This window comes from Xenopus tropicalis, chromosome 6 (genome assembly GCF_000004195.4).
Source record: "Xenopus tropicalis strain Nigerian chromosome 6, UCB_Xtro_10.0, whole genome shotgun sequence".
Taxonomy (NCBI): Eukaryota; Metazoa; Chordata; class Amphibia; order Anura; family Pipidae; genus Xenopus; species Xenopus tropicalis.
Genome location: NC_030682.2, coordinates 12620554 through 12731259, shown reverse-complemented (window position 1 = coordinate 12731259; position 110706 = coordinate 12620554). Strand labels below are relative to the sequence as shown.

The following is a 110706-nucleotide window of genomic DNA, read 5'->3' as shown; positions in this document are numbered from 1 at the left end:
ACCAGCTAACACTTGACACATCAACCATTTCACCAGATCCAAGTCTCTAATCTCAGGGTGGGATACTTGCTCTTCAACACACAACGTTCCTTACTGAGAGCAATGTTTGAGAAGCCAACCCCCCCCCCCATCTTAGTTCTCAAAAAGGACCAAGTGGATAATGGCACTGTGGGTTTAACTTCTGCATGTTATCTAATTCAGGAAGACAGAATCTAACAAAAACCTAACTTTTCAGTGGCAAGTTCTGCACTTAAGCAGCATAAGGATAACAGGCAGCACTGGGATGTTTAAAAGCTCACTGTGCCAGGGCTGTTGTGGCACCCTGGGCCTTCTCTGATCTGGCTTCAGCCGAGGAAATGTCTGGCAGCTTCATAGCCTGTTCTACATGATTGGAAGGTAAGGCCATTTAGGGTCTGCCCTGCAAATCAGTTCATAAGAAAGCATTTCTTATTACCGGACCATAAGCACAATACATATGCCTATGGCAGGGTGCTGGGGAACATGTTACTGTAAGGCAAATCATACATAGCAGCAGAAAGGTCAAATTAAGGTTTTAAAAAGGCAGTTTTATTTTCCTGTAGTGGGAAGAAAAAGCAGCATTACATATAGTATGTTTCCTACAGGACATTACAAACCTTGTAACAAAAATACCACAAGACAGTCATGTATACCCATACATAGGTTTCCATAAGCAGCCCAGCTGGACCGCCCCGACCTTTGCACGGATAGTCGTGTATTTACAGTGTTCAATGCACAATGACTTCTCACCATCACTCCTTGCACTAACAATTTAACAGGAAATCAGCGTGAAAAATGCAGTCCAAACGGGCCATTGGGTCAGTGCCATGTTACAACTCTCAATAGGGAGTCACGGCAGGAGTCAATAGTACCGAGAAGTTCAACCATGACCAGGAACATTTGGCAAGTCGACAAGGTGAAAATTGCCTAGTAAGGAAGGGAGCTGTACTGTCACTTCCTAAAACATGACAACCCACGTCGTCAACCTTGGCCCCTTCTAGGTATTAAGTTCTCCACCTTCATTTTTAAGCCTAACATGTAAATGTGTAAGTGTGCGAAGGTGAAGAGTTAACACTAAGGGGTTATTACAAACACTACACATTGCAGTTACTCCATTTAAAAACAGATTAAAATTGGTCTAGGTCAGCTCTTTAGCACCCCCTAAAGGACCACTCCTGCCCAAATATCTGATGGAAGGACCACACAGGGGGCGGAGTGCAGCTGTGGGAGGGGTGCTCAGCCATACTGTTACTTCAGGTGCCCCTTTTATCCAACACTGGCCCTTGAGTAATACACAAAGCCTTGCTGATCAGTTCTCTGGCAGGACCAGTACCTATATCCTTACCTGTGAGCTGAATTCAGCCCTGGGGTGAAGGGAACCACAGTCTGATAATCACCACAACTTATTCAATAGTAAAACAACTCAAAAACGATAAAACATTTCTCGTCGTGCAAATCCTTGATTAAAAAAGGAAAAAAAAAAAAATCTTCTCAAAATTGAGAAAAGAGAGTTAATACTTTTAAACAAAATCATAAAAACAGCAATAAATACTGGCAGTGGCCATTTAGATAAATTGAACCTAAATGTTAAAATGCCCCCAGAGGAGATCAAAGCCAGCCAATGGCAGAACTTGCTCTCAGTTTGAAACGGAAATGGAATCCAGAAAAAAAAGTTGCAGGAAGTCTGCACTTTGGCCAACTTGGTGCCTTGAGCAGGGAAACCAGTTCTGCCAATGAGAATGCATGATATGGAATGTAACAGGTGGATCCGGTAGCAGAGAAGCCTGAGCTACAAGCATTCTATGGCTTCACGTTGCACCTTTGGGATCATTGATTAATTTTATACTCCATTTTTTTCTCACCCAAACAAACCATTGTTAAAAAAAAAAAAATGTCCATTCAATAGGACAGTGCAGTAGACAGATTCCAGAACTCTCAGCAATGAGTGCTGTAAGGCAGAACTGAATATGGCACAACATATGCCTGTGTCAGATACACCTCCTGAGGAAGGTTCATGTGCAAAGAAAACAAAGCAGAACAAGAGCGCAGAAGAGAATGAGTTTCATGATATAGTTTTATCTCCGCGGCTCTATCGGCTGCTCTGTGATTGAAAAGGCAGGACTGTGCGGGCACGGAGGCTCATAGTTTCTTCAGCCGGCTGTACAGTTCTCTCTTGCTTCTCTCCCCTGCCCATGTCCGGCTCTTCATGCGGAACTTTCTTAGGTCTTCTTTAAAGTCCTCGTGGTTCATGGGGCGGTAGGTCTGCGGCGTACAGTAGGTCTGGTAAGGGGAGAGAAACAGACTTCTAAATCTGATTCTGGATAACAGGTCCTATGCCTGTACATACAAAAAGCACTCACATATGCCCATTGGCATGTTACTTACCTTGCACTTCTGAAAGAATTCTTTATATCCACCATGTAAAATATAAAGCTCTGGGTAGTATAACTGCGGATATTCATTTCTATCTCTGTCTTTCTCCCGTAGAAACTTGCACCTGTAACAGAGGTTTGAAAGAATAAGCCGGGCATCTGAAACTTATGGCAACACACAGGGTGCTTGGTCGCCCACATTAAAGCCTAGGAGAAAAAGGTGTTGTTACTGGCGCTTTAATGAGAGAAAGTGACCCATACAGGGCTTCTCTGCCCCCTAACTCAAGCTTCAGCCATGATCTTTGCATGGCAGTTCATTTTCTAAATTTCTTGTGCATTAAAAAAAAAATGCTATTTAGATTTGCACCCAATTATTAAAGGGCAACTACACTAGCAAAGGAACCATGAGCCATTAGCCACAGGATCCCAAGTACTAAAGCTTCAGTAGTGTGGCTGCTCTCATAGCTGTGCTTAGGGTATAACACGGGGTTTGGAAGCATTTTCCGTTGCACTGATTGATGCGCCAAGGAAAGCAGTGTGGGACGACAAAAAGCCAAACCCAGTGAGCTGTCATTACTTATATACCTGCTCTCAATACACCCTTCTCCAATATCACCAGAGGGTGCAGGACAGACACCAGTATATTAGACAGCTGAAGATGGAATTGGGGCACAGGAAAGCGCTCAGTGGGCTGTGTTTACTCACATTCTGGGTCCCCGCTCCGACGAGAACTCACAGTGGAAGATTAAGATAACTCGTTTGGAACCATTTGACATGACTGGATTCTTTAGGAAATATTCCTCAGCCTCCTGCTCCATGTGAAGGTTAATGGCTCCCTGCAGAAAAAGCAAAGCACTGTGGTCTAATATATACCCATCTACCAACAACCACTGTCAGCCTTTAGTCAACATTTCCAGAACTTTTCGCAGCCATTACTTAATCACATCACCACAAAAGGAACCATCTTCTCAACTACGAAACAGTACAAGTAAAACCTACCTGTATGTGACCTCCTTCATACTCGTAGGGGTATCTACAATCAATAATCACGCATCGCTCAATAAAGGGGTCAAATCTTCCATTTAGGATGAGAACCATCTGCAAAAGTATAACATTATTTGAGAATACTGAAATGGCAGGGGCGGGGGGGGGGGGGGGGGCAAAACACTGATGTACAGGAAAGCTCACCAGTTCAGGAGTGATGTACTTTAGTTCCTGGTGCCTGCCGCTCACTGTCGGGAACAGGAAGACCTAAAAACACAACACAGAGCCAAGTCAGCCATGTAACTCAAAAGGAAGTGCTTGGCAAATTGAAAAACCTCAGTGTCCTGCCAAAATGAGTGGCTCACCTTTAACCTCAGTTAACTGTGTATCCTATAGAATGGTCTATTCCTAGCAACTCTTCAAATGTTCTTTAAATTACAGTTTTTTTAATATGCTGCTTCTACCTTTTTCAGATGAAAAGGGGGGGGTGTCACGGACCCTATTAGATAAAAAGCTATTGCCCTGTGGGGCTAATGTTTTGTTGTTACTTTGACTTTTCTGCCCACCTCACCTATTTATTAAGATTTTTGTTTATACCACTGGCTGGCTGCTGGGGTAAAGTGGACTCTAGCAACAGAAAATAAAAGACAAAATGCAAATTGTTTCAGACTTTACCTGAATGCAACACACCCAAGGTTGAGTTAAAGGTGGATTTTTTTTTTTTTAAGCAGCTCAGGTACTAACACTAACATTATGAACCAATAAAACCCTGCATTAAACCTAAACAGTAGGTTGTGTGTAAGGTCAGTCTCAAAACCCTGAACAGTCCATAACTGCAATTAATTTCAAATTGGACACAACGTAACATCACATGGGGGAAAACATAAAATACCTTTGAAAAGTCCCCAATGAGACTGACTTGATCGTTGTCCAGCATACTTTCTATGTTCTGACTGGAAAGGGACTTTGATCGCATTAATCTTGAGTTCTATAAAACAAAAAGGAGGGAGAAGGGGGAAATGTTATTCTCAAACTTAAAGGGAAGGGGTAGAAAAACCCCAACAGCATGTTTGGTAGAGCCGAGAACTCACTTTGTCATGATCCAGCTCTTCCTTTGCAATTTCAGACACGCTCCTTCGCCTTTTGCTCTTTTCTGGCGCGTCTTCGTCCGGCGTTCGCTCCACTCGTTTCAGTGCTGGTTTTGTAGTGCAGTTTGGCTCAGAGGCAGGTCGGACCTCAAGACACTGAGGGGGATACAGAAGTGAGGAGTAGGATGAAGGAGATATGTGGCAGGAACCAGACTGGCAAAGAGTGTAAATCATACGACTGGAACACTTACATTTTCAGTGCTTTTCATGACAAGGGGAGCCGTCCATAGGCTTGCAACACCACAGGGAAACTCTGTATCGTTCTACAAACAGAAAAGAACATCTTAATATCCATGGCATGCTTTATAATAGCACCCACCTTGGGATCCAGATTTATTCATGTACATCGGTAAAAACAGCAACAGCTTACCTCTAGGTCCTCTCCGTCCAACATATCCAAGAAGCCATCATCACTTCCCTCAGTGGAAGTGGAAGCAGCTGAGGATTTTCTGACAAAGACCATATCAGAAGCTGCAACTTCACTTTTCCTAGGAGAGGACAGCTAAACAAACAAAGAAATTGATTTAGTGTAAAGGTTAAATAAAAATTAGCAAAAAGCAGGGCAGAGGGAATAGAAAAAAAAAAAAAAAGTAGGGTGTCGGGCAGTTTATGTACATGTGGTGCAAGAGATTGTAGTTTTCCTGTGTCCTGAGCAATACCTGTAGCAATCCTACTGCTCATGCTACCTCTATAAATGGAGCAGGCCGGACAGGCAATCTGTAGATTTTGGTAAATGAGAGCTGCTGTAAGATGCCATAGATACAGTGGTTTATCAGTAAGTGAAGCAGATCCCACAGTCGCGGGAGGCATGAACCGGAGTCGGCTTCCTCTATAGCACCGAAAGATTGTGCACCCACATCTGCCTGCATCAGGGGTGGGCAGGCTTCAGTATGTGCCAGGCCCCGCCAAAGATTTATTTTGGGCAGGGGAGTCCAGCAAGGTATTGTCACACCACTGCATAGACCAGGGGTCCCCAACCTTTCTTACTCGTGAGCCAGTCAAATGTAAAAAGACAGAGCAACACAAGCAGCATAAAAGTTCATGGAGGTGCCAAGATTGGCTATTAGGGGCCTCTATGCACACTATCAGCTTACAGGGGCTTGTTGGGGGATCACTGGCATAGACAGTGACTATGTTTTGGCCTTCTGGGGGGCTGTTTGGGTATGTGTACTTGAAATTCCAGAGCCTATTTTGCATCTCAGGCCAGACATGCTGGTATGGGTGATCACTTTAAAAAAAGCTGGAAGAAAAAGGACAGCCTCACAGTCCGATTACTGCAGGGAAAAGGGGGGGGAAGGAAAGCTCAGTTGGAGGGGGTGGGTAGAAACAAATGCAAACAGAGGTGGGGGAGGCAAATAGAATATGTAAAGGGTGGGATGAGAGGAAAAATAGGAGGGTGGAAAATAAATGTGAAATAGGAAACAGATTTAAAATAAGCAAAAAGACAGGGAAAATGGGAAAGGAGTAGCACAAGATTAACAGGAATAGAAGATCAGAAGTAGAAGGGAGAGAAGAAAGAAATGTGGAGATAAAAAACTGAGAAGAAAACACATCTGGAAAAAGGATAAGTGGGCTATGGAAGCACAAGAGATTAGACACATACCATACACGCAGGTGCAGATTTCTGTCTCTGAACGAGACTTTCCTTTCCATCCCCATGGAGTCTTGAGCGGAAACAGCCCCGGGAACGCGGTCTCGCTGGGATTTTAAACTGAAACTTTTCCTGCAAATGAAACCCACAGTGATTGTGTCACATTATTGTGGTGATTTAAGGAGCCCCCACTATTAACCTTACCTCGTATCAACCGACTTTATTTTGTTATTGATTTGTAAGCACAAAAATGACAAAACTAAAACACTGCATTTGCTGCAGCTAATCTAAATCAGACAAATTCAACTTGCAGTCCTCCTGCTAGGCCACAACTACCATGGGCCAGTGTATGGGCCCTTGTGGCACATAGTTCAAGATGCTACTGTGCCATTTACTACCTGCTTTGCAGCCTTTTAACACCTTAGCAGGCAGGGCAGGGTTTAATAGCAGTTGATTGATATCCAATGCTATATAAGAGCTTTAGAAATGATTCTATGTCCATTTAAATTTGCCAAATTGTTATTACACGGATCTGGGAATAATATTTAAATGTCTCAAATGCATTTTCTTTTCCTGAATGACTTGATAATAAACTAGTACTTACATTCTCCTTGTTCTCCAGGTCAGCTGCGTGGAACACTTCACATTCTAGAGAGTAAGAGAGATTCCTCTTAAAGGCAGGGCTGGATCCCAGTAGGTTTTGCTGAATGGAAAAAAGGAAGGGGGTTAAAGTACTGGTATGTTACCAGCTGCAATGTCCCCCTTACACACCGACTGTGCCATCACTGCTGTGGGACAAAAACAACTCATTCAGCAGCCGAAAAGGAATGAGCAGCTACAGTACAAGGTCAGTGTGTACAGCACTACTAACACTGGTATGTTACACAATTAATGCTACTGATGTCAACCATATCAATGTTTAGATGGTACCAGTATATGAGATAGTTTAATATAAAACTCACCGGCAGGGAGTTCCTCCTTTTGATTGGTAACCTTGTGCTAGAAAGACAAAAACACCATTTTGATATGTGAAAAGATCAATGGAGGATGAGCAAGAAAATCTCTACATTGTCAGAACTATGACACTTTTGGTGCAAGTTGTAAACTCCTAGTTATCTACAACCTCGGCATGTTCTGTTTGTGACCCCACTGGGGCAGGAATGGAGTGCGTCACTTAAGCAGGTCTTTTCACGGCATTCTACTCCCTTGCTCAGACAAAGCAGCATGCATACTGGCCTAGGGACACTGGCTGCCTGTGTAAGCTAGATTAGCCTGTAAGTGGGCAGACATTTGGTGGGCAGCCTGAGACAGTGGTCCCTCGGCTTCCTCAGGTTTGTGAATGATTACACAGAACTTACAGGAAAGGGGAAAGAAGTGGGTGGGGTCAGCAGCCAAAGAAAGGATACTCTTCCTGCAGCCATTTGTATTTCTACAGAAATTCTCTTTAAATTCAGCTTAGTTTAACCAGGGTACCATGATTCCCACTACTGTATCTTTAACAAACATACTTACTGTCCAAGCCTGTCAGAATTCTGAGTCGATTTCTGAAACCTAAGAGGGAGAATAAAGTGCATTTTAAATATGAGCGAAAAGCAGTTATGGCGACTTCTGGGGAGAGTCAAGCAATGTGCATTCATATAACACTGAGTTGGAGACTCTGGAATGGATATCATTTGCATAGTTACAGGTATTTGTTAATTAAGCTAAACAGCGTGTAAACCTTATGAATGCCTGAAATGTGTTTTACTGGAAACAGCTGAAAATGGAGAATCACTGCCCCTTTAAAGGGGAAGGTCCATTACACACCATAGCAATCCCCTTAAGTTTGCCAGGCAGGCTCGCTAAACTGTGCCACGGGCAAAACATTTCAGCCCTGAGAAAAGCATGGCTGCCAGTAGTTTGATTTGCACTGAAAAGGTGAAAGCACAGATACGTACGTTTCTTCCGTGTCATTTAGATCCATCTTGATTGGAGAATCCAGACAGAGTCCTGCAAACAAAATGGGAGTCAGGTAGTGAGAAGCAAGAAAGACCTCCATTTACAAGTCACTGTAACCAGATCCTTACAATACATCTGTATATACTGAAGCCATTTATGTTATGGCAAAGACATACCAGCGTCCATAGATTCCGAAGAGTCTGTTCTTCTCATAGACCAGCGCTCTCCGAGCTTACGTGTCGGCGTTTCACACTGGCTAAAATAGGAAGAAAAAAAAAAAAAAAAAAGACTTTAAGGACGTCCTATAACTATAGTGGTATATTAAAAACAAACAAAAAACACGATTTTGAATCTTTGCCACAGCAACCAGAAAACAAAAAAAACATGCTTACTACAAACATAGAGGTTTTGCACTTTAATCTGAGGCTCAGTCATTTCAGTTATCACCCCAATACTAAATACAATGGATTATTCCCTCAGCACCCACTACTGATATAGAAATTGCTTTACACAGACTTTCAGCACTTCTTAGATATCACCTAGATGGCAAATGCATATGATTTTTGGGGGGGGGGGGGGGGGGGGGATACAAAGCTTTGCCTTAATAACAGTGTTCACAAAATGGTGCCTCCCTGCTGGCTGTGACTAAGTTCCAACACGTATAATAAAAAAAATTATATAGTTTAAGTTTATTTTGCTCAACTAACATGATAGAAAAGGACTTGGAATTATTTATTACAGGTCCACTTTAATGGATAGCCTGTTCCTAGTGGGCCATATGCTGCAGGACAAGTAGCCAGTTAAATGGCTCTCAGTCTGAGCGGAACTCTGGCACACATGGAACAAGTGGGGGTAAAATGACCCTCAGTACCCTGAGAAGGTTGTCAATCTACCCCCACTGCTGGGCACCAGGGCCTTGTATAAAAGACTATGGGTTTGCGGATTAGTTGTGTGCAATATTTCAGTCTGAGGAGCTGGGAAAGGTTTCTCTGAAACGCGGGGAATAAAAGGAAATGCACCACCCTTGCTGACTGTTCCACTAGTAGATTTTAGCCCCTTTATAGCAATGATCGCCTCCTTCTGCTTTCAGCATTGCTGGGAACGAACATGCCCAGGTTTCATTCCTAGTAACCCACATGTGCAAGGAAAATGGCTGCCATTCCACATGTGACACCCTGTTGCTGTAAATACTTAGGGGCATAACTCCTAAGTGCCATGTTTATTTGCAGGATGTCCAACAAGCCAAATGACTGCATTGCATGGAGATCCAGGCTGTAAACACATGACTGCATTGCACAGAGATCCAGGCTGTAAACACATGACTGCATTGCACAGAGATCCAGGCTGTAAACACATGACTGCATTGCACAGAGATCCAGGCTGTAAAGACATACTTTGCTGAAGTCCCACAATCACTGTGCCCAGTCTCAACAAGCAAATACATCAAATCTGCAGACATAAGTCAGGCACCCACTATAGTTTGTAAAGCCACCATTAGAAGGAGGGGCTAAAACAAAAATACCATTAACAAGCCAAGGAGGGGGCAAATGGGTTTCTTAAAACAACCCCCCCCCCATAGCCTCTGACCCATTCATCCAAACCTGTGTCTCTAGGTGCCTAGGTTAAACTACATCTCCCTGCACAACATAACATGGGATAATGGAAGTAGTTCAGCAACAGCACCGCAGACTCAAGATTGAGTAGAATGGGCCCTTGCAATAAGCCAAGCCAGGGTCCCCAATCCAGGAGATATTGATATACATAGACCATCATACAGGTTGTTTTGGGCTACAACCCCCAGCACCCTTAGAAAGTCTATGGCTGAAGGTACATGTTGGACACCCTCAGCAGAACAGATGTGACCATGAAGCCTTTTCTGTCCAACCCAACAGTCAAACCACATAAGTAGTAATTCCTCATGGCCATTACCTGCCCAGGCCTGCCAGTTGGTCCATATTGATAGCGAGGCTAGTGACCGGAGATAGGGCAGTGTCTGCCTCGCAAGAGAACAGGGACTTAACCACGGGGAGGCCAGAGAGGCGGTTGGATCCTCTGACATGAGCCGGAGCTGAACGACACCTCTCCATCTTCACACTGAAAATGATGCGGCCGGGCACAGCAACCTCTGCAACGAGAAGAAAGTACATAAGGCATAATGGTAGAGAGGGGCGGGTTCACTAAGCTAGCGAGTCATTAGCGCTAAATCTATAGTTTCTAGGGCCATGCGGGCGGGTAATTATTGCGAAGTATAAGCAGACACAAGCAACTCCGCTATATTGTTCCTGTAATGTAAATATATATACATAAAAAACATACAGGGAATTGTAGTGCTCCAAAATCTGGCCTCCGAATCGTAAAAAGGTGATAGCGGCAAAATGAAGGCCCGAGTACCTCTTAGTTGTCCTGCAGCAGCGGAGGTGGGAAGGCCTACCACACGCTACCGACTCCCCGTTAGTTCCGCAGGCTTAGCGTCACCGCTTAGCTTCCGATCAACCACGGAACTAGCCCGATCCACGTCAATCTAATAGACCCTTCCACTTCACGGGCTTAGATTTGGCGCCATGACGGTACAGCGAATGAGGAGCGAGCGTGACAGGTCTCTGGGCCAATCCGCGCCAGCACAGCTGCAGGCTGTAAACCAATCCCGAAGCTGACTGTGGCGCCCTTATTCTCGCGTATCTAGTTCGCATGACTGACAGCACACCCATCCAATGGCAACTCCGAACACGCACAAGCTGAACGATGAATCGATAGTGGCTGCTGGGCGGGAGAAAATGCTGCCAATCGGAGGAGCGTAGACATGGCCAGCGCCGTGAGGCGCGAAAAAAGTGAAAAGTCGTGTTAGTTCCTGTTAGTGACAGGAACTGAGAGTTCTGCGTCATGTAGGGCTGTCTCGCCAAAATGTATGATTTATATGAAGTTTTATGGCAACTGTATCAATAATTTAACTCATTCATTTAGAAATAATTCAGTAACAGTACTAATATTGCGGCAAGGTCGTTTAGAGGTTATGTACATACCTGGGAGCTGTCCCTTATCAGGGCTAGTATAAGGGCAAGAGCAGTTGCAATAGATCTGTGCTATGGCAGGACACTAACTGCTCTGAAAAGGTTTTCCACTGGCAACAATGGGAGTCGCTGATGGAAAGCCTTTCACATCACTTTGTTGTGCGAAGTTGCTTGTGGGAGGAAACTGCGGCTTCAGATTACCGAAATGATGCCAATGGCTTTCCACCGGGCTCCGATTGTTGCCAGTGGAAAGCCTTTTCGCAGAGGTTAGTTGCCCGCAATAGCAGAGATTTATCGCGGGTGACTCGGCTGCTCCGTGGGACATCAGCATATGGGTGAAGACACACGGAGCTACTAGTAGCAGCTACTAAAACAGACAATGCTGATCATTTACTGATAATTGTCTTTACATGTGTTTTAGCAGAGGCAATTCTCAGTATTGTCTATGGTAGGGTGTTTAGTAGCTCTGTGTGTCTTCACCCTAAAGGTCCCCATACACGGGCCGATAGAAGCTGCCGATATGGGTCCCTTGGACCGATTCAGCAGCTAATCGGCCCGTGTATGGGCAGAAATGAGCAGCCTGGCCGACCGATATCTGGCCTGAAATTGGCCAGATATCGATCGGGCAGGTTAGAAAATCCAGTCGGATTGGGGACCGCATTGGCTCGTTGATGCGGTCCCCGAACCGACTGCCCATGGCCGCAAATGTAATCCGATACTTATTTCCCCACAAAGCCATTCCACTGGGTAGAATGTAAATCGCCGGTGGGATGGTATATGCATCAATACGATTTGCCCAAGTTTCCTCTCAAGGCAACTTGGGCAAATCGTATCGATGCATGTGCCATCCCACCAGCGATTTACATTCTAGCCAGTGGGATGGCTTTGTGGGGAGATTAGTAGCCCGTGACAATGGAGATTTGTTGCAGCGCAACTAATCTCCCCATGTACCCCTGTCCTTAGGGTCATATGCCCAAGGCCCAAATGGCAATAGGTGCCCCTGGAGGAGGAATAACTAAAAGATTACATTGTGTAAAAGTTAACGATATCTGCCCTTTTAATATCGTCATCAAACATTTTTATTTGGCTGGCCGATAATATACTGGCCCGTGGCAACCCTGCTTTGAACTTTATGGGACACATTTCAAAATCATTACATTTCAGATTTGTCTGCTTCCCCGCCTGTGATTTTGTTTTTTCTTTTGGAATTCAGCTCTGGCACATATGGCATTTACATTGTAGGGTTGCGACCTGGCCGTCTGGGAAAAATTATGCTTGACCCCAATGTTATAGGGAAAAAAGAAATATAGGAAAGCTAGTATTTTTTCCCAGAATAGGTGGCAACCCTTTGCCCTTTCTATCAGTAAAATATAAACTATATATATTTATTACATTTCAGATTTGTCAGCTGCCCCAATTGTGATTTCCTTGATTTTTTGGAATTAGGCTGTGTCACGTGCAAATTACTATCAGCAAAATATAAACTTGTCTTGCAATCTGACTGATATTTTACAGGCCTGTCTGGTAAAAATGATTTAAGTCAATGTTAATAATAGGGCAAAAAAGATAATACCCTCCTTGGCAGGTGAGCCTTGCATAGGGGCTTGCCAGTGCCAGTAGGTTTTATAACACATGATGTTACAAAATGGGATTGGAGCTGATGATGTTGCTGAACAGCAGGCAGATATAGTTACCGCATGGCTTTCAGCTAACCTATTGTTTCTCCTACTCCCATGTAACTGGAGGAGTCCCAAGCTGGACTTGGATTTCTTACTATTGAGTGCTATTCTGATACCTACTGGGAGCTGCTATCTTGCTCCCTTCCCATTGTTCTGCTGATCGGCTGCTGGGGGGAGGGGGGGGATATCACTCCAACTTGCAGCACAGCAGTAAAGTGTGCCTGAGTCTGAGCTTTCAGAAGGAGCCAGCGCTACACATTAGAACTGCTTTCAGCTAACCTATTGTTTCTCCTACTCCCATGTAACTGGAGGAGTCCCAAGCCGGACTTGGATTTCTTACTATTGAGTGCTATTCTGATACCTACTGGGAGCTGCTATCTTGCTCCCTTCCTATTGTTCTGCTGATCGGGTGTGGGGGGGATATCACTCCAAATTGCAGCGCAGCAGTAAAGTGTGCCTGAGTCTGAGCTTTCAGAAGGAGCCATGCTACACATTAGAACTGCTTTCAGCTAACCTATGGACTTGGATTTCTTACTATTGAGTGCTATTCTGATACCTACTGGGAGCTGCTATCTTGCTCCCTTCCCATTGTTCTGCTGATCGGCTGCTGGGAGGGGGGGGGATATCACTCCAACTTGCAGCGCAGCAGTAAAGTGTGACTGAAGTTTATCAGAGCACAGGTCACATGGCTATGGCACCCTGTTTGTCTTTACACATACCTCTTTAACTCACTGCTCACAGCCAGTAGGATGATACTAAAAAATATACGCACCTTTGTAGTGGACGTCACAGTATCGGATACTGCTCAGTCTGCGTTCCTCTGAGAAAAGGGAAGCAATCTTATTCCGTCTCCTCATTAATGCTGTATATTTCCATTGTTTATTATATCCTCTTGGCTATGGCTATGGGGTTGTGCAACCTTACCCTTTTCCCACTATAATATACTTGTGCAGCCTCACTATATTGGCCAGAGAGGCTTTAGTACAGTTTGATGGTGTCTCAAATGTGCATCTTCAGTATGATTGTATATACGTGTCTTCCAATATGCAGCTGACCTGTTGCACACCATCAACTGCTAGAGGGCAGTTATACCTCATAAACTGTCAAACAAGCAACCAGTGGCCAGAGAAAAACATGGCTACCAGTAGATCAATAAGTGCTACAGAACAGTAGCATGCTGCCATTTTACTGACTGGCAGCTCCCACACTGTATGTTGAAACATGATGTTTGTTTCCCCCCCACCAATTAGAACTTCATTGGTAGTTTCATGCCTTGACTGACTCAATATGTACAATCTGATAGTACAGGTATGGGACCTGTTATCCAGAATGCTCAGGACCAGGGGTTTTCCGGATAAGGGATCTTTCCGTAATTTGGATCTCCATAACTTAAATCTGCTAAAAATCATTTAAATATTGAATAAACCCAATAGGATTGTTCTGCCCCCAATAAGGGGTAATTATATCTTAGTTGGGATCAAGTACAGGTTCTGTTTTATTATTACAGAGAAAAAGGGAATCATTTTTAAAAAACAGAATTATTTAATTAAAATGGGGTCTATGGCAGATGGGCTTTCCATAATTCGGGACTTTCCGAATAAGGGGTCCGATACCTGTAGTAGTAATGATATAGGTCTTTACAGTTGTCACAGGAGCTCCCCATTTTGGATTCTGTTAGAACTATCCGGGACAGGGCACATACTCAGTGGGCTCTGGGCAGCTGTTGAGAAGCTGAGCTTAGGGGTTGTTGCAAATTATCAAACAGAAAATGGGGTTTGTCTGTCATATAAACTGATGCTACAGGACTTTATGAAATTCTGATGCAATTGCCCTGATTTCAGAGCTGCCGTGTAATGTGAATCTGAATGAATTATTTAAACTTACATTTTTTATGGTATATATACAGTGTATTGTGCATTGGCCCCTAAGCTCAGGTAAGTGCCAGCAGCACAGAGCATGTGCAGGGAATCGGCAGAAAAGAAGATGGGGGGCTACTGGGGGCATATTCAGGGGCACAGATCTTCCCTGCTAAAGGGCCCCATGTACTTACCTGCTGCTCTGTGCTCAGTGGCTTCTATAGTCAGCAATCTGCACCTTCTGCCAGATTTAAAATCAAGGTGAGTTTGTGTCCTGCCCCACATATAGTAAATGAGGCCTACAGACAGGTTAATTGGCTTCTGATGAAAACGACCCATGTTTAAATGTGAGCCTAACACTGTAAGCTCCTCTGGGGAAGGGAATGATGTGATTGATGTATAATCTCTGCAAAGTGCTATGTAAACATGTTGGTGCTTTATAAATAAAGGAAAACAATAATAATGACAGACACAGCTTTATGTATAAAAGGCCCTTTAAAACATCATCATATCAGTATGACAGGGGAGTGATCCAAATACAAGGCTTCAAGTTTAAGGCAAATTCTCTTTATACATTATGTAATTGTGCTTTATCTTTGCGAAGGGAGAAGAGACAGAGCCCGCTGAGAAGCATCGCAGGGCAGTTCTATGAATACAATGGGACAAAACAACAGGCACCACAACTGGATATTAGAAGCAAATTGGTAATTAAGAGTTCAGCCAAATTCTTCTTTCATGAAAACTAACAGGTATTACACTAGGACTAGCAGCCCATGTACCCGGATGCATTTAAATTATGGAACAATGGAATTATTGAAATTCAAACAGAAAAAAAACCCAAAAGTAGATGTGGTTTTGTAGCTTACTGCATGCCTCAGGCACATTGCTACATGGGATATAATATGTTATACATTGCTTAAAGGAGAGAGAAAGGGTTAATCACTGTAGGATGCCAATTTGGCACCCCCCTTCCCCTGTGATTATCCCTTTCCTTCTCCTTTACACTCCTTTAGGGGGATTATAGGGACTAAGTATGGGACTCCCTGCATCCTTCCCGCCCATAGATTCGCCCATTAGTGCCGCCTAGAATGCTGTATTTATTCTGCAGAAGCTTTATCATACCTGAGTAAAGAGCCCTAGAAGCTTTCTCTGTTTGTTTAAGATTGCAGCTGCCATTTTAGCTTGGTCATTTTAGCCAGGGATGAATGATTTTTCTGAGGGAGGAAGTCACAAATACTGTGTTTTCTTTTGATAGAGAACTCAGTGCAGCGTTTCTGTGAGTGCTTATGGCTGTATTTACATTCTGACCTTTCTGATAAAGCTTACTTAGTTTTTGCCTTTCCTTCTCCTTTAAACATAACAGCCATTAATGGCAGGGGTGTATCAAAGAATGATATATTTGTTTTGATCATATTTATTCCCTCCTGGAAATGTGAATATAACAATACTAATTGTGCATAACATTCTGTCTGTAGGGGTGCTCGCTCAGTTAATGTTTATCTATGTGCAAGAGTTCATGGCTTGGAATGTAGCAGATACAGATGACCTATGTAGTCCTCCATGGTCTAAAAAAAGATAATGGTAAGTTTATAAAGTCCCTTTTTTGTCATATGTTTAATTCGGGGGTTGGGGGACACATTCCACCAAATCCTAAAATGCTGGCTATTCACATATTTATCTGACAATTTAACCAATTTTACTGCCAGGTAATCTGTATACATTGGCATCTCTAATGGTTACTCAGTCATGGTGCCTCTGTTTTTTAGTCACCAAATAGAGCAAAAAAATAAAAAAAACTTGTTAAAAGCCCTTTGAGAAATTTGTGAGGGATTAACGGAATATCACAATAAAATCACATGGAGGTTTCAACTCCATAAATATAGTACCATTCCTCCTGCAACAAACACAAAGGATTCAAATTCCATAAAATTCTCCCTCCCCGCCTGTAACAACCCCACGCCGGGATAAAAAGAAACATTTGACATCCCTAAATAATAAATCCCATAAAGCAGAACAGCAGCAGAATAAGAAATACATGTGCCTGGTTTTATATACAGTAAAACATTGCACAACTGTACAACAGGGATACAAAATCAGCAAGAAATTAGTGCCGAGGAACATTGTTTAAAGAATTGCACATTCTCTTTGGGTACAAAAATTGGAAAGACATCGCTGAACCTCTGTGTGGATAGAGACGCCTCCAGCGTTTCTTTGAAAAGCAGGGGCTAACAAGTGCATTTAGTACATAAAGTGTAAATCTCATCGGGGATGAAACCTATCCTCATTTTTATTGGTCTTACTAGGAACTGGGTAATGTAATTCAAAATCACCCATTACTTAAAAGTTGTCTTGAGTTTCTGTTTATGGGCTGCTCTCTTCCCCATTGTTACACAGGGGCGGTGTTTTTGTTGTAACAAACAGATACTGCTGTTGGGTTTTTTCCCATTACAATTATATCTATGTGCAAGCTCTCACAAATGTCAAAATGTAACCACACTATTTATGCTACTCACTGATATCAGGGGTGGGCCGAGCCGACCGGGCTCCCTAGGCAACCCGGCTGGCCACCTCGCCCCTGCTATCGCATTGCAACCCCCGTGAAGATGCAATACAAAGTGATAGTTCATTGCCCCCACCATGTAAAGACAAGCGGCGGGGGCAATGAAAATGGAGCACAGACTAGGAGTAGGCAAGAGAGGCTCCTGCCTGGCGCCCCCCAATCGTTTCGCCCTAGGCAGCTGCCTCTTCTGCCTACCCTTAGTTCCGGCCCTGACTGATATAATTGGAAAGGAAAAACCTAGACCTTATGTTCTGAATTGCAACCAAACCCTAACCTCCCCGTCTGCCCATGGTAAAGAGAACAGCCCAGATGTAAGAAGTACAGAACACTCAGAGTTCTCTGTCTGATTAAGTATAGGTGGTAAATGGATCATTTACACCCAGAGGCAAACTTGAAAAGGCACTACTGCAAACGGTCTTAGGTCTTATAAAGTTTAAGCATTAAAGAGGGGTAATAATTGCAGCCCTATTTGTTCAAACTCAATTCCTCACACCAAGGTGGCAAAAACCCTCACAGAATAATTTCTGAACGCGCACAGAATCATTTTTGAAAGGGACAACAGAGCATGGCATACTTTCCCTCTCCAGCAGTTTTAATGACAGCCCCAGGAGTCGCCTTCGACAATGAAGGTTGGGAACAGCGAGGGGCACAGGGTTGACATTCCTGAGGTATACACAATGTTGTCCCAACAGCACAGGTTTAAAGCCATAACAAACTGCATTACATTCATAGGAAATACAAATCATCCAGCACTGGAATGTTTCAGTAGTAACATGTTCTTGTAAGAATTTCCTTTATGGAAAAAAACTCTTAAAATAACAAAGTATTGCTTTTGTTAATCTCACTTAAAAAAAAAAAACCTTCATTTTACTGACCTATGTGTGATGGACACAATTAAACAAAAATACACCCCCTCAAACCCAGTGGCTGATTGTGAGTAACAAAGTATAAAAAATATTAACAGCTTCACATACAGATACTAATTCTCATTAGCAGTGAACTTGTGCTTGTCACTCCCAGAACCCTTTGCTTCTCTTATGCTGAACAAGATTGGCTGCTCCTTCTCTTTCACATTAGACATAGAAGCCGTGTCATCAATTCTGAATGAGCACAGTTATGGCCAATGTCATTCTTGCATTGTATAAACATAAACACGCGGGTCGTCCGTAGGGAGTCTGATTATATTAGTGTATGAAAGGATAACCGCTCCTTGGCTACTGCATTGAACCATGTGCAATGTGACCACAAGCCTGCAAGCCAACTTGTACAGTGTAAACAGTCTCTTCCAGTGTCCCGCAACATTACCCACTTTATCTATAACCGCAATGAAGTGTATGCCGTTAATGCAATAAATATCCTACTGAAAAGTAGGAAAAGTTTTTTTTGCAGTAGACTTAAAAAAAATGTTCACAAAAGTTATCGAAAGCCATGAAAACATTAAAAAAATGTATGCCTGAAAAATCATTTGCAGCCTCAGTAACAAGCCGGCATAGGATAAGAATAATTTGCCATCTCAATTGGAATCCAGCTACCCCAAAGTCTCCTTGGAGTTAGAATATGGCTCCCAGTTGCTCTGTCGCAGTGACCTGCACTGCTGTGGGACCAAATCATCCAGAACTATGGCATTAAGTGCAAGTAGAATTGTCTATTTCTTCTTAGGTCTCTCTTTCAAAAAGTTGAATCTAATAAAATATTTACATTTGTCCATTTTTAAAAGAAATAAAAAATCAGAAAATCTGTGCATTAATCAAACAATGGCAGCGCAAAGCAAAAAAAGCCAATTCTGCACCATCCAAAATCCATCCTTGCCAAAGCGCTATGGTACTATGGCAGGGGCTGTGAAAGTATCACAATTCCTATGGCATGGTGAAAACATTGCTGTAGTAATGTAGTTCAAAACCAACTGTGGGCAGTCTCTTTATAAAAGGCGCTGTCTGTTGCAGTGTAGAAAATGTACAAAGGAAGGGGTAAAATCTTCCTCCTCATTAAGGCAATGGCAGCTGGAGTGTCTGTCCATGAGTAAGGTACAGTAACCATCTCACCAATTATCAGCTACACATTCTGGGGATCTCCTGATGACTTTCAGAGATTCCCAATGCTTTCAGCCCACTAATCTTCTGTGGAAGAGAGAGGTATAAAATCCTTATGGCGCCTAGTAGCTACCACCAAGAATTACACAGCTCCACTGCACCAAGGCTCTTCTCTCCATTATCAGATTGTTGGCCAGAGGTTTGTGCAAGGCACTCGCAGATACCTGAGGTGTTCCCGAACTCAACTTCCATTTCTTTACTTGGACTCTGTTGCTTTGTACTCGGTCTCACCAGAGGATACCTGTGAAATGCGCCGCGTCGATCCCCACAGTCTTCTGGTGAACTGGCCACTTTTCACCTAGGAATCACAGAGAAATAAGCTTGTGTCTCAGTACAAGTGGGACAGCACAATTAAGGTCCCCATACATGTTGAGATCTCGCCAAGCGAGTGGATCTTCACCCGATATCCCTACCTACGGGTGGGCGATATCGGGGAGCATGTAGGCTATAATTCGATCGTTTGGCCCCAAACGATCGAATTGGCGGCAATGGGGTAGTCAGTTCGGGCACCGCATTAAAGAGCAAATGCGGTCCCCGATCCGACTGAATTTTCTAACCTGGCCGATCGATATCTGGCCAATTTCAGGCCAGATATCAGGCAGGCAGGCCCCTCGTTTCTGCCCCTACACGGGCCGATAAGCTGCCGAATCGGTCCAAGGGACTGATATCGGCAGCTACAATCGGCACGTGTATTTAGGATAAAAAGAGAAAAATATTTTGCAATAAAAGATAGGAAAAGTTTCTGTATATCAGTTAATTTGGGTGCAATACAAACCTCCAGGGGCTGTCCGGCACCCACGACAATTAATTTTCCATCTTCCAGTCCCACCAGGATGTGACTGTTCTCCTTTGTCACAGACACACAATATACAGGAACCTTCATGGGCATCGAGGGGACTGCAGGTTTCAAACTGTGGAAGTGATATAGTTATGGAAGAGTGCATAACAACTACAATTCTAGGCAACACAATTAACTTTGCCAAAGTGGAAATACAATTACAAAAATATCCCTAGACAATAATCCAGTAATTGAATACCTGTGTGAAGTATCAAAGGGTATATGGGCACACCTTTTTACTTTATGGCCAAATGGATCAACATTAGGCACAATAATGTAGAGTCCTGCGTGAAACCAATTTTTGAGACCCGGACCTGTGGCCCGCAAGCTGCAACCTAAACCCGCAACCTTCATTTTAATATGCTTGGACCCACTACCTGACCCAACCTATAACTGCCTTATCTGCAACCCAATCCGTGATACGCTGACCACCATTAAACAGGAAGTCCTGTTGCTGCAAACCATAAGTGACATCATCAGAAGTGGGCGAGGGAAGAAAAAAGTTAAAGAAATGTTTAAAGGTGTAAAATATAGATAATAACAAATAAAGACAAGACCTGCAACCCACAGGGTACCCATTTTTTTTTTCTACAGGGAACCCATGGGTACCCAACTTGCTGCAGGACATTAATGAATTAATGAGCAGTTATTTGCAGAGCAAAGAATAACTTGCTTTCAGTTACTCTTATGTAGCTGTGGCCATTGACAGAAATGCATGATAGGTGCTAGAAAGGAAGCATTCGGCACAAAGGTTTCTCTAATAAAATATCTATTCACAGGTACAGCCGTTCTTACCTACGGAGCTCCCTGATCTGCAGGGAACACTGCATTGTCCCCAGAACCAGGTAGTCTTGTGCGATACACAGAGCGGTGACCTGCTCCTCTAGAGCCTCTGTAGCCAAGTGCTTCCCATTGACAGAGTAATAATGCAGAGTAAATTTATCCTGGAACAAGAGATGGAGGAACATAAATGAGATATATAGATCAATGTTGTCCATCGTTTCCTATATAGTGGCGGAATAATTTATCTATGCAAACCTCATAAAAATATGCAGCCCATGGACAGGCTGAAGGCCATCAAAATCTCAGGGAGGCCACACCAACCCTGAAATGAATAATATTTTGTATTTCTTTCCTTGGCCAAAGCCTCTACCTATGGAGTCTATGGAGAATACCTCAGTAGAGGGAAGGTATATAGCAGCTCCCTCTCATGCATAATTGAATACATGTAATCAAGGAATATTTTGAAAACACAATAACCTATGGCCTCATACACTAACCCTAAGTGTCAGGCTCTTTTCAACTAGCCATCCACGTGTCTGTAGTAATGACAAAAGGGAACCCACTGGAGATTCTATATTTTATGCTATGCTAAGATGTTAAAATGATCTTTGATTCCCATAACACTGTATAACTGCCAGGAAACTTCTACCAAAATGAAATCTGGCTTCACAGTATGAAATAGAATCCCAGCCACCAACCTTGAGAGATGTCCTGCCTTCGATTGTGCTCTGAAAGACAATTTGTCCTTCCAAGCCAACTGCCAGTTGAGAGATTGTCAGGGGCAGGGAACTTTCACACGGGGGCTTTATACACCTCATAAACTGCCCCCGGCGGATGGTGTGCACAATTACGGTTCCATCCTGCAGGAGAAACAGATGGTTACCAGACTGCAAGACAAAGCTCAGCTGCAGGATAACAATGTTTTAACATAAGAAACAGCATGCCTGGTATCCAAAAGGTAGTTATTATGAGCTGAATTGATTATTATTGCACTTGATTTTGTTACATGGCCCGATACTAGCTGCCGACATCGGTCCCTTAGACCGATTCGGCAGCTTACCGGCCCCTGTATGGGCACTAACGATGGGCCTGCCTGACCGACATCTGGGCTGAAATCGGGCAGATATCGATCGGGCAGGTTTAGAAATTTGTCAGATTGGGAACCGCACCGGCTATTTGATGCGGTCCCCGACCAACGGACGCCTATACACATCGTTCTAATTCAATTGTTTGGCCCCATCGCCAATTAGCCCGATATCGCCCACCCGTAGGTGGGGATATTGGTAGAGGATCTGCTCACTTGGCGACCTCGTCGAGCCGAGCGGATCTTGGCGTGTATGGCCACCTTAACTCAGCTTGCAGTTTTGGGCTGTTGTTCTCAGGCTGTTAGGCTATACCCTTCTTTATCACTTCAACAGAACTTACATTTTGGGGTACAGGGGTTCTGTAACAGGCACAATTAGTTTAGCATTAACAGGGCTTTAGTAGGCCTATAATGCAATAACATCCCAAAGTGTGAGTTATATGAAAAGGTCTCTTACCTTTGATCCAGAGACAGCCATATCTAACTCTGTGCTAATGGCCACACAAGTCACCTCATCATCATGGCCAAATAACACTTGTACAGGCTTTGGGGATAGGCCACAAGAAATCCCACCCTGGAAGCACAGCGAGAACCACATTACACCATGATGAAGTAACAGAGATACTACTCATACAATAAGAGAAACTTACCAACGTTTCACCACTAGTTGCTTAGACTAAGGACTTTAAAACAGAACACTGAGAACACGGTATTGGTATGAGACGTACATTAACTGTATATGTATACTTTATATATAAAACGGCTAGGTTGCATTAATCTGCAGCACATAACAGTAAGCCATTAGTCTAACTATATTAACTGCTTAAAGCTACTTTCTGATTGATGTATCTATGGATATAGAAAATTTGTCAATATGAAAGTAAATCATAACACCATATGTGTTTGTTTGTGGACACACAGTCTAGTACAAGTTTTAGTACACACTTCTAAACTTCTGCTACTACAAATGAATAATTAATGAATATTTTCTACACACTGTTTACAGTAAATGCATAATGCAAGTTTTTACACTATCTTTTTGTATTTTTTTTCAGATTGGCAGCCCTATAGCTGGATATTTAAATGCATAGAGTTTTTACCTGTTGCAGGACTTGCCAAATCATGCACGTGGTGTCCCGGGACCCAGAAATGAGGTAGATGCCACAAAGGTCTAGTGCCAGGCATGAGACCACATCTGAAACAAAACAGATTAAAGTATGCAACACACACATATTTAGTGATCTATCCTTACACTGGAATGTATTTATAGTCCTAGTCAGAATTATGGTTGTGCTTCGTCAGTGCGGGTACCGGAAAGCTAGAAAAGTGGTCGGGTTTCGGGCAGAAAGTCTCCGATTTCCTGACAGTGCAGGCAGTCTGCAACTTGCCTGGGTACTCCGCTAAGGAGCAGGAGTGATCCCTTCACCCTCCCCTGACAATATGGCAATTTTTCCCCCCTTACCCAGTTGATCAGCCTTCCAGTTTTACAGGTCCGGGGGTTGGAAAGTATGTTAACCTATTGCAGGTCTGGGTAGGGGGCATAGTGGGGTGGTGGGTGCTCAACCAGACCCATGCAGAACTCCAAATTGTACTAACATTGTTATTTTAGCAGCTAGGATATATTTGGCAGGACAGGTATGTTTTATAGGCTAGCTTTTGGGAATCTGGCCATTAAGTAATAAGAATAGTCTGACACATGAAAAGGCTGTTAGGATACATTACAACTGATGACAGATAATTACCTATGTGCCTAGTTATGTGACCTATAACTTTCCCTTTGCTCAAAGATGTCACCCGTAGGCTGTTGTCCCAGTGTCCCCCACTGAAGAGCAGCTTTGCATCATGGGACACAACTAAAGTTCTGGAAGACAGCTCGGCACCAAGGGCAAATGGGCCAGACAGGAAACGCTGGGTCCTGAAATAAAATAACAAAAGCAAGTGTTGTTGAATTCTTATCAATAGAACACATGACATGTTGAACCAGCGGCCCTCCGGATGCTGCTAAAACATCCAGGAGGCCCTGATAAACTGTATCTGCTATATGTCTCTCCTCCCATCCGTTATGTTTTTAAAGCTACCCTGTCCATATCTGGGAGCAATCTGTTACACGTAACCAGTTTAAAGGAGTCCATACACTCAATGACCTGCCAGGAACTGCACTGATCAGCCTGCAGGCCAAACATCTTTATACTGTGTGTGCCAATAGGCCAAACAAGCAGATCTAATGAACCACTGATCCTCTCACTCCCTCTTCTGCTTATGGAAGGATCAAATTTAATTATAGAGAGAGATGTCACCCTATCATAGGATGGTCTGCTGAAACTGCCCCCCACCCCAAGGCGTCAAACAAGCACACACAATGCAATATGGTAAAAACTGGACAACCAAATCTCTACATGGAAATCTCATTGGCCCTCCCCATGCAACATGCAGATTGCACTGTGCCAAATACTCACTTGACATTTGAGACAGTAGGGTCCTTGGTGAAACTGAAGTAGTTGGATATGTTCTTGTCATATGGCAGCCAACCGTGGGTTCCCAAGAGCCCGTTGGAACTCACTGTCACCTGGATAGATAGTATATCTCTAAGTGAAAACAACTTCTACCTTTCAAATAAGACTGCACATTGTGAATAAACATGATCTACCCAATACCATGACATTATTCTATCTGAATGTATCACAAAGAATAACCAAATCAGTTAAATAAATGCAATTCTTGTTACGGACCCCAACCACTCCCCCATCTTTCTATTTGATCGTGTTGCATAAAATGCTTTGCTACACTTGATTCCTATTGTCATAATTTGAACACAGTAATAAATCACAGTAATAAATCTGTGCAAAGCATTGTAACTTGATATAACGTCCCATTAGCAAGGAAATTGCACAATATGTACTTTTTATTTCTTTTTAAATTTAACACAAAATATTCCTACCAGTATGTCTGGAGATCCCTGGGTCATGAAGGAATGAGCTTGTGTTTTTGGGACCACTGTCAGCACCAGGGGAACTCCTTCCATCATTCCCTAAATGACAAAATACAATGGCATTACAGGGCTTTTTACTATCTAGTTCCATGGGCAGAGAGAGCACTACGAAGTCATTCTCACTTTCAATATTTCCTTTTTTTACAGAAATGACTCTCTTTTCTTATGACATGATAATTGTCGCTACAGACAAGCATAAAGGCCCCCACTTTTATTAACACCAGGAGATGAAAGTACCCAAAATGTATGTATAAAAGTCTGCACTTTTTATGTTTATCTTGCCTACTGCAATCTGTAAAGCTATTAATTGCCTAGGTCTGCACCTAACCTTAAGTCCCTCCCACAGCCACAGGTAGCCTTAATTGGACAGGGTGCCCATGACTGGAGTACTGCCCCAGTAATCCTCAATGTCTTAGAAACCTTAATCATGATGCTTGCCCATTCTTTGATTGCCACCTCTAGGGCTACATTTACAGTTAATCTGCATGTATTTCTAACAATATAGGGTCACCAGGTAGCAACATTATGTCTCTGTGGCCATTCCATGTGCACTCACCTCTACAAAGAATGATTTAAGCTCAGCCAGGTTCTCAAACACGTTGGGTGAGTAGGTGTCCATTCGGGATAGCCTTCTTGCTGCGTGCTCTGCAGTCATACGAGGTGGGTGTGGTTCCTTCACCAGGAACAAATGACTTGGGTTTATTGATGTCAAATTCAGCATGCTTTTTTTTTTAAGACCATTTAACAATATTCTTTCAAAACTTTTGTTGGCACAAAATATCAAAATGTTGCATTAAAGAGACAGTATACCCTCTTTAACATGAGTTAAAAAGAATAGGACTGAACATCATTTTGCCTATTATTTTAAGAAAAGATAAATTGAATCTACTCCATATTTTGGTGCTCAAAAGGCAAATAATCACACATAAGCAGAATAACCAAGGATATGTTTTTGCTGGCAAAAAAGTAGGTCCCAGTCTACTCATGGCACTTCTGGTTCTTGGCAATGGCTTAGCAATGTCTGCCATTATGAACAATGCGGTCTTCACATACTAACCTGAGAATGTTCCACACTTTTATGTAAGTTTTAGTGTTCAGAAACAACACTGTTTTCAAATAAGTACCTTAAAAAGCTGACAAGGTGTCTGTCCAAAGTTGCTGATGATTCCCTCCAGTGCTTTCCTTTCAGTCTCATCTGCAATGGCATCCAGATCCACCACACCTTTAAATGGAAAGCAGAGAAGCTGATAAAGATAATGGGACAGGACAACACTCTGGTTTCAGTCTTCTGAAAGGACTACTGTTCCAGTGCTGTGTCACTTACCAGAATGTTCTATACCACAGCACCAGTACCACAAAATGTACCCAAGGATAGGTCTTGACTGGAATCCAGAATAAGCAGTAGTTTTTTAAGAACACAGAGGGCTAAACAGCCTCCCTCTAGCACACTAAATAGTGAGTGTCTATGGCATGTTACAGCAGCCCCTCTGGCATTTCCCAAAACCCACAGATTGCCAGTCTGGGCCTGCCTAAGAGGGTGCACCAGTTTACACAACCAGCCAAGCAAAGGTACCTTAAGCCACATAGACCTCCAAAAGCCAGCACAGTAAGCTGCCCTATGTATCTGCATGGTAATCCTTGACCCCTGTGTCCCACTAGGAGCCCGATTATGTACCATGCACACTCACCTTCATATGTGCAGTAATAGAAAACATTCAGGGCTTCCACAGCAGCTGCCCCCCTCTGCTTGTATCCAAATATCAGATCAATCCACTCATGCAGATGTAAAGAAACATCCTCTGATTCCTGCCAGGGATATAAAAACAAAGAACTCTTAAGGCTATAGATTCCTGAATAATGCTACTTGATTTTACATTAAGAAGAACACTTAGCCACAGCCACCGAAGCAACATACTTCTGAGCATTTAATAGCTGTGTATCAGAACCAGTAAGGGGCTATGGGGCATTATTATTTCAGTTCCTACCAGGGCTTTCCTGTGCTGGTAGATTAAATCTTCGCGAGAGGTAGACCATTTTGGAAGAACAACATCATTTACTTTCCCATTGGATATTTGTAGGCACCCCAAATCAAAGCCTGGAAGAAACATACGCAGAAGAGCAGCAGATAAGTCAATCACTTTTAGACTCTATCCACAAACCTTAAAGAGGGGAGGTCATGGAGCAGTTTATAAATACCTCCATTAACTCAAACCAATTAGAATCTTCATTTCACACCAACCTGCTGGCTGTGTTCAAAAATATTCCCTCTTACCATTAGCATTCTCCAGGAATTCGGGGAAATAGAAGAATTCTGGTATTAACTCTTTCACATCCACTGGGTTCTCCATGCGTGCTTGCCAGGCAGCTGGAATGGAGTGAAACTGCCGGTCTGAGCAGTCAAACCTGTAGGAACAGTTAAAATTTGTTTTGAGCACCAACATGGTCCTCTTGCTGTCAGTACCCTACAATATACAGCTTCAGGTTAGATTACAATTATGGTTTTCTGTCCAACTATCTAGCTGCAGCCAAGGCACCTATATAGACTATACAACTTTGCAGATATCTTGGCGCAGGTTAGGTTCTATACTATATAGTATGGATGCCATCAGTTGCTTATACATGCTTTGAGTGTCTTTTCAGTTTCAAGAGTATTTGCTCTTGCTTGTGGTATAGAAATATATCAAGCTGGGAGCTCCCAGTGGAGATTGGTATGACTTTCCCCTGTGTCTCTCTTACCGGCCACTCTGTAACTGGATGTGAAGGGTGGTGAAGGGCTCCATGCGGATCATATAGTGCATTACGCCTGCAGCGTTAGAGTAGTGTGTGCCATAATGGAACTTGTCCACTGTACCTGTGGGATCTTCAAAGCTTTCATACCTAACAGGGACAGAAACAGCAGTATGTTAGATACAAACTTTCCATTAATGCTATTCAGAACTGCTTCTTGACACAGTCAGAAAGGACCTCCTAATTCAGCAGTATTGTCAACATAGCTTGGCAGGAATTCCCCTTGTTTTACCTGTGTTTCCATCCCATCTCCCCTTACAACACAGCTGCCACCTCGAAAAATTGGCACTCACTTCTCTTTCACTTCCCTTGCGTGCTTTTCATTAACTACTCCTATTGGCTTGGAGAGGTCCCGGAACACTTCTGGATTATTTAGGTCCAACGTCTCTGAGACATAGTCACGCAGGATCCAGGGAAACTTCATGCAAACAAGAGAGGAAGAAATTTGGATGAAGCAGTCTAATATTCTAGGCTACACTTTAACTTTTTAATTTATAAACAAAAATGGCACAAACTGGCCATTAGCACTCACCACAGGGTACTGGGACAGGTCACTGTATGTCCGTCCAGCAATGGTGTTCAGCTGCATCAGGTACTCAAAGTTGGAAATTTCTCTCCACACCCATTTCTGGAAGACAAAGGGACTAATCACATCTTAGAATTCTGTCCTAGCTCTTTTGAAAGAGCTTGTGAAAGACCATTTGCAGTACCTGAGTTAATCCCAAGGCCTGAAGCATCTCTTGAGGAGAACGGCTTCCCAACGTGGACTGACTGAGTGGGTGCAAACCAAGAATTCGGGAATATACTTTATTCCTAACCTGCAGGAGGAAAGAGTCAGTTATCATATACAAAAAACAATCACACAATGAATAGAAGTTTGTCTATTCCAACAATGAGGCCCTTTATTCTGCCTCTCTCCAGCAAGCCCATGCATTGATTTAACTAAAAGCCTCTCCCCAATCCCCAATGGAGTGCTCCCCTAACCAGATTCTCTCCAGCAAACCAATGCCATAGTTTTTTTCCACTTCAACAGACCTATGAAGTGATCCCTAAACTGGTATGCTTCCAGCAATCCGATGTCAAAGCCCTCTTCCATGCAGTTTCCTTCCAGCAAACCAATGTCACTCAGCTTCTCTCCAACAATGGCTTACAGTGATCCACAGTCATCTCCAAACTTTAGCAAACCAATGCCATAACCTGTATCCAATAATCCCATGCAGGGGTCTTCTCTCCAACAGTCCCAACAATCAAACAAACAGTCCAACAATCTCTAAGCTGCATACCTCTAGCAATCTAATGACAAAGCCTTCTTTTTCTCACCAATCCCATACAGTTTCCTTCCAGCAAACCAATGTCACTCAGCTTCTCTCCAACAATGGCTTACAGTGATCCACAGTCATCTCCAATCTCTAAACTGCTTACTTCCAGCAATCCAGTGAAACAGCCCATCAGTTCCATACAGTAATCCCTCACCCAGTTTTTTTCCAGAAAACAAATGTCACTTTGCTTCTCTCCAACAATGGATTTCAGTGATCCCCAACCAATTTAACTCCAGTAAACACCATAATCTACTTCTGCTCAACAATCACATGCAGCTGTTTTCATTCAGCTTCTCTCCAGCAATGCAATGCCATACTTCTCTCTATCAATGCTAAACAAATACAATCTTTTTGAATTTAGATTAGATGCAAAGAAAACTCTGACCAAACTAAGGACCAGGTACAAGTTCCATGCTTTAACAATTTGGTTCTCCTCAACAATCTCAGATCCCAACACCTTTACTTCTTGCCAACAATCCCTCAAACTGCTTATCTCCAATAAGGCTATACAGTGATTCTTCCATCTGCTTTTCTTTAGGTGGTGGGATTAATTGCTCTGGTAGTGTGTGTTTGTCAGAAAGAACACTAACCTTTTTCTTGAAGTTGACAAAATAATTTGCTTGATCAATAAAGAAGAACTCCAGGGCTGATCTCCGCAGATTGTACCGACGAAGATGGACCTCCCGTAGCTGAGATAGGGGACGCCTGAAGTCATAACCAATACCTGCAGACAAAGCAGTGGCCTTTAAGCCTCTTTACCTTTATTTACAGGTTTTTGGACTGTGGCTAACTGTGACTAAAAATCCTATGCTTGTGTCCTACAGTTGCTAAGATTGTAGAAAATGTAATTCTGGGAAATGTAGTCTGAGCTACCTGGCCAATAAGAGATTCAGGCTATACTGTTTTGCTCAATCAGGAAGGTACTCTACATTTCTTCCCTGCATGTGCTGGTACTGCTTGACCAAGTTCATTTGGTCAAACAGCCCCCATTTTTTAATTATTCTGGGGGAGATCCAGTACCCTGTGGCAATTAGACAGTGGGCAGTTCTGCTTTACCTTCCTCTGTTTCCTCCTTTTCATTGCTCATGTCATAGAAATAGATGTGCTGTGTTGTCACCTCCAGCCGGCCAGGAATCACAGCCACTACTGTAATAAGCTCACAGTCCTCTGAGATCACAAGTTTTTCTTTCTGGTTTGGTTCTTTGGTTTCGACTCTGTTAAAGAAAAAATAACCATTCACCTAAACGTTGCCCTGCTACAAAGGGGATCAGTCTACTAGTATCTGTATAACGGCTGATCAGTTCATGTGACAAATCATCAGATTAATTCCAAATATCAAGTCAGGCCCAAGATTAGCCTCAGTCTTACTGGTTCATGTTCTTCAGGTCTTCGTCTCCCAGCTGATCATCCTCCATCTCGTTCACCTTGGCCTCTTTTGCCACAGCCAGTGGGAAGGAATCTGTGAGACTCTGTGTATAGTCAGTGCCTGAAAGAGAGAAGATCGCAGAACGTTAACACATTACATCTTATAAACAAACACCCCTGAGCCTCCCAATATCACCTGAGAATGTTTCAGCTTTCCTAGCACAAGATTCCATAAGAAGGATCTCACACTATAGAAAAGGTTCAACAATTTTGAAATGACACTACTAAACAAAAAAAAAATAATTGCAGGCTACATGTCTGTGTAGGGCAGGGATCCCCAACCTTTTTTACTTATGAGCCACACGCAAAGAGTATTGGTGAGCCACACAAGCATAAAAAAATTCTTTGTCAATGCCAAATATGGGCTGTGATTGGCCATTTGGTAGCCTCGAGTGGATTTCTAGCCTGCAGGATGCTCTGCTCGGAGTAAAACTGTTTCTCTGTGGTTCCAAAACTTGCCTCCAAGCCAGAGATTTAAAAATGGCACCTACTTTGAGGCCACTGGGAGCAACATCCAAGGTGGTAGTGAGCAACATGTTGCTCATGAGCTGCTGATTGGGGAGCACTTGTGTAGAGTAATGGCTTCAGAACCTAAAGTTTTTATACAAATGATTTGTGCAACCTTAGTTAGTGCCCTTGCTTGCCTCCCTAATAGGTCTCACCTAGGTTGTCTCGCTGGGCACTGGCCTCCTTGTGTGGATCAAAATTATAATTGGGTACCAGCTTCAGCCTCATCCTGGAGTAGGTTTCAGCACTAGAGATTTTCCATTTCACCTCTGGAGGGTTTCTGAAGAAGAGGACATAAGTAGACATATTCAAAATATGCCAAAAGCAACAGACAAGGGTGCAACTCTGATATCTTGGTGAATTTGATTCATTCTATTTAAGGCTGAAGACAACTCACCGGTCAGCCCAGGCCCCTCGTGGGCAGGACAACAGACGAAGCAGGGACCGCCACTGCCTGAGGATTGTATTGTGATGGCTGTTAATCTGCTTGAGGACACTGCTGTAACGTGCATTCTCATTCTTTGTCCTCTTCATGACTTGCTCCAGCACATATTCCTACAGGACAGCAATGACAAGGAAACTCTGTAGCATGTTCAACTCTTCGTAGATATCTTGTTGCTGGATCAGTATTTATATTTATATCACATGAAATAATGTTTGACGGATTATTTTTCACCAATCCATTCAAGCGCCACTTTGGATAACCAGTAAATATGCAACTTACCTGAAATTTTGTTCGGCTCTCTCCCTTTTCTGACTCTCTCCTTAAAGAGCTGCTCATAAGTGCATCATAGCAGGAATTCCAGAAAAGAGACATCTGATGGTGGCTCTTTGCAAAGGTGTCCTTTTCAAACTGCTCCATTGTGGGCTGAACCTATTCATTGATTTTCAGTTAAGCCTATATACTGCACAATACTATTTTATATTAATAATGGAGGCACAGCTATGCCCAAGGCCCCGCCAAAACATAAGATGCCCTTGTCCTTGGCCCCTTATTTATATAAAGTACTATTTCCAACCTATAACATGCAACATGACAGCTACTGTAACAGACTGAAACATCCAGCTCAGATTTTCTTACATGTTTATCTATAAAGGCCCTCCACTCCAGGGTGGTGCAGAATGTCAGGAAATCATCGTAGAAGTTTGGGCTGCCATTAGTTGGAGGTAGAGAAGGCAAGTGGTACTGCAGCTCCAAGGACTCGAAGCACTGGTCCATCAGGGTACGGATAATGGGAACCAGCCAGGAGGCATTCTCGGTCTTGGCGTACAGAGAGCCCATGAGTGGAGCCTCCAGCTTCCCTAGCAGGAAACAAGCTTCTTCCTTCTGCGGGGTACAAGCTGTCTGTAGGAGGTTGTGCAATTTCACATAAGCTGATGAATGCATCTGGAGAAGGAAGCACATTTAGTTTTGGAGATAGAAGGAGATCCTAACATAAAATTGCACTTTTGTAAACAGCACCTCATTCCTATATTCATGTAGCATCATAGCTGAAATGACTGATGCACTTTACACAGTTAGAGGCATAGCCACAAGTTGGAATTCCTTGATCAATGCAATATAATTGTAGATTGTAAGCTCTTTTGGGCAGGGCTCTCTTCACCTCCTGTATCGGTTATTGATTGCTTTATATGTTACTCTGTATGTCCAATGTATGTAACCCACTTATTGTACAGCGCTGCGGGATATGTTGGCGCTTTATAAATAAATGTTAATAATAATAATAATAATGCATAGTACATTTTATCACCCAGCCCTTTCTGGGATGAGGTTATGTCTACAGCAACTATTACTATGGAGCTGGTTGTTTTGCATCAGTTACTCTGACTCTGATACCTTTCATCTCAACTGCAGCATTTAGTGCTCTTGGGATGCTCTCTTACCAATAACTAAAAGGGGGTGTTGATTTCACAGATTGGGTTTTCTCATTTTATTGATCTTTATGGGTCAGTGGAAGTAGCATAAAATCAATGTAGTTGAGCAAGGGCTCCCAGTAGGCAAAGCCTTATCAACCTGCCCATAAAGAACAAATCTGTGAGAATATGATACCTTAAACTGGTTCAAGAGTATTGAATTCAGTTGCCCAGAGTAAGGCTTCCCAGTAGGGTGAAACCAACTGGTATAAAGTAGTGAAGGACCACTGCCACCAATATCTCATGTAAGGTAAAACTATTTAGTATTTGCAAAAATAATTTAATTCCTTTAGTCTTATATTTATTGCATTTTACATTTTGGGATTCTTGCAACAGATTCTCTTACATGTCTGTCCTCCAGCTTTATAAACCCCAAAATGATTCGCAGACCAATCTGAGCCATCTCCTTCAGATCAGATGTTCCATTTGCTAAATGATACCAGACGCCCAGCTTGTCCAGCAAGTTACTGACCCCCTCAAAGATCTGTAAGGTAAGAATAACATACTTTAGAGACTTCATAGCAAACTTTATACTAGTTCTGAACTCAGCACATGGACCCTCAGAGCCTTATCTTCTAACAAAATTAATGTGTTACATGTATACAGTTCCTATATGGACTACTGGGCAAAAGGCTGTGGAAAAAAAGAAATTTGACTTTGCACTAATAAGGGATATAACTACAATCATTTCGGATATTGTTGGACCAGTACACTAACAAACTGCCCTCATCTTAAGCACAAACACAATACAGACAACATAATGCATGCACCTTCTCACTCCAGAGGAGCTCATTGCTTTGACCTTCAGAAAAGAGAAAATCCTGCAAAAGTCGTAGCAGCTTCAGTACGTGTTGGATAAGACTTGGCAATGCAGCCGGTGTGGATTCTTTAATGTCAGTAAAAGCAGATTCCAGCATCATCTCCAGAAGGCTAAATAACAGAATGATCATGGTGTCTATCAATGTTGAATCAAAAGATAGAACCTCCCCCCTTAAGAAAAGAAACATATTCTGACCTTCTTTTTATTTCATCTGGGGGTCGTACCAGCTCACATGCTGAGCCCAGTTTAGTTAGTACAGAGAACACCTGACCACGTTCCTTCCATGCCAAGTCATCCTGACCTTCTACCCCCCTCCAGGTCACAGAGAAGATGATATTGGTCAACAAATTACATAGCTCCTCCTCAGGTGTTTGCTAGGATAAAACATTGTTAAGTCAAAATCACACAAGTCCACTAAAATCAAGCCAAAAAAGGGCAATTTGCACCACTTTATTGTGCCTGTAATCCTACCTGTGGGTTGCTGGTGTTGGAAGCTGTGTCACTGGGTAAGGTTTCTTGGTAACTACTCTCATCTAGAACATTTGACAAGCTTGAACTCTTCCGAACCCTCATTCCAGGAAAGGGTTTGAAGGTCTCCAAAGGAGAAGGGGTCCCTGACTGGCTGACAGGAGTGAGGTTCCCGCTTTCAATGGTTGCAGCTGAGCTGGCACTTGCCAAATCCAGGCGGACTTCAAAAGGGGACATTGAGAAGGGAGAAAGTGGTTGGTAGGCATTTTCAAATAAGTGGCCATCAGCACAGTTGGCTTCTTCAGAACAAGGCATATCGATGTTATTGGAAGAGCAGTGGCTGACTTGATCTGAAGAGTCAAACGACTTGAAACCGTATGCGCGAAAAGATTTTTGTTTATGAGCTGGAGACAAAGAGTGGTCAGAAAAGCCTTCAGAGAAATCATGGTCTGAAGCCTCAAAGCTGACTGGGAACACAGTATCCACATCTTGATTTTCTGCTGCTCCATGGTGACCATTTAAACATTCCTTGTATGTCTCTGACTTTTCTTCTTTGCTGCTGCCCATGCTCTTTAGGAGAGACAAGGCACCATAGTACATTGGGCTGCTCAAACTTCTTGGCCTAGACTCATACGACTCCTTAATGTAAAGTTTGGTAAGTATGTCCTGCCAGCCAGTCTGTTTGGCCAGATGCCGCACTATGTCTTGTTGTGAATAAATCAAGTGGAAAAGCTGGAAAAGAAACAAAGCAGTAATTAATTTGCTAAATATGTGATTAATAAATCCAATAACCAGGTGCTCCAAAGAATAGCTTTGATTCTCATGCTCAGGTTATCACCAACCTTTCTACAGACATCAAGTTTCACCGGAAGTTCCGCCCTGTGAGACAAATAAACCACGGACAGAAGGTCCTTGTAATTGGGAGACACATCTGAAGGAGGAAAGTAGAACAAATCAGAACTGGCACCACTCCACTGGCAGGAACAGGGAATACATAAATAGGTAATAAAAGCCAAAACAGACTTTAAATAAGAAGTACACTCTCCCATTCTCTAGGGGTGCTCTTGTGGAGAATCTTTCATTTATTAACCACAATACCAATGCAGGGGTTGTAGCAGTGTTTCTGAGATAGACCCTAACACACACATGACTGCAATAAATGTAGTTTTTTGTATTGTATTGCCCATTTATTGCCCCACACAGAAGGAGCCAAGGTCTCTACCTGATCCTAACACCTGCTCAGACAGGCAGCGGATAAGCAGCATTGACACTGGCACCTCACTAAGGAAAGAGATCAGCCCTTGGTAGCCGATTTCTCTCAGTTTCAGCCGATGCTTGATCCTCTCATGGACCTTCTCGTATTTCAGCAGCTTGTACAGAATCTGCACAGATGAGAATGGAAATAGGGTCACTTAAATGGAACATTCCATTAAATGCAACCTTAAAGTTAAGTTAAGAATCCTCTCACCTTGAACACCTTCTCTCTCACTTGGTCCGAGTAGCTCTTCTGGATAAGAAGTGCATAGAAAATATTTACATTCCATGGCTCCAAGAGGAAAGTGTAGAGCAGGTCATTGCTGACGTTTGCTCTTAAGAGGCTGTGAAGGACCTCTAGCATCCCACTGACCTAAGGGCAAAGCAAGCAAGCAACAATGTACAGTGACTGCAATAGCTACACGGATTGTGGTCCTTTTTTGTGACAAAAATTGTAAGGTGGAAAGAGTCAATTTATTGTAGCGTTTATTCCATAATGTTCAACTTCTGACTAGCTTTCACCTAGCCTTCAAACCCCATAGCAACCAAGCAAATTTCAGTATTTTAGCATCACTATGATAATAAACTAATAGCCAGAATTATGCTTTATAGACAGCTAGAATCTTGCTCTGACACTGACAGCATCCTGTTCCAACAAATGACAGCTAGAGCTTTTTTTTCTAACACTTCAATACTGACAGCTAGCTCCTTGCTTCTTACTGTACAGGGGCCACCATGCCAGTTAAACCTGGCCCTCCCATTAATATTTAACCTCTTAGTACCTGCTCTTCATCATTCACAGCTGCAATGTAGCTGAGCACACTGTGCAGATCCTCTGGGCACAGGTTCTTGGAGAGGAAATCTTTGGTCAGAGCAAACAATGACATCTGAACAGTCTTCACATTATCTACAGTGTTTGGGTCTTCCTTCTGTGTCCTGTCAATGCAGATCATCAGTTGTACTGATAGCTGGAAAATCCTCCTCTTTAACAATTATTTCAAAGAAAGCATCATTCTTATTCTCCAAAAAAAACCACATACCCATAATGCTTTCGCACTGAATCCAGAATGTACTGCACACCATATTTCTTCCTCACACGCTGCTTATGATCTTTCATGATGTTGGAGAGATACTGAATGTGGCCTGTTGTAGAAAGGGCTACAATGTAACTGCTGACAATTAATTTGGTCATTGTACAGAAATGATGTGTACAAAATCCAATGGTGAAAAAGGTCTGTCCAAGTCCATAGTAGGCAAGATAATTTTTTCTAACTACATTACCAAGGTAGAGACAGTTTTGGTATATCAGGGGGTACTTTGATAAATACTAATAACTGACTGCACTCACCCACAAGGAGGTTCCTAGGAAGAATATTGATAATGGGCTCAGGTTTCATTCGAAGTGGACTTATTATGCGTGACATTATGGGACAGTGGCTAGTTGTATCCAACACACTCAGCCACTGGACCTGACAGTCGGTGACCAATTTGATCCCAAGCCTAGAAGACCACACGTCTAATAACTGCAGATGTCCTCCAGCAATGGGTCAAATGACTAGACTAGACTGATCCTAGATCAGTTGAACATATTTACTGAGATGTCACAATTTGTCCAATTCTAAACAGATTTCTATTAAATTTTCTGTGCCAACCAATGGGTGGTTAAGCCTGAGTCTAAAGCTGGCCATACACGCACTGATAATATCGTACGAAACCTCGCTTCGTACGATATTCGGTGCGTGTATGGCAACTCGGCGAGGCAACTGATATCGCAAAAGGCTGCAGATATTGGGCGACTTGACTATCAGGCGGGTTAAAAGATTTTGATTGGCACCATTGAAGGCGCGTGAGCAAAATCTACCTTCAGGGCTGAATCGGCAGAAGGAGGTAGAAATCCTGTTGTTTCTACCTCCATATCTGACGATTCAGCTCTGAATGTCAGTGGAGGATTGGAACAATCTTTCGTGCGACCATCGGTCGAAAATTGCCACGTGTGTGGCCAACTTAAATATTCCATGATGCAAGAATGAGTTGCTGAAGTTCTCCAAAGGAGATATACCCTTAACTCAAGTAGGAATCTTACCGAGCCTAACAGCAAAGTCGCTATTGCTCCAGATACGGAAATCAAACAGCAGGTGCTGATAGAGGTGGTGGAGCAGAACACTTTGACCATCTGAAGAAACCTGGTCCATCAGCATCTGAGAGGCCATCAAAACGTTCATGTCCATCGTAAGTGGAGAAACCTACATAGAACAGAAAAACAAGGTTATTGCAAAATGTAGAGGCAGAACGCTCCAAATCTCAGCATTCTATAGAGTTAGAAATGTTACTTAATTGAACTGCTTTACTTGAGGGATAGGATGACAGTTAGGAATGTGTGCCAGTCATGCAATACAAAGATAGGGGACCAAATTTATACCAGGTCTCTCTCATGTGGATGCCTAACCCTCAGCTGCAAAAGGAGGATCATGTACATCTTTGGCCAAAATTAACTTTTTTTGAATGTCACATGCGCAAGACTAGGGAGATATTATTTGATCCCCTGGTTGGAGCCCCTTGACGTGTATAATATCATGAGCATACTTGGGATTCTCTCAGCCCAATGATATAGTGATCCACTCTAAATACAATGTAAGATTAGGACATTGTAGCGTCCTTTTTAGGCAGACATGGGAGTAGCAATAAAAGGCTCTGCTAGTACTTAGTCTCCATTAGCATTAAATGCAGTTATTTTCATATTTACACTCTGCTGCATATTATCTGAATGCAAACAGACTGAGCATTGCAGGAGCTGCTCACACAAAGTCTGTCACCATGTGGTACGTGGTAGATTTGCTTCTGTACGTACACACTGTGCCAATGCCACTGACAGCCATCTGCATGTTGTGCAAAGAATAGCAGGGAACAGCAGGGGAACACAGACCCACACACAAAGAAATACACAGATGCACTGCTCACATAGTTACATAGTTAAGTTGGGTTGAAAAAAAGACCAAAGTATCTCAAGTTCAACCCTTCCAAGTGAACCCGACACACACAAACCCATAATGACCTATCTATCCACTCACATACATAAACCATACATACCAACATCAATACTAGTTGGAGATTTTAGTATCACAATAGCCTTGGATATTCTGCTTGTTCGAGAAGTCATCCAGGCCCCTTTTATAGGCATTAACAGAATCTGCCATCACAACATCACCGGGAAGGGCATTCACCAACCTCACTGCCCTGACAGTGAAAAAGCCCCTACGCTGCTTCAAATGAAAGTTCAGTTCCTCTAATCTAAAGGGGAGGCCTCTGGTGCACTGATCCTTTTTATGGGAAAAAAGAATCCCCCTATCTGCCTATAATCCTCTCTAATGTACTTGTACAGAGTAATCATGTCCCCTTGGTTCTGGGAGATGAGAAGGACCTTGCACTGACTGCCCCACTCACAACATCAAATTTACAACTGAACAATTTTGCCAAATATATAACCCTAAAATGCTTTCTCACCTTTTGCATGAGGGCACCTATAATCGCTGACCCATGGCACTGCAACAGGCTCTCCTGGTTGACTGGGTGGTGTTGGATGAAGTTTTTGATCATCAGAAGGAATGCTGCTACTCCATTGCGCTCCAGTCTGCTCTCTGTGGGTATAGAGAATAGGACAGGTCCAGGCAAGGTACCAGAGGGAGACATGGCTCAAATATAAGAGGAACATACCTGATGATTTTCCTAGAGGAAGCTGCATTCCTTGGGCGTTCCTGGAGGAGGTGAGTTCGGGACCCACAAGGTCATGTGTCTCTTGAGTCTCTAAAGCCTCACTGGTCTGGGAGGCGACCTGGTTCAGAAGTGGAAGGAAAGCTCCCATGCCTCCCACGCAGTTCACTACATCCTGGAGGGGAACAGACAAGGGCAATAACTCTACAGGACACAAGAAGTAAGAGCCTGTTCTAGTCTGGCATCAGGACAAAGTCCTGCAGTAACAACCGGCAGATACCTTAATGTCCCACGTCACAACCCGGTGTCCTGTCAGTCTTCCATCAAACAATCGACTTGGGGACAAATCCAGGCAGATGTTGTTTTTAGATGCCTGTAACAACCAAGTACTGCAATGAAGTATTTATACAGACAGCAATGTACAGCGATTTATCACTTCTTATATAAAAGTAGTTAAAGGAACAGTAACACTAAAAAATGAAAGAGCTTTAAAGTAATAAAAATATAATGCACTGTTGCCCTGCACTGGTAAAACTGGTGTGTTTGCTACAGTAACACTACTATAATTTATATAATAAGCTGCTGTGTAGCCCCGGGGGCAGCCATTCAAGCTGGAAAAAATGAGAAAAGGCACAGGTTACATAGCAGATAACAGATAAGCTCTGTAGAATACAATAGTGTTTTATCTGTTATCTGCTATGTGCCTGTGCCTTTTCTCCTTTGAATGGCTGCCTCCATGGCTACACAGCAGCTTATTTATATAAATTATAGTAGACTTTCTGAAGTAAACACACAACTTTTACCAGTGCAGGGCAGCAGCACATTATATTTTAGTTACTTTTATACACTTTCATTTTTTGGTGTTACTGTTCCATTAAGGCAGTGATTCCCAACATGTTGCTCACCAACCCCTTGGATGTTGCTCTCAGTGCCCCCAAACCAGGGAGTTATTTTTGAATTCCTGACTTGGTGGCAAATTTTGGTTGAATAAAAACAAGATTTCCTACCAAATAAAGCCCCTGTAAGCTGATAGGGTGCATAGAGGCCCCTAATAGCCAATCACAGCCCTTATTTGGCTCCTCCATGGACTTTTATGGTGCTTGTGTTGCTCTCCAAGTCTTTTTATATTTGACTGTGGCTCTCAAATAAGAAAGGTTGGGGATCGCTGAGTTAAGGTGTCAGCAAAATATGTGGGCCTTGGTACCACTTGCACAAACCAGCTAGCTAGCTTTAGCACAGCACAATTTTATGGTATCTCTCAGTACTGACTATAAGCAAACTTAGGGGTTGTTCCTGTAGAATTAGGGGGGCATTTATTTAACAAATGGAATCGGAACTAACTTACAGCAACAGTGACACAAATATTGTCTATAAGCAGAGATGGTACAGCCCCCCCAGTGGCCACATGATGTCAGGGAATGGCTTTACCAGACAATAACCTTTTGCACTAAGAATCTCTTACGGAAGGCATATACCTGCCAGGTATGAAGGGCAACCAGCAAGGCTAGTATATTGTACTGTTATATACGGTATTGACGGACTGCAATACTTACGTACCTGGGGTGTGTAGAAGAGCAGAAGTTTAGGGCCCAGATCAGAGAATTCACTTTCTGGCTTGAATGGGGTCACATAGTTTGGTCCTAGAAAAACATACACAGCCTTGGTATATAATTTAGTCTCTATTTACCTTACCAGGCAACTGGAAGTGTAGGACCAAAGCCTTAGAACAGGAACAAGAGGTAGGGTGTATTATTGTTGATTAATTATTGAGGAAAGCTTGCAGGTTGGACTGCTGTAAACCCAAACATAGAGTAAGGTCTCCCTATCAACACCAGAATTAATAACTGGGCATTTACCTGCCAGATAAAGGGCCTTCACATGATTTGCTTGCAGTGTGTCGTGAAAAATGGCCACAGTGCCCAAGTGACCTTCCAATGATGTAGGTCTCCCCCACTCGGTGTCTTGAGTCCCTGCCACTATGACAGAGACCTGAGCCTCCCGGGAGTTCTGTGCAGAGCCCTGTCCCCAGCCATGCACTGGAGCTGAGGCAGGAAAGGATTGAGATCGGCTAAGGGCCGAGTGTGAGGCAAACGTGAGGTCTGGAGCATGGTTTGGAGAGGTAACTATGGTGGTAGTAGTGCGATTTCCAGCAGATCCAATGCAGCAAGAAGTAAAAGACTGGGAATATGGAAAAAAAAAAACATGATGAGATATTTTTGCTTTGTGGAACAGAAGCCACAGAACCTATTTAAACAAGTAATCCCTATAAACGCAATTCCATAGAGAGGCACCTTCACACACTTTATTGCAGTTTTTATCGATTTGGCTTTGATAACATTCGAATGCTGTTATTCCGGCCCTTCTAATGCTATGATTAGCTACTTGCTCAAGCCTCTAAATGGCTAATTAATGTTACCTGAGTGTACATCACAGAATAACCTCAGAGACTCCTGTCCTGTATCTGGCATTTCTAGGTGCATTCAAGGTGTGTGTAACCTGACAGTGACACATGAGGAGGGCGAGATTACTAGGAAACCTCCATTTGTGTACTTACCTCATTTAGGGAGGGGAAACGAAGCTGGGCCACCTTCCTCAGCTGTCCGTCTGTATAAATATTCACCATATTCTGGCCAAAAGGACGACGCCCTGCAACATGTACAATGTCCAGACAGTGCTGGCCAACCATGAGAAAAGAATGTTAGTCTTATTAACTGCCCCCAAGCAGCTGGCACATACTGTGAGTGATATTTCATAAAGTTTCCTGGTTGTGAGTTGTATTGTTACACAATGTAACACAATGCACCCTGGTTACCTTCATCATTATACACTGAAACTCAATGCTCCTTGCCCAATGAACTTACCCACATAGAGTCGTTGAACTGAAATTCAGGCAATGCCACAGTCATGTATTCCTTTTTGGTGCAAACAGCCACAACCAGCATCCCATCTGTGGTGAAGAAAGCCTCAAAACCAGTCCCGCTGGCTGCAAAAAAACTAAAGCCAGACAAGGGCAATAATGACTACGCTGTGGTCCAAGCTTAAAGAAGGGCTGGAGAGAGAATTTGTATATATAAGACTTAAAATTAGAGGTAATGTCTACTGTGCTGCCTAACAGAAACAATATGGCAGCTCCTAGACATGTTTATAAACACAAGCAGAGAGAAGGAATGTTTTGAGCCCGAAATAAGCTATACTCTCATACAATGCTGTCTAACAGAAACAATACAGCAGTGCCTAATTACCTATACAACTGTTTGCGCTTTCTTCCAGCCAGTAACTCGTCTGTTCCAACCTCATTCAGGCATACCCAGGCATGAAAGGCAAAGCCTGTTCCAGGCCACTTCTGCATGGTTGGCACCATAATGCCTGACATACTAGGTGTTAGATCAAAATACTGCAGGGCGCGCTCTGGACCATCCTTCCTGGCCATTGCAGAGAGAGCCCGGATGACCTGAGTTGCATACCGATGGCAGCAGTTACCCTCAGTCCTAAGGAGCCTGAGCAGGTCTCGGAGTTCAGTAGGTCGGATGGAAAGCCGTCCCAGTACTTGTAGAAGATGGATAAGGTTTTCTACACACTTGCCATCGAGTTCTGTCTCGTGCTGGAGAGCCAAGAGGATCTGGCCAACCATTCCTGCCTGCACACAAATCATGCGGTTCTGGAGGGAGGAGTCACAGGTGCTTTTCAGCCACTCAGAAACCAGTATCTGGATGTCACGAGGTGCTAGCTCAGGGATCCACTGGACCAGGATTAGCAATGGTTGCTCATTTTGGATACAGTGCATAGAACAAGAGTTGTGATCAGTTTCCACGGCCTGGAGGGAACAAATCAAACACAAGTGAGAAAAGAGGCCACTTCTGAAGCCCTTCCATAATACAAAGAACAAGTGACAGTAACACAGAGACTCTATAAAGTGCAAATATTTGAGCTACTGGTGCAGCTAAGAAGAATGTGGCACCAGGCTATATTTACGTATACAGTCTGACATTTATTCTGGGATAGTAGAACAGTAAAACAACACAAAAAATTATAGTATAAATATAATCTATGTGACGCAGGTAAAACTGCAGGGGCAATGTCAGGCTGAGCAAGGATGTTTCAAAGAGCAAAACAATGATTCCCACAATACTCTCATAGAGAAAAGGGAGCTGGCTCCCAAACAGCTTATCAAGGAAAGAAGGCTGGCTCCCCAACTCAGCAAGGTGAGAAGGAACGCTCCCAAACTTACAAAGGAATTGAGGAACACTCCTAAACTCAGAAAGGTGAGAAGGAACGCTCCCAAACTCACCAAGGAGAGAAGGAACGCTCCCAAAGTCACCAAGGAGAGAAGGAACACTCCCAAACTCACCAAGGAGAGAAAGAACGCTCCCAAACTCACCAAGGAGAGAAGGAACACTTCCAAACTCACCAAGGAGAGAAGGAACGCTCCCAAACTCACCAAGGAGAGAAGGAATGCTCCCAAACTCAGCAAGGAGAGAAGGAATGCTCCCAAACTCAGCAAGGAGGGAAGGAACACTCCCAAACTCACCAAGGAGAGAAGGAGCGCTCCGAAACTAACCAAGCAGTGGAAGAACACCCCAGAACCTACCAAGGAGTGCAGGAACACCCCAGAACTCACCAAGGAGTGGAGCAACACCCCAGAACTCACCAAGGAGTGGAAGAATGCTCCCAAACTCACCAAGGAGTGGAAGAACACTCACAAACTCACCAAGGAGAGAAGGAACACTCTGAAACTCACCAAGGAGAGAAGGAATGCTCTGAAAGTCACCAAAGAGAGAAGGAATGCTCCCAAACTCACCAAAGAGAGAAAGAACACTCCCAAACTCACCAAGGCGTGGATGAATGCTCCCAAACTCACCAAGGAGAGAAGGAACACTCCCAAACTCACAAAGGAATGGATAAACACTCCAAAACTCACCAAGGAGAGGAGACACACTCTCAAACTCACCAAGCAGTGTATGAACACTCCCAAAGTCACCATAGAGTGTAAGAACACTCCCAAACTCACCATGGAGTGGAGAAACACTACCAAACTCACCAGGGACAGAAGGCTGGCTCTCAAACTCACTAAACACAACAAGAAACATAGGCTGAGTCCTGGACACATGAAGGAAAGGAAGCTAAAAGCCTACTCACCATGTTAAGTAACTCCTGAAGAAGGGGCTTGGTGGACTGGCTTCGGCTCTTTAGGACCTCGTAGAGATGGGAATAACCAATTCGTTCTTTGAACACCTCCTGATGGGAGGAAAAATAGTAGGTGCATTGGTGACATATAACTTAGCATGGCTTATATGAAGCTCTAAGCTGAAATATGGCTTGGTTGTATGGCACGGCTTATATTGAAAGGGGAACCAGGCATTATCTCCTCACTTTGCAGTTTTATTTATTGTACTGGATGCATAAAATATGCATGTTTGGGGGTTTACAGTGTACGCCACTATTGTAAGTCCTTCCAAGAGAGTCCTTGCCACAAAGACACGCAAGGAAAACCTTCTGAGGCACGGATGCCGTTTCATTTGTACCCAACCCAGCACGGTAAAGATCAGGTAACACTTACCTTAGCTGCAGGGGAATTTCTCATGATGGAAGTCAGTACACCAATGGCATTTACTGTAATGGAGTCTGAGTCGCTATCAAGAACCTGAACAAAAGGTGAAAGTACATTGAACTGAAAAGCCTTGGGGTTCTCGATCAGAGCTCCTCAAACACAGGCCACAGCCACCCAGAACGGTGCAGAACTCAAGGATATCTGTCTGAGACAAACTCGACTGAGGAGACGGGTACACAACATAGTGTTCTCACTGCAACTGCCAGAATGTTCCATGGGTAAGTAGTGAATAAGCGACTCTGCTAAATCCCTGAATTCTGTAGCTTATATAATCAAGCTTAAATTCAGCAGCACCGTTATGGGTACCTGAGGAGAGGGGCTGAGGAGCTTTGCTCTAGGGCCTTTCCGCTAATTGCCACCAAACACCGAGCACAGAACATGCCTCAGCCACCAACAGAATATCCCACCACCATTAAAACCAGATTATCACCAACACTAATTCACACAAAGCCCAGGTAGTTTGCACAGTAACTTCTAAATAAATTAAAAAAGGGCCAACATTTTTCAACAGAAACGTACTGCCTATACTGTACTGCACTATAAATCCCTAATGTTTAACCTCTGCTCCCTCCCTTAAGTCCAACAAGGAGGGGAAAGCAAGTGTATGGGCATCCTTGCTCTCTATGTAATTAGTATTCAATATCATTGGGGAGAGGATTAAACCAATATGCTACATTAATGCTGTAAATACAAGTGGGTAGGTTCTTCTACTTGCCATGGAACCAAACTGCATTGTAAAAGCAGTAGGTTTTAATATAAAGCTTTAATAATGGGGAGAAAATAAAATAATTGTTTCCTGTCTTTTGCTTGGCTGCAATTCCTGCACCATACGCTTGCTTTAAATGCTGGGAGATATAGATGGGAACAGAAGCAGAACTGTGAATACATGTTCTAGCTAGATATTAACAATAAGCTTATACTGGAAAAAAAACATGAGAGTGATAATCATCCTTATCAAAGGCTGTGAGTTGTGAAGAACAGGATATGACGTTTTAACTGCAAAGTTTCCCATCAAACATTGAGTTTACATGTTTCTAATCGCTTCAGGGGCTGAAAAACAATTCGTACAGCTGCAAAGGACCCTGTGAAGATTACCTATCTTGTTGGCAGTAAAAGTGCCTTTATATGGTAACAAAACCCCTCTGGAACTTCTAATATCCTTATCATTTACACTAGGGGGCACATTTTTCCTCAGAGTTCCCTGTATAACTCAGCCTGCAGCCTTGTGCCTTTATATGGGCACAGAACCCCTCAGTGACTGCTAATATCCTTATCATTTACAGTAGGGGGTACATTATCCCTTATAATACATGAGTGATACTCAGAGTTCCCTGTATAACTCAGCCTGCAGCCTTGTGCCTTTATATGGGCACAGAACCCCTCAGTGACTGCTAATATCCTTATCATTTACAGTAGGGGGTACATTATCCCTTATAATACATGAGTGATACTCAGAGTTCCCTGTATAACTCAGCCTGCAGCCTTGTGCCTTTATATGGGCACAGAACCCCTCAGTCACTGCTAATATCCTTATCATTTACAGTAGGGGGTACATTATCCCTTATAATACATGAGTGATACTCAGAGTTCCCTGTATAACTCAGCCTGCAGCCTTGTGCCTTTATATGGGCACAGAACCCCTCAGTCACTGCTAATATCCTTATCATTTACAGTAGGGGGTACATTATCCCTTATAATACATGAGTGATACTCAGAGTTCCCTGTATAACTCAGCCTGCAGCCTTGTGCCTTTATATGGGCACAGAACCCCTCAGTGACTGCTAATATCCTTATCATTTACAGTAGGGGGTACATTATCCCTTATAATACATGAGTGATACTCAGTTCCCTGGATAACTCAGCCTGCAGCCTTGTGCCTTTATATGGTCACAGAACCCCTCAGGAACTTCTAATATCCTTATAATTTACACTAGGGGGCACATTATCCCTTACAATACTGTAATACTCAGCCTTATGCCTACAGAACCCCTCCTTGACTTCTAATATCCTGACAGAGAACACACTTGAAAGCTTGAGGAGTTCTGGGGGTTTATGGATGGAGCAGTGACTCGAGCACAAAGTATGTTTAATAAAAGAGAAAGACAGTAGAGTAAATACAGTAACACATTCTCTCCTTTGTGTACCTGCCTGTAGGAAATGGAAGGGGTGTGTGAGTGCTAGGGAGAATTACTGCAGCTCTTTAGCTGGCAGCTCATTAATCCCCAGCGGCACAGAGAGGGGTTCCTCAGTACCATGTTTAGTTTATCAGAAGCCTCGCTGTCTATCTGTGCTGCCATCTCCCAGGCTATAAAGCACGTGTTAGCAGGATTAATAGCTCTGCTCCTCTCCCGGAGCCTCGCCAGTTATTTGGTTCTATGAGAGCTGCTGACAGATAAGAGACACCTGCTCTACATATTTATTAGGGATTTAACAAACATAATGTTAGAGCTCTCGGGCCATTTTGCTCAGGATGCTGCACTAACAACTAAGCTCCAAAAGCCAAAGGGCTGTCATCTCCTATGTAGTGTTAAGGTGGCCATACACGTTGAGATCTGCTTGTTTGGCGAGGTAACAAGTGGATCTTCTTCCGATATGCCCACCTAAGGTTGGTGATAGCCGATTAATTTGATCATTTGGCCATAGGCATAGGTGGCATAGGCACCGTCTGACTGATGACCACATCCCAACCTGCCCAATTTTTGCCCAAATATCGATCAGGCAGGCCCGTCGGGGGGTCCCATACATGGGAAGATAAGCTGCCGAATCAGTCTAAAGAACTCGAATCAGCAGCAGTATGGCCAACATTACACATGGAAAGGGGGTTATTTGTATTCTAGATACACCCACGCATTCCATACTATTAACTGCATAATACACTGTGCCACCTATATATCGGCAGTATGGCCAGCTTTACACATGGAGAGGGGGTTATATGTATTCTAGATACACCCACGCATTCCATACTATTAACTGCATAATACACTGTGCCACCTATATATCGGCAGTATGGCCAGCTTTACACATGGAGAGGGGGTTATATGTATTCTAGATACACCCACGCATTCCATACTATTAACTGCATAATACACTGTGCCACCTATATATCAGCAGTATGGCCAGCTTTACACATGGAGAGGGGGTTATATGTATTCTAGATACACCCACGCATTCCATACTATTAACTGCATAATACACTGTGCCACCTATATATCAGCAGTATGGCCAGCTTTACACATGGAGAGGGGGTTATATGTATTCTAGATACACCCACACATTTCATACTATTAACTGCATAAAACACTGTGCCACCTATATATTTCACAGTGTACTACCTACTGTATATATCCCATAATACTGTATCGCCTATATATTTCCACTGCCATCACTGTGACACATATATATCTATCAGTGCCACATATGAATCCCATCATACCACAACACTATACCACCTATCTATCAGTGCAACATATGAATCCCATCATACCACAACACTATACCACCTATCTATCAGTGCCACATATGAATCCCATCATACCACAACACTATACCACCTATCTATCAGTGCCACATATGAATCCCATCATACCACAACACTATACCACCTATCTATCTATCAGTGCCACTTATGAATCCCATCATACCACAACACTATACCACCTATCTATCTATCAGTGCCACTTATGAATCCCATCATACTATACCACCTATATATCCCCCACAACCTTCACTGTGCTATCTATATATCCCATAATGCCATAACACTGTGCCACCCATATATCTCATCCCACTGTATATATCCCAGAGGTGTATTCCAGTAACAGTGGATAGAGACCTGCTCATCAGCGCTAATTAACCTTCAACAGTTTTACTTTTCAGTGTTTTAATTAACTCCTGTGGGCTCTAATTATAAGGACTGGGGGACCCCAAGGAAAGGAGGAGTCACGCAGGTCACAAAATGTTGAGATGTTCTAGCTGTGTATATTTATATTGTGCACTAAAGCTTACGGTGCAACATTCACATTTCCTATCAGATTTTGATCCAATGTGTATCTCACACACCCATCAACAATATTAAAGGGGAAATCTGCATGTAATAACCAGCTTGCAATGTTTCCAGATGTAATACTAATATTAAATGTGCAAATGTTCTTCACGTTAAGTATTTTACAGTATTTTACAGAATGCCCTATTTTAGCAACTTTGCAACTAGTCTTCATTATTTTTTTTTTTATACTTTTTTTTTTTAATTATGTGCCTTCTTGTACATCTTTTCAGCTTTCAAATAGGGGTCACTAACCCCGGCAGCCAAAACTTATTGCTCTTTGAGCTTACAATTTTATTATTTTGTTTGTTTTTATTCCTTATCTTTAAACAGGTATAGGACCCGTTATCCAGAATGCTCGGGACCAAGGGTATTCCGGATAAGGGGTCTTTCCGTATTTTGGATCTTCATACCTTAAGTCTACTGAAAAAACAATAAAACATTCATTAAATCCAATAGGATTGTTTTGCATCCAATAAGGATTAATTATATCTTAGTTGGGATCAAGTACAGATACTGTTTTATTATTACAGAGAAAAGGGAATCATTTAACCATTAAATAAACCCAATAGGGCTGTTCTGCCCCAATAAGGGGTAATTATATCTTAGTTGGGATCAAGTACAGGTACTGTTTTATTATTACAGAGAAAAGGGAATCATTTAACCATTAAATAAACCCAATAGGGCTGTTCTGCCCCCAATAAGGGGTAATTATATCTTAGTTGGGATCAAGTACAGGTACTGTTTTATTATTACAGAGAAAAGGGAATCATTTAACCATTAAATAAACCCAATAGGGCTGTTCTGCCCCCAATAAGGGGTAATTATATCTTAGTTGGGATCAAGTACAGGTACTGTTTTATGATTACTGAGAAAAGGGAATCATTTAACCATTAAATAAACCCAATAGGGCTGTTCTGCCCCCAATAAGGGTTAATTATATCTTAGTTGGGATCAAGTACAGGTACTGTTTTATGATTACAGAGAAAAGGGAATCATTTAACATTAAATAAACCCAATAGGGCTGTTCTGCCCCCAATAAGGGGTAATTATATCTTAGTTGGGATCAAGTACAGGTACTGTTTTATTATTACAGAGAAAAGGGAATCATTTAACCATTAAATAAACCCAATAGGGCTGTTCTGCCCCCAATAAGGGGTAATTATATCTTAGTTTGTATTAAGTACAGGTACTGTTTTATGATTACAGAGAAAAGGGAATCATTTAACCATGAAATAAACCCAATAGGGCTGTTCTGCCCCCAATAAGGGGTAATTATATCTTAGTTTGTATTAAGTACAGATACTGTTTTATTATTACAGAGAAAAGGGAATCATTTAACCATTAAATAAACCCAATAGGGCTGTTCTGCCCCAATAAGGGGTAATTATATTTTAGTTGGGATCAAGTACAGGTACTGTTTTATTATTACAGAGAAAAGGGAATCATTTAACCATTAAATAACCCCAATAGGGCTGTTCTGCCCCCAATAAGGTGTAATTATATCTTAGTTGGGATCAATTACAAGGTACTGTTTTATTATTACAGAGAAAAGGGAATCATTTAATCATTAAATAAACCCAATAGGGCTGTTCTGCCCCCAATAAGGGGTAATTATATCTTAGTTGGGATCAAGTACAGGTACTGTTTTATTATTACAGAGAAAAAGGAAATCAATTTTAAAAATCTGAATTACTTGATTAAAATAGAGTCTATGGGAGACGGGCTTTCCGTAATTCGGAGATTTCTGGATAATGGGATAAGGGGTCCGACACCTGTATTTAGTTCCTTTCCTACTCATATTCCTGTCTTCCATTCAAACCACTGTCTGCTTGCTAAGGTAAACAAGACCCTAGCAACCAGATAGCTGCTGAAATTCCAAACTGGAGAGCTGCTAAACAAAAAGTCAAATAACTAAAAAGAATTTTCAAATTGCCTCAGAATATCAATTTCAATGTCATACTAAAAGTTAATTTAAAGGTGAGAAACCCCTTTAGAGGGAAAGGGGGAAGAAGGGTTTTCAACTTTCATGTTTATGTGACGAAAAGTCATGTGATTTTAAGGATTCAGGTTTGGTTCAGCCAGGAACATGGATTCGTCTGAATCCTGCTGAAAAAGGCTGAATCCCTAACGGAATCCTGGATTTGGTGCATCCCGAGTACAGTGCTCTGATTCTCTGCACTTCCTGCTCGTGAGTGGTTCTCTTCCCCATGGTCTGGCCAGAAGGGGCGGAGCTTGAACCCTGACATGGACAGCAAAGCAATTCCTAGGCCCAGATTTCGCCTGACGATGGGAAGAGCGCAGCCTTCAAGCAGGAAGTACAGAAAAACATTAATTCTTCTTTAATATCCTGGTATGATTAATAGAACTAATGAGAACAGTAATACCAGTTTATAGCCCTGGGAGAGGGAGTGATCCATATCACTAACAGCAGAGCAACAAGTTTGGTGAGCGCTAGAATAGGAACCTAAAGCATTTTTGCAGGGGGCTGAAAAGTTTAGGTTATGCCTTTGCTCATATAACTATCCATTGGACAGCTGTCTGTTTTCTACTTTCTATGGCAATTGCAGCAACCGCTGGAAAGCTGGGGGTCTTGCAGCCCCCCTCCTATAGTCCTACGGGAATAATAAATTGCCAATAGGTGTCGGACCATGCTGGGACTTGTAGTGCAGCTGGAGCCCTGCAGGTAGCGCAGCCCTCTACAAAAAATCTTCTGTTTATGTTTAACTAAAAAGCAGGAACCGGCACATATGAACCAGTCCAACCAGTTCCTGATCGTTAGCAGCGTTATTAATAATGCAGGGTAGAGCCTGACCCCAGGGGATCACATACTGAGTGTGCAAATGATACACCCTAAGGATGGTGAGATACATCAACAAGTCTGCATTGCCGTTTCCCCCTCCATGGGAATGCTGGGACTTCAACCCACTCTGCTGCTTTTGAGCTATAAGCGCCAGCCATGCAGCCGGTATATATAGTGAAAAATGTACCCTCTGTTGTCAAATATAAGGATATTATTAGTTACCGAGAAATCCCATGACCATACAAAATACGGGTCATGGAACTCTGAGGTGACTTATTATATCCTTATATTTTACAGCAGGGGTGCATTATTTATTATAATAAACATGTTTCAGTGAGTCATGTGACAGAAATGTCATCACTAAGCACCGATTATAACCGATGACCAAGTACCGTTAATAGAGTGAATAAAGTACCCCCAATTGTAAAATATAGGGATATTTATAGTCACCGAGGAGTTCCTTATAATATATAGTGAATAAAGTGCCCCCTATTGTAACATATAGGGATATTATAAGTCACAGAGGAGTTCCTTATAATATATAGTGAATAAAGTGCCCCCTATTGTAACATATAGGGATATTATAAGCCCCCGAGGAGTTCCTTATAATATATAGTGAATAAAGTGCCCCCTATTGTAACATATAGGGATATTATAAGTCACAGAGGAGTTCCTTATAATATATAGTGAATAAAGTGCCCCCTATTGTAACATATAGGGATATTATGGGGCTGATTTACTAACCCACGAACGGGTCGAAATGAGTCCGATTGCGTTTTTTTCGTAAAGATCGGTATTTTGCGATTTTTTTCGTATTTTTTGCGATTTTTTCAGCGTCTTTACGAATTTTTCCGTTACCAATACGATTTTTGCGTAAAACGCGAGTTTTTCGTAGCCATTACGAAAGTTGCGTAAAATCTTGCGATTTTTCGTAGCGTTAAAACTTACGCGAAACTTCGCACCTTTTACGTTTTAACGCTACGAAAAAGGCGCAACTTTTCGCGTAAGTTTTAACGCTACGGAAAAATCGCAAGATTTTACGCAACTTTAGTAAAGGCTACGAAAAACTCGCGTTTTTACGCAAAAATCGTATTGGTAACGAAAAATTCGTAAAGACGCCGAAAAAATCGCAAAACATACGAAAAAGTCGCAAAATGTTCGTTTTCAAGTCGGAACTTTTCCAATTCGGGTCGGATTCGTGGGTTAGTAAATCAGCCCCTATAAGTCACCGAGGAGTTCCTTATAATATATAGTGAATAAAGTGCCCCCTATTGTAACATATAGGGATATTATAAGTCACAGAGGAGTTCCTTATAATATATAGTGAATAAAGTACCCCCTATTGTAACATATAGGGATATTATAAGTCACCGAGGAGTTCCTTATACTATATAGGGAATAAAGTACCCCCTATTGTAACATATAGGGATATTATAAGCCCCCGAGGAGTTCCATTATAATATATAGGGAATAAAGTGCCCCCTATTGTAACATATAGGGATATTATAAGCCCCTGAGGAGTTCCTTCTAATATATAGTGAATAAAGTACCCCCTATTGTAACATATAGGGATATTATAAGTCCCTGAGGAGTTCCATGACTATATAAAAGCACAAGGCCGAAGGCCGAGGTCATGGAACTACAAGCTGACTTCTTATATCCTTATATTTTACAACAGGGGGTACTCTATTATAATATACACGTTTCAGTGAGTCACGTGACAGAAATGACATCACTAAGCTCTGATTATAACTGATGACATCACTAAGCACCATTTATAAGGATTTAATTTACAGTTTGGTCCCACAGGGAAAGGACCAAACTGTATATTATAAGGATATAATTTACAGGATATTCCTAGATTTTGTGTATTGTATTTACATATTTACATTACCAATGTAAATTATCCCCCCCACTATTCCCTACCCCCTCCCCTGACACAATTGGTTGTTAAATAAATGAAAAACAGATAACATAAATGATTGTTAAAGGGAAAGGAAGCCATTTAGCAGCAGATGGAAGACAACAGTGCATGCTACAGGCACTCTATACCTTTCTGATATCAAGCTCGGTGAGTAACTGAGTGGTTAGATCTCTCCCACTCTCCTCTGGGGCACGGCCCCTGCTCAAATAAAGCTGTCAAAAATGAGGGTTAGAGAGGTTACATGAGAGAGAAGAGGGACGGTACAGAGGGACAGACAGCAGGAATAGCAAGACAGGCATTATGGAAGCCCCCAATCAGCTCAGCTAGACTGTGTGGGCCTGGGAGTAAATACATGAATGTTAGTAGGAATCTCTGTGGCCCAGCTATTTAGGGTTCCGTGCATCAGTGTATGTAACACTTTAGCCCAGTTATAGGGAACATGCCAGTAGCCGAGATGGAGCGTGCCCGAGCCAAGCTTGCATAGTATTAGCCTGTACAACAAGTAGGGAGCATTATGGGTGAGAGAGAAAGGTGGGTAACAGGAAGAGAAGGGCCTAAAGCCTGAAATAGCCATATCTCAGTTTTGGAAACCAGTTCAAGCTGCAAAGAGGCCAAAGCAAGGGGACTGAGCTTTCTTCCGATGACCAAACTGGGATGCAAAATCACTTATTAGAGTGTCTTTTGAAAGGCAGGAAGGATCTGCCACCTTAAAGCAAGTACAAACTTTACAAACCAATATTTTGGGGGAAAAATGTCTAAAAAGCTTTTACACAGAGCCCTGGGGATCAGCTATATGGTACTGAGTAGAGTAAGCTTTAAGCTTACCCAGTAAAGCAAAGTATATTTATGTTTATTCAAAATATATCATGAACCTTGTTCCAAAACAATGATTTACACAGTGATATGATTACTCCTAGCACGCTACTGATCCTTGGGATCTATGGAACATCGTCCCCAAACCCAGTGCACAGACTAACCTTGCTGTTTTGAATGAGCCGGATGATGTGCTCAAAGCAGTTGTTACTGAGGAATATCGCCTGCAAGACTGGCCGGTCGGCGCAGTTCAGCATCTCGGGTATCGCTCCTGCAGAAGGACAAAGGGCAAGGATAAGCAGGTAATCGTGAAATTATACAGGTGCACTGCACAAATCTTACATAGTAATGTACAAATAAAGCTCTTAGTGCAGAAACCTTGTACAGGTTTGGGAAACCCTTTACCCAGAAAGTGATATGTTTTTTGTGTGTACCTCACAAAAAGGGTACGATGTGCTATACCCTAAGCTGTACAATAACTGGAGAGCACCCACCACACCCATAGCAGGCATCAGCCGGCAGAGAGAATCCTTGGCATACCCAAGAAGTACAGCAAGGAGATGGGAAGCTGGTCAGATTGGCAGGCAGCTTTGTATATAGTAGGGCTTAACTATTCTATATAGTAGGGCTCAACGATTCTACATATTAGGGCTCGGTGATTCTATATAGTAGGGCTCGGTGATTCTATATAGTAGGGCTCGGTGATTCTATATAGTAGGGCTCAGGGATTCTATATAGTAGGGCTCGGCAATTCTATATAGTAGGGCTCGGGAATTCTATATAGTAGGGCTCGGTGATTCTATATAGTAGGGCTCAGAGATTCTATATAGTAGGGCTCAGCGATTCTAAATAGTAGGGCTCGGCGATTCTAAATAGTAGGGCTCGGCGATTCTATATAGTAGGGCTCGGCGATTCTATATAGTAGGGCTCGGCAATTCTATAAAGTAGGGCTCAGCGATTCTATATAGTAGGGCTCGGCGATTCTATATAGTAGGGCTTGGCGATTCTATATAGTAGGGCTCAGGGATTCTATATAGTAGGGCTCAGGGATTCTATATAGTAGGGCTCGGCGATTCTATATAGTAGGGCTCGGCGATTCTATATAGTAGGGCTCGGCGATTCTATATAGTAGGGCTCAGGGATTCTATATAGTAGGGCTCGGCGATTCTATATAGTAGGGCTCGGCAATTCTATAAAGTAGGGCTCAGCGATTCTATATAGTAGGGCTCGGCGATTCTATATAGTAGGGCTCGGCGATTCTATATAGTAGGGCTCAGGGATTCTATATAGTAGGGCTCAGCGATTCTATATAGTAGGGCTCAGAGATTCTATATAGTAGGGCTCAGGGATTCTATATAGTAGGGCTCAGGGATTCTATATAGTAGGGCTCAGAGATTCTATATAGTAGGGCTCAGGGATTCTATATAGTAGGGCTCGGTGATTCTATATAGTAGGGCTCAGGGATTCTATATAGTAGGGCTCAGCGATTCTATATAGTAGGGCTCAGAGATTCTATATAGTAGGGCTCAGGGATTCTATATAGTAGGGCTCAGAGATTCTATATAGTAGGGCTCAGAGATTCTATATAGTAGGGCTCAGGGATTCTATATAGTAGGGCTCAGCGATTCTATATAGTAGGGCTCAGCGATTCTATATAGTAGGGCTCAGGGATTCTATATAGTAGGGCTCAGGGATTCTATATAGTAGGGCTCAGCGATTCTATATAGTAGGGCTCGGCGATTCTATATAGTAGGGCTCAGGGATTCTATATAGTAGGGCTCAGAGATTCTATATAGTAGGGCTCAGGGATTCTATATAGTAGGGCTCAGCGATTCTATATAGTAGGGCTCGGCGATTCTATATAGTAGGGCTCAGGGATTCTATATAGTAGGGCTCAGGGATTCTATATAGTAGGGCTCAGGGATTCTATATAGTAGGGCTCAGCGATTCTATATAGTAGGGCTCAGCGATTCTATATAGTAGGGCTCAGCGATTCTATATAGTAGGGCTCAGCGATTCTATATAGTAGGGCTCGGCGATTCTATATAGTAGGGCTCGGTGATTCTATATAGTAGGGCTCGGTGATTCTATATAGTAGGGCTCGGTGATTCTATATAGTAGGGCTCGGTGATTCTATATAGTAGGGCTCGGTGATTCTATATAGTAGGGCTCGGTGATTCTATATAGTAGGGCTCAACAATTCTATATAGTAGGGCTCGGCGATTCTATATAGTAGGGCTTGGCGATTCTATATAGTAGGGCTCAACAATTCTATATAGTAAGGCTCAGCAATTATACTGAAAATACTGAAGGTAAGGTTACTTTTTAGTGCAGCCATTAATTCTAAGGCTTCATTAGAACGGATTTGCGCATTAGGAAGAAGGTAAAACCAAATGAGCAAATTACAAGTTCAGGATACCTGGGAAGGTTGCCATGTTTGGGCTGGAGGCGTGCCAAGCCACAGGGCTCTAAGGGCTGGCATTTATTGGCCAATTACAGTATTCATTTATGTTTGGGTGACATCAGACACAGAGGGATTGTGGGGTGAAGAGGTGAAGAGGTGGTAGCCTTGAGGCCAAGGGCATATTTAAGCCCCTACAATTAAAATAAACAGAAACCCTTGCAGCCCTGTGGCTTGACAAACTGCCAACCAGGCAATCGGTCTGCAAGGGGCATACATTAACTTTGAGAGGATTGTGACATTGGCATTTAGTTAAAGGGGAACTCCACCCAAACACAACTTGAGCTTTCAGAAAAGTAAACACATTTTCGAGCAATGTACAACTATTAAAAAATATGCAGCCTTTTCATGATTTTTAAAGGAATACTGTCATGGGAAAACATGTTAATAGAGCTTCAAACAGAGTTGTTTTAATTTAATTTTGAAATTTCACATGGGGCTAGCCGTATTCTTCATTTCCCAGGGTGCCACAGCCATGTGACCTGTGCTCTAATAAACTTTAGTCACACTTTACTGCTGCGCTGCAAGTTGGAGTGATATCCCCCCCCCTCCCAGCAGCCGATCAGCAGAACAATGGGAAGGGAGCAAGATAGCAGCTCCCAGTAGGTATCAGAATAGCACTCAATAGTAAGAAATCCAAGTCCGGCTTGGGACTCCTCCAGTTACATGGGAGTAGGAGAAACAATAGGTTAGCTGAAAGCAGCTCTAATGTGTAGCGCTGGCTGAAAGCTCAGACTCAGGCACAATGCACTGAGATGGCGCCTACACACCAATATTACAGAATAAAAGAATAAGAACATTTTAAATGGTAGAGTGCATTATTTGCTATGTAAACAGTGTTATTTAGAAATAAATACGGTACACTTGTGCCAGTACCACAGTGCAGGCTTGGTGGCACATAATCGCTTCTTTTTTAGACAGCATCAATGTATGCTCAGTTTTAAGCCCAAACTAGAACTTGTGTTCATAAATTAGTCATGTTTCATCTCAAGAATACTTACCCTTTACAGAGACTACATTATAAAGACTTAAAGGAACAGTAACACCAAAAATTGAAATTGACACAGGTTACATAGCAGATAACAGATAAGCTCTGTAGAATATAATAGTGTTCCATCTGTTATCTGCTATGTCCCTGTGCCTTTTCTCCATTGAATGGCTGCCCCCATGGCTACACAGCAGAGTATTTATATAAACTATAGTAGCCTTCTGAAGCAAATACACAACTTTTACCAGTGCAGGGTAACAGTACATGATATTTTAATTACTTTTATACACTTTCATTTTATGGTGTTACTGTTCCTTTAACTTACAGCTGTACAAATAAAAATGAGGGTTCAGGGAGGGTACATACGCAGCATGCCAATGCGCAGGGCTAGCAGTCCCTCTTCCAAGTGTGGCTCAGACTTTCTCTCCAGGGAAGACAATGGCCGGTCGGTGTTAAGGACCTTGAAATAACGTTCCAGGATGTTCCTAATTTCCACCCGCCTTTCGCCGGGGCTGCTGCCATGTAAGATGTGGATGATGGAGATCAGGCATTCCAGTGCAAGCTGCAGAATGTGAGGATTCCTTGCATTGTGGCTTATGCACCAGTTCCACAGGACCAGCATCAGAACCTCCACCGATTCCGACGTGATGAGGAGCAGAGCATTTTGCTGTGAGAAAAACACATTCTAAATATGGTGTCATCTATAGACCGCCAGACCTGAGAGCATCACCAGAAAATCCAAATGGCACAATGGGAGTCGCTTCCCCCCAGTGCCAATGAGGGATCTTTGATTATTATTCTTATATTGCTTGGGTTACTACAACTAGTACTGGAGATGGAAAACCCACAGGTCTAAAAGGGACACTAGAATGTTCTTGCTTTTAAGTTTATCCTTTATTTCATATGATACAAAATATATAATATATACTGTATATTGCTACATATGATAATATATGGCGAGGGAACTGATAAGGATCTGGAGAGGGGAAATTTACTTGGGATGAATTAGCTTTGATTTAAAGATTTAAAGAACTGCCTGCTCCTGAGCTGCTCTTTTCCATATCCAGTAAAGGTCACTTTCCTGGGCAAAGGATAGGAAAGGTTTTGCTCCCTTAAGTTGCTTTTCCTGGGCCAGAGATCAATGCAGTGAGGCCTATTTCCTTGGCTACTCTCTTACCCATGGTTACACAACTAAACAGTGTAAGGGCCCTTAAATTTGGGTCCAGGCTCTGTTAGGTTTGTGATCATGGGAAGGAGAGCAGCAGAAGAAAAGGAAACCCAGTCAGAGCTCTTTGCTTTTGCAGGGTGGATTAGCACGAAACCAGCAGGTCAAGTGGAGATGGATTGGTTTATGGATAAACACTTGCCTGACCCGACCCAAAAAGTCCCGGAAGAAAGCAGCCCAACAAACAAGCAGAAGTTTTTACCTGGATAAGGAGAGGTCTTTGCTAGAAAAAATGGATCCAGGACTTAGCTTAATGCATACATCCACTTCTGATACCTGGGCAAACCTGATGCACACCTTCTCCAGTGAGAGAGATTTCACTACAGACAGAACATATACTGGGCATGGAGAAGGCTACCAACCCCCACATCTCACCTTACCCCATCCCTACCTTAGATCCGGTGATAATGGCTCCGTACAGATGGACAAGCCGCAGGATAACGGGCTCCGGTAGACTCTCTCCATCACGCAAGGCTACTATAAGAAGATTGAGAACTTTAACTCCCATCCCTCCAGTGCCTGCAAGTCCCAACAGCATCAACTCCCAACAAATCCACAACAAATAGTCTAATATGAGTAGAACACAAAGAATTGCCCAGACACCAGGGAAGGTGGTACGTATAGAATAAGGAACCACAGACAGGACAGGGTAGAATGCAGACAGAGAGGAAGCTAAATGATACCTGTTACCGGATTTACTCATATAATACATTCTGGGGTTGGGTGGGCAGCACAGGACACACCCCTATTTTTTTCTCTTATACAAAAGTTGTAGTGATGGCACAGAATAACCATAAGGGTGACTGACCAGTTTGTTGCATAGGTTGTACAGCACTGATATGGCACAGGTATATCTGATACTGAGTATGTGTATGTAATGATATCCCTGCCTCATGTTAAACACAGACTTTATGGGCTGTACATGGAAATACAAGATATTTAGGAGTATTGTTTAATTTCATATTTCCCAGAGAGACCCGACTGCCCAACACACTGAATGTGGCCAAAACTTACTCTGAAAAAAGGTGCAGAACTCGGCAGGCAAAGCAGCAGGGGAGAACTTGTACTTGCTCTTCTCTTTTGCACTCACAATCTCCCTGTTAGAAAAAAGGCAAAGTAAAGTAAAAGATTTCTCCGCTTTTCATACTATCCACCACTGGTATGTAAATGTAGCCCCCCCCCCACTCCGGGCTTGACTGGGATTCAAATTCAAAATAGCCTTGGCATTCAATGACACAGAGGCCCAAACAGCCCCTTAGCAGTGACTGCCAGAATTCCCAGATTGCCAGTCAGGGCCTGCCCCCCGCCCCAAAACTACTTTTGCACTTGTATTAGCACCTCTAGGGCCTTACCCAGGCGAGTACTGGAGGATGACTGGATTTGAATCTCTGGACACTGAAGCATTCATTCCTCATTCTCACTGGTTATAAAATGATGTGGAAATGTAGTTGCTACAGAAAGCCGCGTGTGTCTGGCCATTTCTGTTCTCTGCTCTGCTGGCTCTGACTCCTGAAACAATGTTGCAGAAGCCAGCCGACTAACAGACCAAGAGGAAAATGGACTCCTGCTACATTATTTCAAAAGTCACAATCAGAGAATAGAAATGACAGTTGCTGCTTTCAACAGCACATACATTTCCACATAGCTTTATACCCAGTAAGAATGTGTTGCCCTACAGTAGATGCCATTATATACCCTTTAAACCCTGTTGCAGGTATTTCAACATATTGACAATTTGCTGAAACACGCTTCCTGGTTTGCATCTCTAAAAAATAATCCCACTTCCCCCTTAATTATATTAATCATTTAACTAGAGGAGTTTTCCTTCTTTTATATATATATATATATATATATATATATATATATGTGTGTGTGTGTGTGTGTGTGTGAGATTTGCCCAATACTTACCCGCCTCTCTGTCTCCTCCAGGTCTGATAAGGATCAAAGAGACACTCACAGAGATGTAATGCATAGATAGCGACTTTCTCATTTAGCAACCGCGACTCTGCTGTCTCTTCTAGGGATGGGTTCTTTAACTATGAACAATAAAAAAAGAACCCTGAGACTGGAAAGAGGTATTGGACCGAGTTTCAGAACTTACTCTTTCTAAAAGAGACAGATTGATCCAAGTAAAGTTCTTCCATAGAGTATATTTAACCCCATGTAGGCTGTCTAAAATATACCCCGGAACCCCTACCGACACCTGGTATAAATGTGGCTTAAGCTGGCCATACGTGAAACAATTATTCATTCATTAACAACCAATTTCAATGTGATCCGACAAAACGTCAAATTATCGTTAAGGTTAGTGTGTACATCTAGTGATCTTTCATCCAACATCATCAGAAAATCGATCAGGCAGTTTGGAAATCTTCATCGTTAATGACATTTGACCATTGTCCAATTGTTTGCAAGACCAACGCATACACGTGTATGGCCAGCTTTAAAGGTGGGAACTCTTTTCCGTGTCTTCTTCCAGTGTCTGCTACTGGTGTCCTGATATATGTTATGCATACTATATATAATGTATGATAATATATGTTATACATACTATATATGATGTATGATGGTATATGGTATATGTCCATTATAATCAAATAATTAAACATTTTGAAAAGGATTTCCTTTTTCTCTGTAATAATAAAACAATACAATCCTATTGGGTTTAAATAATTTTTTAGTAGATTTAAGGTATGGAGATCTAAATTACAGAAAGATCCCTTATCTGTAACACCTGAGGCCCTGAGCATTCTGGATATCAGGTCTCATGCCCAGGGTCGGACTGGGGAGTGCAGGGCACACTGGGGCTGCCACCACAGGGCCCCGCAGCCCCCCAAAGTACCCCCACTGAGGCCCCCACATGTTTCTGCTGAATTGTGCTTAGTACAGGGGAATCCCTATGTGCCATAGTTTTATGGTATCTCTCTGTACAGGCTATGAGCAAACTTAGGGGGCTGTTCCTGCTGAATTGTGCTTAGTACAGGGGAATCCCTATGTGCCATAGTTTTATGGTATCTCTCTGTACAGGCTATGAGCAAACTTAGGGGGCTGTTCCTGCTGAATTGTGCTTAGTACAGGGGAATCCCTATGTGCCATAGTTTTATGGTATCTCTCTGTACAGGCTATGAGCAAACTTAGGGGGCTGTTCCTGCTGAATTGTGCTTAGTACAGGGGAATCCCTATGTGCCATAGTTTTATGGTATCTCTCTGTACAGGCTATGAGCAAACTTAGGGGGCTGTTCCTGCTGAATTGTGCTTAGTACAGGGGAATCCCTATGTGCCATAGTTTTATGGTATCTCTCTGTACAGGCTATGAGCAAACTTAGGGGGCTGTTCCTGCTGAATTGTGCTTAGTACAGGGGAATCCCTATGCTGCCATAGTTTTATGGCATCTCTCTGTACAGGCTATGAGCAAACTTAGGGGGCTGTTCCTGCTGAATTGTGCTTAGTACAGGGGAATCCCTATGTGCCATAGTTTTATGGTATCTCTCTGTACAGGCTATGAGCAAACTTAGGGGGCTGTTCCTGCTGAATTGTGCTTAGTACAGGGGAATCCCTATGCTGCCATAGTTTTATGGCATCTCTCTGTACAGGCTATGAGCAAACTTAGGGGGCTGTTCCTGCTGAATTGTGCTTAGTACAGGGGAGTCCCTATGTGCCATAGTTTTATGGTATCTCTCTGTACAGGCTATGAGCAAACTTAGGGGGCTGTTCCTGCTGAATTGTGCTTAGTACAGGGAAATCCCTATGCTGCTACAGTTTTATGGTGTCTCTCTGTACAGGCTATGAGCAAACTAAGGGGGCTGTTCCTGCTGAGTTGTGCTTAGTACAGGGGAATCCCTATGTGCCATAGTTTTATGGCATCTCTCTGTACAGGCTATGAGCAAACTTAGGGGGCTGTTCCTGCTGAATTGTGCTTAGTACAGGGGAATCCCTATGTGCCATAGTTTTATGGCATCTCTCTGTACAGGCTATGAGCAAACTTAGGGGGCTGTTCCTGCTGAATTGTGCTTAGTACAGGGGAATCCCTTTGCTGCCATAGTTTTATGGTATCTCTCTGTATAGGCTAAGAGCAAACTTAGGGGGCTGTTCCTGCTGAATTGTGCTTAGTACAGGGGAATCCCTATGCTGCCATAGTTTTATGGTATCTCTCTGTACAGGCTATGAGCAAACTTAGGGGGCTGTTCCTGCAGAATTGTGCTTAGTACAGGGGAATCCCTATGTGCCATAGTTTTATGGCATCTCTCTGTACAGGCTATGAGCAAACTTAGGGGGCTGTTCCTGCTGAATTGTGCTTAGTACAGGGGAATCCCTTTGCTGCCATAGTTTTATGGTATCTCTCTGTACAGGCTATGAGCAAACTTAGGAGGCTGTTCCTGCTGAATTGTGCTTAGTACAGGGGAATCCCTATGCTGCTGTAGTTTATGGTAGGGGCAATGCAGTGGGTGCTAGGCAGAATGTATGGGACAGATCAAGACAATAATTAACAGTAGAGAACAGCAGGGGCCTAAACAGGGGAACAGAGTGCCCTGTGCTCACCTGAGTTACTGATACCGTTAGGAGATGAATGACTTCACAGACAAATATCGGTGTCCTCTCTTTTTCCACATTTTCTAGGTTTCTGCATAATGGAGACAAAGGGGATTTCATATTAGAAAATGAGCTTCACAGTGATAATGCTAAATCATTGAAAAAAAACACACAAAATAACAGAATTTCATATATACTAATGAATCCTGCTGCTTACAGTGGGTATAAGGACAGCTTACAAATGTACTTACCCTTTTGCCTTTTGTAATTGTATCATGGCCCCTTGAGAGATGAAATGCTCAGGGCAGGCTGCTTGCAGTAATAGTAATGAGTGTGCATGTACAATAGTGCAGGAGCTGATGTGAATGAGACAAGGAGAGCCGCTCTTCTACACCTGAATCCAGAATGTACCCTGTCCCAGTGCCGCTCTCCAGAAATCCCCCTCTCTCTAGAACAACAGGTTCCACCCCCCCCCCAGTACATTTTCATGAAGTCTAATTTTAATTTAACGATTTAGCCTAATATTTTTTGCCCACTAATTTTAACACTTAGGGACTTTCCACTTTGGTCTGTTACAAACAGGGGGACTCTGGCCTGGGCAATTCCCATAGAGAAACCACAGAAAGCCAGGGCTCGTTTATACATATATGTACATATTGGTGTATGACACGATACTTTGAATATCAGATCCCCTGGGAACACCTGCTTCAGCTAGAGCCCCCAATCAAATTAGTATATATGCTGCCATAGTGTCAATGCCAAAGTGGCAGCTTACATGCTCCAGGGAGGCAGAGATGCCAGTTTGGTTGAGCGGTCACATGACAGTGCCCACTGTGTATTCCTAAAGCCCTTAGATTTTTGACACCCCCAAATCCCACTTGCACTCATCTATCCTCTGCTGAAAAAAGGCACAACCATATAAAAAAGGGGGGAGAGAAAATCCTGAATATGATTCTGATCTGCAGTTTGAGTAACCGGAGGGGCCTGGGAGTTCTCCTTTGGGGGATGATTCACAAATCCTACCCAGCCCCTTGTCAAGTTCCCACTCTGTGCCAGGAATTCAGCTGCTACAAAGAGGGCTGGTTACCATGGTAACCGAAAGGCCCTTTCTCTTGCTCCGAATACACACACAAAAATAAGTGAGAAGACAGTGCAACCGCCCCTTATTTGCCCCATATTTGCCTATAACATCAGGGACCTGGGCCCTTCTCTGGCTGTTGGAGAATGCTGGGACTTGTGGTTTGATGGCAGTCTGAGAAGCCCACGGTCAGACACTGCCTGTAATGTTTAATCCCTTTACAGAAAGGTGGTTATTATGAGATAACAGTACAACAGCCTTTTATACTGAGGGGTTCCTATTAAACACTTTTATTGGGCTTTGCCTCTTAGGCCCCAAGATGTTAGATGTGCTGTGCCAACATTCAGAGAAGAAAGTGTGGCCCTGGGAAGATAATTTAGTGTATGACACACACAGAGATACTGTATATACCTTACATAGCAGCTTATGTTTCAGTAGTTTTAGCCAAGCCAAACACTCTACATATACCCTGGTCAGCTACAAGTAGTCACAACTCATCTCTCTTTTACCATTGGCCTAAAGGTGCCCATACACTGAGTCAGCACCTTTGGGACCCTTGGGCCTTACCTATATGTGGCCTGCAGTGGTGTGTTTATGTGGCAGTAAGTCTCTGTAGGCCTTGGGGAGGGCAATGATTGGATCAGCTTGATAAGGCCAAGTGTAAGGCTGGGGGGACTAAGGAGGTCACTTGACCTGGTCCTTATGTATATGGACAGTTCCAATTAGGCACCAGTTATACCAGTGCCAGTCTCCTTTGCTGGCAATCCGATTACTGATATCCATAGAAGGCTGAATGCTTTTCAAATAACAGGGGTTCTGCCAACATGCAGATGCCGTGCCATATTGCCCATAGGCCAGTGCTTTACACCAGATACAACTTGGCCCAAGTAACTAGTGAGAAGCAAATTAAGCTTTCCTTTCTGCTCTTTGGTTCTGAAGTCAGAACTCCTTTGGGTCTGTTGATGAGGGTCTGATATATTGTTTCAGAATGGCCAGGGTAGAGCATAGAAATAGCCAGCCAGGCACTGCTTTCTATAGCAATTACATTTACACATAACTGAATAGCAAATGAGAATGAAGAATTCATGGATATTGGAAAGTTGCTTAGTATGACATTTTCTCTCATTATGCAAAACTGTATTTGGGAGTTTATACCCCTTTAAGCACCCAGTTAAGGTACTTCTATAACCAGGCGCCCCTCGACTGGGACGATACATCAGCTAAATGGTTCTCTCTTCTCTTATACAACAGATTCCCAAAGAAGGGCACAAAGATACAGTTGTGGCTGTTGTGGCTTCACTTTGAGGAAGAAGAGGCCAATGGAGAGACTTTGCTCAGAGGGGCAGGTAAGTCATTTAGAAACTACAAAGCTGGCAGTAAGTGTTGCGCAAGTGAGGGAGCAAAAATAGAACACAAGGAATTCACTGCCAGGCTAATATTGCAACAACTCAAATATGGGCAATAAAGTCATTTCCCTTATATATATATATATATACTGCACTATAGTGGTACATAAAATGTAACACAAACTGACACCAACTGCCATTGAGTGACACAACAGTTGCTTTTTACATATTTAGGCAAAATTAACAACAAAAGGTCCCAGGCAACAATTAGCCCTTAAGGCTCTGGCACCCAGAATGTTTCCTTCACCACTACTGGTAAGGGGTGTTTCATATTACCATGGTCCTATCAGACAGAGCCACAGTTATCAGAACACTTATGCCCCTAGCAGCCACTCATGCCAGTGGGAAAGGGTTGGCTAGTGGAAAACTGCAGGAGTAGACTACATGGAAACCCAAAGCCGATACTCATGTGCCACAGGCCTGAAGAAACGTAGTTAATATTTAGACATTATTTTAATTATGTGAGGTGCAGTGTCGGTGGAGCAGGGGAAAACTTGAGTGGACTATCTCAGTCTGGTGATTATAGACCAGTGATGCTGACATCTTTATTGCGGAAGATACAGACTTTGTGATGAAGAGCAATGTGCTCAGTTGTATAAGAAACAATGATGTGAGTAGGAGGTTGGTCAGTGTTGCTACATTACATGTGATCCAATCAGATTTTGCAATGGTGTTAGATACAGCACCTCATATAGGTTTAGTGTTCCCAAAGCAGGTAGATAACTGTGGGCACTGGCGTAACACCTAAACCTGTCAGTTACAAACAGCATCATAATCCTACCCTCTCTATAAAGATCCCTCAACCCCTGCATGTACGACTGTGGGTCCCTGGTTTAGCCCCTGTACCCATACTGGTTATGCCACTGTTTATTGTATGAACTGTTGTCAACATGTGGCTGAAGGCTCATATACAGAGCATGTACTAAGATTATAAATAATATGGTTCTCTACTAGGGCCACTTCTGTATATTCTATTGATGCAGAGCAACTGAGAGAGAGTTATTCTGCTTCTTCATAAAGTTCCTGCAAGTCCCAATACACTAGAAGCGTGCTATGAACCAAACAGAATAAAAGGAATGGAGGGTCCTGGGAGCTTGGCTGGCCAAACTGGGATTGCTTACATTGGCAAAGAGGCACCAGGGAGGATATGATCAGCTCATATAAACAGTAAAGAAGTCTTACGTTATTATTATCTTATATTTATACACTCTCAGAATGTCTGTTTACCAGTAAAATAATCTCCAGTGAGATAAGACAAGAGAGGGTTTAACCTGCACGTGGGGCACGGCTAAATATAGTGAGCAGTGGCATTCCTTCCCAGGGGCAGCGGCACCGGCTCATACCAACAGAACTGTGTGTTTATAGCAAACAGGGATATATACAAGATTACTGGTAAATTCTGAGAGAGGACCACATGCAGTACTGTGGGGTTAGAGAGGAAGGTGAGTACCATGCCCCTACAGGCAAATGGGAGGCAGCGTTCTATGGGCTTTTTGTAATTGCAGTCAATTGAGAGCTGAGTATGTGACCAGTGGGGCCGCACAGTGGCTAAACATCCACATTACAGATATCATACAGCATTCCCATCAGTCCCTGCCCCAGGGAGCTTACAATCTAAGGTCCCTATCACATTCCCATCAGTCCCTGCCCCAGGGAGCTTACAATCTAAGGCCCCTATCACATTCCCATCAGTCCCTGCCCCAGTGGAGCTTACAATCTAAGGTCCCTATCACATTCCCATCAGTCCCTGCCCCAGTGCAGCTTACAATCTAAGGTCCCTATCACATTCGCATCAGTCCCTGCCCCAGTGAGCTTACAATCTAAGGCCCCTATCACATTCCCATCAATCCCTGCCCCAGTGGAGCTTACAATCTAAGGCCCCTATCACATTCCCATCAATCCCTGCCCCAGTGAGCTTACAATCTAAGGTCCCTATCACATTCCCATCAGTCCCTGCCCCAGTGAGCTTACAATCTAAGGCCCCTATCACATTTCCATCAATCCCTGCCCCAGTGAGCTTACAATCTAAGGTCCCTATCACATTCCCATCGGTCCCTGCCCCAGTGGAGCTTACAATCTAAGGTCCCTATCCCATTCCCATCAGCCCCTGCCCCAGTGAGCTTACAATCTAAGGTCCCTATCACATTCCCATCAGTCCCTGCCCCAGTGGAGCTTACAATCTAAGGTCCCTATCACATTCCCATCAGCCCCTTCCCCCCAGTGGAGCTTACAATCTAAGGTCCCTATCACATTCCCATCAATTACTTAGATAAGTACTGAACAAGTCCAGTTGCTTTAGATTTATTTATACTAGATATACCATGACCTGGAAAAATGAAAATCTTCATAGTCATGAATTCCAAATAGCACCAAAAGGATCACATGATCATACCTGCTGATGATTATGAAGAATTTAAGCAGTAGGAAGGCCTGGCACAAGCTGGTATCTGCCTCTTGCCCACTGGCAAGGTCTTCTGTGCAGCGTCTTAACTGCTGGCTCAGAACCCTTAGAACATCACGGGGTAACACTGGGATTTCCGAAGAGGAATCTTCAGGCCTGAAAAGCACAATAGAGTGAAGACACTAAGATTTCAGAGCCAATACAATTATCATTTGCTTCTCAGAGTTCCCTGTATAACTCAGCCTGCAGCCTTGTGCCTTTATATGGTCACAGAACCCCTCAGTGACTGCTAATATCCTTATCATTTACAGTAGGGGGTACATTATCCCTTATAATACATGAGTGATACTCAGAGTTCCCTGTATAACTCAGCCTGCAGCCTTGTGCCTTTATATGGGCACAGAACCCCTCAGTGACTGCTAATATCCTTATCATTTACAGTAGGGGGTACATTATCCCTTATAATACATGAGTGATACTCAGAGTTCCCTGTATAACTCAGCCTGCAGCCTTGTGCCTTTATATGGGCACAGAACCCCTCAGTGACTGCTAATATCCTTATCATTTACAGTAGGGGGTACATTATCCCTTATAATACATGAGTGATACTCAGAGTTCCCTGTATAACTCAGCCTGCAGCCTTGTGCCTTTATATGGGCACAGAACCCCTCAGTGACTGCTAATATCCTTATCATTTACAGCAGGGGGTACATTATCCCTTATAATACATGAGTGATACTCAGAGTTCCCTGTATAACTCAGCCTGCAGCCTTGTGCCTTTATATGGGCACAGAACCCCTCAGTGACTGCTAATATCCTTATCATTTACAGCAGGGGGTACATTATCCCTTATAATACATGAGTGATACTCAGAGTTCCCTGTATAACTCAGCCTGCAGCCTTGTGCCTTTATATGGGCACAGAACCCCTCAGTGACTTATAAAATCCCAACTGCATCTAAAATTATCTTCAGAAAAAAATATTGAGCTATTTAATTAATCTTGAATATAAATTATGTTTTCCTTTTTGTGATCCCACAGCAACTGCTTTGTGAAAACCCATGAAAGTAATTATGTTGTTTCCTAAATATAAGTAAAGTTTGCTCACCTCCTTGGCTCCAAGGTCTGCACCAATATTATCTTCTCAAAATTTGTAACAAATGCTTCTAACCACTGCTGCAGGTAATTGAGGTCCTTCTGCAAGAGAAATTAGACACAGGTCAATAAGCAATAATTATAGTGGGTCTGTGGGTCTCTCTATTCCACAGCCACAGTCCCTTCCCAGAGGCTATTATTCCCCCACTGCTACTATAGGCACCATCTCTCCCTACTATACCTGCTATCCCACAGCCCCAGTCCCTTCCCAGAGGCTATTACCCCACTGCTACTATAGGCACCATCTCTCCCTACTATACCTGCTATCCCACAGCCCCAGTCCCTTCCCAGAGGCTATTATCCCACTGCTACTATAGGCACCATCTCTCCCTACTATACCTGCTATCCCACAGCCCCAGTCCCTTCCCAGAGGCTATTATCCCCCACTGCTACTATAGGCACCATTTCTCCCTACTATACCTGCTATCCCACAGCCCCAGTCCCTTCCCAGAGGCTATTATCCCCCCACTGCTACTATAGGCACCATCTCTCCCTACTATGCCTGCTATCCCACAGCCCCAGTCCCTTCCCAGAGGCTATTATCCCCCCACTGCTACTATAGGCACCATCTCTCCCTACTATGCCTGCTATCCCACAGCCCCAGTCCCTTCCCAGAGGCTATTATCCCCCCACTGCTACTATAGGCACCATCTCTCCCTACTATACCTGCTATCCCACAGCCCCAGTCCCTTGCCAGAGGCTATTATCCCCCCACTGCTACTATAGGCACCATCTCTCCCTACTATGCCTGCTATCCCACAGCCCCAGTCCCTTCCCAGAGGCTATTATCCCCCCACTGCTACTATAGGCACCATCTCTCCCTACTATACCTGCTATCCCACAGCCCCAGTCCCTTGCCAGAGGCTATTATCCCCCCACTGCTACTATAGGCACCATCTCTCCCTACTATACCTGCTATCCCACAGCCCCAGTCCCTTCCCAGAGGCTATTATCCCCCCACTGCTACTATAGGCACCATCTCTCCCTACTATACCTGCTATCCCACAGCCACAGTCCCTTCCCAAAGACTATTATCCCCCCACTGCTACTATAGGCACCATCTCTCCCTACTATACCTGCTATCCCACAGCCACAGTCCCTTCCCAGAGGCTATTATCCCCCCAATGCTACTATAGGCACCATCTCTCCCTACTATACCTGCTATCCCACAGCCCCAGTCCCTTCCCAGAGGCTATTATCCCCCCACTGCTACTATAGGCACCATCTCTCCCTACTATACCTGCTATCCCACAGCCCCAGTCCCTTCCCAGAGGCTATTATCCCCCCCCACTGCTACTATAGGCACCATCTCTCCCTACTATACCTGCTATCCCACAGCCACAGTCCCTTCCCAGAGGCTATTATCCCCACTGTATAATAAACAGGTACATTTGCCATGGTTCTCAACGCTATTCCATTCACAGATGGTTCAGCACAGCAATGGTCCCTGACTGCCCTCAAAAGAAGAGCTCTGTATGTTAATACCACGACCCCCAGTAAGGAAATTTGAGTTATACAATTGCTATTGCAACAATTTCCCCTAAGGTGGGGCAATAAGCTTATCGCACTGTAACCTAGGCCGGTACAGACCGAGCTCAGTGAATATTACAACATAAAAGGAAACAGTTTGTAAATTCTACTGTCCCTTGAACAATAAACATAACACAAGCTGTTACACCTACTGGCACAAAACAGACACACACACACACCAACAACAGATCTGATCTGTATGACAATTAATGGGGGACACTGTATTCATGAGGGGTGGGGGGGGAGGAGGCCTACCTGCCTCATTAAGACATGCAGTGGTGGATGCAGGCAGCGGTTGCACCCGTATTTACCACCTATGTTACTATCTGATGAGAGGGGTAGAGCACAACCAGATCCTGGGAAAATGTGCTATCTGTATGAGCACTCAGGGGCACACTCTTGCCCTGCTGCCCGGGATCTTTGTAAGTGACTCCTTATATCTCTAGATCCCTGCCATAAAGCAAGACAGAGAGGAAACAGAGTCACATGGGTACCAGTACATACAGACCCCCGAGCTGGCACAATAAGGCACTGTAACACAGAATTTAATCACTTCCCCCAAACGTTACATTATTTCATAATATTACACTTTGTTGCACAGACAGTGGGGGCCATAGATACCCAAGAGCTGTAAATAAAGGTTGCCCTGCATGAACTGGAAACTGTCTTGCAAGTGCAACATCCTGCCCTGCAGAACGAGCCAAAAAACAATGTTACCCGGGCAGCCATTGCCCAACGCCAGCATCACCCCCTTGTACCATTGCAGAACCTCTTCCTTCTCTAACCACATGTACTAAAGTGATTTCCCAAACCCTAGAACCGGCCCCTATAGGGCTGCAGGTACGGGGGGATGTACACGCAGCACGGCACCTAGGCAGGAGAACTAACAAAATCATCTCATCTTGCGTTTAAAGGGACAGTGGAAATGTAATGCACATCGCAGTTTGTGTACAACTCCCCGAACCTTGATAGAAAGGAAGACATGTTCCTGGCAGGGATAGGGATAACACAGTTGTTATGACTTGCCCCAGTAAATTACAGCTGCTGATAAAGGAGAGAGGAATGCAAGGGAAAATAGCTGCCCCAAGGCGGCTGAGAAATCGAGTGGCTAAAGTGCTATCCATTGCAGCAAAAGTCTTAATACTTGTATGTATGTGTATCTTTATTTATAAAGTGCTACTTATGGACGCAGCGCTGTACTGTAGAATACGTTAATACAAACAGGGGGTTATGAAGATAGTAGATAAATACAAAGTATTACAATAAACACAAATAAAAGATATAGTTGCGATAGGAGTCAAAGACACAAGAGGATGGAGGTCCCTGTCCCGTAGAGCTTACAATCTATATGGGAGGGTAACTTACAGACACAAATATAAGTGCTATAGGTCACAGTGGGTGACACTACAATATAAGTGCTAGTTTTCAGATCAGTTGCTGGACGAGTGCTCCAAAAGGTAGTCTTTAAGTTACCCCACTTCTGTGGTGTAATGCTACGCTACCCCCTTAATTCATAAACAGAAGCTTGAATGTCTGGGATAATATGCCTTTCATGGGGGTCAGGACAGCAGTTTAAAAACAGAACTATAAGAGCACTCAGGGGTGCGAGAGTGGGCCCCTTGGTGCTTCTACATAGAGCACTTCTGTCCGAGGTCTGGCTGAAAAACTGCAAAAACATGGTGGATTGTGACTGTTTTTGGACTTTGCATCCTGCACTGCAGGTAATTAATGACCCCTATTTTGGTCACTTTTGGCACATTGGTTTCAGGAGTATTCAACACTAAAGCACCCCTACTCACCCCTACTGACTTCTATGGCACCTACAAGGTTTACATTCAATTCACTTAGATTGTAAGCTCTACGGGGCAGGGACCTCCTTCCTACTGTGTCTCATACCACATGGCACTTATTTCCTGTGCATTTATATTTATTGTATTTATTTATTATATCACTTGTCCTCCCTATGTGTAATTGTGTATATTGTAAGATTGTACAGCGCTGCGTACCCTTGTGGCGCTTTATAAATAAAGTTATACATACATACATACAAGTCTGTGGGGCCTTTGCCCTGGAAGGATGCCAGCCAATCCCTCTCTTGTGCTCAGCAGACCTGACAGGGGACTGCAGTTGATCTTTTCCCTGTGTAAAGGCAGAGCTATGATTGGCTAGCCACATCCTTCTGTGCTTCTGGGGAAGGACCCTTAGGCCACACCCACAGAACTGAGGATCTATGGGGGCACTCCAATTAAAAGTCATTATTAAAAAGTAGCAATGCTTTGTAGCCAGAATTAAAATTCACTTGCCATTCATCATGGGTTAATTTATGGGGGATATTTCCTATAATGTCCCCTTTAAAGTTCTACACAGATCAGTCCAGCCTAGTCATAAACATTATAAAATATATATATATAAATATATATGGCTCGCAGCCAAGCCCCAGTGACCAATCCCACAGCCTGCGGGCATCCAAGATTCTTGCCATTTTCTTTTTATCCAGGTATCAGACAGGAATTCACATGCTGAGCAGGAATGCTCATTTCCCTGACATCTTTATTATTGTGAGCTCTTGTATAGAGTATAAATACCATGTGTACGGCAGCCTGAACCAATTGCAGCGCAGCGTGGGCAAGACACCACAGGCGCGGATTAAGGAACTGTGATATAATTTGGGATCTGAAGCCCCAGGCTCTGAAAATCAATAAACAAATCACAGAGAGCAAAAACCTTCAATAAGAAAATTACAGAGGATATGCACCTTAGAATTAAAGGGGAACTTCACCCCAAAAACTGCTTTTACCTACTAAAAGAAAATGCAATACTAAGCAACCTCCCAATATCCATTCATTCCTCATTCTCACTGGGTATACAGTTATTTGTATGTGTCATTGGTAACATCAGCAACTGAAAGCAGTGTTTGTCTAGCTGTTTGTATTCTCTGCACTGCTGGTTCTCACTTCTCATTAGCAGATTTAAAGAAGTGACTTCTGTTACATTGTTTTAAAGGGGAAATCTAACTTCCTAACCACACAACGCAGAAACCCCTAATATACCTATCACTGTAATCTGTTCCTTCAAACAGTATAAATACATTTATATGCTGAAATCCAGCTGCAAAACCGTTCTTCCCTTTCTGCATCATTTGAAATCCTGGCAGGGGAGGAGGGACTAAAACATTCATGTTACAAGTTGTAACAACTTCTCCACAGCTTACAGACAGCATGCAGGAACTACATAACCCACAATGCATTGCACTGGGATGCAAAGCAGGAGAACAGGGGGCAGGGCTTAGGGAACTGTTCCAAACCATATTATTATTATTACATTACAAATCATGAAAAAGGTGCATTTTTTTAAATGTATATTGCAAAGTTGATTGAAATTCTAAAAGCTGCAGTTGGGTGGAGAGAACAGAAAGGAGTAATGCTGCTTTCATTAGTATTAAACCAGTAGCCATTGATTTAAGGACCAATTATCAGGCCATTCAGGGGCCAGGAAGGAATCTTGTGCCGCCGTAAATACACCTCCGGCAGCAGAATACAGAGGAATATGGTGCAGCCCAAGGGGCCGGGATATTGCCACCTGCATAGTCCCAGTATGTGAATTCCTGTAGCACAGCGTAGGTAATGTAGTTCCACCTCACTTAGCCGCTGTGTTTGCACAACCGCCCATGGCTGTTTAGCCAATAACAGTGTGGCTTGCACGTGCCTGAGCCGCAGAAACAAACACCTTCAATATAGAGGCGCCCGAGGGTAATACTAGTCTCTAACTCTATGGGCGCCCAGAGGGTAACAGAAATACTCAGCTCTACTGCTGCCATAGTTTTATGGTATCTCTCTGTACAGGCTATGAGCAAACTTAGGGGGCTGTTCCTGCAGAATTGTGCTTAGTACAGGGGAATCCCTATGTGCCATAGTTTTATGGTATCTCTCTGTACAGGCTATGAGCAAACTTAGGGGGCTGTTCCTGCAGAATTGTGCTTAGTACAGGGGAATTGCTATGCTGCTATGGTTTTATGGTATCTCTCTGTACAGGCTATGGGCAAACTTAGGGAGCTGTTCCTGCTGAATTGTGCTTAGTACAGGGGAATCCCTATGCTGCCATAGTTTTATGGTATCTCTCTGTACAGGCTATGAGCAAACTTAGGGGGCTGTTCCTGCTGAATTGTGCTTAGTACAGGGGAATCCCTATGTGCCATAGTTTTATGGTATCTCTCTGTACAGGCTATGAGCAAACTTAGGGGGCTGTTCCCGCAGAATTGTGCTTAGTACAGGGGAATTGCTATGCTGCCATAGTTTTATGGTATCTCTCTGTACAGGCTATGAGCAAACTTAGGGGGCTGTTCCTGCAGAATTGTGCTTAGTACAGGGGAATCCCTATGTGCCATAGTTTTATGGTATCTCTCTGTACAGGCTATGAGCAAACTTAGGGGGCTGTTCCTGCTGAATTGTGCTTAGTACAGGGGAATCCCTATGTGCCATAGTTTTATGGTATCTCTCTGTACAGGCTATGAGCAAACTTAGGGGGCTGTTCCTGCTGAATTGTGCTTAGTACAGGGGAATCCTTATGCTGCCATAGTTTTATGGTATCTCTCTGTACAGGCTATGAGCAAACTTAGGGGGCTGTTCCTGCAGAATTGTGCTTAGTACAGGGGAATTGCTATGCTGCTATGGTTTTATGGTATCTCTCTGTACAGGCTATGAGCAAACTTAGGGGGCTGCTCCTGCTGAATTGTGCTTAGTACAGGGGAATCCCTATGCTGCCATAGTTTTATGGTATCTCTCTGTACAGGCTATGAGCAAACTTAGGGGGCTGTTCCTGCTGAATTGTGCTTAGTACAGGGGAATCCCTATGTGCCATAGTTTTATGGTATCTCTCTGTACAGGCTATGAGCAAACTTAGGGGGCTGTTCCTGCAGAATTGTGCTTAGTACAGGGGAATTGCTATGCTGCTATGGTTTTATGGTATCTCTCTGTACAGGCTATGAGCAAACTTAGGGGGCTGTTCCTGCAGAATTGTGCTTAGTACAGGGGAATTGCTATGCTGCTATGGTTTTATGGTATCTCTCTGTACAGGCTATGAGCAAACTTAGGGGGCTGTTCCTGCTGAATTGTGCTTAGTACAGGGGAATCCCTATGCTGCCATAGTTTATGGTATCTCTCTGTACAGACTATGAGCAAACTTAGGGGGCTGTTCCTGCTGAATTGTGCTTAGTACAGGGGAATCCCTATGCCGCCATAGTTTTATGGTATCTGTCTGTACAGGCTATGAGCAAACTTAGGGGGCTGTTCCTGCTGAATTGTGCTTAGTACAGGGGAATACCTATGCTGGAATAGTTTTCTATATTGAGGCTGCAAAATGCAGTGTAGAAAGTTATTCCTTTGGAGCTGGGGAGGATGAGGGCTCAGGCTGGAGAGCAAATAAGAGATAAGGCATTTATGAGCCAATTGCTTTATGACTGAGGAGCTGAGGATAGAATAAACAAGCAGGTGTAATGTTATTCAAGCCCAAATGGACAGCTGGAAACCTGTGCTATACAGGTTAAAGGGGAACTCCACCCAAACACAACTTAAGCTTTTTGAAAAGTAAACATAATTTCAAGCCACTGAAATGAAAAATATACATCCTTTTCAAGATTTTTAATGGAATAATATGGTTTGGAACAGTTCCCTAAGCCCCGCCCCCTGTTCCCCTGCTGATCTTTTTTTTTTTTTTTATAAAACCAAAACTTTTCTCAACCAGAAATTCAAAAATAAGCACTTGCTTTGAGGCCACTGGGTGCAACATCCAAGGGGTTGGGGAGCAACATGTTGCCCCAGAACCACAGGTTGGGGATCACTGCTGTAAGCTGTGGAGAAATTGTTACAATTTGTAACATCAGTGTTTTAGTCCCTCCTCCCCTGCCAGGATTTCAAATGATGCAGAAAGAGAAGAGCTGTTTTGCAGCTGGATTTCAGCATATAAAATGGTATTGATTCATACTTTTTGAAGGAACAAATTACAGTGATAGGTATATTAGGGGTTTCTGTGTTGTGTGGGGCTCTTTAACAAATTTTGGTTTGGTTCAGAAGCCGGAGTTCCCCTTTAAGATGTGGATCAGTTAGTACATTTAATAAAAGTACATTCCCAAGTGCCTGGGACAGGGAGATGGGCCCCAATCAGGCCAGATACAAAGCAACACATGTGTGTGTGGGGGGGGGGGGGGGTGATAAACATAATCAGCTCCTCGGGGAAGGAATGTGCCCGGCTGCACCAAAGTATTCGAGCCTTACAGGCTGCCGTAGGTGAATACTGACATTGTTGGCAATCTGCTCTGTGAGTGATGAAATATTCTGATTTATATCCCAATGTTCTGTGCACACACCCCCATTCCCTGGAAATACGTGCAATATTCCTCGGTGGCACCTAAAATGAGAGCCGGCGTGCTGCAGTGAGCAGCTGGGGGGCCTTGGGGGTGCCATCTGTAGGCCAGAGCCAAATTGGAACCGCCGCGATTGGGCATTTTTTGCACTGGCTAAAGTATTGGGCGAATAGCTGTGGGTGCCTCTCATCTCTAGACACTGTTCTTTGCACTCCATGCAGAGAGTAACCAGCCTGAGGGGACAGGGGGCACAGGTTCAGTTAAATGAGCACTAAGGGGCACCTCTTAGCACTTGCCCCCCTGGGCTAGTAAATGAGGCCCCTAGAGTTACATCATAGCGCTGCCCCCAAAATCTCAAGCACACCCCTGAACATCACTGACCCCTCCTGGCATCAAGGGGGTCCTGACTGATGGGCTAATAATTTGGGGGAGGGCCCTGCTACCTTAGCAGTATGGGCCCCCCCATATTCCTGGTGGTTGCCCCACAAGTCAGGACACATAGACACAGACAATTTTGTAGGCATTCAGCTATTCAATTCAACACTCAGATCAGAGGTGGCGCTGTTCTGCTGTGGTCTATGGCAATTATCAGCCACTGACCACAGGTAAAAGTGTGTACTGCAAGTAACAGTGGGTTCTGAGCCATGAAACTTCCCAATGAAGAGGTCAGAGAGTCACAAGACTCTCCCTATTGAAAAGGATCTCTTTGCCTTTAAATGAGAAAGGAAGCGCTGACAATAAGCCTATGGTGTCACTATCTGTGTCACTATCAGTACAAAGTATCTCAGTCTGATCTGTGGTTTCCCTGCTCGCAGTTCTGCGCCACTCACACTAACATACAGGGAGGTGGGGTTTGGCACCTTATAATTGTTGAATAAACGTTAACTGTCTCATATATCCGGCTTGGAAATTATAAGCATAAGTGTTTATCTGCAATTGTATTTCCTCTGTCAAAGCCCAGTTCAGTGTGAAGGCACAATGGGAGCTGCCATACTGCTTGGCTCGGCCGCTGTCATGTCTACTAGCAGTGTCACATTTAAAGGGCAACTGTCAGCTTCTCCCTCTCCTGCCATTTCTGAGATGCTTCATGTAAAATAATTTTCATCTCATATGTTCCCTATAAAAGGAATCTGCTGCTGGCAGCAGGTGGATAGTGGTACTGCAGGTACAAATTGGGTTATACCCCCCATAGTGCCGGGGGTGGGGGCACAAGAACACAAAGAACAGGAAGCAGAGTTCTATAGGAATACACTCATAAACCTCTGATAAAGTAACTGTACAAACATATATAAAGGGCTCCCCATTTATAGCCAAAGGGCCATGGATTGGACACTTAGTGCTCGGGGCCCAGGGCTGCTGGCCCTTAGTACATCTGCAAGGCACCGGGTTTAATCACACACATGAGCACCAGAGCTTCTCAGAGCCGCACCCTCCCCAATCAATGAGATCACTGGCCCCGCTGATGTCACCGTGACTGAGAAAATGACCTTTCAAACTGAAGCGGCTTCTACAGACAGGTTCCACTTCACTGGCAACAAGGAAGCAGTCTCTGCGCATGGGATAGTAGCTGGGCACGGCTGTAGGGGGCTGCTGTACATCAGGTGCAAGCCATCCCAAATAGGGTCAAAACCCTCACCCCCTTTTACTACCTGCTGTGAAATCCCACCATTATATGTGCATATATACATACTGTATGGCTATAGAGAGAGCACTGCAGCCTTATACAGGTGCAAGTGCTCATTAATAATAGGCCATGCAGCTAGGGGGTTTTATAAAAGGCCAGAAACCTTGCAGCTACGGGGTTTTATAAATAGCAGCCACGCAGCTAGAGGGGGGTTAATAAATGGCCTGCAGCCATGTAAATAGGGGGTTTTATAAATAGCCAGGAGTCATGCAGCTAGGGGTTTTAATAAATGGCCAGCAGCCATGCAGCTAGGGGGTTTTATAATTGGCCAGCAGTCACGCAGCTAGGGGGTTTTATAAATGGCCAGCAGTCACGCAGCTAGGGAGTTTAATAAATGGCCAGCAGTCATGCAGCTAGGGGGGTTTTATAAATAGCCAGTAGCCATGCAGCTAGGGGGTTTAATAAATGGCCAGCAGTCACGCAGCTACGGGGGTTTTATAAATAGCCAGCAGCCATGCAGCTAGGGGGTTTAATAAATGGCCAGCAGTCACGCAACTAGGGGGCTTTATAAATAGCCAGCAGCCATGCAGCTAGGGAGTTTAATAAATGGCCAGCAGTCACGCAGCTAGGGGGGTTTTATAAATAGCCAGCAGTCACGCAGCTAGGGAGTTTTATAAATTGCCAGCAGTCACGCAGCTAGGGGGTTTAATAAATGGCCAGCAGCCATAGCGGGGGGGGGGGGTTATAAATGCCCAGCAGCCATGCAGCTAGGGGTTTTTTATATATGGCTATCATTAAAGGGATGAGACCCCCTATATATTCCATTGCTTGGGTGAACTTTCTGTGGAACACCATGAAGGGATGTTACAGGTCACACAGCAATGAAATGGGGGAATATGTATAAATACAAATTACCCACACACCCTTACCTTGTTGGGGTGCAGCGCTATCTCCCATTCACAGTGCTCCATCACCCCCGGGACCGTGTTGCACACAGACATCTCTCAATGTACACAGGGAGGCTGAAGAGCAGGCATGTGGGTGCAACCTAAGTCCAGGTGAGGTCGGTAGGATGAGACCAAGTAAGTCCGGGCCAGAAGCATGCAGCCTCGGGCATGAAGGAAAGGGCCAGAGTGAAGGAATGAGAGAAGAAATAAAGAAGCGGAGGCCAGGAAATGCACAGTCACAGCAGCCGACAGTAACACTTCCTCTGTTATTGGTACAAGCAAACCACGGCTGCAACAGGAGGAACACACAGCTCAGAGCACCAACTCCCACTGGGTCCCACCGAGGGGCTCCTCTCCAACTAAAAGCCCCCCCAACAGGCTGAACAGTAAGCCTATTAGGTGGGTGCAGTCAGGACAAGAGAAAGGCTGTTGAACATTAGGGAAGTGCAATTGAAAGCACTTTTACTGCTTCCACTTCCAACAAGTTTCCTTTCCTCACCCAGGGCACCTGTTGCACAGACAGGGGGGCTCAATTGGGCTTTGCCCCTATGGTTGGGAAGTGGCAAGGTCTGTGGTTAATAGGGCACCCCAAACCAAAAGGAGCTTCTCCATAGCCCCCACCAAAGGGCCAGGCAGGTCGGAGCACTGACAGGAATGGAAATAGCCCAATCACTCCTCTATGAACATCGCGGGGTTCAGGGATAGGCCAGCCCAGATAATAAAGACGGATCTCTAAAAACTACCGGCAATGTAATGGGACAGAATTCCTTTATAAAGCAAAGCACGTATTGGCCAGTAGAGGGCATTAATTAATGAGTTTGCTTTTTTGGCACAAGAAATACATGGAATGAATACTGTGGCACCATAGGTATGCCCTCTGTACTCAGCACAGATTGCCAGGAAAAGCCTGCACCATCAGACTGAACTGGGCTCATTCCCACAAAGATGCCATGCAGTTACGCCACCATTGCTAGGCCCCTATATATATATATATATATATATATAAAGCAAGACAGTGAGCTGCACACACCAGGACTTGGCAAAAAAATGATAAGTTTATTTAAGCAAAGAAATCCAACGTTTCGAGCACTAACTGTGCTCTTCCTCAGGGAAAAAACCCGTTTTTTTCCCTGAGGAAGAGCACAGTTAGTGTCGAAATGTTGGATTTCTTTGCTTAAATAAACTTATCATTTTTTTGCCAAGTCCTGGTGTGTGCAGCTCACTGTCTTGCTTTATATATTTTTGCTAGCACCCTGGGCATTTGAACTTTAATAGGGTGTGCTCCGTTTGTTCCTGTATATATATATATGTGTGTGCGGCACTCTGTTCTTCATTTATATATATATATATATATATATATATATATATATAATAAGCACAAGAGAGTCATTTCAGGTCCTTTAGCTTCGGCTTATTTTAAGTTGGGCAAAAGTATCTGGACCCCTGCCTGTCCAACATCTCAACCCCAGCCAAGGGCATTTATATGAAATTGCCCCTCCCTTTGCTGCTATAACAGCCCTTACTCTTCTGTGCAGGTTCCCACTATATGTTGGAACGTTGTTGGTGGGATTTGCTTCCATTCAGCCAGAGCATTAGAGCATTAGTGAGGTTGGGCACCAATACTGGGGTTCAAGCCATGCTAGGGGTTCGATTGGGTTAAGGTCAGGGCTCTGTGCAGTCAGGTTCTTTTTATCGGTACTGATCGGTGGCTTTGTGCGTGGGGGCATTATTGTGCTGACACAGGAAAGGCCCCCAAACTGTTCCACAAAGTAGGAAGCACAGAACTGCTTTTAGTGAAACCAAAGACAATTCATTTCTCCTCCACCAACATTAGGCATTTAGGCAGGTAGTTTATTGCTGGCATCCACAAACCCCAGACTTCTCAATCAGAGAGCCCGATGGTGTAGTACAATCATGCCAAGGAACAAGTTTCCAATGCTCCAGAGACCACTGGCAGAAACCTTTACACCAAGAGCTCAGTAACCTACTATGTGGTGCCATCATAGGCTTCTGCCTTTCCAACAAGTGTGGATAGTGCATGGTGACACTAGGCTTTAGTGTGGAAACCCATGGCATTATGGAACAATAAGGGCATATCATTTTTAGGCACTGTACCTCTTGGTCCTTGGAGGATCCTTTCTATTTGTTTGTGGGACCAACCAATCCATAGTCGGTTTACTTACAGTTACCCCAGGCTGCTCCATTTGGGCAGAACTTGGACAAAGAATTGTTGGAAAGGCGGCACCCTACCATGGCACCACATTAAAAGTCACCAAGCTCTTTAGTAAGACCCATTCTATAGCAAATGTTTGTGCAGTGTTAGCCATGATGGTGCCCAAATTAGCCGATTCCACTAATTAGAAAAGATAGCCGTGGCCATATAGTGTTGTAAGTCAGATGAATGCATCAAACAGAACCGGCAGCTGTTCCCTTTAACTTGTGACTGATCCAAAGCACAATAAATGAACCCGCTAACCCAGCAAACTCACACCCAGCGGTATTTGGGCTAAACCCTGGGATTATACCGTATATATATTTATATATTAATACTGGCTTTACCTGATTCTTTCTATAAACTATGTACACACTACGTGTCAGGGCGGAACCTTCCGCTACTCTGTGATAGAAAGAACCCACTGCCCTGCCAGTGTCTAGATTTGTTCTGAGGGTTTGTATGCCCTTTAGTGGCAGAGCTATAGGGGGAATAAGTGAAATCCATAGGGTCACTGGAGCAAGGTTTGCCGAAGGCACAAAGGCAATGGCAGCCATGCATGAAATGCGGCGCAGGAATTGCGCAATGGGCAGGGATGGAGAATGTATGTGGGCTTATGGAACCAAAGCCGGGTCGCACCATGACACAGTACAAAGGTGACCCTCCCTACCAGATAACTATCTGATGAGTGTGCTGCACCCGCGCAGGATATTGTGGTGATAACGTGCGTGCGACCCATTCTGCTTGTGCTGACACATCTCCTTTCTTCTTCCGAACGGCACCGATTTGCACAACCGCATAACAAAACAACAACAAGGCACTTTCATTTCACACACTCACATTTCCCACGTTTGCTCTCTAGGGATTGGGAGGGCAGCTGATACAGCAGGGCATATTAGTACTGAGCACCCACTGATGATCTGCTCAGGCCATACATGTCCATGCTGAGCAAGCAATATGGTATCCCCGACCCACGTTACTAAGGCAGATACAGCACTTTGTGCAGAACATGATGAGCCCTACTGTCTTGCTGTACATTATTATAGGGGGGAGTGTACTTTACTCTCTGGGGGCAATAATCTAATTGCTATTTATATACCTAACAGGGCAATACACTGAATGTACAATTCCATAACAACACACAATATTCAAATATAAAAACTGGGCCATGGCAATAATCTGCTCACCATGCTAAGCTCCACCCCATTTCTTCCACATGGTTGGGGGTGTGGCAATCTGTTAATTAATGATTACAAATAATGAAATAGTTATCTGTATATATAATTGCTATGTTGCAGTGCTGGTCCTTTTCTATTCCCTGCCCTGGGGGCACTGGCATATGAAACAATGTAACACAAGGCAGCAGCCTGACATATTGGAAAGTTGCTTAGAATTATCTTTTATTAGGCCAAAAAATATTTTTTGGGTTGACGGATCGTTTAAACAATCAAATTATCCCAATATTGTCCATCTTAGGTTGGCATAATGGGAGAAGATCCACTCATTTGCTGACCTTGCAACGTGTATGGCAACCATTACTCATATTCCTTAACCTCCACGTTGATTGGCCACTTTTATTGCAGTTTCTGAAAAGCCTAAGGCACCCCGGAACCCTCTCAGAATTACCATTTAGTGCCAGCTTATGAAAAATCTGGGGGGTAGGCATATTATTTTCCTTCTAGAAGCTTTCCACTACCACCACTAGGAAAATAAAGGGCAAACAAACCACTATTAAAGCTTGCATAATAATATGATGTCAGTATAACATAAATTGCAACCACAAATGTCTTCACATAACAAACCGCACCAATCTGCTCCACTTTCTGACTGAACCAACTCCACCCAGCGACCCAAACACTGAGCAAAGGAAAGAGCTAGAGGAGAGGCACCTATTGCTCGGCTTCCTCTTAAAGGGCCAGAGAATCTTTCCAGCTTCCAAACTATCAGCCAGTTTATAGTAAATCCAAGAAATGTGCCCTGATCTGAGATGGAGAAGAATTAAAAGCCACAAGATGGAGTATTTGCATTCCGAGGTGATAGGGCAACAGGGCAAACGGTAGGGCAAAAAGGGAAAGGTTATAGGGCAAAAGGGCAGACGGTAGGGCAAAAAGGGAAAGGTTATAGGGCAAAAGGGCAGACGGTAGGGCAAATGGGCAGACGACAGGGCAAAACGGGGAAGGTTATAGGGCAAAAAGGCAGACGGTAGGGCAAATAGGGGAAGATTGTAGGGCAAAAGGGCAGACGGTAGGGCAAATGGGGGAAGATTGTAGGGCAAAAAGGGGCAGACGGTAGGGCAAAACGGGGAAGGTTATAGGGCAAATGGGGGAAGATTGTAGGGCAAAAAGGGGAAGATTGTAGGGCAAAAAGGCAGACGGTAGGGCAAAACGGGGAAGGTTATAGGGCAAAAATGCAGACGGTAGGGCAAATGGGGGAAGATTGTAGGGCAAAAGGGCAGACGGTAGGGCAAAACGGGGAAGGTTATAGGGCAAAAGGGCAGACGGTAGGGCAAATGGGGAAGATTGTAGGGCAAAAGGGCAGACGGTAGGGCAAAACGGGGAAGGTTATAGGGCAAAATGGCAACAGAAATTTACTCAACAGAACAGAACCTGGGCAGATGGCAATGGTTAGCACTTACACTGCCATTCACAGCTCTCTAAAGAACACTATGTACTGGTGATACTGGTACTTTAAGGGAAACTAAACTCAGCTTTATAAATTTGTCGCAGTAACAATATTACACTTTCCCTGTTAAAATTTCCCTACTGCTATGGGAAACCCTACAGGTAGACGAGTCTGTACGAACTGTAAATGCAATCTGTTCCTGCTTTGCTTGGCTGTTTTGAGCTGGCCACGCCCATGGCCACGCCCATTTGTAGTCAGCTGATTTTCAGACGACAGGAGGTCATAAAGGGAGGGTATGGGAAGAAAAGGCAGACAATGGTTGGGAGAAACCACAAGGAGGGGCAGATTAACCTTTAGGGTACTGGCACACCTGGAGATTAGTCACTCGCAATAAATCTGTGCTACTGGGGGCGACTAATCTCCTGCAATGCTGCCCCACCGGCAATAATGCAACTCTCCAGAGCTAAAACATATGCAGTGATTTGTATTTCCAAAGTCACGTCACAAGGAAAATATTATAGGTGATGGGAAAGCCCTTTAATAGGAATTCTTTATTCATTTTGTAAGGTGTGCAGTTCTATACAGGGAACCCTGAGTATCACTCATGTATTATAAGGGATAATGTACCCCCTACTGTAAATGATAAGGATATTAGCAGTCACTGAGGGGTTCTGTGCCCATATAAAGGCACAAGGCTGCAGGCTGAGTTATACAGGGAACTCTGAGTATCACTCATGTATTATAAGGGATAATGTACCCCCTACTGTAAATGATAAGGATATTAGCAGTCACTGAGGGGTTCTGTGCCCATATAAAGGCACAAGGCTGCAGGCTGAGTTATACAGGGAACTCTGAGTATCACTCATGTATTATAAGGGATAATGTACCCCCTACTGTAAATGATAAGGATATTAGCAGTCACTGAGGGGTTCTGTGCCCATATAAAGGCACAAGGCTGCAGGCTGAGTTATACAGGGAACTCTGAGTATCACTCATGTATTATAAGGGATAATGTACCCCCTACTGTAAATGATAAGGATATTAGCAGTCACTGAGGGGTTCTGTGCCCATATAAAGGCACAAGGCTGCAGGCTGAGTTATACAGGGAACTCTGAGTATCACTCATGTATTATAAGGGATAATGTACCCCCTACTGTAAATGATAAGGATATTAGCAGTCACTGAGGGGTTCTGTGCCCATATAAAGGCACAAGGCTGCAGGCTGAGTTATACAGGGAACTCTGAGTATCACTCATGTATTATAAGGGATAATGTACCCCCTACTGTAAATGATAAGGATATTAGCAGTCACTGAGGGGTTCTGTGCCCATATAAAGGCACAAGGCTGCAGGCTGAGTTTTACCGGGAACTCTGAGTATCACTCATGTATTATAAGGGATAATGTACCCCCTACTGTAAATGATAAGGATATTAGCAGTCACTGAGGGGTTCTGTGCCCATATAAAGGCACAAGGCTGCAGGCTGAGTTATACAGGGAACTCTGAGTATCACTCATGTATTATAAGGGATAATGTACCCCCTACTGTAAATGATAAGGATATTAGCAGTCACTGTGGGGTTCTGTGACCATATAAAGGCACAAGGCTGCAGGCTGAGTTATACAGGGAACTCTGAGTATCACTCATGTATTATAAGGGATAATGTACCCCCTACTGTAAATGATAAGGATATTAGCAGTCACTGTGGGGTTCTGTGACCATATAAAGGCACAAGGCTGCAGGCTGAGTTATACAGGGAACTCTGAGTATCACTCATGTATTATAAGGGATAATGTACCCCCTACTGTAAATGATAAGGATATTAGCAGTCACTGAGGGGTTCTGTGCCCATATAAAGGCACAAGGCTGCAGGCTGAGTTATACAGGGAACTCTGAGTATCACTCATGTATTATAAGGGATAATGTACCCCCTACTGTAAATGATAAGGATATTAGCAGTCACTGAGGGGTTCTGTGCCCATATAAAGGCACAAGGCTGCAGGCTGAGTTATACAGGGAACTCTGAGTATCACTCATGTATTATAAGGGATAATGTACCCCCTACTGTAAATGATAAGGATATTAGCAGTCACTGAGGGGTTCTGTGCCCATATAAAGGCACAAGGCTGCAGGCTGAGTTATACAGGGAACTCTGAGTATCACTCATGTATTATAAGGGGTAATGTACCCCCTACTGTAAATGATAAGGATATTAGCAGTCACTGAGGGGTTCTGTGCCCATATAAAGGCACAAGGCTGCAGGCTGAGTTATACAGGGAACTCTGAGTATCACTCATGTATTATAAGGGATAATGTAACCCCTACTGTAAATGATAAGGATATTAGCAGTCACTGAGGGGTTCTGTGCCCATATAAAGGCACAAGGCTGCAGGCTGAGTTATACAGGGAACTCTGAGTATCACTCATGTATTATAAGGGGTAATGTACCCCCTACTGTAAATGATAAGGATATTAGCAGTCACTGAGGGGTTCTGTGCCCATATAAAGGCACAAGGCTGCAGACTGAGTTATACAGGGATAATGTACCCCCTACTGTAAATGATAAGGATATTAGAAGTCACCGAGGGGTTCTAGTACTACTTAATAACTAATTATAAACCTGCTACAACATAGAAAGCAGAACAAGACAAACTTTTAGTTAGGTAAGGCATTAACCATGTATACAAGGAACAAAAAGGTTACAAAAAAAAGGTTAAAGCCCATTGCAACACTTAGTAATATCAGTCCATTTACTACATTTCCTTGTGGACTAAACCCTGCCCACTATTCAGCTTGGGGATGGCATTGGTCAGTGGGGTAGAGCATGCAAATTAAGTGTACAGCAATAGACTGCTCCCCCTTATGGAACATAGACAGTATGACAAGTAAAGGTGAAAGTGACAGTTTCTGGGCACGGGAGAGTTAATAAATAGGCAGCAAACAAGCAGCCATCGGGGAGCGCTACGCTGGTCACTATTTACTGAACTTTGCTCTACATTTGTTGTTAATGGGCTGTGAAAGGCCTCGGAGCTCAGCAGGGCAGATTGGTAAACACTTCAGAGAGCAGCAGGCCGAGCCCTGACTGCCAGACCCCTCTGTCATTAGCTCTTATGTACCAAGGGCCTTTATTGGTTACCCACGCTGCCCCGGGCCCCCTGAGTGACAGATCTGTGGGCTCTGGGCCAGTTGTTCTGTTTTAAAGTAACTGTAGCACCGAGGGCCCAAACAGATGAAAAGGAGACAGTATTAAATTGTAGGTACTGCAGGGGTGGCACTTGTAGCGCCATAAAGGATAAGTAAACCTTGAAAATAAATGAATGTAAAATTGATGAGAGTGCTATTCTGAGCACTTTTGCATTTGACATTCATTATTTATTTTTTTAATTCCAAGATATTAAGGTTAAAGTACTGCCTTTATGAATAAATGATGTCAAAACACCTGCTGGTCAGTTTCAGACCATGACGCTGGCGAGGAGGATGAAGAGAAAGAACTGATCCGATGGTCTTCTGGTTAGGAAAAGCATTAGAAACCTCAGATAACTGTTTTCACATCTTTCCTAAGCAGTAGAACATCGGAGCAGCTCGCTTTCCTTTTTCTGAAAAGTCCTCAACAGCATCATGGTCAGAAACTGCCCAGCAGGTGGCGCTGTTGTGACAAAATTCATTCATATTGACAGTATTTTAACCCTTGCGATTGCAAAAAAACTCTCATCATTTACTTATTTTAAAGATTTACCTATCCTATAAATATATATGGGAAGCAATGGCTATAGGGCGGATAGAAGTAGTCCTGTTCTAGAACAAAGAGTTCTAGTTCTAGCGGGTTGCAGATGGGTTCGGACCCCAGCAGTGCATTATCCAAGGACAGTACCAACTCTGCTATTAGGGGGTGCTGCTAGCTTTATGACATCCCTTTCCCTAGTGGGTTCATATTGCCCAATAGGGCACTTGGGTGGCAATTGGGGGCTAAGGGTGCTCTTGGCAGAGAGGGGACCATTAGCTCTTTTCACAGATTATGGGGAGAGGGGGCAGCATTGTTTTCTATGGAGCGATAAAGATAGGAGGCCCAGGAACGTGGCATAATTTGTACTGTTATAAGAGAAGCTCCTTTAATAATTGACAAGATCCGCACCATCCCCGGCTCACCTTACACACAGAAGGGCCTTCATGTAAACAACTCTGCAGGAACTGCCCAATGTACTGACCCATACATACACTCTAAATCAGGCACAAGCCTAGTTTTTTAGGAAAAAATATCTACTAGGAATAAAATAGAATATGAGAGCAATGAACCGTACATCCTCAACCACAACTATCTAACAACCTATAAGCATGGTAATTTCTTTGTACTAAGCACAATTCAGCAGGAACAGCCCCCTAAGTTTGCTCATAGCCTGTACAGAGAGATACCATAAACTATGGCACATAGGGATTCCCCTGTACTAAGCACAATTCAGCAGGAACAGCCCCCTAAGTTTGCTCATAGCCTGTACAGAGAGATACCATAATACTATGGCACATAGGGTTTCCCATGTACTAAGCACAATTCAGCAGGAACAGCCCCCTAAGTTTGCTCATAGCCTGTACAGAGAGATACCATAAAACTATGGCCGGATAGGGATTCCCCTGTACTAAGCACAATTCAGCAGGAACAGCCCCCTAAGATTGCTCATAGCCTATATAGAGAGATACCATAAACTATGGCAGCATAGGGATTCCCCTGTACTAAGCACAATTCAGCAGGAACAGCCCCCTAAGTTTGCTCATAGCCTGTACAGAGAGATACCATAAAACTATGGCACATAGGGATTCCCCTGTACTAAGCACAATTCAGCAGGAACAGCCCCCTAAGTTTGCTCATAGCCTGTACAGAGAGATACCATAAAACTATGGCAGCATAGGGATTCCCCTGTACTAAGCACAATTCAGCAGGAACAGCCCCCTAAGTTTGCTTATAGCCTGTACAGAGAGATACCATAAAACTATGGCAGCATAGTGATTCCCTGTACTAAGCACAATTCAGCAGGAACAGCAGCACAATGGGCCATTCATTATGAGCATAACCAGACAAGGCTTTAGTTGCTACATACAATGAATACAACGTAGTACGTATTTTTATTTGCTCTCTTAGCTAAGCAGCACATGGTGAGTAATGAAAATAAAACAATACCCTACAAACCCAGGAAGACTGATCTGTGATAAAACATGTAATTAAATTCATGTATTTGCTGCAATGGGACGGTGCTTTCCTATTCTGCAGAATAATTAGTGACACAAGGAAATGTTCCTTCATTGAAATTAAGACACAGCCGGGTAGTCACACAGCAATAGAAGCAGCTGCAGAAATGATCCCATGTAATAAAGTCCTATTAGAAGGGTAAACACCCCCTTGGCATTCTGGGTAAATGTTGCATTCAGATATAAGGGCAGAGTAGCCAGCCTGACACTTAGGTGGGGACAGGGCAGGACAAATGCACAGATATAATGGGATTGTGTAACACTAACGGGCCTGATAGATGGGGAATAACCAATCATAAGGAAGGAGCATGCCCCCGGGGAATATGCAGGGATTTGATTAATTACCGGGCAAATGTTACTGTCTAATTGCATAGCAATGTATACTGTGTATGTGTCTGTCTCTACTTCCTTTGCATGGGGGGAGTGTATTTCCTGGAACCCATGTGTCTGTCTCTACTCCTTTGCATGGGGGGGGAGTGTATTTCCTGGAACTCATGTGTCTGTCTCTACTTCCTTTGAATGGGGGGGGGGGGGGTGGTGTATTTCCTGGAACTCATGTGTCTGTCTCTACTTCCTTTGCATGGGGGGAGTGTATTTCCTGGAACCCATGTGTCTGTCTCTACTTCCTTTGCATGGGGGGAGTGTATTTCCTGGAACTCATGTGTCTGTCTCTACTTCCTTTGCATGGGGGGAGTGTATTTCCTGGAACCCATGTGTCTGTCTCTACTTCCTTTGAATGGGGGGGGGGTGGTGTATTTCCTGGAACTCATGTGTCTGTCTCTACTTCCTTTGCATGGGGGGAGTGTATTCCCTGGAACCCATGTGTCTGTCTCTACTTCCTTTGCATGGGGGGAGCACATTTCCTGGAACCCATGTGTCTGTCTCTACTTCCTTTGCATTGGGGGAGTGTATTTCCTGGAACCCATGTGTCTGTCTCTACTTCCTTTGCATGGGGGGAGAGCATTTCCTGGAACCCATGTGTCTGCCTCTACTTCCTTTGCATAGGGGGAAGTGTATTCCCTGGAACCCATGTGTCTGTCTCTACTTCCTTTGCATAGGGGGGAGTGTATTCCCTGGAACCCATGTGTCTGTCTCTACTTCCTTTGCATAGGGGGAAGTGTATTCCCTGGAACCCATGTGTCTGTCTCTACTTCCTTTGCATGGGGGGAGTGTATTCCCTGGAACCCATGTGTCTGTCTCTACTTCCTTTGCATGGAGGGGGGAGTGTATTCCCTGGAACCCATGTGTCTGTCTCTACTTCCTTTGCATGGGGGGAGTGTATTCCCTGGAACCCATGTGTCTGCCTCTACTTCCTTTGCATGGGGGGGAGTGTATTTCCTGGAACCCATGTGTCTGTCTCTACTTCCTTTGCATAGGGGGAAGTGTATTCCCTGGAACCCATGTGTCTGTCTCTACTTCCTTTGCATGGGGGGAGTGTATTCCCTGGAACCCATGTGTCTGTCTCTACTTCCTTTGCATGGAGGGGGGAGTGTATTCCCTGGAACCCATGTGTCTGTCTCTACTTCCTTTGCATGGGGGGAGTGTATTCCCTGGAACCCATGTGTCTGTCTGTACTTCCTTTGCATGGGGGGAGCGTATTTCCTGGAACCCATGTGTCTGTCTCTACTTCCTTTGCATGGGGGGAGTGTATTTTCTGGAACCCATGTGTCTGTCTCTACTTCCTTTGCATGGGGGGAGAGCATTTCCTGGAACCCATGTGTCTGCTTCTACTTCCTTTGCATGGGGGAGCGCATTTCCTGTTACTCGGTTCTTTCATTTCATTAAGAAGCAAGTTATTTTTAAAGACAATAATCTGGTTACCGGGGTGATCAAGCAATAAGAAAATCATATTTTGGCTGATTATGAAGATGATATTGTATTAAATAGAGAGAATCCATCTCTGATATCTCCGCCCTTGATCAACAGTTAAACAAAGAACAATAGGGAGCAGAGCCTGGGAACATACTCTAACACAGGGGGTTAGTGAGTCAGGGACAGGGGTGTGGGTGCGCAGGAAACAAGAGGGTGCAGATACCTGGGGAAAGGGTGTGAGTAGGGTGCCACCTGGCTAATGACACGGATACCTGATGCCATTGTTGTTAATGGGGAAGAGATATACCGTTGCTGCCATAGTTTTATGGTATCTCTCTGTACAGGCTATGAGCAAACTTAGGGGGCTGTTCCTGCTGAATTGTGCTTAGTACAGGGGAATCCCTATGCTGCCATAGTTTTATGGTATCTCTCTGTACAGGCTATGAGCAAACTTAGGGGGCTGTTCCTGCTGAATTGTGCTTAGTACAGGGGAATCCCTATGCTGCCATAGTTTTATGGTATCTCTCTGTACAGGCTATGGGCAAACTTAGGGGGCTGTTCCTGCTGAATTGTGCTTAGTACAGGGGAATCCCTATGTGCCATAGTTTTATGGTATCTCTCTGTACAGGCTATGGGCAAACTTAGGGGGCTGTTCCTGCTGAATTGTGCTTAGTACAGGGGAATCCCTATGCTGCCATAGTTTTATGGTATCTCTCTGTACAGGCTATGAGCAAACTTAGGGGGCTGTTCCTGCTGAATTGTGCTTAGTACAGGGGAATCCCTATGCTGCCATAATTTTATGGTATCTCTCTGTACAGGCTATGGGCAAACTTAGGGGGCTGTTCCTGCTGAATTGTGCTTAGTACAGGGGAATCCCTATGCTGCCATAGTTTTATGGTATCTTCTTATGGTCTCAGCTATAAATATTGGCTAAGTGAGATTAGACATATCAAAGCCATCAGGCAGCAAGACCATGCTTATTATTTCAATCCCGTAATCCATAACAACCAATCAGCAGTTAGTTAGCAGTTTACAACTCCTACTGTTAAACTAAAGCAAACCTCTCATTGGCTGCTACTGGGCTTGAGCGGAATTCCCCATGCCAGCACTTATTCCATTGGCCATACACAGACCAACATCCAGTCATTTGGCCGTACAACTGAACAAACCAATCTTTGACCCTCCGGCCTATAACTGGTTCTAAGGAGAGGGGATTGCTGTATGTGCCGGGTATGGGATCTGTTATGGGGAGGTTCTGTAAGCAAAGGGTTAAGGCTGCCTCACACACACCCTGCAATTAAAGTGCCGGTGAGCCTTGTGCAAACATAGGGCTACAGTTGGCGGCCATTGTGTTGCGCCACTAGCCACTAATGGGCCAGTATATTACATGCCGGCACCGTAGCCCACAGAGCTGTGAGTCAGGCCATAGCCCCCCCTCTGGGGTATTGTTCATAGAGCAAGAAATACAGGAGTGAGCCCAGGGGGGCACTGTACCCTACTCCTCTCTAATGGCTTCATTTGTATGTATAATGCCTGAGAGCACAGGCAGCACAGCTCATTATCTCTCCTAGCATTCAGAGGAATGTCAGGTCTAAACCATTCTCCTTGTTATAAGACAGCGGGGGGTACAGACGCACTACAGCCTGAGCCCATTTACAGCCGGACGCCTCACCTTTGCTAGTTGCGAGTGGAAGGGCGAGCAATAAAGGTTGAATATACAAAAAGGCAGCGCCACGAGAGCTCTGAGCACCCAGAGCCACGCAGGTATATGGATATATACGGGTGCCACTAACAATAGCAGGTACCACTCCTCCTTGTGCCTGTGACCTTCTAACCTGCATCACTCGGAGAAAAGTCACACACACCTGCACTTACTGCAACGTCACAAAGTGACTTGTCCCCGGGATTAAACCACACAAAGCAGCAATTTAGCCCTTCCTAAAGGATGGGTTGTGGGCAGGGCACAGCACCTGTTCCTCGGGGCACCACACAATGCTGCTAAAAGCAGAGACTGGCATTGTTATAGGTTTTCTATATTTACCCTAATCTATGTATTTTCCACTCAAATCAAGGCCCAGGACTTTCTGAATTGCACAGGACTCTACTTCCAGAACCTTCTCTCCCTGCATTGCTCCCCAGAGTATATGGCGTTGGAGGGTATCGGGCAATGCCCAGTCACGAGACTGAAGGTCAGGGCAGGCTGGTAACTCGAAGCAACCAATCAGCAGTTAGTATTTAACATTGTTGGGTGGTTACAATAACCAATGCTCACTGCGGTTACATGGAGAACTGTTGCCCGTGGCATTACATACAGCCCTATACACTTGTGTTTGGCCTTCAGCACATACCCACCATTACACCCAGCGCCAAATGTGGATGATTGGGTAATGGGGGGAGGGTCCAGACCAACCCCACTCACACTCCTTTATGGAGTGTACTGTAGGTTGCTTAGTAACATAGGCATGACTATCAAGTCTCCTTCGCTTGGCTTTCAGGGTGAAGACACACAGAGCTACTTAGTAGCAGCTACTTGTCACGGCTACTAAACTCCAGAAAATAACCTGCCATAGACAATACTGAGAATTGGCTCTGCTAAAACACACATAGGGACAATTATCAGAAAACGACCAGCATTGTCTATTTTTGTATCCACAACAAGTAGCTGCTACTAGTAGCTCTGTGTGTCTTCACCCTTCAGCCCTGGCACTGGCACAACATAAACTCATTCCTGGGTGCTCCATAGACTAATATCTCAGGCTGTGCTAATGAGAAACACCCATAGGTGCACACAATATATGCCTTTGGGGTGTGGTGGTGCTGTGTCCTGCATATCTGCTAATTAATACTTTAATAATAGACTTGTAAATTAATTAGCTATAAAGTTTTTATTGGCACAGTTAATCAGAACTTTGGAGCAGCATTGTGCCATCACTCGTGCACCTACCTCTTACCTACCGACTACTTCATGGTAAGGTAAAGTGATCTATGTCTATTTCCACACTCTCCCCAACCAGCTCCACTCTCTCCCCAACCCCAGCAAGCAGCTCCACTCTCTCCCCAACCCCAGCAAGCAGCTCCACTCTCTCCCCAGCCCCAGCAAGCAGCTCCACTCTCTCCCCAGCCCCAGCAAGCAGCTCCACTCTCTCCCCAGCCCAGCAAGCAGCTCCACTCTCTCCCCAACCCCAGCAAGCAGCTCCACTCTCTCCCCAACCCCAGCAAGCAGCTTCACTCTCTCCCCAACCCCAGCAAGCAGCTCCACTCTCTCCCCAGCCCCAGCAAGCAGCTCCACTCTCTCCCCAGCCCCAGCAAGCAGCTCCACTCTCTCCCCAGCCCCAGCAAGCAGCTCCACTCTCTCCCCAACCCCAGCAAGCAGCTCCACTCTCTCCCCAACCCCAGCAAGCAGCTCCACTCTCTCCCCAACCCCAGCAAGCAGCTCCACTCTCTCCCCAGCCCCAGCAAGCAGCTCCACTCTCTCCCCAGCCCCAGCAAGCAGCTCCACTCTCTCCCCAACCCCAGGAAGCAGCTCCACTCTCTCCCCAACCCCAGGAAGCAGCTCCACTCTCTCCCCAACCCCAGCAAGCAGCTCCACTCTCTCCCCAACCCCAGGAAGCAGCTCCACTCTCTCTCCAACCCCAGGAAGCAGCTCCACTCTCTCCCCAGCCCCAGCAAGCAGCTCCACTCTCTCCCCAGCCCCAGGAAGCAGCTCCACTCTCTCCCCAGCCCCAGCAAGCAGCTCCACTCTCTCCCCAGCCCCAGGAAGCAGCTCCACTCTCTCCCCAGCCCCAGCAAGCAGCTCCACTCTCTCCCCAACCCCAGCAAGCAGCTCCACTCTCTCCCCAACCCCAGCAAGCAGCTCCACTCTCTCCCCAACCCCAGCAAGCAGCTCCACTCTCTCCCCAACCCCAGCAAGCAGCTCCACTCTCTCCCCAACCCCAGCAAGCAGCTCCAATCTCTCCCCAACCCCAGCAAGCAGCTCCACTCTCTCCCCAACCCCAGCAAGCAGCTCCACACTCTCCCCAGCCCCAGCAAGCAGCTCCACTCTCTCCCCAACCCCAGCAAGCAGCTCCACTCTCTCCCCAACCCCAGCAAGCAGCTCCACTCTCTCCCCAACCCCAGCAAGCAGCTCCAATCTCTCCCCAACCCCAGCAAGCAGCTCCACTCTCTCCCCAACCCCAGCAAGCAGCTCCACACTCTCCCCAGCCCCAGCAAGCAGCTCCACTCTCTCCCCAGCCCCAACAAGCAGCCCCACTCTCTCCCCAACCCCAGCAAGCAGCTCCACTCTCTCCCCAACCCCAACAAGCAGCTACAAGCAGTTCCACTCTCTCCCCAACCCCAGCAGGCAGCTCTGCCCTCACCCCCAACCCCAACAAGCAAGTCTGCTCTCTCTCCCTCTCAATTTATAAACCAAATCTGCAATTATGTGCACTCTTACAATTCAATACTTGGTACATTTAGTATTGCAGACTATTGCAGTTGAGTAGCCCTCAGAGCCCATTCTTAGTCTCTCACTATAAGATACCCGAGCTCTGTACTTGATGCTAGGAAGCAGCCAGGTTGAGTCCCAGAACAAGGATCTCTGGGATTACAGGAGAGGTCTGGGTATATTTGCCTTGGCTGACACATACTGACTTTCACACCAAGTGTTGTTTTGCATTCCCGCAAGTAGTGATCTATGGTGTAGAACTGGGTGAACCCAATGGAAAGTTAAAGAGCCCCTTATTAATCACATGCTTTCTGGGGGAAATAATTAGGTTTTTTTTAGGTAACTTTTTCTACTTAGGTGTGTCAGAGCCTTTCCTGATACTCATGTCGAATGCCTTGCCTTGCTTTATGGTAAAGATAACAAATATATATATATATATACACACAGATACAGGCTTGATGCCAATGTTATTAATAGGGAAGAAAGATGAAAGTACAGGAAGGCCAGTAAAGGTGGCGACCCTATATCCTATATACACTTAGGGGCAGATTTATTCATTTTTGTGTTTTGCAGCGATTGGGCAGGTGGCCCCTACCTGACACTCCTCCCAAACGCTCCCTGGGCAAGCACAGGCTGTTTGTTTTCTCACTCAGTTCCTTGCCCCAAACAAACAGAGCTGTTTGCCCAGAGCACAATGCTTAGAGGCCGGTCACCTCCTCAAGGGCAGAGCCTGGGCTGGGGAACACTAACGAGGGCAGCTAAGGACATGGCCAGGGAACACAGAAGAAAGCCAACATTCCAATATGAAAAGGCAGGCCATTACGTTCTGCAGCAGGCTGCAGTTGGTCTTTGTTTTTTAATAATTCTTTGAGAAAAAAAGAGCCAGTCCATGACAAATATGGCACCAGATCTAAACTTGGGCTAAAAACAATGGGTACCATTAAAAATGGCACCTTTACTGGAGCTCCCCATAGTATTGTGGGTGAAAAACTCATCCCGCACCCGACCCTAACCTGCAAAATGTCACCATTGTAGGACCTGCACCCAACCAAGGCAGGGAGGGTGTACTTCCCTAGTCTGACCCGCACCCAACCTGAACCCACAATGGTCGCCCAAGATTCAACTCTAGCCGTCTGGGTAAAGCTGCCCATACATGTACCAATAAAATCATACCAAACCTAGTTTCATGCAATTTTAGGGCCTTGTGGCCTCAGAATTATTGTCCCCATCATTTTTGTACCATGGTGATTGGTCGTTTAGTCAGTGGGACAGGTTAAAAATTTCAGGCGGATATGGATAAAATCTGCGCACTATTGTGTATCTGCCGATATCTGTGGGGACCTACAATGGGAGTCACTTTCGTACGATTGGTACCTGCCAACTATTTCATGTTCAGAACATCCTCCCATTTGTTTTTCTTTTAGGGCTTTATCCTACAATTTCAGGCTGAATGTTAGTTTTATATCACGGCATTTAAACATCTGACCAATATCCAAACATTGGTCAGAAGAAGACTAAAACACTCCCAGGCTACCCTAAACGCTCACAGGCCACTTCCAGGCTACCCTAACGCTCCCAGGCTACCCTAATGCTCCCAGGCGACCCTAACGCTCCCAGGCTACCCTAACGCTCGCAGGCTACCCTAATGCTCCCAGGCGACCCTAACGCTCCCAAGCTACCCTACCGCTCCCAGGCTACCCTAATGCTCCCAGGCTACCCTAACACTCCCAAGCTACCCTAAAGCTCCCAGGCTATCCTAACGCTCCCAAGCTACCCTAAAGCTCCCAGGCTACCCAAAACACTGCCAGGCTACCGAAACACTGCCAGGCTACCCAAAACACTACCAGGCTACCCAAAACACTACCAGGCTACCCAAAACACTGCCAGGCTACCGAAACACCACCAGGCTACCCAAAACACCGCCAGGCTACCCGAAACACTTACACTACTTCTGCCTCACATATACAAAGCTATATTTTTATAGGGAGGGCCGAGCTTATAGATCTCTGACACTAGAAATAATAATTAAATCTGTCTTTAATGCCATCTGTATCCTGTATGCAGGGTCCCACACAGGTTCACTATGAAGAAATGTAAATACAAAAACATTCTCAAAAAAACAAAAGACCAATTGCAATGCAGCAGTGCTTAGACCATCCCAATTACAACATACATGAGGGCAGATTTATCAAAGGCTGATGTTTGTTTCCCTTCCCTTTCTTTCATTTCTCCCAGACCTGCCATCTCTTTGGTACCACTGAGCCGGTTCTGGTGCCCAGTGCTGGTACCGACTAACTGCCAGCCTCCAGTCTGCGCACTCCCACAATTCTGAGCAGGTCGGCACTTGCCACATGACAGGCCCTGCCTTCTAATGCAAATACAAGGCAAAGCAAACACAGCCGAGGATTCTCCCTGCCGCCCTACAGCTCCCATTCGCTGCTTAGGAAATCATGTGGGGAACTCTGCTGAGATGTATGGTATTGGTAAACATGTTTTTTGGTGTTTGCGGCACTTTTGATTGGCCCAAACAAAGTAAGGGAAAGCCCCCTACACTTACAGTCGGCACGTCCACTGCTAGAGTCACTAATGAAAACTTGATTGGCAGTTGATTACAATCATTATAAGACTCACAGAGACTGGCGAAAAGGAGATTTTGCCATCAACATAGGAAGGGGTTCCTTTCAGTAAGGGCAGATGTTAGAGCCGAGCACTGGCACTGAGCACTAACCCCTTACAGTAGAATGGAATCCCAATGCTAAGAGCTGTCACACTCATTCAGACTGCCCAAGCGCAGGCCCAAAGGAATGGCAGACATGCACCTACAGGACACCAAGCAGCTGGTAGCCCTGCGGCTACTCACAATTTCTCACATTCCACCTGTCTCCCTAATGCTCACAACCCATGTACAGACTCCCAGTCGCCCAATGACACAGCAGGGCCACAATGCCCACCGACACATCCCTCGTGGTGCCCTTGCTTGCTGCTTTATAAAGGGAAAGTTCACCTACAAATTAACTTTTAGAATTGCAGATGCAAATTAAACAGCTTTGTAACCGGTTGCAATTTTTTTGACGTTGCAGGGGCCAGATGGAGAGTAAAGAACGGGGCCACTAGTTATTATGTGTTATATCTGTATATGCTATCCCAGTGGGGGTCTCACCTATGCATGGCCACTAGGGGTGCTGTTACAGACATTGTAGCCTACAAATGACTGATTTGGCCCCAAACAGTATGCACTACATTATACAACATATAACCGGCCCGCAATGCTGTCAATACTGGCTGAGCCCACTACAAATGTTACAGAACTACAACTCCCAGCTTCCTGATCAGGCAACTCCCAGCATCACTGATCAGGCATTACCAAGTACATAAAATACATATGACTATGTAACCAATAAACTGCAAAAACAGGAAAAAAAACCAGCTTAAAAAAAGAAATACGCAATGAGGAAAGGAGGTTTAAGCACCAGCAATGAAGGTTCCTGAAAGTACAGATATCCCCCCGCTCAGAGGAACGCAGGCAGCTCAGACTCACTTCCAACGTTTGTCGCTTGCAGTACCACTCCTCACCTGATAGGCGCAGGGGGAGGTGTTAGTTGTACACATTGCAATGCAAAAGAGCCACTAGTTCCGCTATGCGCTGCGGGGAGAGACCATTGGGCACAGCTGGGCAAAACTCCCTGAGCCCCATTGGTTAAACATCTGACTGGGACAGGAAGCCTCGCTCAGCCCAGGAACCAGTCAGCCCTGCCCTGTCTATGTGCTTGTCCTTCCCTTATATTTCTATTTTTATACTTATTCTTTGGTTGGTTTTAATGTAGCAACCATCATATATACCCACCCAGCCTAAAATTGTTCTTTAACACACTCCCACCATATAGTTTTTTTTACTACATAGAGTATTCCTGCTTCTGTGCTACTAACAGAACAGCAAAGACATTACTAAGGGCACTGCTAAGACACTACTAAGGGTGCTACTAAGGGCACTAGTAAGATGCTACTAGGGACACTGCTAGGGCGCTACTAAGGGTGCTGCTAAGACTCTACTAATGGCACTGCTAGGATGTTACTAAGGGCACCACTAAAGGTGGCCATACATGCTTAGATCTTCTCCCGATATCCCCACCCACAGGTGGGCGATATTGGGCTAATTCAGTCTTTTGGCCCTGGGGCCAAACGATCGAATCAGAACAACGGGTATAGACGTCCATCAGTTCGGGGGCAGCATCAACGAGCCAATGCGGTCCCCGATCCGACTAAATTTCAAACCTGCCCAATCGAGATCTGGACGATTTCAGGCCAGATATCAGTCGGGCAGGCCCGTCGGTAGTGCCCATACACAGGCCGATTAGCTGCCAAATCTGTCTAAGGGATTGATATCGGCCGCTAGAATTGACCGATGTATGGGGACCTTAAGACACTACTACTGGTGCTTCTAGGACACTACTAGGGGCGCTGCTAAGACACCACAAAGGGTGCTACCAAGGGCACTAATAGGATGCACTAGTAAGATACTAATAAGTGTACTGCTAGGGCACCACTAAGACGCTACTAAGGTCGCCACTAAGACGCTACTAAGGGCGCCACTAAGACGCTACTAAGGGCGCCACTAAGACGCTACTAAGGGCGCCACTAAGACGCTACTAAGGGTGCCGCTAAGATGCTACTAAGGGCTCAGCTAAGATGCTACTAAGGATGCCACTAAGACGATACCAAGGGAGCCGCTAAGACGCTACTAAGGGCTCAGCTAAGATGCTACTAAGGATGCCACTAAGACGCTACTAAGGTCGCCACTAAGACGCTACTAAGGGTGCCGCTAAGATGCTACTAAGGGCTCAGCTAAGATGCTACTAAGGATGCCACTAAGACGATACTAAGGGCGCCACTAAGACGCTACTAAGGGTGCCGCTAAGATGCTACTAAGGGTGCCGCTAAGATGCTACTAAGGGCTCAGCTAAGATGCTACTAAGGATGCCACTAAGACGATACTAAGGGCGCCACTAAGACGCTACTAAGGGTGCCGCTAAGATGTTACTAAGGATGCCACTAAGACGATACTAAGGATGCCACTAGGACGATACTAGGGGTGCCACTGAGATTCTACTCATGGTACTGCCAGGACGCTACTAAGGGCACTGCTAAGGAGCTAATAAGAGGCTTACTAAGACATTATTAAGAAGCCTGCCAAGTTGTTACATAAACAAGACTTAGAGACCTATTAAGTGGTTACTAAGGGTCCTACAACAGGAGGGTATTCTGTACCTGGCTAACTGGCTGTGTTGGCCCCACTATACACAGTGGAACTGATTAATGACAAAGCAAGTGTGCAAGTATACAGCCCCCTCAGGGTACCTGGAGCGACTCACAGACACACACATACAGACGCACACAGATACACATACACACACACACACATACATACACACACACACATACATACACAGACACACACACAAACATATACACACACATACAGACACAAACATACACACACATATAGATGCACACAGACACAAACATACACACACAGACACACACATACAGACGCACATAGACACACATACACATACACACACATACAGACGCACACAGACACAAAACAAATGCCATAAACGTGACCTCCAGTGCATCCGTTCCCATTTCACTTTAGGCTCCCAAATATAAACTCAGGGAGCTATTGTGCAAAGCCAGTGTGTGTGTGTGTGTGTGTGTCACAACCAACGGCCACTTTGCAAAAGACAATGGGCAGCCTGGCAGTGACTCAATACAGGGTGAGGTTACACAGGCACATGTAAAGGGAAAGAGTAGTTGCTTTTATTTGTTTTCTATCAAACAGATGCTAAATAGGGGATTCGTTTACTAAACAAACAGAATATTTACCCACATACACACACAGCAGCCAACACAATGCTTGCCCACCAAGAGAACAGTACCTCTAGTGGTCATACATAGAGAGTGCATTTGTTTGGGGGTCAGTGCCTTCAGCCCCCCCTAAGCCTATGTCCCACTACTAGCAGGTAACATAGATCTGCAGATTGTATCTGTATTAATACAAATACGTAGAGAGCCATCCCATAAGGTCAGATTGGCACAGATGCCCATTCTACTCCCGGACAGATATTAACTGGCTACATTGATTCAGAAGTCAGAACCAGCCGCGCAGATTTTATACACTTCTGGCTTTTCCAAGCAAATTCACATAATTGGAATTAGAATTGGAATGGCCAATTCTAAGCAACTTTCCAATTGGTCTTCATTGTTTATTTTATATAGTTTTTGAATTATTTGCCACTTCTGCCTTTTTCCAGCTTTCAAATGGGGGTCACTGACCCCGGCAACCAAAAACTATTGCTGTGTGAGGCTCCAGTTTTGTTATTGTTACTTTTTATGACTTATTTTTGTGTTCAGCCCCTCTCCTATTCATATTCCAGTCTCTCGTTATAGCCACTCCCTGGTTGCTAAGGCAATTTGGACCCTAGCAACCAGATAGCTGCTGAAATTCCAAACTGGAGAGCTGCTGCACAAAAAGTGAAATAATTAAAAAACTACAAAAATTAAAAAATGAAGACCAATTGCAAATTGTCTCAGAACACTGGTCTCTACATCACACTAAAAGTTAACTCCAAGGTGAATAACCCCATTAATCATTTCTCCCCCTAAGCTTGGTATACTGGAGGGGATATATATATATATATATATATATTTTATTTTTTTTTTGGAAAGGCGTTCCTTTAATCTAGAGAAGGCCGTTGCATCCTGAAAGGAAACGAGCAGAGGAATTTGAATGCTAAACGACTTTCCAGCACTGAGGGAGGGAGGCGGCTTGGAAAGAGATAAGCGGCTGTGAGAGAAGTTCTTTTATTAGACTTCGGCCCGTCCTCTTGGTCAGCGCGGCATTCGGGGAGCAAGCCAGGGGTTAATATACTTAAAGTCAAAACAAATGTGTAACCGCCAATATGGCCACTACCACATCTGTTCCATTATGCCTGTCTTTAGCCTGACATTTGTGCCTGGTAAGGGCAATGCATGGCGGCACAATGTGGTTGGGAAATAAAGATAATTTCTGGTGCAGCCTTTGGTGAAGCAAATTTACTCACTCTGTACTGTTACTGCACAAATTAAACTTAGGGGGCTGTTCCTGCTGAATTGTGCTTAGTACAGGGGAATCCCTATGCTGCCATAGTTTTATGGGATCTCTCTGTACAGGCTATGAGCAAACTTAGGGTGCTGTTCCTGCTGAATTGTGCTTAGTACAGGGGAATCCCTATGCTGCCATAGTTTTATGGTATCTCTCTGTACAGGCTATGAGCAAACTTAGGGTGCTGTTCCTGCTGAATTGTGCTTAGTACAGGGGAATCCCTATGCTGCCATAGTTTTATGGTATCTCTCTGTACAGGCTATGAGCAAACTTAGGGGGCTGTTCCTGCTGAATTGTGCTTAGTACAGGGGGATACCTATGTGCCATAGTTTTATGGTATCTCTCTGTACAGGCTATGAGCAAACTTAGGGGGCTGTTCCTGCTGAATTGTGCTTAGTACAGAAGAATCCCTATGCTGCCATAGTTTTATGGTATCTCTCAGTAACCCCATAAAGTATATTTATTTTTATTCATAATGATTTCAAATGTTATATCTGCATGTCCCTTAGCTACAAATAAAACACTTACTGGCAGCAAGACTTATTTTAGGTTTGCAGTCTGACCCCTGTATAAGCCTACTGTATGATACACTTATGTGCTATACAAATGAGTGCCCTAGTGACACAGCCGTGTTTATATCAACTGCAGGGACGCTCCTACAGCAAACACACAGGTTTAACCAGTGCAGAGTCACAATATTATACATAAACCCTTTGTTTTGGTGTCACTTGCCCTTTAATTTCAAATGGAAAATTACATCATATAGATCAGTTTTTTGTTTTTTTTTTTAGATATTTTCTGTTGCAGTTTAGAAATTATATTTTCATTTTTGAACTTTTGAGTGATTTTCCTCTCAACTGAGCTCTTATACCTGGCAGGTTGGGAACGGTGGGTTTTTGGGTGGATCTGCTGGATAGGGGGGCACATAGGGGGTCTCATTTGGCCACTAGATACAGTAAGGGGGCAGTCAGGAGTACTGGAAACAGCTATAATAATGGCAGGTTGGCAATGCCAGTATGGATGAACAGACTCTCGTGCCACTAGGGCAGCTAGGGTACAAGAGATCACAGTTATTGGCTGGCTGCACACTGAATCACAAGCAGCCAATCACTGCTCTACACTGGTGTGGCCTTACATTGTTAGGGGAAGCAGGACTACGCGGTTGCTGTATAATATAGCTTTATTATTATTATTATTATCCATTCTGTATAACTGCTGCAACAAATTCAGCTCCTTGCCCAGTTGCTTATTGTTTTTTAATGGAACAAAGCTACAGGGCAAGATGAATTCCACCCAATAAGCCCCAAACCTTATATAGATATCAATATATTCTTTTATTTAATCCATTCCTAATGCCAGTGTTTAAAGAACATTGAACTTTATTCCCCGGGGCTGTATCATGTTTCCCAGTCAGTTCTCCCAGGTCTATAGCAGCAGGACCCCACCCACTCCAGGGAGAATCAGAAATGGGACATCCTAAGAACCAGAGCCAGTAACTGATACCACTCACTGGGACTGGCTACCCAGAATCCTTAGCACCTTGATGAAATATTAAACCCATACAGACACCCATCAAATGCGGTGCCACACTCAGCATCACAGAGGAAATTAAACCTACATGTATTCTAGAATGTCATTGGCTGGATCCCAAACGGAAGCCCAGGGCCACACATAAACGTGAGAAGGGCTGGGGGGGGGGGGGGGGGTGCGCTGCCGTATTGGGAGAGGCTGGAGCTTGTGTTTAACTAATGCCAGTCATTTCCCTTACTTCAGGTGGGATTTCTACTTACTGATAAAAGTCAGTAGAGATAGTTTCCATTATTCCCTATGGGGCAGTTCACACAGCCAACCTGAAATCAACGCAGTTGCTCCTTTTAGCTTCAGTCTGCACTTTTTTGTTGTTCCTTTTAGATTTCATCTGCATTTGCCCCTAAATTTGTGCAACTAAACAAATGTACTGGTACCCAAATTACAGTTTTGTGTTTTTTTTTTTGGGGGGGGGGGGGATGTTTCCAAATCCTGCCACTTGCCTATTAAGGAGGTAGGTCACCTTTAAATTAAATTTTAGTATAATGTAGAGTGATATTCTTCATTTTTCATTATTTGTGTTTTTTAAATTATTTAGCTTTCTGTTCAGCAACCCTCTAGTTTGGAATTTTAGTGTCTGGTTGCTAGGGTCTGAATTAACATAGCAACCAGGCAGCAGATTGACAGGAAAGTGAACAGAGCAGGGCTGAAACAGAAAGATAAGTAATAACAATAAAATTGTAGCCTCACAGAGCAACAGTTCTTTGGCTGCCGGGGTCAGTGACCCCCATTTTAAAGTTGGAAAGAGTCAGAAGAAGTCAAATAATTCAAAAACAATAAAAAATGAAGACCAATTAAAAGGTTGCTAGGAATAGGCCAATAATAAAAGTTAACCAGAAGGTGAACCAGCCCTTTACACCTATTACCTCCCGAGTCAGGGACAAGCTGCAGCACCTTACTGCTCAGTAATTGCACATTATACAGCAACCAGACAAAACAACCCCCAGGGCAAAAAGGGGGTGTTTACTGGCATTCCTTTAGCCCTAGCCACACACTAGCCAAGTGCTCTATTATTCAGCCGGCCAACAACCTAGGTTGGAATGCACCGGCCCACTAAATAGCCCCATGGGCCAAATCAGGTCAGTCCAACTTTAGTGCAACCCCACGACCAATCACATTGTACTGTGTATTTCCCCTGTTTGGTGGGTGCCAGCTGACTCCCTGCCACCCAGTTGGGGATAAAAACACAAATGGCAACAGCACAGGTAAATTGGCAAAACAATGTTATATAGGTTGGATGTTCTGTACTATTATATTCAGCCCCACAGACATTATTGAACTATAACTCCCAGCATCCCCTGACAGCCTGGAGGAACAAAAGCAAATACCGGATGTGCCTTTAATTACAGGGTTTATTGTGCACGTAGCGGCTGAATTATTTCATATCAATTTGTTCCCAAGGATAATTTAATACAGGTTCAACCCCCTGTTTCCTGCAGATAGGGCAGAAGGCTGGCGAGGCGGAATGTACCAAGTCAGGTGCTAGACTCAAGTTAATTGCTCACTAATAGGGCGCAAATATACGGATCCGGCTGCCTCACACCTTGGCCTGTCGCTGGCTGTAACCCATACAGTGCCAGTGAGGATGGAGCCAATAGGTACAGAGGGATTGTACTCCCAGCAGCTCAGAGCCCCAGCGGGGGAGGCGAGGGTTAACTCTGCCAGCTCCTGTGGCAGCCAAATCAAACAGCTACAAAGGGAAGGAGAGAACAAAGGAGGAGAAGTCACCCTACCTTGCTCAGCCGCGGGTCCCGGGAAAGGGGGCACGGGGGGTGCAGCAGCATGACGGGGTGCCAGGGAGAGATCAGGAGCAGCTCATAAGGGGCACGGGGGGCAACTCTTCCGGAATCTGCCACCTCTGCCTGCTGTCACTCCATTCAATACAGCAGCACCACTTTGCTCTGCTTCTCTAAAGCTGGGAGCAAGGTGCCCCCATGATCTATCAGCTGAAATCAGACAGCGACATGCTCATATGTGCCCCCCACCCCACGTGGCTGCACCTTCCTCTGTCACCCAACACCTGGAACACCTTTGCCCACCCACCTAACTGCTAGCACCTTGCTCTGCCAGCCCACCTGCCCTACCAAACCCAACACAACACCAGCCTGACTGGCACAGTCAGTTAGCTACAAGCACTATGCTGGCAGCCCCCCTGCCCTACCAAACCCAACCCAACATCAGCTTGACTGGCACAGTCAGTTAGCTACAGGCACTATGCTGGCAGCCCCCCTGCCCTACCAAACCCAACCCAACACCAGCCTGACTGGCACAGTCAGTTAGCTACAAGCACTATGCTGCCAGCCCCCCTGCCCTACCAAACCCAACCCAACATCAGCCTGACTGGCACACTCAGTTAGCTACAGGCACTATGCTGGCAGCCCCCCTGCCCTACCAAACCCAACCCAACATCAGCTTGACTGGCACAGTCAGTTAGCTACAAGCACTATGCTGCCAGCCCCCCTGCCCTACCAAACCCAACCCAACATCAGCTTGACTGGCACAGTCAGTTAGCTACAAGCACTATGCTGCCAGCCCCCCTGCCCTACCAAACCCAACCCAACATCAGCCTGACTGGCACACTCAGTTAGCTACAGGCACTATGCTGGCAGCCCCCCTGCCCTGGCACCAAACACCTGTGGCAGCACATTGCCCTTGCACCCCACACAAAGCACCCCCCTGCCCTGGCACCCTACACCTGGTTATAAAACCCCAGCAGCACCAAGGAAGCCCTTGCCCTGGCACCCCACAATTGGCAGCATATACCCCCACACTCTTAGCTGTGGAAGCACTTTGCCTTGGCACCCCACACTTGGCAGCATGTTACCCTGGCACCCCTATACCATGCAGATCCTTGCCTGACACCCAACCCCTGGCATCATTTAACCTCGCACCCCAGCTGCTCCCAGTCTGCCTCCTGTTGGGGATCCCTGGCCCCTCCCAGAGTGGGGTGTGTGGGAGGCAGGGAGTGGCTGGAAGAGACAGGTGCCCTATTGCCCCACACCCCCTGACACAGTGCCCCCCGGTAGGGACACACCCTCCCCGCCTGGGATGTGGGTGCAACAGGTGGGCAGCCCCGTACCTTAGTGAAGTAGAGCAGCCACAGCTCGTACAGCCGCTCCTTGGATGCCATCCCGCCGCCCCGCCGCTCTCCTGTCGCTGCTGCACCTTCTCCCTTATTACGGGGTGCGTTGCAAGCTCTCAGGAATTCGGGGTTACAGCCCGGTTACCCCCATTTCCGTGCAGTGGGCTGGCCGGGCAGGTGTAGGGCAGGCTGAGCGGAAGGTAAGTACGATCCAGTCCCCGGGGAGGGCAGGTCTGGGGCTCATAGACACTCACACAGTAAGGTGCGAACTTGTCCCCTCCTCCTCCTCCCCAATCCTCTAGTCTGGTGCAAGCGCGCCCCCCTCTGCCTGTGGCCGAGTGCGGTACTGCAGCTCCTCAGCGCTACATTAGTGCCGTGTAGGCTGGGTCTGAGCCCTTCCCCTCAGGTGAGGAGCCGCACAGGTGAGCCCACCCCATGACTGTCCGGGGAGAGCAGAAGAGAAAAGGATCCATTAGGGGCTCTGACTGAAATATGTCTTTAGAGGAAAAGTTAGCTGAAAATATAATTTTTTGCCTAATAAAAGAAAATATAATTCTAAGCAACTTATATTATTATTATTAACATTTATTTATAAAGCGCCAACATATCCCGCAGCGCTGTACAATAAGTGGGTTTCATACATTGGACATACAGAGTAACATATAAAGTATCCAATACAAGGGGTGAAGAGAGCCCTGCTCAAAAGAGCTTACAATCTACAACCTACAAGATACATTCCTTATATATTTGTAATGGTTTCTGACTTATTTGTATATGTAACTGCTATTAGAGGCAATGTGTCCCTTTCTATTCCCTGCCCTGGGGGCTCTGACTGAAACAATGTAACACAAGGAGCAGCCTGACAGACCTGACTCACTGGGGGAGACTGAGCTTTGCAACATTGTTTAAAAAGTAACAAGCAGCAGTTCAGCAAGTGCTGCTTTCAATAGCAGTTACATTTACACATATCTTTTAAAGCACTAACAATTTTCAATAAATTATTTTTGGGGTTGCCGTCCTTTAAGTGCATTTGTATGTATGAAGGGGGTAATGTTTGCCCCACCCCCAGCTCTGCCCCATCCCACTCTGGCCCCGCCCCCTTCCCCCCTACCCAACTGCTTTGGGTGGGTATCAGAGGGTGATGATTCTATGCATTTCAATTGAGTTTGGATTTAAGTGCAAATTATTGGCAGTGGGTGAGGGATCTGTTACTGGGGGTGATCGGGTGAGGGGAGATCAAATCAGGGTGGCTCCCATAATATATGGGTTATATGACATGGCTGCTGGAGGATACCAGAGACCTAAATGGTTCTAGCTGGATCAGCAACCCACATTTTCTTGGCTTCACTGCCATTTGGACCCACATTTATTGTAGGTACCTGAACTGCTGAAGGAGTCTACCCTGGGGGTGTCTGCACGAACACACAATTCTCAGTGTTATTCCTCCTTAACTGCCATGTACACCAGTAATTCCACTATGCATCATGGGAGTTGTAGTTTCGCTTGTGGGCTACAATGTGAGACTGCAGCATTGGGAATAAGTGGTGAGGGCAGGGAGTTGCGCTGGGAAGGCTGTAGCACAGAGGGGCAATGTATTTGGATGTGTTGGAGCCAAAAGAATCAGTAGGATAAACTATCCCCAGGGCTTGGGGGGGGGGCTGGAATGGCATCTCCCGCAGTATCTCCAGGAAACACTTGTGTAAATCATGTACTTGGCTCCAAGGGAGCTTTACTGTGTTTATAAGGAGAGTTTATTTTCCACCTGCCTCTCTATTAAACAGAGGATAAAGTACAGGGGCAAAGCACATTGCAGCCCCCCCCCGGCAGCCCACTGCCATCAACTGCCCATACACTCCCACCCAACACTGTACTGTCAAATCTCTCACACCTCCAGCATTTATCATCTATAGTTGTGCCAACAACTTTTTAATAAAGACTAATTAAATAATTGCTTACAGTAAATCAACCTATAGCATAATTACTGTGTATTTCCCTTTAAGCAGCAAAGGGCAATGTAAAATCTGCTCTAGTCACATTGTTACCTCTCATTATTATTATATTTATATATTAGCTAGACAGAGATAGATGATAGATAGATAGATAGATAGATAGATAGATAGATGATGGATAGATAGATAGATAGATAGATAGATAGATAGATGATAGATAGATAGATAGATAGATAGATGATAGATAGATAGATAGATAGATAGATGATAGATAGATAGATAGATAGATAGATGATAGATAGATAGATGATAGATAGATAGATAGATGATAGATAGATAGATAGATAGATAGATAGATAGATAGATAGATAGATAGATAGATGATAGATAGATAGATAGATAGATAGATGATAGATAGATGATAGATAGATAGATACATAGATAGATACATAGATAGATAATAGTTTGGATGGATGGATGGATGGATAGATAGATAGATAGATAGATGATAGATAGATGATGGATAGATAGATAGATAGATAGATAGATATGGATAGATAAAGATTGATAGATAGATAGACAGACAGATATCTGTAATATCTGCGCTGT

General features: G+C 44.3%; 2 protein-coding genes across 6 annotated transcripts; both read right to left on the bottom strand.

The window, feature by feature from the left end:
- Window positions 1-545: 545 nt before the first annotated feature.
- cdc25a (cell division cycle 25A) lies at window positions 546-10693 on the bottom strand. Of its 2 annotated transcripts, none has more exons than XM_012964838.3 (17): window positions 10368-10693; window positions 9981-10176; window positions 8228-8307; window positions 8051-8102; window positions 7626-7664; window positions 7076-7112; window positions 6718-6816; window positions 6126-6245; window positions 4893-5024; window positions 4714-4785; window positions 4466-4618; window positions 4267-4362; window positions 3579-3641; window positions 3390-3488; window positions 3096-3226; window positions 2404-2515; window positions 546-2298 (listed from the first exon to the last, which is right to left on the bottom strand). In XM_012964838.3, the coding sequence occupies exons 2-17, from the start codon at window positions 10136-10138 to the stop codon at window positions 2158-2160; spliced, it is 1584 nt and encodes a 527-aa protein (XP_012820292.1). In that variant the 5' UTR covers window positions 10139-10176; window positions 10368-10693; the 3' UTR covers window positions 546-2157.
- A 4377-nt stretch (window positions 10694-15070) lies between these two features.
- On the bottom strand, window positions 15071-108467 carry nbeal2 (neurobeachin like 2). Of its 4 annotated transcripts, none has more exons than XM_031904165.1 (55): window positions 108146-108467; window positions 69527-69615; window positions 68411-68575; window positions 63544-63625; window positions 60913-61040; window positions 60019-60101; window positions 59396-59481; window positions 58146-58446; window positions 54495-54601; window positions 53646-53729; window positions 44698-44781; window positions 44277-44375; window positions 42383-42954; window positions 42002-42134; window positions 41695-41814; window positions 40997-41318; window positions 40698-40780; window positions 39421-39513; window positions 39144-39315; window positions 38934-39067; window positions 37516-37675; window positions 36473-36575; window positions 36215-36368; window positions 35647-35805; window positions 35401-35560; window positions 35021-35109; window positions 34182-34910; window positions 33906-34084; window positions 33661-33820; window positions 33237-33374; window positions 32058-32363; window positions 31701-31850; window positions 31374-31531; window positions 31132-31256; window positions 30413-30530; window positions 30101-30258; window positions 29635-29768; window positions 28436-28543; window positions 28258-28353; window positions 28019-28143; window positions 27675-27815; window positions 27211-27341; window positions 26924-27033; window positions 26627-26744; window positions 26063-26160; window positions 25495-25611; window positions 24888-24977; window positions 24406-24515; window positions 23692-23864; window positions 23050-23144; window positions 22407-22523; window positions 21564-21725; window positions 20878-21026; window positions 20020-20155; window positions 15071-19542 (listed from the first exon to the last, which is right to left on the bottom strand). In XM_031904165.1, exons 1-55 carry the CDS (start codon window positions 108194-108196, stop codon window positions 19441-19443), a joined length of 8346 nt encoding a protein of 2781 aa, XP_031760025.1. In that variant the 5' UTR covers window positions 108197-108467; the 3' UTR covers window positions 15071-19440. The 4 variants fall into 4 exon arrangements, with proteins under 4 accessions (XP_031760025.1, XP_031760026.1, XP_031760024.1 ...); XM_031904166.1 differs by lacking the exon at window positions 108146-108467 and adding an exon at window positions 106800-107255; XM_031904164.1 differs by lacking the exon at window positions 108146-108467 and adding an exon at window positions 80015-80256.
- Window positions 108468-110706: the final 2239 nt, after the last annotated feature.

Bases quoted from the DNA above. Each gene is read 5' to 3' on its own strand.
- cdc25a (XM_012964838.3), bottom strand. From the start codon at position 10,138: ATGGAGAGGTGTCGTTCAGCTCCGGCTCATGTCAGAGGATCCAACCGC. The intron at 4,786-4,892 runs GTAAGCTGTTGC...TTCTGTTTGTAG, and splicing joins TGGACGGAGAGGACCTAGAG to AACGATACAGAGTTTCCCTG. The intron at 2,516-3,095 runs GTGAGTAAACAC...CCTCTGTTACAG, and splicing joins TCGGAGCGGGGACCCAGAAT to GTGCAAGTTTCTACGGGAGA.
- nbeal2 (XM_031904164.1), bottom strand. From the start codon at position 80,086: ATGTCTGTGTGCAACACGGTCCCGGGGGTGATGGAGCACTGTGAATGG. The intron at 27,034-27,210 runs GTAAGAGGGAAT...TGTTTCTTCCAG, and splicing joins ATTCCTGGAGAATGCTAATG to GCTTTGATTTGGGGTGCCTA. The intron at 25,612-26,062 runs GTACTTATTTGA...TTCCTGGTGAAG, and splicing joins CACCTTGTCAGCTTTTTAAG to GAACCACACCCACCTCGTAT.